The 108,781-nt window shown below is 55.3% G+C and overlaps 6 protein-coding genes and 2 long non-coding RNA genes across 15 annotated transcripts; 4 read left to right on the forward strand and 4 right to left on the reverse strand.

The window, feature by feature from the left end:
- Positions 1–8,096: 8,096 nt before the first annotated feature.
- CERS4 (ceramide synthase 4) lies at positions 8,097–35,318 on the forward strand. 5 transcript variants are annotated; one of them, XM_070622890.1, is made up of 11 exons: positions 8,097–8,334; positions 27,661–27,834; positions 30,244–30,361; positions 30,991–31,109; positions 31,204–31,261; positions 31,624–31,674; positions 32,043–32,135; positions 32,350–32,478; positions 32,890–32,996; positions 34,604–34,760; positions 34,860–35,318. In XM_070622890.1, the coding sequence occupies exons 2-11, from the start codon at positions 27,662–27,664 to the stop codon at positions 35,016–35,018; spliced, it is 1,164 nt and encodes a 387-aa protein (XP_070478991.1). In that variant the 5' UTR covers positions 8,097–8,334; position 27,661; the 3' UTR covers positions 35,019–35,318. The 5 variants fall into 5 exon arrangements, with proteins under 5 accessions (XP_070478991.1, XP_070478990.1, XP_070478989.1 ...); XM_070622888.1 differs by lacking the exon at positions 8,097–8,334 and adding an exon at positions 8,460–9,209; XM_070622886.1 differs by lacking the exon at positions 8,097–8,334 and adding an exon at positions 27,284–27,437.
- An 18,519-nt stretch (positions 35,319–53,837) lies between these two features.
- CD320 (CD320 molecule) lies at positions 53,838–57,683 on the reverse strand. Its single transcript, XM_070622891.1, has 5 exons — positions 57,486–57,683; positions 55,359–55,484; positions 54,891–55,124; positions 54,459–54,620; positions 53,838–54,287 (listed from the first exon to the last, which is right to left on the reverse strand). Exons 1-5 carry the CDS (start codon positions 57,610–57,612, stop codon positions 54,145–54,147), a joined length of 792 nt encoding a protein of 263 aa, XP_070478992.1. The 5' UTR covers positions 57,613–57,683; the 3' UTR covers positions 53,838–54,144.
- A 1,916-nt stretch (positions 57,684–59,599) lies between these two features.
- NDUFA7 (NADH:ubiquinone oxidoreductase subunit A7) lies at positions 59,600–65,275 on the reverse strand. Of its 2 annotated transcripts, none has more exons than XM_008510034.2 (4): positions 65,191–65,275; positions 64,661–64,710; positions 62,167–62,316; positions 59,600–59,809 (listed from the first exon to the last, which is right to left on the reverse strand). In XM_008510034.2, the coding sequence occupies exons 1-4, from the start codon at positions 65,239–65,241 to the stop codon at positions 59,719–59,721; spliced, it is 342 nt and encodes a 113-aa protein (XP_008508256.1). In that variant the 5' UTR covers positions 65,242–65,275; the 3' UTR covers positions 59,600–59,718. The 2 variants fall into 2 exon arrangements, with proteins under 2 accessions (XP_008508256.1, XP_070478993.1); XM_070622892.1 differs by lacking the exon at positions 59,600–59,809 and adding an exon at positions 61,261–61,477.
- Positions 65,276–65,320: 45 nt separating this feature from the next.
- RPS28 (ribosomal protein S28) lies at positions 65,321–66,433 on the forward strand. 2 transcript variants are annotated; one of them, XM_008510035.2, is made up of 4 exons: positions 65,321–65,446; positions 65,541–65,588; positions 66,022–66,155; positions 66,352–66,433. In XM_008510035.2, the coding sequence occupies exons 1-3, from the start codon at positions 65,408–65,410 to the stop codon at positions 66,142–66,144; spliced, it is 210 nt and encodes a 69-aa protein (XP_008508257.1). In that variant the 5' UTR covers positions 65,321–65,407; the 3' UTR covers positions 66,145–66,155; positions 66,352–66,433. The 2 variants fall into 2 exon arrangements, with proteins under 2 accessions (XP_008508257.1, XP_008508258.1); XM_008510036.2 differs by having other exon boundaries at positions 65,336–65,446; positions 66,022–66,192.
- Positions 66,434–66,609: 176 nt separating this feature from the next.
- Positions 66,610–78,661, reverse strand: KANK3 (KN motif and ankyrin repeat domains 3). The gene is given in 13 exon segments (XM_070622894.1): positions 66,610–66,865; positions 67,631–67,729; positions 67,817–68,017; positions 68,144–68,289; positions 71,224–71,440; positions 71,909–71,993; positions 72,095–72,135; positions 72,170–72,332; positions 72,523–72,622; positions 72,701–72,866; positions 72,868–73,976; positions 74,764–74,827; positions 78,586–78,661. Coding segments are annotated over 12 exon segments (2,439 nt in total). The 5' UTR covers positions 74,798–74,827; positions 78,586–78,661; the 3' UTR covers positions 66,610–66,787.
- A 137-nt stretch (positions 78,662–78,798) lies between these two features.
- On the forward strand, positions 78,799–89,400 carry LOC139083818 (uncharacterized). The gene is made up of 3 exons (XR_011540777.1): positions 78,799–79,002; positions 85,349–85,568; positions 86,192–89,400. It is a non-coding gene; the product is annotated as an uncharacterized lncRNA (long non-coding RNA).
- Positions 89,401–96,558: 7,158 nt separating this feature from the next.
- LOC103544093 (uncharacterized) lies at positions 96,559–102,937 on the reverse strand. 2 transcript variants are annotated; one of them, XR_011540778.1, is made up of 4 exons: positions 102,799–102,937; positions 99,773–99,965; positions 98,866–98,948; positions 96,559–97,097 (listed from the first exon to the last, which is right to left on the reverse strand). It is a non-coding gene; the product is annotated as an uncharacterized lncRNA (long non-coding RNA). The 2 variants fall into 2 exon arrangements; XR_011540779.1 differs by having other exon boundaries at positions 99,773–100,031; positions 102,799–102,910.
- ANGPTL4 (angiopoietin like 4) lies at positions 101,728–108,458 on the forward strand. The gene is made up of 7 exons (XM_070622895.1): positions 101,728–103,270; positions 103,414–103,524; positions 103,653–103,770; positions 106,170–106,283; positions 106,612–106,707; positions 106,794–107,075; positions 107,796–108,458. Exons 1-7 carry the CDS (start codon positions 102,938–102,940, stop codon positions 107,975–107,977), a joined length of 1,236 nt encoding a protein of 411 aa, XP_070478996.1. The 5' UTR covers positions 101,728–102,937; the 3' UTR covers positions 107,978–108,458.
- Positions 108,459–108,781: the final 323 nt, after the last annotated feature.

Below are 108,781 nucleotides of genomic sequence, written 5' to 3' on the forward strand. Positions count from 1 at the left end.
ATAAGCAAGGATGTTTTCAAGCCGGATATGTTGTCCAGCCTCAGGAATGCCTGCTACTTTCTGTTAACTCTGCTAACCCAGTAAAAGGTTTTCTTGTGCAGGGTCAAGAAATCACCATGGGGAAAAAGAAAAAAAAAAAAAAAAATATATATATATATATATATATATATATATATATATATAAAGGTGGCAACAAAAGGAGAAAACAATACTTTTGGAAACTTTCTCCCACAGTGGCTCATAAAGTTTATACTCATTGTGTTATATGCCCAAAGTGTAACCCAGGGAAACCACTTCCCAGGTCACAAGGTCACTTTCCCCTTCCTAAGGGACCCTTTGAGGTATGGCAATTGGACTTTGTCCAAATGCCACCATCTCAAGGATATAAATACATCTTGGTAATGATCTGTGTGTTGTCACATCGAACTGGGGCTTTTCCTTGCAGCAGAGCAACGGCTCTAATAGTGGGTAAGTTCCAATCAGAGAGAAAAATTCCCGTTTGGGGAATTCCTACTAAGTTACATAGTGACCGGGGAACTCATTTCGCCAGGCGAATAATTAAAGCTATTTGTAACATTTGGCCAATAATGCAGCATTTCCACAGCATTTCCACCATCCCCGATCCCCAGGATTGGTGGAAAGAATTGAGAGCATAATCAAGACTTAAGTGGCAAAGCTTTCAGAAGCGTTTACTCTCTCACGGCCAAAAGCTTGTCTGCTAGCGCTCCTCAGTCTTAGATCTACACCCTTTCGGTAAACTTCGGCTGTCTCCTTTTGAAATAATAATAGAACAGCCTACGAAATTGGATGAGGAAATATATGAACCAACTTTGCTTAAGGGATGTATTACCTTGTTGTCAGGGTCTCATTGAGATGCTTAAAAGAAATGAAAGGCTGGTAGCTGATTCTCTCACAGAGAGCTCCCAGAACTTACAGATCATGGACTATAACCTGGAGAATTTATTTACCAGAAGAGGCATCGAATAAAAGACTCTTTGCGGTGCTGTTGGAAAGGACCACACCAGGATGAGAAGAAGACGGCATCTGTTGTAGACAGCTGTCCCACGACACCAGGCCAGCCCTGTATTCTCAACCTAGTATCTCCTTATTAAATGTTGGTTATGCTTAAAACTGTCTACCTGTTTTATAATTGTTCCATTGAAGGTTTCAAAGTACTATCATACTTAAAGAAAGTGATTGGTTTGGAAGAGACTGCTCTTGAAGGCCAGGCATTTATTGGGTGGCTCCTAATGGAACTCGGTGGTTGTGTGGAACAAACCTCTCGCCTTGGCTACCACCTGGATGGATAAAACACTGCAGCCTGAGTTTCCTGTAAAAGCGAGGAAGGATTCACACTGAGCCAACACCTGTTGCCGATCTCCCTCTCTTTAAGGCCAGATGGGCTCATTCAGTGTTCCACTGCTGTGGCCACCAAGCAACTATATTTGTTCCTTCTTTGGGGCTAAAAGATGCCATTATTACATATGGAGGACCTGACTAAAGTTACTCAAGAAGCCCTTAACCATAGTCAAACATGAATAGCCTTATTAAATACTGAGATATCTTTCATGAGAAAGGCTGTCCTTCAAAACAGAATGGCTTTAGATATTTGAACCGCATCCCAAGGTGGTACATACGCAACCACTCAGACCGAATGCTGTGTTTTTATACCTGATGAGTCTTCCAATGTGTCACCTCTGCTAAAACCCATGAAGAAGCAGGTGGATGCCTTGAGAGATCTGACACCCAGTCTTGATTTCTTTGCTCAGCTCCCTTCCGGTATCACTTCCCTTTTTCCATCCGGATTGCAATTCCTGTTTCTATTACTTCTTGGAATTATTATCCTCGTCATAATATTCAAACTAATTGCTGTTTTCTTTGCTCGGTGTTGAGAGACTGGCCTACAAGCTGGAGGGATGTTTGCTCAGTGACTCAAGATGGTAGATCAATCCTGTAACCCCGGACAGATTTCCTTTGCTGATAAGGACTGCGCCTGAGAACTCATTTTAAACGAAGGTTTCCAAATATATGTTGAATTATTATTATTTGTACTGTACTTGTGCTATACTTGTGAACAATGTAAACATAAGAAGTCATAGTAAAGCACATATACAATGTTTGTGCAGCAACCTAACATTAATTGAAAATTATATAACCTATGAAATGCTTCGTGTTAATACTTGTCCACTATATCCGACTGTTTTCCCCCAGCATGGACAACTGGGCAAGTAAATGAGATAAGAGCCTAGCACCGAGGGACATGATGGACCCAGGGTGGGCAGCAACCACCCTGCCACCAAGGGACGATATTTTGAACATCAGTGCTTTCTATTGAAAGATTATAGATCAAAGGGAGAAAATGACAAACAGAAATGGCGAGCGGTAGGATATATTGGAGTGTATGAGGAAGCCATTCAGTGTAAGCCTAATTCAGCCTGACTTTGTTTTTACCAAAAGGGCCTCACATGGCCACTGAGCATGTGTTGAATATCTGCTTTAGGCATTTCCTATGTCCCAAAGACAAGAACAAATGGCCTTAAGATAAAGGTGCAACTTCCCCCCACAGTGGCACTTCCTTAAGGATAAGCTTCTCTCCCCAGGCTAGGAACTGCTGGCTGTGCTCACCTGTGACACCCAACTAGAGACAACGGACCTGCCACCCGGCTGTGTCCATCCATCACTGTGCCGACAGAGCAATCTCGTGACCACTGTAAAAGGGACATTTCAACCATACGTGAAACACTCTCTTTGAGGGTATATAACCACCCTGTACACCCCACTTCTTTGGTGCCCTTCCCTCCTTGGGGAAGGAAGGCCCTGGGCTGTATGGTCCTCACATTTTGGCTCAGGATAAACTCACCCCAATTTTCATTTATAGACTGATTATGGATTATTTGTGTGGACAAAATGGTAAATTTTATCTTATATCTTGTCTCAAAAAATAAAGACACAGAAGGGGGCTGGCCCAGTGGCACAGTGGTTAAATTAGCACGTTCCGCTTCTCAGCGGCCCAGTGTTCGCCGGTTCGGATCCCTGGTGCGGACATGGCACCGCTTGGCACACCAAGCTGTGGTAGACATCCCACATATAAAGTAGAGGAAGACGGGCACGATGTTAGCTCAGGGTCAGTCTTCCTCAGCAAAAAGAGGAGAATTGGCAGTAGTTAGCTCAGGGCTAATCTTCCTCAAAAAAAAAAAAAAAAAAAGACGCAGAAGAATGCGTCAAGTGTAAGCTTTCGGGGTTTTTTTTTTTTAAAAAAAGGAAAGAAGAGAAAAAGAAGATGAGCATTTACATACAAAGCCTCTTTCAGGCAGCTGAACCAAGAGATTGGGCCTCTCGGGGCCTGGGAGCTGAGTGGGGGAGCTCTTCCTGCCACAGTAAACCCTTGTGTAGCTCTGGAATGTTATGTACTGACTGTTCCAAAGGAAAAGCATTTTCATGCTAATCAGAGATTGGCATCTCCTATTTTAAAAACCCTTTGAAAAGAGGACCCCTAAGTTGCTCCTGGTCAAATCTAGGAGAGGGGATGGTGTCTTCCATCAGGAGATGTTGGCCTGGGGGCTCCTGTCCCAGCTGGGTCACTGCGGGCAAGTCCTCTCACCTCCCAGGGGGCGTCCTGGTGTTAGCCCTGGATGTCCCGAGCACCGTGGATGGTTCATTGCAGCATCTCTGGGCCCAGGGCTTTTATTTGCTGAATTTTTCAGACCTTGTGGGGGTGCTGGTGAAAAGGAGGAGAAATGGTAGCTTCCCAGATGCCAGAGAGGGGGCGGAAGCAGGAGTGATGACCCAGGGCTTCCTGTGAGTGGGAAGGTCAGGGTGGGTGGTGAGTGGCAGGTCCCCTTAGGGGTGGGGCCCTTTCTCATCCCTCAGTCCCAGCCTCAAGGGGGGCCAGGCCAGCCCTGACCGCCCCTCCCAGGGGACAGAGATGGAGGGAGAAAGAGAGGACCAGCCCTGGGGGATAGGTGAGTGTGGACTTCAAGTGAGGGGTCTGAGCCTGCCAGGGGTGAGAGGCGAGGGGTGAAGGTCCTTTGTGCCCCCACCCTGGTGCCCCCCAACCCAGCAAAGGGAAAGAAAGCTGAGACTGATGGAGAATGAAAGGTCAGGCAGAACTGGGTTCAAAAACGCCTCCTCCCCAAAGGCTGTGTGGCTTTGGGTAGCTTACTGCACCACTCTGGGCTCGTGTCCTCCTCTATGAAATGGGAATTTTCAATGCACTTGCTTCCCAGCCAGGGCTGGATGTCTTCATCTCTGGGAAGCTCTTGGCACAGGGCCTGGCACCGAGCCCACCACGCTTTTCCCTGCCCAGGCTGGCTGGCGGGCAGCACCAGCTCAAACCGGTTAGCCCACCACCCCGGGGAGGAAAGCAGGCACTGGGTGCCTGCTCTGGGCAGGGGAGGACACTGAGGCAATGCGCCACCGGGAAGGGAAGGGAATGGAAAGTCGAGGCTGCGTGCGTCCAAGCTCAGACGCACACGTGCCCCCGGAAACACAGAGACGCCCCCAGAGACAGACACACACTCAGAGACACATGGAGCCCTAGACGGACACAGAGGCACACAGACAGACACACAGACACACGTGGACAGGTGCACCCAGCAGGCCCTCTGTCCGAGGCTTTCTCGGACAAATTCCACGTCTTGCCTCGCCTCCCTCCATCCTCTCTGCCCTTAGTGAACATCTGTGAAGCCCCCTCTGTACCAGGCCTTGTTCTAGGAGTCAGGGTCACAGGGGGTCAAACCGACGCCCCTGCCCTTGAGGGGCCGGCACTGTCCAGGGGGAGGCTATCAGTGCCCAGGATGAACGTGCAGCCGAGAGGGAAGAGGACCACGGGGGGAAAAGGGAATGTGATGGCAGGCTGGGTGGGGCAGGGTGAGCCTTTGACTAAACACCCAAAGGAGTAAGAGAGGGGCCGCATGGACATGCAGGAAGAGTGTTCCAGGCAGAGGGAACAGCCAATGCAGAAGCCTCTGCACTCCTCCATCCTCCCATATTCTTCCCCTCCCCCAGTCCCGACTCAGGCCATTGGGATAGGTTGGGGGGACAAGGAGGGGAGAGCGGTCCCTCCACATATCTGCCCCCCAGCTGGCCTGGTTAGTTTCCATTCCGCAGATGAGGACACCACGGGACTCAGAGAGGCTGTGTTACACAGCTGAGGTCACACAGCACAAATGCAGGTCCGGGTCTGTCTGAACTGGGGGCCTCTGTCTTCGGGCAGAGGAGCCCCCATTGAGGGCGGAAATCTAGATTGGCAAAGGCTGGGCCAGGAAAGACAGTCCACGGAGGGCCTGTGACAGCCTGGTGTGGGGTGCCAGAGCATGAGTGACTGAATTGGACACTGCAGGGTGCAGAGAGGCAGGGACAGACAGACAGACAGACATCCGGGACTTCAGTAGCCCCAACCCCTGCTGGAACGGGGAGCAGCAGCCCTGGAGACCACCAGAGGGGGCAGGTCCAGAGGGGCAGGTGACGGGGGCACACAGCAGGGGTTATAATTTGGACACTGAGTCAAGATGAGGGGTGGCAGGGGTGACAATGTAAGCAGGACCTGGATGGGAAGTTCCAGGTCTCTTTGAGTCTCCTACAAACGTGGTGGCTTCCAACAGCACACATTCATTGTCTGACAGTGCTGGAAGGCAGACGTCCAAAATGAGTCTCATTGGGCTAAAATGAAGGGGCCAGTAGGGCTGCGATCCTTCTGGAAGCTGTAGGGGAGAACTCATCTCCTTGTTTTTTCCGTTTCTGCAGGCCACCTGCATGCCTTGGCTCAGGGTCCCCTCCCTCCATCCTAAGATTCAAAAGTCCAGCATCTTCCACTCTCTCTCTGGCCCTCCTACCTTCTTCTTATAAGGCCTCTTGTGATGACATTGGGCCACCAAGATAACCCAGGGTCACAGCTCACCTCCAGATCTTTACCTGAACCCCACTGCTGTGTAAGGTCACGTTCTCACAGGTCCCGGGGGTTAGGGTGTGTGGACAGCACTGGACGGCCATTATTCTGCCTGGCACAGGGTCCGCTGTCCAGGCTCCAGGCCTGGCCGTGATGGCCCCGGGGTCTGGAAAAGGCCTGTGTGCCTGGGACCAGCCGCCTGGCTGGAGGGGAGCAGGAGACGCGCTCAGCTGAGCACATGGATGGGGCTCATGGGCCTCCCCAATCCTGCCTTCCCATCCCCCATCCAAGGACAAAAGGTGTGAAGGCCTGGAGGGGAGGGGGAGTCAAGGAGCGCACCTCACCCCCAGATCTGAGCTTTGGGCCCTCCTAGGGTCCCCCTCTCCCCCACCCAGACACCCCACACTGGACTCCCCAGCTTAGAAACAGCTCCACCTCGCCACCTGATCCCTCAACCCTGGCGATTTTACCTCTAAATTCCTCTAGAGGCCCTCCCTAGACCGGGCCCCAGCCGATCCCACTGTTTCAACTTTTAAATCTGATCTGCCTCTCCCTGGGGGGCCTGGAGCGGCTGGCCCCCCCTGCAGCCCTCTCCTCGCTCACTTCCGGACCCTAACTCAGCTTAATCCCCACCCATCATCTCTCAAGGCTCAGGTGCCACCTCTTCCAGGAAGCCTGCCCTGAACCTGCCATGCTCACGAATGGGGGGGCGGGGGCAGGGCCAGGAGAATGGGGGCGTAGGGTAGCCAAGGAACAACCCCCGGCAGAAAGTCCACGGCTGACCCTTTCCTCCACCCCCGCAGTCCCTCCCACCCAAAATCTCTCCCTCACCCTGGCCCCCCAAATCCTCTTTTGGGGGCCCCCCTCCACTTCTCCAGGGACCTGCTGCTTCTGGCTGTGGGTCTGGACTCCCCAGTTCCACCGTGTCTCCCGCGTTGCTGTGAATACAAATGGCCGCCCTGCTCTGAGCACCGCGGGGGCCAAGCAGAGGACAGCTCCTAGTCGCAAGATCTGGGCAAAGCAGCTTGGATGGTCTTCCCTTCCCCACGCGCAAAGGGGCTCCCGGAGGGAGAGGGAGATGATATGAAGGTGAATATGGGGGGGCAGGGGTGGAGGGGGCACTCGGAGGAGGGGACTGAGGCCTGAGAGAGAAGGATGCCCGCATTTGAAAAGAGAAAGACTGCTCGCCTGGTGGAGGGAACAGCAAGTGCAAAGCGCTGGAAGGTAGATTGTGGGGGACACGTTTCTTCCACACTTGCACCAGAGGTCTCTGGCCCCCTCCCTCCTCCCACATGTGGAAATCGAACGTCGTGAAGCAACCCGCTTAGGGCCCCCAGGCCAGAAGGCCCGGACCTTCCCCACCTCGCCCTGGACCCGCTCCAGGGAGAGGCTTATTGTCCAAAGGTGAAGCCACGCGGTCGGCCAGCGCCTCTGGAACCCCCAACTGGCGACAGCTGGACGCTGAGTCCCCCAGGTGCGCCCTACTGCTCACAGACTACCCGCGCCTGGTCCGTGATTGTCCTCTGTTCTCAGCTAGCTCAGGCTCCCTGCCCTGCGCGCCGCTGATCCCGGGTCACTTTCGGTCTCACCCGGGGAGAAGGGGCCCAGCCTCGCCCCTGTTGCCCTCTGCCTCGCGGGCACCGCGGTGCAGCCTTGGGGCTGCGCCACCACCCACGCCGGCTTATCTCCCCGCTTTATCTCCCCCAGCTCTGCCGCCTGACCCCTGACCTCCACCAGATCTCAGCCGTTGCCCGGATGCCCTCCATGCCTCCCAGCCTCCGGGAGGGGGCCCCCAGGGCTCCCAACACTGCGGTTGGCCACTGCGCGCGCCTTGGCTCCGCGAACCACGCACTGGGCCAGCTTGGCCTGCGAGCTGGACAGGTCCCCAGACCTGGGGGACCGGGTGTGGCCGCTGAGGCCTGAGGCGGAGCCCGGGCCTCCCCAGCAACTCCCCGCCGCGCGCTCCGGCGGATCAGGGCGCCCCCGGGAGCGCTGGCGGAGGCGCGGGGCAGAGCCGAGCCAGAAGAGGGGACCCGGGAGGGGGCCGGGGAGGACACGCAGAGAACAGAGGAGGAGCGGGGGCCGGAGTGAGCGCTCAGCAGACTGTGCTGGATTCAAAGGCGAAAGATAAAGCGCACGCAGGAGGCTGGAGGCTGGATTCGGGCCGGGAGCGCCTCGGGGCCGGGAGGGGCGGGGCAGGGGGCGGGGCAATGGGCGGGGCCCGGGCAGCGGCCTAGTCGTGGAGAGGGGTGCCTGGCCCCGCCCCGCCCCGCCCCGCGCCCCCTCCAGTCTTCCCTGTCGGCCCCGGGCCGAGGCGGCGCCGCGAGCAGAGTCCGGCTGCCTCGTGCGCGCTGCGCGTGTCGCCTTCTCCTCCGCATCTGCCACCAGGCGCGCCGTCCCCCGCCCCGCCGCCGGCCCCTGGTGCGCCCCGCCGCCTGCGCGCCCAGGTAAGCGAGCGCCCCGCGCCCAGATCGCCGCCCGGAACGCCACCCTAGCGGCGAGCTCGGGCCCCGCCTCCGCGGCCATGGCGGCCCCGGCCCGGCCCCCAGACGCAGCCGCTCCGGCCCCCATCACCCCTCCCGGGACGGCCTCTCAGGGCTTCCCATCTGGTCCCAGGCCCGGGCCGCGTTCCCGAGAGAGCCCCGCTCCCCCCGAGGGCCGGGGCGCCGCTGCGAAACGCGGGAGGGAGTGGGGCCGAGCCTGGCACGGTGACGCGGGGGAATCCGGATGCGTGAACGCAAGGAGCGCGCCGGGAGTGGCGGCCCGTCCCCAGCGAATCCAAACGGAGCGCCTACTGGGTGTCCCCGACGTGCCAGGGCTGGGGATGGCGCCCGGGCCCCTGGCCTCGGAGCCCACAGCCCGGCCGTGTAGACGGCTGGGAACCGCGTAAACAGAGAGACGCAGATCATTCCAGCCAGTGCTCAGTGCGAGGAGGACGGCGCATCAGGGGGATGGGGTGAAGGCCAGGAAGGGATCCTCGGAGAAAGTGACATCTGGGCCTGAGTGGTCCAGCCAGCGAGGGCTTTTTAGGTCCCCAAAACAGCCAGATTCTGAGGCAGGGCCCAGCGTGATGTGTTTGCAAGAGCAGAAAAGAGGCCGGTGTGGCTGGAGCGCGGTGGGCCGGCGTGGCTGGAGCGCGGTGAGCCAGCGTCAGCGGTGGGGAGAGGTGGGCCCGGGCCTCGAAGATGGCGAGGAGTCTGTGGATTCCATTCTCAAGTCTGTGGGGACCACGAGGCTTAAACACGGTCTCCTTGTGTCTTCAGAAGATCCTGCAGCTGCTCTGGGCAGAAGCGATGGCAGGAGACCTGGGAGGAGCCTGCAGGTTGGGACCCGACTGCTAGGGGTGGTGGATAGTGAGTGACTTGGGGGTTCATTTTGGCCGAAGAACGTCATCTGTGTCCCCCGCCTGCTCAGAAGTGGGGCCCAAAGAAGGGTCCGTGAAGGAGATTTCTGGCCTGGGCAGCTGAGATTATAGAGGGGCCTCTCCTTGCCTAGGTGGGGAAACTGAGGGAGAAACGAGTCCGGGGGGCGGGGGGCGGCTGTCGTGGCTGAGTCTGACTTGCGAAACCAATGAGATGCCACCTGATTGCCGAGGCTCCTGGAGGCCAGGCGAGGCCCCAGGCCGCCGAGCGCAGAGCCCCACTGGGGCAACCCGGACCTTAATGCTTGGCGCTGTCTGAGATAGAAATTCTTGGAAGCCCCCCGAATCTCTAGCCTCAGCGCAGGCCCCTTTCAAGAACAGGTGCTGTGAATAAAGCTGGTGATGGTCCCGGGGGGAGCCTGGAGCCAGCTCAGCACACCTGGGGACCGAAGGCTGGAGGGAGGAGGCAGTCAGCCGTCAGATGCAGGCAGAGCATCCTCCTAGCCTGGCCTCCTGGCTCAGCCACTCCTGGCAGTGGTGTCTTGAGCGGGGAGGGAAGAGGCGGTGGAAATAAGCTGTGAGCCTTGGTCGGGAACTTTCCTGAGCTTCAGTTTGCCCATCTGTAAAATGGGTCAGCAGCACCTCTATCTGGGAGTGTCGTTGGGAGGAAAGGAAGTCTTGGCTAGGAAAGGGGCTGGGCCAGTCCAGTGGCAGCCTCTGGCCTGAGGGGCTGGGGGTGGGCTGCGGCGTAGGTGGGAGTCCAGGGTCCCCAGAGCCTCCGTTTCCTGCTCCAAGAAATGGGAGCGATGCGGAAGTGCGCCCACCTCCAGACAGATGGCGTGAGTCAGGCGTGTGAAAGGGCTGCTTGGTAGAGCACCTGACACGGAGTGATTACTCAGCGCTGGGGTGACTGTGGGGGGGGCGGGCTACCCCTCCCCACACCCCTGGGACGCCCACAGGAAAGCAAGCCCCGTGGGACCCTGCTCCCTTTTCTGGACACCAGAGGCTGCCTCTGACCTCCTCCTGCCAGTTCGAGTTTAGTCCCCTAAGGCTACTGACTCCACCTCCTCCTACTTGTTTCTTTCCCTGTAAAATGGGAATAATATCAGTCATCACCTCGGAGGGGAGCCAGCCACGCTGCTAAGAAGCACCTGGTAAAGGAGAGGATGCCTTGCGGGGAGGGAGTCTGGACGCATGGCCTTATTCATCCTTGGGAGCTGGGAAGGCTTCTTGGAAGAGGTGACCCTCGGCCAGGGAGCAAAGATGTGGAGGGGAGACACTGCGGGGGGCCTGGGAGGAGCTGCCCAGAGCTGCCCGGAGGCGACAGCATCCTGGATGGACAGCTCCATCAGGAGCTGGACCAGGTGGAGGTTGGAGGCGGGAGAAGTGGGTGGATCCTGGAGAGATCTGAAGTCTGGGGTTGGGGGGAGGTGGAGTAGCCCCTGACTGGGGAGCGCAGGATCCCGTGCGCGTCAGCAAGGTGCAGGGTGCACTTTGGGAAAAAGGGAGTCTGGAGCTCGCGAGACGGCCCCGCTCTGGAGGATGGAGTGGCGAGGGGGCAGGAGGAAACCAGGAGCAGGTGGCAAACCAGAGGCCGAGGGAGCAAGGGCTTCCCCAAGGAGGAGCAGGTCAGCCTCAGCCATGTCTGAATCCCCTGCTTGAAGGGTTCCTCCCCGTGGCAGGGGTCTTATGCCCTTATCTGGCTGCCCTTCCCTGCCATCTCCTCCCCCTGCTCCTCCCCCCAAGCCATTCAGAATGGGCTTTTCTTTGCCACCCTTGAATGGGCCCCTCAGACCCAGCCTAGCTCTGACCAGGGTGACCTAAAGGGGGCCTTTCTCCTCCCTCAGTCTGGAGTTTATACCTTTGTTAATATGATGCTGTTACACCAGTTCCCCACACGGAACCTGCAGGAGCTCAGCTCTCACCCCACCTGTCCTGGGCTCATTTGCCCCAGGGTCCCACGACTGTGTCTCTAAGGAGGGGTCAAGCCCCTTCCAGCCATGCCCTAGGGACCCCCTCTGCTCTGTGCTTGGCTCCGCCTCCTTTCCACCCCTGCCTGTCTGTCGTTTATTCATTCAGCACATACGTATGAAAGGCCTGCACTGGGAGGCACTGGGGACCAGCATGAACAAAAACGAAGCTTCCCCACTGCCCCCTGCCTCGTGGAGCTGATGTTCTGGGAGGAGCGGAGGAGGGAGGGGCATGAGATCTGAAGGATGAGAAGGAGCTCGCCAGGTGGACATCCATAGCAGGAGCATTCCAGGTGGCAGGCCCGGCATGTGCAAAGGTCCTGGGACAGGATGGGGCGTGGCGTATTGGAAGAAGGCTGGTATGGCTGGGTGGAGCAAAGTGAGCCAAGGGGGAGAGTGGGGAGAGGGGCAGATGAAGAGACTGAGGGTCCTAAGGGCCCCCAGTCCGACCACAGCAGACCCTGGCAGGTCCCTGCTGGAGGGGTGGGAGGTGGTTGGCCCTGCTGCTCTGTGGTTTGTCGGGGGGTGGCTTGGGTCCTTTGTCCTCTGTGTGTCGGGGGCGATGGACGCAGTGATGAGGACCAGGCAGGAGGAGGCGGCCAGGGTGGCCACTGGGTGGGCGGGTCAGGATGGTCTCAGAGAGGTGATGGGCGCCCTGAGGACACGGGGATGGCGGGCAGGCGCCTGGTGGGCCTGGAGGACGAGCAGCAAAAACCACAGCAGCTGTGTTTTGAGGATGGCCCCGCCACCAGCCCGCTGTCACCCCCTGTCCAGGTGGAGGAGAAAGGGCTCGCGCCACCCCCCCCCCCACCCTGTCCCCGACGTGGGCAAGGCCGGGTCACCCTTCCGCCCCGTCACTAGCGTGCACCCCCAACCCCTCTGGCTTCAGGGTCTTCCCCGAGGGGATTCGGACCCTCGGAGCCTGAAACCCACTTCAGAGGTTCTGCTGAGCCAGGATGCCGTGACCGGGTCTGTCCCCATCCTGCTGGTCCCCCTCCAGATCGGGGATGGGTGTGCCTTCAGGCAGCTCCCTTTGGCCCTGGCTCAGCGATGACGGGGATCCTGGCAGGCGCGAGGGGGCCGCAGCGGGAGCAAGGGGAGAGGGGTAAACTGTGAGGAGATGACAAGGGACAAGGACAGTGACAGGAGGGGAGAGCAGGCAGGACGAGCTTTGGAAACGTCTACCTCTGGGTCTCGTTTCTGCATCTGAGAGTTCCTTAGGGCAGGTCTAAAAGTAAAGCTGACCCCTCCCTGCCCTCACCTCTTCCCTGTCTCCCCTCTGCTCCAGCCCCAAGGACTCGTGTCTATGCCTTGAATCCCCCCCACCACGGCCCTGCCTCAGGGCCTTTGCACAGGCTGCTCTTGCTGCCTTGAATGCTCTGCCCCCATGGCTGCCTCCCTCACCTCCTTTGCTCAGATATCACCTCCTCAGGGAAGCCTTCCTGACCTCCCTGTTTAAAACTGTGGCCCCCACCGCCCGGCTCCTGATCTCTTCCCCCCAGGCCTTTTTTTTTTTTCTCACGAATACCTGACATAATAAAACAAATTCATAAAACATGGTGTTTGCCGCCTCCCAGCCCTACCCCGTCCAGAACCTCAGCTCCGTGAGGGTGGGAATCCTGACCTAGCCTGTTCCCTGTGGAACCACAGTGTAGACTCCGGCACCTGGTACACAGTAGGTGCTCAATAAATGTTTGTGAAGTGATGACAGGCGTCTCAGGCACTTCTGGCTACAGACCGAGAGGCTTGGCTTGGATGCGGGGGTGCTCATGGGGTGGCAGGCTCTGGAGACAGGCTGGCTTAGGTTCCATCCCCCCTCTCCCCTTCCTACTTTGTGCCCACAGACAACTCTGGGCCTCAGTTTCCCCAGCTGCAAAATGCAGACGCCAGAAGCACCTGGCGCTGGACCCCTGCTGCCGCTTCCTGGGGGCCTGGCTGGAGCCTGGAAGGAGTTCGGGGCAAATCAAACTCTGAGGCAGGACTTCCCCACGTAACCCTAGAATTTTCCAGAAATGTGTTGAACATGAGGGGAGGTACTTCGGGAGGGGGGTGGGCAGAGCCTCTGTGAAGAGGTACCGTTTGAGCTGAGCCCGAGGCCCAGCCGGGGATGCACACTGCCTGGCCCCGAGTGCCCTCCGTGGGGAGGGCCAGACGCATCCCTGGACAGCGTGAGCACAGCCGAGGACCCCCAGGCCCTGAGCCAGCCTGGGAGGCCCGGAGGGCTTCCTGGAAGCAGCCGCGCGCGCGCGCGCGCGCAAGCCGCTCACTTGGAGGGCTGGGAGAATAGGGAACCGTGCCTCGGGCGGAGGGCACAGCCCCGGCGGAGGCCTGGTGTCCGAGTGTCGCCTCAGCGCGGCGGTTCTGAGATTTGCACGGACCCTGGGAATCCGGCAGGGACCCGCGGAGTCTGGTGGCCGCAGGAGGTTGGCGCAGGGCGGCGGGCAGGGCTGGATCCCAGAGGGCTCCGAGCAGATGAATGCACGGCCCGGAGCTGGGGGAGCCCCCCTGGGGCTCTCCAATGGGGGAGACACCCGGCTTGTCCTGGAAGCCGGGGTAGGGAGAGGGGTGGGTGGGGAGGAGGGGAGGAGGGGAGAGGGGCGGGTGGGGAGGAGCGCTGGGCCCTGCGCCCTCCGATTGGCCCTGCGCCTCCAGGCCCCCGGCAGCCCCCCTGCCTCCCTGCCTCCATCTGCGCCTCCGAGGGCCGCCCCGCGAGGTCATCTGAGAGGAAGTGCTTCGCCTCCTGTTACACAAACATCCCCGGGCCTTAAAGGGCCCACGGTCAGCCTCGGCCACCCGCTGGGGGGTCGGGGGGGGTGCCCCTCTGGGCGCCACCCCGTGCGGTTTGGAGCCCCAGCCCGGCAGCCCCGCCCAACGCAGAGGATGCTGGCGCTCGCGCGCGCCCCACGCGGCGCCCTGCGCTCCCCAGGCGGGCAGAGGGGCGCCGGGAGGGTGACTCATCTCCCTGTCACCCCGAGGCCACCGAGCAGGAGCAGATGCGCGCAGGTGTGCGGACTCAAGTTCACCGCCGTTTGCGGGTCACTTACGCAGCTGAGACCCGACAGGTCTGCAGCTGGCGCCGGGGCGCGTGCCGAGTCAGGGGGCACAGAGGCGGTGCCTGGGGGGCGCTGGGGTCCAGGGCTCTTGAGGGCCTGCCTTCTCCCCCACTGTCACCCTTCCTACCTCTTAGACTCCGCCGTCTGGGAGTCCCACCCCTGGCCCAAGAAGGTTCTTCCTACCCCTGGGCTGTGTGCCCCCAAATTCTTGCCCAAGCAGGTTGTTCCCAGATCAGTGCCTGCCCAGCCCTGTCCCAGCCCCCATCACCTCCCAGACACCAGCCCCTGGTGACGTCTTGGGGAAGCCCCTCTCAGTCAGGGAAATCCCAGAGCAGGGACAGCCCATGTGCCTGGAGAGTTCACAGCATCACCGCCTTCCAGTGACATCGAGGCCCAAGGCTCCCACGGCTGCCACTGTGTCTTTCAGGCCCAGGGGACAAGTCCTTTCGGGTGTCCCTTAGCCAAGTAGAGCTCAGACCCACGCTGGCGGCCTCGGTCCAGGACTGAACGTTGTCTTGTTTCATTGTGTTTGTTTTGTGGCCACGTCTGCACGTGACGCGGATGCTGGCTTTCTTCGAGGAAGGGACAGTTTTTTTCTGACAATAAATGGACTTAAGACAAACCCAGGTGGGAGAGGGACGGGGCGAAAGGGTGACGGGGCCTCGGGAAGGATGGAGGCGGGAGCTGGGGGGTCCTCGGGGGTTCTGGGTGTCCGCAGAGAGACCCCAGGCCTCCCCTAACCCTTCATTCAGTCATCTGTTCCGTGGACAGCTTCCAGGCGCCTGTCATGTGTCGGGTGCTGGGAACATGGAGCAGGCAGGCCCATCCCTGTCACTAGGCTCCCGGGAAAGAGACCACAGTTGCCCTGAAAGTTCTGAGAAAGGGGACAGGAGAGTCCACAGGAGGGACCCTTCACCCAGCCTGGGGGCACCTGGCAAGGGCTTCCTGGCAGAAGTGGCTGGAGAACAGAGTGGTGAAGAACTGCAAGGGATTTGCAGGCAGAAGGGAGACCGTTACTGGTAGGGGAAACAGCACGTGCAAAGGCCCAGCGGTGCACCTGGGTGCACAGTGCAGCATCTGTCAGAGCACTTGCAGGATTGAATGCTGAGGGTCTGATCTGCACGTTCGAAGGATGGCATCGATGCTGATGTACATCAGGGGGCCTGGACTAAACCTGGGGGCAGGGAGACTGGGGAAAAGTGGCCACAATGATTGTGACGAGAGACGAGGCTGCCGCAGTGGGATTCAAGCAGAGAAGGGCCTCGCTGGACAATTACAGGGGAGATGGATGCAACTGGGGAGTAGCTGAGCATCCAGGGGGTGTGCGGAGGGCTCTGGGAATCTAGAAACGTGCAGCACGCATGCGCGGATCGCGGCTTCCAAGGGTCAGATGCGCCACTAGGAGGTCACGAATACGTGGACAGGATGGGCCGCTGGGATGGGCCTGGGGACAGAGGGTGGTCACTGGGGAAAGTGGTGGCGAAGTCCGAAGTAGTGGGGTGGGAATGGACTGAAATACAGGCACAGAGACAGCCAGCCTGCTTTCTGGGAATGCCGAGCTGCCACGGCTGATCCCAGGTCCTGTGACCAAGGCCATCTGGAGCGCCTGGGGCGAAGTTAAAATTCCAGCCGTTTACCAGCTGTGTGACCCTGGGTCCACGAATCAGTGTCTCTGAGACAGTTCAGCCGTGGGAACCGTAACAGCATGTTCCTCAGAGCAGGGCTGGCATTTCCAGGGCAGGGAGACAGGCGTGTGGGTCAATTGGCGCAGGGCTGGCCCCAGGGCTAGTGACTGTAGGTAACACCTGGCATGGTACCAACCCCGCGGGTGCATTGGGCAATCCCTGATAGGGGCGTGGGCAAGGCCTGCTGTCCCAGGAAATACTCTGGCTTTTGCTGCTACTCGACCTTCCCTGAACGTGCCTCCAGGCATGCCGTCACCAAGGGGCGGCAGAGGGGTCCGCTGGCCCACTGGCAGCAGAAGTAGAGCAAATGTTAGACCAGGCCAGAGGGTCTCACGCTGGAGGAGGGATGCGCTCAGAGTATGACCTGGAGCCCACAGTTCTCTCCACCCTGGAAGGTGGGCAGTGGCATCGCCAAAGGGGCTGATCTGGATTGGGAAGTGGTTTCTTAGGTGGTGAGCCGGACGGGGTTGGGGGGAGGCTCGTGGCCAGCCAGAAATGCCACCTCTGAGCCCCCGTCTCCTCTGCCAATGCCCCCTTCAGTGGAAGCCTTTTCTTTTCTCTTGCGCTAATATAATTTTCTATTTAAAAAGTCACCCCGAATATATACATATGCTGGAATATCATTCAGCCTTAAAAGGAAGGGAAGTCCTGATGCTTGGAACAGCATGGGTGAACCCTGAGGACGTTACGCTGGGTGAAATAAGCCGGACACAAAAGGGCAGATGCAGTGTGATTCCACTTACAGGAGGAACCCAGAGTCATCAAATTCATAGAGACGGAACGTAGAATAGAGACTTCCGGGGGCCATGGGAGGGGAATGAGGAGGTGCTGTTTAATGGGACGGAGTTTCAGCTTTGCAAGATGAAAAGAGCTCTAGAGATGAATGGTGGTGATGGTTGCACAACCTTATGAGTGTACTTAACACCACTAAACTGCGTGTTAGCCATATACCTCGCTCCAAAGGTCACCGGGACTCTGTATATTTTTTTTAATTGTAGTAAAATATATATAACATAAAATTCACCACTTTAACCATTTTCAAGCGTGCAGGGTGGTAGCATTCACTATGTTCTCAATGTCGTGTAGCCATCACCACCATCCATTTCCAGATGCACATTTTTATTCCACCTTTATTTTTGTTTCTCTATTCTTCTGTTTGGACATTAGCTCTTATCTGTCTCCAAATTTATTAACTCTTCTGTCATTTCCAGTTGGCTCTCAATATTTTATTTTTTATTTCAAATACTGTGTTTTTCTGGTCTTGAGTTTCCGTTTGGTTCATTGCGATAGTTTCTGCTCCTCTGCGGAAATTTCATGTTTGTTCCTTCCTTAGGAGCTCATTTTTCTCCGCATTCTTGGGTCGATTTATAATAGCTGCTGCAAAGTCCTTATCCGCTCGTTCCAACATCAGAGTCACCTCAGGGCCATTCCTCATTCATTTCCTTCTTTCTTGAGTAGGGGTTGTGTTTCCTGTTTCTTCAAGTGTCAAGTCATTTTGGATTGTATTCTGAACATTGTGTTGTAGAGATTCTGGATTCTGCTGTGTTCCTCTGGAGAGCATTGATTTTTTTTTTTTTTTTTAAATCAGGCAATTCACTTATCTGGACTGAAACTCCAAACTCTGTTTCCTTTGTGGTGAGTGGCAGGTGAAATCTCTGTGTCTGTCTTTTTTTTTTTTTTTTTTTGAGAAGAAGATTAGCCCTGAGCTAACTGCCTCCAATCCTCCTCTTTTTGCTGAGGAAGACTGGCCCTGAGCTAACATCCATGCCCATCTTCCTCTACTTTATATGTGGGATGCCTACCACAGCATGGCTTGACAAGCGGTGCCATGTCCGCACCCGGGATCTGAACCAGCGAACCCCGGGCCGCCGAGATGCGGAACGTGCACACTTAACCGCTGCTCCACTGGGCCAGCCCCTCTGCGTCTTTCTTTTAGGCTTAGCTGGGCTGGTTGGAGCCAAAAGTTAGCAAGAGACTCACACAGAGTTTTTGTAGAATGTGGAACTTCTTTTTTCTGGCTCTCTCCTTGCCTACACGTTCTGTCTCATTATTGGGCTGTTGTGGTCTCTTTGAGCTCAATCTTCTCATTTTTCAAGCCAGTTTCTGTTTCCATGAATAACAATGAAAAATGGGCAACTCACCCCAGGCTGTTCCCTTCTTCCACGTATAGACTCTCCTGTAACTTCTGCCTACTTTGGGGTCACTCTCTAAAGCAGTGCTGTCCGGTAGAATTTTCTGCAGTGATGGAAATGTTCCCTATCTGCGCTGCCTGATACGGTTGGCACAACTGAGAAACTGAATTTTAAATTTCATTCAATTGAATTGAAATTGAAATTTCAGGTCATTTGTTTGTTTGTTTGTTTTTTAATGTAGTCCAGAGTTTGTCGTTCTCTCTGAGAGGGCGGGTCGGCTGCCACTAACCTCACCACCTCCAGAGGCAGAACCCTTGTCGTGGTTTTCCGCTACGTAAATGACAGCCATTCATCTCTCTCTGCATTTTGCTTTACTTTTTTCTACTCAGTGATCCTCCCAAGTCAGTGAGCATGGCTTTTCCTCCTTCTCCTTGTCACCTCTCCTTTGGCAATTTTCTAAATTAAAAAAAAATTTTTTTTTAATTGTGGGAAAACACATATAACAAAAAATTGATCATGTTGGCCATTTTTAACTGCACAGTTCAATATCGCTAAGTATATTCACGTTGTGGTGTAACCAACCTCCAGAACTTTTTCATCTTGCAGAACTGAAACTCTGGCCCCATTAAACACTAACTCCCCATCCCTCCCTCCTCCCAGCCCCTGGCACCCACCTTTCTACTGTCTGTGAATTTGACTCCTCTGGGGGCCTCCTATAGGTGGAGTCCTATGGTCTTTGTCCTTCTGTGTCTGGCTTATTTCACTGAGCACAGTGTCCTCAAGGTTCATCCATGTTGTATCTTCCTCCTCCTTTTAAACTCTTACCTAATATTTCACAGTATGGAATCCTGAGCTTTCTGATCCCCAACTGCTGGATATCAAGGTTGCTTCCAGTTTTCACTGGAAGGGAGAGGGGGCAGGACCCTGAAGGGGCACAGGGAGATTTTGGGAAGTGATGGCTGTGTTCATTCTCTTGATTGAGGTGATGGTTTCACGGGTGTGTACATATGTCAAAAGGCACGGAGTCACACGCTGTAAACACATGTGGCTTCTTGAATGTCAGTGATACCTCTGTAAAGCTGTGTTTATTTGATTGGTTTGTTTAATTGTATAGTCCAAGTGGGCTCCCCTTACGCTCCCCTCTTGATCTCATCCCTGTAATAATCAGATCCTTCTGCCCCACCCACTCCTGCCTTTGGGGCTGGGGACTGCTCAGTGACCCCCTCAAACCCCCAGAGACTTGATCCTTTCTCCTCATCTGTCCTTCTTGAGACCTTCTTGACTGACGCCCCAACACACACCCACACTAGCTGATGCTGGGGACCCCAGAGGGCTCTCCCTGGCCCTCACTGTCTGGGAAGACGCAGAACCAGCTCGCTCTCGAAGCCCCCCGGGGGCCCCTGAAGAAAGGCCCAAGGGCAGGGCTGGGAGGGGGAGGGGACTCTGCAGAGGCTGGGAAAGACAGAGAGGGCCTTTTACATAGGGAATTTAATCTGATCCCGGTCTTGCAAGACTCGTAGACTCGTAGGAACTGGGCCAGTGAAGAGGGCGGGGGCATTTCAAGGAAAAGGCTGTGCGTGTGCAGAGGCCGGGGGTGGACTCCTGGAGGAAGCTCTTGGGAATCCTGGCTCCTGGGGGTGGGCTGACGCGGGGGCTCAGTGGAGCTCTAGCAGGACAGCTGGCAGGCAGGGGCCTGGAGGAGGCCCGAGGCAGAGCTGGGGGCCACTGCACGGCAACGCTTTCTTTTCGGTGGAAGTGGGGTTTGCCAAGGGGCCGTTCTGAGAAGCTGCAGCCAAGGGAGTGGGAGGGGCCGTGGGGGCGAGAGGACAGGCTGTGGTGAGGCGAGAGGCCAGTGGGCGGGGGGTACCAGGGGCCCCAGTCCAGTTTCCCAGCCCCCTGAGCTGCGGGGGTGGGGGGTGGCGGTGTTGAAGTTAAGAAATCGTGTGCTGAGCTCCTGGCGCCCTGGGGAAACCTTGCTGGGCAGAGGCAGGCCTGGGAGGGTCCTAGGAGTCCTGAGCCCACCGTTGGGCAGAGCAGCCCCGTCCCCACCCTGGGGAGCTTCCGGCCTGGGCTCTCTCCCTTGCCGGCTGCGTCCAGTGGCTTCTTGCTTTGAACCTCAGGCCTCCCAGTTCCGAAGCCGGGAGACAGTGGACCTACTCTGCGGTGATCAAGCCGACCTTGCCTGTTAAAGCAGCTGGGGTTTTTTTCTAGAAAGTTTGTCCACCTGAGCGAAAGTCCTCGTGTCCACCCACCTTTTTGTGTGTCTCTTCTACCCACTTATCTATCCACCTGGCAAACATTTTGTTGGTGCCTGAGGTTGTGCCAGACCCTGTCTGAGGACAGAGCGGTGACTAGAACAACATTCTTGCCTTCACTGGGGTGAGGCAGGCAGGCAAATGAATGAGGAAACAGAGGAAGTTGGACCAGAGGGCTGAAGGAACAAATGATACGGTGGCTTCTCTGGGAATGATCTAAGAAGGCTTCTCTGAGGAGCTGACGAGTGAACTGAGGTGTAAATGATGAGATGGAGCTAGACATGGGGGCTCTGTCAGGGCAACAGCTCATGCAAAGGCCCTGGGGCAGGAATTGGACACAGCTCATGCAAAGGCCCTGGGGCAAGAGTGAGCTTGGTGAATTGGAAGCCCACCAAGCAGCTGTTGGCAGTGAACTGAGCTGGTGGGAGACGGGGGCTGTGCCAACAGGGCCAGAGTGTGGATGTCAGGAGTGTGTCTAAACATGAGGGGCTGGGACAAGGCAAAGCCCTGGACTTAGGGCCCTCCTTGGGGTCCTTGCAGGGAACAGCACTAGTGCCCCCTGGACTGGCTGCATCGGTGGTCATCAGCACCCCACAGGGACCCTGCTCCGAGAAACCCAGAGTGGTGGAGGGGACAGCCGGGGCCCAGTGCAGGGGCGGCTGTGGTTGTCTACAACAACCCCTGCCTCGCCCATCATATGTTCCCTGCCAGGGCCTCCAGCCACAGGCGTCAGGTGACCCCAGGCGGCAGGCCAGGCTGCAGGGCGGAGGGGGTGGGGTGTGTCCGCCTGTCCCTGGGCGCCCCGACAGCTGGAGGCGGAATTGATTTCCTTTGTCACAGGCCTGGCCGTTCCTGTGTTTGCTGCTAGCTCCATCTTCAATGCCACAAAAAAAGCCTGTGCGCATAGCCCTGCTCTGGTGGGCCAAGTGGGGGCGTTTGGGGCTCCGGGGGAGCACTAGGGTTCAGGCGTGCTCCTTCGGACCCCCGATGGGGGGCCGGGGCTCTCCCGCTCATCCTCCCCCTCCCCGCGGCCACGCAAAGCCCTAATCTCCCCGTCCCTCAGTCCCTGGCCGGCTATTTTTAGCCGCTAAGAAGGATTATCAGAAGCTGGCTCCCAGGTGGCAGGGCTGCCCTGGGAGACGGGGGCAGGGATGTGGGTGCAGGCTGGCCGGGCTGGACCAGCCTCCTCGGGGCGGCCCTGGCCCAGCCCAGCCTGAGCTCGGCAGCTGCAGCCTTAAGGGAGGCTGCCGAGAGGGGAGGACGGTTTCTCGCAGGTTCCTTCCCATCCCGACGGCCCCCCCATGCATCCCCTCGCCTCTCTACTGCTAACAGTACCATAACTGACTTCTCCTTCGTGCTCACTGCAGCCCAGGCCCCATCCCAACTGCCCTGTGTAGAAATGGCTGTTAGTCCCAATTTACAGAGGAGGAAACTGAGGCACAGAGAGGCCAGTTTGCTGCCCGAGGTCAAACGACGACAGGCAAATGGGGGAGGCAGGAAGCAAATGCGTTGCCATACCAGCGTGGGGCGATTGTGAACTGCCCAGCCTCCTGAGCCCCTACAAATAGCCTGGAAATCTGGCTGGACCCATTTTTCAGACGGGGCAGCTGAGGCCCAGGGAAGCAGAGTGTCACAGCTGGGGTCCCAAAGAGAAAAGGTAAAAATTAAGAGGGTTCTCTCCCCGAGCCCCATTCCCTTCCATGCCTTGGGAAGAGGGCCTTGGGGGCGCGGGGTGGGAGTAGAAGAGAAATTTGAGCCTTTCTGGCCCGGGTCGCCCGGTTACAGCCGTACCTGAGCCCCTCCTGTGTGCCAGGCTCTGCCTCGATATTCCACAGGCTGGATCTCTGGCCAGCTCTGCCAGCCTGCAAGGAGGACACCTGTCCCACCAACATGCAGGTGAAGAAATTGAGGCTCCCCGGGCTGGGAGCATTGGAGCTGGGACTCCAGCCAGGCTCCAGATCCTGTTCTCGTCTCAAATCAGTGTCTGTGCTTTATCAAGAGGGTGACAGGTTAGAGAGAGAGTAGAACTTCCAGGGCCAAGACATCTGTAGTCAAAGCGTGTCAATCTGAAGCCCCTTTGGGACCCCTCGGGTTTGGGAAGTGTCTTTCTGTTCCCCTTTCTGACTTGAGGGCCGCAAAGGGCTGGGCCTGCTCCACCTGAGGGGCCTGGGGTTTCGGGCTGGTCATGCTCCCTTCCTTCTCCACCGCCCCACCTCCAAAAAGACTGCCTGGCCAGCTCCCAAAGTCACAGTCAGGGAGGCAGGGCTGGGGAGGGTGCTCTCACTGGATCCAAGGTGAGGACAAGCGGGAGATACCTCCAGGAGGAAGTGGCAACTGAACTGGGTTTTGAAGGATGTGTAGAAGTTTGCCAGATAGACAAGGAAGGTGGCTAAGCCCTGTGAGGACAGATGCCTTGCCCACTTTCCCTACCGTTTTGTGTCCTCAGCACCCAGCACAGGGCGGTCAATGTCAGACGGGCATTCTAGGCAGAGCACAGGGTCCCTAAAGGCTGAGGTGTGTGAAATCGGATTGTGGTGGGAGCAGAGAGCGGCAGACTGCGAGGCCGAGGACATCGGCAGAGGTCTGAGATCTCGAGATGCCATGGCTCCTGTGTGGGCTCCTTCATCTCTGAAGCTCGTCTCCATTTGGAAGCCCCACGGCTGCCGTGGGCCCCAATCTGGGCACCCTTGGGTGGGGGTAGGACGTGGGCGGGACTCCTGGGTTGGGGCTCCAGCTCTGGCTGGCTGGGGGCTTTCCCAGGTCGCCCGGCCCACTTTGTCTGCACTGGGGGGGTCAGTGGGATGGGGGGGAGGACCCCTGCAGAGGAGGCTGGAGATGCCCTGCAGTGGGTGTGGCTCGGGCTGGGAGGCTGTGTGTGGGCGGGGCCAGGACTGCCAGGCTGGGCGTGTGCCCTGGGCCTCGTGGGTCTAGCCTAGCCACTGTCGTGTGCCCTTGACTGCTATCAGGCTGCTGCCTGCCGGTGTCCCTCCCCCACCAGAATGTCCAGGATGCCTGAATGCTGGATGCCCCCCACCCTCACCCCTACCCCCCAGGCACGTCCGTGGGCTGCTCCTTCATCGGTACCCCCGTCCGTGGGGGATTCCATCCATCCCCGTGGATTTAAACATCACCCACACGCTGACAAGTCCGGCCCACGACCTGACTCGCTCCTGCCTCCTCCTCGTGTCCAGAGGGACATCTGAGCGTCCCCCACCCCCACCCCCAGAAACCGTGGGAATTTCCTAAGTTGTGAGAGCAACAAAGGTGGTTTTTGTTATGTTAATGAGGTAGCTTTTGGAAAGCCCCTGGGTCACCAAGAAGGGGGCTGGTTGCCAGGGGACCCAACCCTGTGAGTAGAGGGTTGGACCGTTCAGCCCCACCCCCTGACGTCCAGGGAGGGGAGAGGGCTGGAGGTTGACTCAGTGGCCATGGCCAGTGATCTCGTCAGTCAGGCCTGTGTGATGAAACCTCCACGAAAACCCGAAAGGCCGGTTCGGAGCGTCCGGGTGGGTGGGCACGTGGAGGGGCTGGGAGGGTGGCGCGCGGAGAGAGGGGAAGCTCCCCGCCCTTCGCCCAGACCTCGCCCTCCGCGTCTCCTCCCTCCCGCTGTTCCCGAGTTCCAGCCTTTGGGAACAAACCAGGCATCTAGCGAGCAAACTGTTTCTCGGAGTTCCGAGCCGCTCTGACAAATGAATCGAACCCCAGGAGGGGACTGGGGGAACCTCTGATCTATGGCCGGTTGGTCAGAAGCACAGGTGACATCCTGGACATACGATTGGCGTCTCAGTCTTGTGAGACTGAGGCCCTCACGCTGGGATGTGGCGCTCTCTCCAGGTAGCGGGGGCAGAATGGAAGTGAGGGGCCGGCCTGGTGGTGCAGCGGTTAAGTGCTCACGTTCCGATTCTTGGTGGCCCGGGGTTCGCCGCTTCAGATCCCGGGTGCAGACATGGCACCGCTTGGCACGCCATGCTGTGGTAGGCATCCCACATATAAAGTAGAGGAACATGGGCACGGATGTTAGCTCAGGGCCAGTCTTCCTCAGCAAAAAGAGGAGGATTGGCAGCAGTTAGCTAAGAGCTAATCTTCCTCCAAAAAAAAAAAAAAACAGAATGGAGGTGAATTATAGGACACCCAGCTGGCGTCAGGGAATTGCTTTGTAGGGGGAGCGGGGAGAAAACCCTCACGTCTGAACTGGAATCAGAATCGTAGGCGTTTTAAATGCAAACGTTTTAACCTGTGCGGAGAAAAGGGCCCACGGCACAGAGGCACGACTCAGTGGATTTTCTCAACCAGAATAGCACCCGGCTCAGGAGACGGGCCACTCTCTGATGCCCGTGATGTGCTGGGCAGAATAATGCCCCCTTACAGGTGTCTATGTCCTAGTCCTGGAGCCTGGGAATATGTTACCTCCTGTGTTCGACTCTTGGGGGCTCTGCCTCCAAAATGTCCCTGGAAGCCGTCCCCTTCTCTCCACCCCACCTCATCTGGACAGTCCACAGCGCCTCCCTCTGGCCTCCCAAGGCCACTTCCCGCGTGGCAGCCCACACCCCGAGGCTTGCCACGTCGCCTGAAATAAAGCGAGGGCCACAGAGCCCGCAGACTCCACGCGGGTCCAGTCGTGCGACCTACGAGTCAGTCACAGAAAGGAAAGAAGCTAGTGACAGACGCAGCAACACGGACGAATCTCAAGGACGTTCCCCAGAGTGAAGGAAGCCAGACCAAGGACGGAGTGTGGGGTTCCGTTTACAGGAAGTTCTGCGTGATGGAGAAATTGGAACAGAGGTCACCTTTGGGTGGCAGAGAGGGAGACTGACCGAGAAGGGACCCAGGGAAGTTTGTGGAGGGATGGGAATGTCTGCAGGAGGACGCCGGGCGCCAGGGGTACCTGGATTTGTCAAAAGGCAGCATCTGTACACTCGAGATGTATGCATTTTGCTCTAGTAAATTCTGCCTCGGGGGGAAAATATCCCGAAAGCCAATATGGACCTCTCGTTAATGATCTGCATGCTGAAATGCCGCCAAGGGGCAATGTGTGTGTTCGGCTGCTGATGCTGAAATGCACCCAGAAAAGTCGGATGGACTCATGGCGGATAGAGGGGTGGATGGGTGTGTGGACAGCTGTGTGATGAAGCAGTGGAGCAAAGTGTGGTGGGTGTATACAGGTTCATGGTAAATTCTTTCAGCTCTCCTGTAGGTTTGAAGATTTTCATCATGAAATGTTCGGAGAAAGCTCTGAATTCCTCCCCGCAGCCCACAAGGCCCTTCCTCCCCTCCTCCCTCTCTCCCCCTTGCTCACTCTGCTCCAGCCACACAGGCCTCCTTGCTGGTCCCTCAACACTGAGCTCAGTCCTGCCCCAGGGCCTTTGCACCTCCTGTGTATTTCTCTGGAAAGCCCCTCCCAATCACCACTGCCCTCTTCTGCATCAATCCAGCCCCGCCTCATCCCTGGGTCTCAGCTCAGGTGGTCTCTCCTTGGGGAGAGCTTTCTTGGTCACCTCATTTAAAACTGTGCCACCCTGTTTGTTTTTGACCAGGCCCCATCATGCTGTGTCATCTCATTTATCTGTGAATGTGGTTCTTTGTGTATTGGCTGCCTCCCCTGCTGGGCTGTGAGCTCCATGGCAACAGGATGTGTCTGCTCTGTTCCCTGCTGTATCCCCAACCCCCAGCCCCAAGGTGGCGTGTTAAGTCAACCGGAGAACATGGGATGGATGGATGGATATGGATAGACAAATGGACAGACAGGTGGATGAGTGGATGGGTAGATGGACAGGTGGGTGGGCAGATGGACGGATGGATGGATTGATGGATAGATATGGATAGACGAATGGACAGACAGGTGGGCAGATGGACGGATAGATGGATGGATAGACAAGTAGATGGATAGATGGGTAGATGGATGATTGATGAGTGGGTGAATGGATGGATGGATGGATGGATGAATGATCCCACAAATGGATGGATGGATGGATTGACAGACAGGTGGATAGATGGATGGATAGGTAGATGGACAGGTGGGCAGGCAGATGTACATACAGTCCAATGGATGGATGGATGGATGGATGGATAGACAGATAGATATGGATGGACAAATGGACAGACAGGTGGATGAATGGACCATTAGATGGACAGGTGGGTGGATGGATGGATGGAAGGATGGATGAACGGATGAATAGATGGGTGGATGGGTAGATGAATGATTGATGAGTGGATGAGTAGATAAATGGATGGATGGATGGACAGATGAATAGATGGATGGATGGATGGATGGATGGACAAATGAATAGATGGATGGACAGATGGGTGGATAGACAGATGGGTAGGTAGATGGACAGGTGGGCAGGCAGATGGATGGATGGATTGATGGATAGGTACAGATGGATGAATGGACAGACACGTGAATGAATGGACCATTAGATGGACAGGTGGGTGGGTGGATGGATGGATAGATGAACAGACGAATAGATGGGTGGATGGATGGACAGGTAGATAGATGGACAGGTGGGCAGGCGGATGGATGGATAGATGGGTGGATGGATGATTGATGCGTGGGTGGATGGATGAATGGATAAATAGATGGACAGATGGACAGGTAAATGGACAGGTGGGCGGGCAGATGGATGGATCGCTGGATGGATGAAAAAAATGAATGGACAAACATTCCCAGTGGGGACTGGCATGGGGGTCTGGACCCTTGTCTCAAGATCTCAGGAGAAGCTGATGGGGCTCCCCAGACAGCCGGCGGGAGCCCTCTTGGCGGGGAGCTGGCTCTGTGGCCCGCTTCTCCAGATCCGCAAGCTCGGTCACGCAGCCGCGGCCAGCCTGTGCCTAGGAGCGAGCCAGCATTCCCGGCAAGGGGAGTCCGCGTTCAGAATGGTGGCCAGGGAGGGCACTGGGGGTTCCTTACTTCGCCCTTCTGTCTTCGGGCTGCGTAGGAGCTGCGTTATGTACCCACGATGGCAGGAAACCTTGCACCTTTGAGAACTCCAGTTCATGACCCCAGCCGGCCGCTCCCTTGACTCTGACCACTGTTTTCACACGTGTAAAGGGCAGCATAACTCCTGGCGGATGCTGTGTTGTCAAGCCACAGCACGGTAGGAAGGCTGGGCTGACAGGTGGTTATCACATCCCCGTTCTCAGATAACAAGGTTCAAAGAGGTCGAGTCATTTGCCTGAGGACACACAGCTCAATCTGTCACTAACACTGGCTGGAATAAGCTCGAGGTTGCCAGGCAGGGACGAGGGCAGGGTAATGGGCCCTCTGCTGCCCCCGTCCTGCCAGCCGAGCTCTCCCTTAACTGGGCCGTGTGTCCACAGGATGTGGTCCAGCCTGAACGAGTGGCTCTGGCACGAAAGGTTCTGGCTGCCCCCCAACCACACATGGGCTGAACTGGAGGACCCGGACGGCCTGGTCTACGCCCACCCTCGGGACATGCTGGCCGCCCTGCCCGTGGCTCTGGCCCTGGTAGCCGTGCGCCTCGCCTTCGAGAGGTGAGTGTCCACCCTGCACTCGAGCCCATCGTCGCTCACGTGTATGCGGCGCCCGCCCTGTGCACTCACGTCCTACACAGTTTCGTCCTGATGTGTCCCCAGGTGGGGCCTGGCCTTGAGCCAGAGTGCTTTGTCCGGGCCCGATCCTGCCCCCTGCTCTTCTGGTTTCCGGCTTCTCGGGGTGGGGCGGCAGCATCTTCAGAAGACAGGGTGAGGCCTGAGTGTGGGTGCCTGCTTTGCTCACCAGGGATGTGGCTGCAGAGGCCACATACGGCCAGGAAGCGAGAAAGTCCTGCCCGCTCCCTCCTCCCTCTGGCCTCTGGGCAAGCCCCTGTCTCGCTCCCCACCACCCCTGCCTCGTCCCGCTGTCACCCCTGCCTCCCTTCCCGCCACCCCTGCCTTGTCCCCCTAATACCCGTGCCTCGTCCCCTTAACACCCCTGCCTCGTCCCCCTGCCACCCCTCCCTCATCTCCCACCACCCCTGCCTCACCCTGCACCACGCCTCCTCCCTCCGCATCCCCTCTGCATCGCCCCCTGCCACCCCTCCCTCAGCCCCCGCCACTCCTCCCCCCGGCTCCTTCTAACGCCATCCCTCTTGCTCCCTTCTGTAGCCAAAGGAAGGAGCACGGCCCCCCGGCCTCCCCTTTTGGGCCCCCTCCCCTCCCCCAGCCTCCCACCACGGGGCACCCAGCCCCTGCGTACATGCCACCTGCCCAGGTCCCCAGCAACCTCCCGGCTGCCAAGCCCCATGGGTTTTCAGTCATTTGTGAGACCAGAGGCTGCACTGAACTGGGTTTCCCTGTTCGTCCATCCCTGGGGTCCCCCCCCCCATACCCGGTGGTCCTACTCTTTGCCACTTGACCGGTGCTGTGGTCATAGCTCCCAGACCCGCCTTGCCAGGCCCCTTCCCGCCGGCCTCCCCACTGCCCCCCTCTTACTGCCCCCCTAGGTTCCCCCTTGACGCTGAGGGATCCTCACCCTCCTCACCCCTGATTTCAGGTCTGCATCTTCTTTGTGATCACTGGGCCTTTGCACTCGCTGTCCTGCGGTTCCTTTAAGGCTCCAGGGATACCTGCTCTGCCCCTCCCCCCACAGAGCCCTTAACCAACCTCCAGACCCCACTTTGGGTCCCCGCTCTGTCCCGCGCGGACTATGGGGACATGGGAGCCTTTTGCACCTTGCTTTGTCTCTCCCACTCACAAGGAGCTTCCTGGGGTCTGGACTCCCTGGACACAGGCTAGACACAGGGACCCAGGGAACGAGCACTTATTCTGTGCCAACCCTTGCTCTAAGCAGTTGACGTGTTTTAACTTACCTAGCCCTACTCTTATTATCTCCGTTTCACAGAAGAGGAAATGGAGGCACAGAGAGGTCAAGTGACCTTCCTGAGGTCACACAGCGGGGAGGTCAGCTGGGCCTGAGGCTTTGCCTGAAGGATTCTGGGAAGCCCGATTCAGCCAGGCCTTAAAGGGCCAGTCTGCTTTCCTGCAGGACTGGGGAGGGTGGAATGGGGGTGCAACAATGACCCGGTTCACTGCTGGAGCCCCGAGGCCCGTTTGCATATTTAACTGATGGCCTCTTCTGAAGTGGGGGTGTTAACACATCCCAAAGGCGCCCGTTGCCCCTCCAAAGGGCAGTGCAGGTGGGAGTAGCTTTCCCAGGGTCGAAGGCAGGGCTTTTCCCATTCTTAAGGGAAAGTGAGTCTTGGGTTGCAACTCCAGGTCTGCCACCTACTCACTGAGTCACCCAGGGCACATCTCTGACCTCTCTGAGCCTCTGGTGCCCATCAGGACAATGGGGACCATGGCAATACGGTTCAGTGAGCCAGCGTATAATGTGGACTTGGACCCAAGCTTGACAGATCGTAAGCGCTCAGCAAACCTCAGTCCCCTCCCCCCATCATTGTTGAGTCTGGAATGCGTCCCTTGCTCCGCGGCTCCAAGCCTCAGTTTCCCCAAATGAAAGGGGACGTTGGGATGCGGGATATGAAATTCGGTCCTGACCTCTGGCCTGGGGGCCCCCTTGTGGGCAGTGTGGTAATTGACCGGGGACCCGGCTCCTCGAAGTGTCCACGCTGGAGTGGAGGATGCTGGGAGGACCGAGGCCTGAGGGGGAGTCCCCAGCCCCGCGGGGGGCAGACCAGGACCCAGGCCACCATGAGGCAGGCAGTAGGGGAACTCTCGTTCCTGGTATGGGATTGGGTGAAGGTACTCGGGCACCCCACAAGTTGGCCTCCCCCCCCCATCCTGAAGACCTGTCCAGCTCCCTTCCGTTTGACCCAGTGCAGCAGCCAGGCTGCCCTCCAGGGTCCCAGGACGTGACCCGGCCCCTCCGAGCCTGTGCCCTCACCGGTAGGGCATCCGTCCCTTCTCACTGGAACCAATGGGCTCTGTCTCCCCTGCACCCAGATTCGTCGGCCTGCCCCTGAGCCGGTGGCTGGGGGTGCGGGATCAGGCCAGGAAGCCGCTGAAGCCGAACCCCACCCTGGAGAAGCACTTCCTCACGGAAGGGGGGAAGCCCAAGGAGGTGAGAGCCCGCCTCCATCGCCGTCGGCCTGCCTGGCCGCCGTGTGGATGCGGCCGGGGGGGTGGTATGTGGCTCAGGACAGGGAAAGCCCAGGGCAGCTGCTGGCACCCCCACAGTGCCCCCACCCTCACCCCACCGGGAGCCCCGTCAACGGGCCCAGCTGCCCAAGGGGTGGATCCTGGCATATGGGGACGAGGAGCAGAGGTCTCTTCTGTGCTGGCGAGGAAGAGAAAGCCTGGCTGTTCTGGGGGTCCCCCCAGCCCAGAGGCGGTCCTCTGACCCTCCCTGTAGTCCCATATTTGGTGTGGCTGCCTGGTGGACAGGGCTGGGCTGTGGGTGGCGCTGGGCTGGGTCCAGAGGGCCACAGGGAGCCTGTTGTCTCCCTCCTCAGTTGCTCTCTGAGGGCAGGGATGGGGGCAAGGTCTCAGCTGCCTGCCTGGGGTGGGGGTGCCACCTATCTCTAGGGGGAGCCGCCCCCAGCCCCCATCCGTCACCTGCCTGTCCTGTGAACAGGGCTGGGTTCTCATAAGGCCCAAGGGTTTTAGGGAGACCCACCTGGGGCCCGCGTGTCCTGGGACAGGGGTGGGAAGCCGCCTCTGTGACCCGGGCCCCCGTCACGCCCTCCCCAGCCTCAGCTGGCCCTCCTGGCCGCCCGGTGTGGCCTGACGCTGCGGCAGACCCAGCGCTGGTTCCGGAGACGCCGGAACCAGGACCGGCCCTGCCTGACTAAGAAGTTCTGTGAGGCCAGGTGAGCCCAGGGGGGCTGTGGAGGGGTGTGTGGGGGTAGGTGAGGGGGTCTGCGCTTCCGGCCGCTGCCTCACCGGCTCCCTCCCCATCTGCAGCTGGAGGTTTGCCTTCTATCTCTGCTCCTTCCTCGGTGGCCTCTGGGTCCTCTACCACGTGAGTAGTCCTGCCCCCCACCCACCCACAAGCACCTACTATGTGCCAGGCCTGGATGGAGTGGTGGGCAGGGGTGCGGGCAGAGGGGACATGTGCAAAGGCACAGAGAGAGGGGAGGCAACTAGGTAAGGTCACGGTGGGAATGTCCACTCAGTGGGCGCCTGTTGAGGACCTACTGTGCACAGGGGCTGGGTCTTCTACAGTGAAGGAGCCCTCGGTCTAGAGTAAGAGCAGAGATGTAACCAGACAGGAAGGAGCAGGCTGAGTGAGAGCCACGGCTGGAGGGCCAGGGGAGCCCCGAAGAATGGGAGGGATGCTGGGGTCCCACCTCGGGGCAGCCTCAGACTCCCATGTTCCCGCAGGAATCGTGGCTGTGGACGCCAGCGATGTGCTGGGACAATTACCCAAACCAGGTGTGTGACAGGGTGTGCTCAGTGGCTGTGGGAGGCTCAGGGTGGCCAGTTCCTGCAGCCACGGGCAGGAGAGCCCAACCTGGCCGTCACACTGGCATTCCTCTCCGGGTCCCACTCTCTAGTTTTGCCTCCACTGGAATGGACAGGGGCCAGGACTCAGGAAACTCGGAGCAGAAGCTGCCACGAAACCACTGCCCTTGATTACCTCCAGGGACGGGGAGCTCACACCTCTTCCCTCACTGGGATTCAAGTGTCTGTCCTGGTTGTGAGCGAACTGGGAGGGCCCTGACCTCTACCCCGGCACGTGCAGCCTCTGCTCCCCTTGCAGCCTCCACTCCCCACAGCTAACCTTGCCCACCCTGCCACAGCCCCTCAAGCTGGCCCTGTACCGCTGGTACCTCCTGGAGCTGAGTTTCTACACCTCCCTGCTGATCACGCTGCCCTTCGACATCAAGCGCAAGGTGAGGCCAGGCCAAAAGTCCGGCTGGGGAAGTGATGCCCCGGGGGAGTCACATCTCAATCGCAAGTAGGGAGGGGTGGCCCCACCCCACGCCCCGAGATCCCCTGGTGCCTCAGGCAGGAGTCCGCCGGGTCCAGGGACCAGCCCAGCCCCTGCCAGGGCCCGCTGCCAGCCCTCACAGCTTTGTCCCAGCTGTGACCCACCATCTCCCGCAGGATTTCAAGGAGCAGGTGGTCCACCACTTCGTGACCATCACCCTGATCACCTTCTCCTACAGCGCCAACCTGCTGCGCATCGGCTCTCTGGTGCTGCTGCTGCACGACTCCTCCGACTACCTCCTGGAGGTGAGCCCACCTGATGCCTCCTGGCCGCCCTTCCGGCCCTGCCCTGCCCTGCCCAGTGCCCTGGAGATGAGGCCCCGCCCCTCTCACCTTTCCTGGGAGGGGAAGCTCTGCCCCTCTCAGGCCTCTTGGGGGGTGAGGCCCCGCCCCTCAGTCCTCCTGGGAGGGGAGGCCCCGCCCCTCAGTCCTCCTGGGAGGGGAGGCCCCGCCCCTCCTTGCTGCCAGAGAGAAGCAGCCTCTCGCACACTGTTTCACCTTGCGGCCGTCCCTGGAGATAAGACCCCCCTGCACACCTGGCCTGGCCCCGCGGGCTTTTGCCCTGAACGAGGCCCCCGGCTTGCGCGGCCCCCTCCCACCCGGCTCCCCTGCCCCCACCCCCACCGCCTGAGTCCCTTTCTCTGCTGCCCTCCCCAGGCCTGTAAGATGTTCAACTACACACACTTCCGGAGGGTGTGCGACACCCTCTTCGTCGTCTTCTCCTTGGTCTTCTTCTACACCCGCCTCGTGCTCTTCCCCACCCAGTGAGTCAGCCCTCCGGCAGGGCATTGGGGAGGAGGCGGGGGTGGCTGAGATCCAGGCCTGCCTCACCTTTGGTTCAGACCCAGGGAGCTGGGGGTGTTGGCTGGGGGGCTTCCAGGAGGAGGCAAGAAAGGGTGTTCTTGGCACAGGGCACAGCATATGCAAAGGCCCAGAGGTAGGAGAGACAGGAAACTGGGCTCTGTCATCATTCCCCTGTGTGCCTGGAATATGGAGGGGGAGGCAGGGTTGGCCACCAGCCCACCAGTAGGTTTGCTGAGCCTCTCCCAGCAGAGGGAGCCCATGAAGATCCCTGCTCATGTGGAGCTGACGTGGGGCGATTTAATAAATGAGGCAGACAAGTAGAATATAGAGCATGTCGGGGAGAACATAAAGTCGCAGAGACAAGAAGTGTGTGGGTAGTTGGCATTGGGATGGTCAGGGAAGGCCTCACTGACAGCATTTGTACAGAGAGGCTGGAGGGAGGCAAGGAAGAGAATCTTGATCACAACGGAAGAGTGGTCCAGGCAGAGGGAACAGCATGTGCAAAGGCCCTGAGGCAGGACCTTGCTTGGCATGTTGGAGGAACAGCCAGGAGGCCACATGTGGCTGGAGCAGAGTGAGCAAGGGGGAGAGAGGGAGGAGGAGAAGGCAGAAAGGGGACGGGGCAGAGTATGCAGGGCCTTATGGGCCAGGGGAGAACTTGGGCTTTTATCCCAAGGGAGATGAGAGCCATAGAGCGTTCTGAGCAGGGGAGGGGTAAGGACCTAACTCAGGTGCTCACCGGCGCCCTCTCGTGGCTGCAGGGGGAACAGCTAGTGAGAGGCCTACACAGGCGTTGGTCCAGGTGGGCCGTGATGCCGGGGGGACCAGTGGCAGGGGGAGAAGCGGGTGGACCCAGGAGGATGACCTGAGGCTCATGAGGTGGGGAAGGGCTCGGAGCTGCTGCCTGAGGATCAGGAGCTCAGCTCTGGGTCTGAGGGACCTGCAGGCCCCCTGAGAAAAGTCGTGGAGGAAGCAGTGTGCACGCCACGCTGAGGTTCCGGGGAGGGATATCAAGGTCTGGTCTTTGCAGCCCCGAGACTGAACGGGGACACCCGGGACCAGGTGTGGCCAGAGGGGCCCAGTCCTGGGGCCCCCTGATGTTTACAGGTCAGGGAAGCCTGCAGAGGGACCAGTGAGGAGGTGGGGAGACGGGAGCGTGGGTCCTTGATGGCACAGGAGGAAAGAGCATCCGGGAGGAGCGAGGGCCAGCTGGGCACCTGCTGCCTGGGCAAGGTGGCCCTTCAGCCAGTCTGGGGAAGGTGAGGGGCAAGGGGGCGTCTGAGGAGAGAAGACGGTGTGAAGGGTCACCTGGGAGAGCAAGCAGGATACTAAGCACCCCCTTGGGGTTCATGGTTGTGACCGGCTGGTCGGCAAACTTGTGCAGTCTCCTAATTTCATATAATCAAGTGATAGAGGCACTTTGTGCCCAGCTGGAGAACACAGGTATCACTCTGGGGGCAGTGGGGAGCCAGAGAAGGTTCTGGAGCAGGGAGGGTCCCCCAAGTCAGAGATCCCTGGGACAGGGGGCCACAGCAGCTGGTGATGCCCCGCTTCCTGCCCGCCGTAGGATCATCTATACCACCTACTACGAGTCCATCGCCAACTCGAGCCCCTTCTTTGCCTACTATTTCTTCAACACGCTCCTGGCGGTCCTACAGCTGCTACACGTGTTCTGGTCTTACCTCATCCTTCGCATGCTCTACAGCTTTGTGAAGAAGGGCCAGGTAGGATGGGGCACCTCTCTGGAGCCCCCAGCCCCGCTCCAGCCTTGTCCCCCCGCCCCGCTCTGTGCTCTGAGCGCCGCCCCACTCCCGCCTCTCTAGATGGAAAAGGACGTTCGCAGCGACGTGGAGGAGTCAGACTCGAGTGACGGGGAGGCGGCCCAGGAGCACCCGCAGCTGAAGAACGGGGAAGCTCCCACGGACGGCCCTCGGAGGCGGGCAGCCGGGCGGCTGGTCAACGGGCACACGCCGGCCACGTAGCTGGCCAAGGACCGGCCGTGAGGGGCTGCCCCCAGCACCAGGCGGTTTGAATTTGTGGGGCAGCTGGACTGGTCAGTGGAGACAGAGAGGGCCCCACCCAGGGTCGGGGGGGCTGATGATCTGTCTCCATCCCCCTCTTTCTGCCCACCCTCCCTCCTTCCCTCAGGCAACTGGACAGAGCTGGGGGCACTGGCAGCAGCGGGAGGCTGCAGCCCGTCAGAGCCACCTCTAGGCTGCAGCCTGGGGCCTGTGAAGAGCCCCGAGCTGAAAGGGGTCCAATAAAACTTGAACGGAACAGAACTCTCTGCTCGAGAGCTTTCTCCCTGTCACAGTTCCTCGTCCATCCCCAGAGGCCCCGAGGGAGCCAGGACCCTCCTTCCCTTCCCCATGGGTGGGACATTCACTGCCACCCTGACATGTGCTCACCCCCCAGGGGATGCAGACAGCAAGCCGTGCGTGGAGACCTGCCCGCCAGGCATGTCCCTGACTCCCAGCCAACGTCTTGGCCAAGCCACCTCCTTCCAGCCCAGGGCAGCCCTCAGCCCCAGCCGACAGATGAGAAGGTTGTAGGCTCACACAGGGCAAGTCCTTGCCCAAGGTCACACAGGTCAGAGGCCAGGTAGAAGGGCAAAGGGGAGACTCTTGCCTGTTCTTGCAGCCCCCACTCAAGGCTGGCAGGACCCCACCCTCATGGTCCCTGGGGCCTCCCTGGAGGTGGTGAAATAGGACCTGGGGGGAACTCCTGCTGGCTTCCCAAGGGTCGGCCTGGGTGAGGTCACTGTCTCTTTGGGAGCGCTACAGAAAGGTGCCCCCTCCCCCAACTGAGCTGGGGGACCTGCATCCATACCCCAGAAGTCACAGCCACAAGGTCCCATGCAGGGCCAGGACGTGCTGCCTTCAGGGGAACACCGAAGAGGAGGAGAGTCATGGAAAAGAGAGAAGCAGGCGACGTCAGAGGACAGGGGGCACACGGGAGAGGAAACATGTTAGAGACAGACAACAGATCACTGGGAGAGAGAAAGGAGGGGAAACCGAGGACGATAGAGGAGCAGATCTGAGAGAGAAGAAACAGCTAGAAGGGGAGATGGAAGAGGAGAAGGGGTCAGAGGGATGGGAGAAGACGGACGAGTGAAGACTGAGCTGAGGACACAAGAGACAGACAGACAAGGTCCCCATCTTGTCTTCGGTGCTTCTCAGCAAAGAGGGGAGACAGGATGTGGGAGAGGTGGCAGAGCAAGCCGAGGCTGGAGGGAAAGGAAGGCAGAGAAAAGAGTCAAGAGAAAGGCATTAGAGATACTGGAAAGAGGGACTGGGAAGATGAGGCGGGGGAGCAAACAGTGGAGAGGAGAGTTGCAGATAGCACGGGAATGAGAAAGCAGGGATGTGGCGGGACGGGAGGAAAGAGGCCTTGGAGAGAATACGGAGATAGGAGACGAGAGAGGCAGTGGACTAGGAGCCTGGAGAGGGGATGTGATGTGAGAGTAGGACTCGTGAGAAGATGGGCAGAAAGATGGAGAGGAGAGACAAGAGGGCAATGGGGAATGAGACAGAAGAGAGAAAGAACCACAACTGAAATTTCACAATGTTGTCAACTATTATGACCTCAATAAAAAAAAAAATGGGAAAGTCAGGAAACTAAAAATAGAAAGGAACACCCTCAACTTGATAAAGAATATCTAGCAAAAAAAAAACCCTACAGTTAGCATCCTACTTAATGGTGAGAAACTTGAAGCTTTCCCACTAAGATCAGGACCAAGGATGTCCCCTCTCACCACTGCCTTTCAACATTGTACCGGAAGTTCTAGCTAATGCAGTAAGACAAGAAAAGGAAGTAAAAGGGATACAGATTGGGAAGGAAGAAATAAAACTGTCTTCATTCACGGATGATATGGTCATCTCTGTAGAAAAGCCAAAAGAATTTTAAAACCTCCTGGAACTAACGAGCCATTATAGCAATGTTGTAAGATACAAAGTTAATATACAAAAGCCAGTCGTGGTCCTATATACCAGCAATTAAAAAGTGGAATTTGAAATGAAGAACACAACCCTATTTATATTAGCACTGCCTCAAATTAAAAATACTTTGGTATAAATCTAACAAAACATGTACAGATTCTATGTGAGGAAAACTACAAAACTTTGATGAAAGAAATCAATGAAGAAATAAATAAATGGAGAGATAGTCCATGTTCATGGATAGGAAGACTCGATATTGTCAAGATGTCAGTGGTTCCCAACTCGGTCTACAGATTCCGTGGAGTTCCGATCAACATCTCAGCAGCTGAGTGTGTGGATATTGACCAGCGGATTTTAAAGTTTATATGGAGAGGCTAAAGACACAGAATAGCCAACACAATATTGAAGAAGGACAAAGTTGGAGGACCAACACTGCCCAATGTCAAGACTTACTATAAAGATACAACAATCAAGAGAACAAGGTCTTGGTGAAAGAATAAACAGATCAAGGGAACAGGATAGAGAGCCCAGAAGTAGACCCCCCATAAATACAGCCAACTGATCATTGACAGAGGAGCAAAGGCAACACAACAAAGCAAATGGCACTGGTGGGACAACTGGACATGCAAATGCGAAAAAAAAATCTAGACACAGACCTTATACTCTTCACAAATTACTGTAAAATGGATTACAGACGTAAACGTAAGAAGCAAACTCTAAGACTTCTAGAAGATAACAGGAGAAAACTTAGATGACCTTGGGTTTGGTGATGACTAGATAGAATGCAAAAGGCATGATCCATTAAAGAAAGAATCAATAAGCTGGACTTGATTAGAACTAAAACTTTCTGCTCTGTGAGAGACGCTATCAAGAGAATGAGACGACAGACAGACTAGAAGAAAAATTGGCAAAAGATGCATCTGATAAAGGACTGTTACCTAAAATATACAAAAGCTCTTAAAACTCAACAAGAAGATGACAAACAACCCAGTTAGAAAATGGGCCAAAGATCTTAACACCTCACCAAAGAAGATACACAGATGGCAAAGAAGCATATGAAAACACCTATGTCATCACTTGTCATATGTCATCAGGGAAATAAATGCAAATTAAAACAACAGGGAGATATCACTACACACCTCTTAGAATGGCCCCAAATCCAGAACGCTGCCAACACCCAATGCTGGTGAGGATGTGGGGCGACAGGACTCTCATTCATTACTGGGGGCAATGCAAGATGGTCCAGCCACTTTGGAAGGTAGTTTGGTGGTTTCTTACAAAACTAAATATACTCTTACCATATGATCCAGCAACTGTGCTTCTTGATAGCTACCCAACGGAGTCGAGATGCACGTCCACACAAAACCCCGCACAAAGATGTTCCTAGCAGCTTTATTCGTGATTTTCAAAACCTGGAAACCACCAGGATGTCCTTCAGTGGGTGAATGGGTAAATAAACTGTGGGACATCCAGACAATGGAATCTTATTCAGTGCAAAACGAAGTGAGTGCTCAAGCCATGAAAAGACATGGAGGAACGTTAAATGCTATAACTGAGTGAAAGAAGCCGGTCTGAAAAGGCTACGTATTGTATGATTTCAACTATAGGGCATTCTGGAAAAGGAAAAACTATGAGACAGTAAAAAGATCCGTGATGCCCAAGGGTTAGGAGGGGAAGGAGGAGTAATGGGTGGGGCACAGAGCATGTTTAGGGCAGTGAAACTATTCTGTGGATCCACGTCATTATATATTTGTCCAAACCCATAGAATGTGCGACACCAAGAGTGACCCCTAATGTCACCTTTGCACTTTGGGTGATGATGTCAACATAGGTTCATCAGTTGTAACAAATGTCTCACTCTAGTGCCATGCTGATTGTGTGGGAGGCTGTGCCTGTGTGCGGGGGGCGTATGGAAACTGTCTTTCTTGCTCGATTTTTCTATGAACCTAAAACTGCTGTAGAAAATAAAGTCTATTAAAAAAAATAATAACAAGACAAACAGCCTCACTAGTCACCAGGAAAACGCCTACTGAAATGGCCGTGAGACTTATTTTCCAACCATGAGGTTGGAAAAACATCTCTTTAAGTTTGATAATATCAAAGATTAATGAGATTGTGGGGGAAATGGTATCCTCCTGGGTTGGGGGAGGTGGAGTGGAAATTGACACAAGTCATTTTGGAAGACAATTAAGCGCTAACTAAAAAAAGCAAAACCACACTGACCCCACTAGCCAGCATCTCAGGATGCCCTGAGGAAGTAGAGGGACGAAAAGAGGAAAAACCACCCCAAAGGCCAGTAATATGGAAATGTATTAATAAAATGCACATGAATCACATGCATATTATCAACATGAAGTGATACCAAAAACAGAGTTGAGTAAAAGAAAGTTGCAAAAATACATATAGAACCATGACATCTACATAAAAATAAAATATTTTGCATTTCTATATATATGTAATAACAGTACTTAATATGGACTAAAAGCTACTTAATTGGGGCTGAGATGAAGGATAGAGACCAGAAAGCAGATTCATTTTATTAGAACTTGCTACTTTTTAAAGATGCATTTATTTCTAAATTATTTGTGTGTGTATATATATATATATATATATATGTTTTTTGTGTGTGAGGAAGATTGGCCCTGAGCTAACATGTGTTGCCAATCTTCCTCTATTTTATGTGGGACGCCACCATAGCATGCCTTGACAAGTGGTGCTAGGTCCATGCCTGGGATCCGAACCTGCAAACCCTGGGCCACCAAAGCAGAGCACATGAACTAACAAGTTTACCACTAGGCTGGCCCCTATCTGTATATTTTTTAAGAATATAAATAAAATACTGGAAGCAAATATATCAAAATATTAACAGTAATTAATTTGGGGTGGGAGAAATATCAAGGATTATTATTTTCTTTTTTCTATTAACATTTCTCCATTTTTCATATTTAGCAAAATTCACAGAACAAAACAAAATGGGAAAACGCGCTTGGTCACTGAAGAGAGGGTGTCAGCAGGTGTTCACTTGGCAACGGTTCGTGACGTGTTTCTTATGAATCATTTTGTCTAAAAAAACCACTTTTTTATATGTGCTGTGTTTCAAGAACCACACACAAGGAAGCGTGTAGGTCACAGCGTGCAGACTAGAACACGCAAAATTCTCCTTCCACGTGCCAAACCTATGGAAACGGCGGGAGAGGTTTTTTTATGACCAATTTTTTAATTGAGGTGAAATTCACGATTCCACGGCATTTAGGACACTCAACGTTGTGTAACCGACACCTCTGTCTAGTTGCAGAACATTTTCATCCCCCAAAAGGTAACGTCCTACCCATGGAGCAGTCACCGCCCGCCCCTTCCTCCTCCAGCCCGTGACAACCACCCACTTCGTTGCTGTGTCTGTGGATTTACCTATTCCGGATGTTTCGTACAAATGGAATCCGTCGTACACTATGTGACCTATTCTCTCTGGCTTCTTTCACTGAGCATCATGTCTTCTAGGGTCATCATGCTATTGTGGTAGCCTTTGCTCCTTTTGATGGCTGAATACTATTCCACTGAGTGGCTGTGTCGCATCTTCTTTATCCGTTCCCCCCTGGATGGACACTCCGGTTGCTTCCGTCTTTTGGCTGGCGTGAATAGCGCCACTATGATCATTCATATCTAAGTATTTGAGGATCTCTTTTTCAGGTGGGATGTGTTGTGATGTTCACGGAGGCCCATGCTGCTTACAGCCTCCACGCGCTCCTGTTCCCCAGAGTGTGTCGTCATGTGACTTAGGCATGCTGTCCTGTGTCCTGTGGGCTCACACGTATTATCACGCATATGTTCCTGTGCATTCTCCGTAGGGGTTAGGTTCTATTCTTTAGAGGTTTGGGTGCCTTCTTTGTAGGGGGCCTATAGGAGGGCCCATGAGCCCTCTCCAAGGTGCTGAAAGTGAACCTTTCAAGGCCTACTCCCACCTCACCTCTCAACCCAGGCAAGGCTATTCCTCCAAGAAGCCTTCTCAGATTGCCCCACCTCCTCTTCAACTGGCTTCACCCCCAGGAGAGGCAACACCCTTTGCCTGTGCCTTTGAGCCCCCAGCCCCTCCCCACCTGGCCCTGCAAAGCCTGGCCTCACCGATGCAGACCCTAGACTGACGATCTAGGACTGAGAGTCCATCAGCCTGGCCAGGACCTCCCGGCCGGACAACAGGCTCCCAGCCAGTCACTCCCACGGAGCAAGGCTGAGCTCAGCCAGAGAGATGACCCGGCACCAGACCAGGAAGTGCACAAGAGAGAAAAGCCAACGACATGAGAAAAGAAGGAAGCGCCACAGGTTAAAGCAGGAATCAACACAGAGGGCAAAGCAATAAAAGTGGCAAGCACAACACCAAACTGTGGCTCTTTGGGAAAACTATTAAGATAAACATCTAGAGAGAATGAGCAAAAGGGAAATGAGGAGACTTTAAAAATGTATATGAGGAGGGGCTGGCCCCGTGGCGCAGTGGTTAAGTTCACATGTTCCACTTTGGGGGTCTGGGGTTCGTTGGTTCAGACCCAGGGTGTGGACCTACACACCGCTTGGCAAGCCATGCTGTGGTAGGCGTCCCACATATAAGGTAGAGGAAGATGGGCATGGATGTTAGCTCAGGGCCAGTCTTCCTCAGCAAAAAGTGGAGGATTGGCAGCAGATGTTAGCTCGGGGCTAATCTTCCTCAAAATAAATTATTTATTAATAAATTAATAAATAAAAAAAAAATATATATATATATATATGAGGGGCCGGCCCCGTGGCCAAGTGGTTAAGTTCATGTGCTCTGCTTCAGCGGCCCAAGATTTCACCACTTCGGATCCTGGGCACAGACATTGCACCGCTCATCAAGCCATGCTGGGGCGGTGTCCCACATGGCAGAGCCAGAAGGACATACAGCTAGAATATACAACTATGTACCCTGGGGGCTTTGGGGAGAAGAAGAAGAAAAAGAAGATTGGCAACAGATGTTAGCTCAGGTGCCTATCTTTAAAAAAAATTACACACACACACACACACACACACACACACATATATGAGAGAAGGTTAAGAATTATATGTCAAGATGACAAGAGATAACAAGTGTTGGTGAGGATGCAGAGAAGAGGGAACCCTCCCACACTGCTGGTGCCGCCACTAAGGAAAACAGTATGGAGGTTCCTCAATAAATTAAAAATAGGAATACCAAATGACCCAGCAATTCTACTTCTGGGTGTTTATCTGAAGGAAACCAAATCACTATCTTGAAAAGATGTCTGCCTCCCCATGTTCATTGCAGCATGATTTCCAATAGCCAGGACGTGTGTCCATCGAAGGATGAAAGGATAAAGAAAATGTGATGTATCTATATACGCTAGAATACTATTCAGCCATAAAAGGGAAGGAAATCCAGCTATTTGCGACAACATGGATGGACCTTGAGGGCGTCATGCTCAGTGAGATAAGTCAGCCAGAGAAAGACAAATAGTGTACAATCTCACTTATAGGCGGACCCTCAAAACCAAGCAACAAACAAGAAAATGAACATGAATCAAAGATAAACAGATTGGGGGTTGCCAGAGAGGGGGGGTGGGGGGTGCAAAACAGGTGAAGGTGGTAAAAAAAAAAAAAGAGCACAACTATATGCCAATAAATTTGAAAATCAAGCTGAAATGAAGACATTTATGGGAAAACATAAAATGCAAAAATTGTACCAAGAGAAATGAGAAAACTTGACTAGACCCATAAATGTGAACGAGATGGAAATAATGGGGGGACAAACTACCTCTCTCTAAAAACCTAGAGGATTTAAAATCAACCGTGCATGTGTGTGTGTGTGTGTGTGCGTGTGTGTGTGAGGAAGATTGTCGATGAGCTAACATCTGTGACAATCTTCCTCTATTTTATGTGGGGCCCTGCCACAGTGTGGCTTAATGAGGGGTGCTGGGTCCGCAGCCGGGATCCGAACCTGCGAACCCCAGGGCTGCCAAAGAGGAGCCTCCAGAACTTAACCACTACGCCACCGGCCAGCCCCCATAAAATCAAGTTTTATCAGCATTTCAAGTAGCAGGTAATTCTCATCTTCCTCAGGTTGATACCAAGAATAGAAACAGGAGATGAGAGAGCCAACTTCTTTTTGGAGGCCAGTACATAACCTACAAACCAAAATCAGATAGGCCTACGACATGGATAAACCGCAAAAACACGATGCTGAGTGACAGAAGCCAGACACGGAAGGCGACACATTGAATGATTCTGTTTGTATGAAATGTCCAGAATCGGTAAACCCACAGTGACAGAAAGCAGACTGGTGGTTCCTGGGGATGGGGGAAGGGGAGGGGCTGGCAGCAACTGCTGAATGGGGATTTGGGGGCGACAGAAATACGTTGGAACTAGACAGAGATGGTGGTTGCACACCATCCTGAGTGCATTAAATGCCATTGAATTGTTCACCGTCCAATGGTTAATTTTGTTACGTGAATTTCACCTCAATAAAAACAAAAATAGGTAAGACTAGGACAGAATAGGAAAATTCAGACCAGTTTGCAATAATGTCCGTAGAAGCCGAAATCCTAAATAAAATGCTGCTGGGTCTCGCAGCATAGGGGGACAATTACGTCATGACTGAGTACAATTTGGCCAGAAAAGCCCAGGCGAGCCAACCTCGGAAAGCCCGTGTAATTTATCTCTGTCAGCTGATGCCCTCGCGTCTGACATAGGTACTATGTGTGTGTTCTAGAACTCAGACCTGAGAAAGATCGGCTTATGCAGACCCAGGACTGGGGCAGCCACCCAACTGCCTTGCAAGTCTGTAAGCAGAGCATCAGCAAAAGCAGAAACGAGCTGCAGAAAATTACTAGCACAGTTGAAAAGACTTGTTCGGTTCCTAAGTGTAAAGAAACGGAGGAATTCACCTTTAAAAAAAATACAGAAATTCTGACACATGCTACAACATGCATGCACCTTGAAAACATTATGTAAGTGAAATAAGCCAGTCACAAAGACACAGACACTGTCTGATTGCACCTCTGTGTGGTCCCCAGAGGAGTCAATTCAGAGACACAGGAAGTAGGATGGAGGGGCTGGGGGAGGGGGCTGGGGAGTGAGCGAGGGACGGAGACAGAGTTTCACTTTTGCAAGATGAAGAAAGCTCTGGGGATGGATGGTGGCGATGGTTGCACAAGGTGAACGTAATTAATGCTACCGAACTGTGCACTTCGAAACGGTTAAAACAGTAAATTCCATGTTATGTATATTTTACGGTGAAAAACCCCCACAAAGGTAAATGCTCCTTGATGGAAAAGAGATTGAGGAAGGGTCGAGACAAAAGAGAGTGCCTAGACACCGCGGAGGAACCGCCAAATAAGCCACAATAATAAGCACGTGGTGCAAAGGCAAAGCCGGGCTGGGTGAAGCCGGGCGACAGGTGCGGGGAGAGCGCGCCACCTACGGGTGGTTTCCCGCCTTGCAGCTTTCTTTAAGGGGCTGGAAAAACGTGCACCCAAGCCCCTGCGATTTCTTCCTTGTACCGACATCATTCCTCTGTTTTACCAATCTTTGCGGCGGAAACTTCTCATCCCTGAGAAAGCAGAAACCAGCAGGAAAAAACTTCCATAGCCGCCATCCCCGTCAAGCATCGAGACGCAAACGCCTGCCCAGCCTTCTGTCCTCCAGCTTTGAGATAATTTGCCCTGAACCCAAGGCAAACCCGAGCCGCCTATGCAAGGAGCCGCTCCAGCCACTCTCCCCCTGTACCCGATTATTATCAGCACACAAATATGCTGATTCGTCTTCTACTTTTGGGGGGGTTGGGTTTGGTTTTATTATTGAGGTGAAATCCACATACCGTAAAATTAACTATTTAAAACGAAGCGTCACTGGCGTTTAGTACATTCACAAAACTGTTGTGAAAATTAATAAAGGGGAACCTGATTTATTTATTTTTTTTTTAATTTTTTTTAGAGATTGGCACCTGAGTTAACATCTGTTGCTAATCTTATTTTTCTTTCCTTTTCTTCTTCTTCTCCCCAAAGCCCCCCAGTACCTAGTTGTATATTCTAGTTATAGGTCTTTCTGGTTGTGCCATGTGGGACGCCGCCTCAGCGTGGCTTGATGAGTGGCGCTAGGTCCACACCCAGGATCCGAACCGGTGAAACCCTGGGCCAGAAGGAGTGGAGCGCAGGAACTTAAACACCTGGGCCAGGGCGGCCCCTAAGGAAACCTCATTTAAAATGAAGTCGGGGGGGCCGGCCTGGTGGCGCAGCGGTTAAGTTTGCACGTTCCGCTTCTGGGTGGCCCGGAGTGCGCTGGCCCGGATCCAGGGTGTGGACATGGCACCGCTTGGCAAGCCATGCTGTGGTGGGGGTCCCACGTATAAAGTAGAGGAAGATGGGCATGGATGTTAGCTCAGGGCCAGTCTTCCTCAGCAAAAAGAGGAGGATTGGCAGCAGATGTTAGCGCAGAGCTAATCTTCCTCAAAAGAAATTTAAAAAAATAAAACAATGAGATTCCACTGCACACTTATGAGAATGACCAAAATCCAGAACCCTGACAACACCCCATGCTGGCGAGGGTGTGAGCAACAGGAACTCTCATTCACTGCTGCGGGGAACGCAAAAGGGCGCAGCCACTTTAGAAGACGGTTTGGCCATTTCTTACAGAATTAAACATACTCTTACCACGTGATCCAGGACTCATGCTCCTTGGTATTTACTCAAAGGAGTTGAGAGTTATGTCCACAGAAATCCTGCGTGTGGATGTTTCTAGCAGCTTTACTCATAATTGCCAAAACATGGAAGCCACCAAGAAGTCCTGCAGCAGGCAAAGGGATAAATCAACTGTGGGACAATGGGATTTTGGTCAGCGCTAAAAAGAAATGCGCTCTCAAGCCATGAAAAGACATGGAGGAACCTTAAAAGCGTATGACTGAGTGAAAGAAGCTGATCTGAAGAGGCCACATCCTGGATGATTCCAACTCTATGACATTCTGGAAAAGGCAGAACGACGGAGACAGTGAAAGATCAGTGGCTGCCAGGGGCTGGGGGAGGGAGGAACAGGTGGGGCACAGAGGATTTTCAGGGCAGTGAAAATACTCTCTCTGATAACATAATGGTGGTTACACGTCATTACACACTTGTCGAAACCCACAGAATGTACGACACCAAGAGTGAACCCTATGTCAACCATGGACTCTGGGAGATGACAATGGATCAACGTAGGTGGATCAGTTATAGCAAAAAATTGCATCAAACAAATAGTAAAAAATTATTCATCAGATTCTGGTGGGGGGTGTTGTTAGTGCGGGAGGCTGTGAAGGTGCCAGGATATGGAGTCAATGGGAAATCTCTGTACTTGCCTCTTAATTTTGCTACAAACCTAAAACCGATCTAAAAAAAATAGTCTTAAAAAAATTTTTTTTCAGCACCCCAAAATAAAACCACATACTCATTAGGCAGCTGCTCCCCATTCTCTACTCCCCGCCACCCCCAGCTCCTGGCAACCATTAATTAGCTTTCTGTCTCTATGCATTTACCTATCCTGGACATTTCATATAAATAGAATCATTTCATATAAACAGATTCATAAATAGAATCACATCTTACTAGGTGACTTTTTGTGTATGGCTTCTTTCACTTAGCATCATGTTTTCAAGGTCCATCCATGCTGTATCAGAACATTCTTTTTCATGACTGGGTAATATTCCGCTATATGAACGCACCCTATTTGCTGATCCATTCACCCACTGATGGCCACTTGGGTTGTTTCCATCTTGGAGCTCTTGTGAATACTGCTGCTATCAACATTCGCATCCAAGTATTTGTCTGGAGACCTGTTTTCCGTTCTTTAGGGGCATATTCCTAGGAGCGGAATTGCCAGATCACATGGTAATTCTAGTAATTCTGATTAACTTTTGAGGAAACACCGAAGTGTTTCCCACGGTGGCCGCGTCATTTTACATTCCCACCGGCGTCGTACGAGCCTTCTAATTTCTCCACATGCTTACTAACACCTTACATTTTGGTTTTGAATTACAGCCATTCTCATGGGCATCTTCCAGCTAAAAGGAAAAAAAACTAATCTGAGTGCCCCCTTCACTCAAGCCCCTGCCCCATTTCTCTGCACCCTTTGCCCAAAGCAAAGTGATCCATACACACACCTTCTCCCTCCCGTTTGTTCTTCAGCCTGTGGAAGCGTTTCTACCGTCGTCACCGATGACCCCCACGTTGCTAAATGCCAGCGTCTCCCTCCAGGGCTGGTTTTGCCGGACGCATCGCAGCCTGTGACCCAGGGGTGGCCCCTCTTCTTTGATTCGCTCTGTTCTCCTGGCTTCCCGCCCACTGTAGCGGCTCCCTCTCCTTCCTGAATCTTCCTCACTCCAGAAACCTCTAGACACTGGCTGCCCTTCCTCCTCCCTTCTGGTCCACCTGGGACGGCTCCCAAGTTCGCCTCTCCAGCACAGACCACACGGCCAAGTGCCTTCCCTCCCTCTCCATGCGGGGCCCTCGCAGGTCCAAAGCTGATCGAATGGTCCCCCACCCACGCCACGCCCCCACCGTCCTCCCGTGGCGGTTGGCTCCATCCTTCAGAGCCCAGACACCTCTGGAGGCACGCTTGCCTGCTCTCTCTCACGCCCACATCCAGTGCGCCAGCCTAGCCTGTTGCACCATCAGCTTTGCCTTCGAAACTGATCCAAACTCTGACCACTTCTCACGTCCTGCATCGCCCCACTGGGGCCAGCCCATCGCACTCTCGGTGGACCAGTGCAGGCACCTCCTCCCTGGGCTCCTGGCTCCCACCGTCCGCCCTCCCACCCCATAGAGATCTTCCCGGACTTACAATGGGGTTACATCCCAATAAACCCAGTGTACGTTGAAAATATCCTAAGTCCAAAATGCATTTAATACACCTAACCTGTCGACCATCCTAGCTTAGCCTAGCCTCCCTTAAATGCGCTCAGATCACTTACGAGAGCTACAGTTGGGCAAAACCATCTAGCACAGGGTGCACTTTATAATCAAATGTTGACTGTCTCATGAACTTGACTGACTCCTGTCGGAATGGCTGGATGGGAACAGAACAGACGGGGGCAGATCAGCTGTGCACCCTCGTGGTCGCGTGGCTGACTGTGAGCTGCCCAGCGTCGCGAGAGAGCATCACACAGCCCCAGCCCAGGAAAAGATCAAGATGCAAAACGCGAAGTACGATTTCTACCGAATGTGGCACCGTCATCCAGTTGAAAAATCGCAAGTCGAACCATCCAAAGCCAGGGACCATCGGTACTCAGTTCTCGCAAGAGCCAGAAACACCCTCCCCACTTTTTTTGGTCTATTTTGTTTATTGCTGCAAGCTGAGCACCCAGAACAGTGTCTAAGACACAGTACCATTCACCAAATGTCTTTTCAAACCCACTTTTGAGATATAAGACCCGTTTTAGTCTGCTTGGGCGGCTGGAACAAAATACCACCGACTGGGGGCTCCAACAGCAGGCATTGTTTTCTCGCAGCTCTGCAGCCTCCAAGTCCAGGGCCGAGGGCTCGGCACCACTCTCCAGAGGCCTCTCTCCTGGGCTCGCAGGCTGCCAGCTTCTCGCTGCGTCCTCACCCCGTCTTCCCTCTGTGTCCGCAGCCTAGTGTCACTTTGTGCATCCAGATTTCCTCTGCGTATAAGGACACCAGTCAGATCAGATGCGGGCCAGCCCGAATGGCTTCCTTTGACCTCTATCCCCTCTTTAAAGGCACAGTCTCCAAACTCAGTCCCATGCTGAGGTCCTGGGGCTTAGGACTTCAACACATGAAGTCAGAGGGGGTCGGCCCAGAACAATGCACCTCCCATAGCATTCACCCACTCAAAATGCACAATTCAACAGCTTTTAGTATATTCACCGATGCATGCAGTCACCGCTGCAATCCATTTTTAGAGCATTTTCTTCACCACAAAGAGAAACCCCATGTCCGTCAGCATTACCCCCGTCTGGCTAACTTCCCCCAGCCCTAGGCACACACTAATCTTTCCATCTCTACGAACTTACCCGTTCTGGAGAGTTCACGTAAAGGGGATCATCCACCACGTGACCTTTGGCGTCCAGCTTCTTTCGTCTAGCATGGTATTTTCAAGGCTCACCCATGTTGTAGCGTGTGTCCGTGCTTCATTCCTTTTTAACGGCTGAATAATACTCCATTGTGTGGATATACCCTATTTTGTTTATTCATCCATTAATGGACATTTGGCTTGGTTCCACCTTTAGCCTATTAACAATTGTGCCGCTATGAAGATTCATGTATGACAAATATGTTTTGAAGAAATGAAGAACTTCAATAATTTAATCCAAAGAACCACATAAAAGTAGAAAGTTCCGACTGTGGCAAGATGGTAAAAGAAAGTATCAGAAAGGCCCCTTTTTTTTTTTTTGCTGAGGAAGATTTGCCCTGAGCTAACATCTGTGCCAATCTTCCTCTATTTTGTATGTGGGTCACTGCCACGGCATGGCCACCGACAAGTGGTGTAGGTCCACGCCTGGAAGCAAACCCAGGCAGTAAAGCGGGACACACAGAACTTAATCACTACGCCATGGGGCCGGCCTCTTAAGTACTTTTTAGTTGAGGAAAACTGAACCCGTTCTGTAATAATACAAATGAACGTGTTGTTTCAGAACAAACTGTACTCACGCACTGCTGTTATTAAGCCAACTTGGTAAAAAGACAAAGTCTTACTTAAGCCAGAAGATTTCAGCGAGATAAATCACTTCTTTAAAGACTGCCTCTTTGTGGAACATGCTTCTGCCTCAGGCCCTTTGCACTTGCTGTTCTCTCTTCCCAGATCCTTCTTCACCTGCACACCTGCACCAGCTCACCCACCCTCCTCCTTCCTTCAGGTCTCTATTTAAACGTCGCCCTATCAGGAGGCCTCTTTTGACTAATGTAAAAATATAGGGACCCTTCTTTCTCCCAAGCCAGCATGCCCATCCCTCCGACTTGGTCCCCACAACTTAGTGTCATGTGACACCAAGGTCCTGGTTTATTATAAGCTCACTGTTCCCTCACCCCGCCCCCACATCATGGGGGAGAGGGCTTTGTTCTGGTCAAGGCTGAGCCTCTGGTGCCTAGAACAATGCCTGGCACCCACCCCATGTTTGTTTTCCTCCACAAATTAACCGACAAACGCAATGCAATCCCAAAGTCCCAACTAGACCTTTTATGAAATGCCACAAGCTCAAGAAAAGATCCACGTACGACTGGTTAAGGGGTGGGGGCTGCACAACATCATGAATGTGCTAAAGGCCACTGAATTGTTCGCTTTAAAATAAGTAAGTTTCTGTGACATGAACGTCACTTCGCTAAACAAAAGAGCCGTGTCGTACCATTGCACACCTGTTAGAATGGCTAAAATTTAAAAGATTAGCTGTATCAAGTGATGCCAAGGGTGTGAGGAAATAAGAATATGTATGTTGTGGGGGGAGGAAAAATAAGAATACATCCACTTTGGAAAACATTTTGGCAATTTTTTTAAAATTAAATATATACCTACCATAGGATGGCACGATTCCATTCCTGGGGATTTACCCAAAAGAAATAAAACCATAGGAACAGACTCCTACAGAAACGATCATAGCAGCCCTATTTGTAACAATCATAAGCTGGAAAAAAAATAAAATCCATCAATACACGCATTGGGTAAATGAACTGTGGACGGCCATACAACGGAAGACAGCTCAGCAATAAAAACTAGCTGGCTTTTACTACATGCAACGATGTGTACATATCTTAAAATAATCATGTCGAGTAAAAACAATCAGGCAGAAAAAGGTACATACTCTATGATTCTAGAAATGCAACTGACCTATAGTGTCAGAAACCAATGGGAGGTTGCCTCTGTAATGGGGGGTGGGGGGTATAAAAAGGGGCACAAGGCAAGTTTGGGCGATAACTTTGAACACACGATGCTCAGGGAAAGAAGCCAGACACCAAAGGCCACACTGTGTGTGATCCCACGGATATGAGATGTCCAGAACAGGTAAATCTGTAGAGACAGAAAGTGGATTGGTGGTTGCCGGGGGCTGGGGACCGGGGCTGGGGAGTGACTGCTCATGGAGACAGGGGGCTCCTTTGGGAGATGGAAATGTCCTGGAACTAGACAGACGTGGCAGTTGCACAACACTGAATGTTCTAGATGCCAGTGAATTGTCTGCTTTTGAATGGTTAATGGTTAATTTTATATTACGTGAATTTTCCCTCCATAAAAATAAGGAAGAATGAGAATTGGACACAGACATACACACACCCCTCCATCCACCCGTATCTACACCACTGCATTCCCCTCACCCCATCGCAGCCCCTCCCGGCCACTTTCCCCAGCCCACCAGAATTTCACCGATGCTGGGCCCTTTGGCCACCCCCTCGGCGTCTCCCTCCTCGTGGGCTCCCCAAACACCCCTCGCTTTTAAACCTGGACCTTCGCTGGAATTTCCTGGAAGTGACTCCCTGGGCCTGCTGGACGGGACGCGACGGGATGGGTAGCTGGCAGGACAGAGTGATCCCTGCCGGCAGGAACAGAGAGCTGAAACCTGGCGTGCTCAGAGCGCGTCTGTACCTATGACTGCCCCGGGGCGCAAATGACAAAGGGCACCTGAGACGGCAAAGCCACCTGCCCACGGTCAGTCACCCGGCTTGAGTGGATGTGGTCTCCCCCCTCGGCCTGCCCCAATCCGGGCTCCTGCCCTCTGCTCCCTTTGTGGCAGCTAGTCTGAAAGGACGGCCCCATGAACTGGGCCCTCCCAGTGTTCACACCCTAGTGGGGTCCCCACCTCCACCCCGGACACATATCTGGGCTGACCTGGGGCTCCAGCAAACCAATGGGATGTGGTGGACAGGATGCAGGCTCAGTTCCGGGCCTGAGCTTTAGAAGGTCCGGTCCGGCAGTTTCGGCTCTGCACTTTGGGGAGCCTGAGTCGCCATGAAAGGAACATGGCCATCCTGCTCTGATGGCCACGTGGAGAGGCCACGTGGAGAGGGAGAGGCCCAGCCATTTCCCCAAGGCTCCAGACATGACAGAGACATTCCAGATGGTGACATCCAGCCAGCCCAGCCCCCAGAGGCCAACAGCCACCATCAGGTGGAACAGGGCCCACTAGCCAGCTCGGTCAACGTGGAACCACGAGAGAGAAGACATCGGTGGTCATTCGGAGCCCCTGGGAGCAGGAAGGTTTGCTCACTAATAACTGAGAACCCAAGCAACACCCCAAAAAGATCCAGATCCTAGATGTCTGCATAGGTGGTGCGTGACACCTGTGGCCGGCCCCGTGGCCCCGTGATGCAACCCCTCGCCTACTGTGGCTGACCACGGCTGAGCAAAAAGGAGAACCACCAAAACACCGAAAAAGCAAACCGTATCTCGGGCAAAACTTCTTCCTGCTAACTGGACGAAGCCCACAACGGTGCCACTTCTGTGGCAGGACACCTCGGCCCAGCTCGGGGTACCCGCAGCGGGCTGAGCTGGGAACTGAGAGGCCCAGGTCCCCACCCCATGAGCGGAGGAGAGGCTTGCACCCCAGGAGGCGGGCACCCTCTGCTCCGTGGTGGGTCGAAGGCCCCCATCCTGGCTGCAGCCCATCTCCCAAACTTCAACTCCCGCTACCCCGATGGTTGCCTGAAAGAGAACTCAGCCCCCAACACACTGTTCGAGGCCCAGACTCCAAAACCCGCCTTGACCGCCTTCCCCCACGATGGGGTCCCAAAGCCGAACTTCATCACCCCCAAGAAGCCCTCCTGGTTCACCCACTCGCTCGAGCCCCTCCCAGCCTCTCACCAACAGGGCCCGGCTCCCTGCCTGACGGATGTCAGAGCCCCCAAGACCCGGCATGCTCCCCCAGCACAGGGCTGCACAGGGCCAGCTGGGGGCAGACAGCAGTCCACCTCCAAGGATGTCAGGAAGGTCCCTACCCCCGAAAGAGGCTACGGGAGCCCCAGCCACACCACTCAGAGAGGAGGAAACCGAGGGTCAGAGAAGAGCCTTGCCCTCATCACCTGGCAGTTAGGGTGTGTGCTAACTACACCTTCTGTATTCCCGACACTCTGACATCTGCGGCCTTGCTGGTCAGGGAGGGACCATCGCTCCCTGAGTTAGCTAGTTCTAGAGATAAGCACCAACTCACCAGAGGATGACTTCATATGCAAACCAACCAATCCACAGCCACTCTCCCCTGCACTGATCACCCAGGGCCAGCCGCCAGGCGACCAGCGCCAGCCCCCACACCCCAGAGCCGCTGGGATCGTTCAGACCAGCCCATCGCAGGCCTGCTTACCCTGCCTCGCCTGTTCCTTCCCACGGAAACCACAGTAAAGGCTCCTGCCCACCCTCCCCCTTCCCTCTGCCCTGACTGCCCCCCCCACCCTGGTGCTTCCCCATGTGGCCCTGACTGGTGCATGTGCCCCCACCTCTTGAGATCTGTGATAAAGTGTCTTTTCAATGGCCGTCATCTCCTGATCTCTTGGCCTTGCCATAGCCGACTAGCAGTAAATCCACAGTTTAAAACAAGAGTGGAGCTGAGACCAACCCCGGGATGCCCAGCTTCCATCTCAGAGAAGAGGAAGCCACGATGGACAGGGGTCCCCCAGCCCAGGACTCCAGGAGGAAATGCCCAAGCTCTGCTCTTCTTCAGAGAGGCCTGCAGGTAACACAGATGGCCCTGCCACTGCCGCCCCTGACCCCCGCTGCTCTGGATCCCAGGAAACCAGAGGCAGAGCGGGCAAGGGGGTGCCCAGGGCTGGGTCCCCAAGTCCTGCCCTCTCCGGGCTGGGTGCTCCACCGCGGAGGAGGGACGGCAGCAGAGACCCCAGGCTGCCCAGGCAGAGAGAGATGGAGGCCCGGATGCAGACAGAGGATGTGAAGTAACTTTAATCACCACCCTCGGATGGGGGCAGCAAGAGTATCTAAGAGCAGGGCCACCCCCAGGAGCAGACTGGGACCAGCCTCTTGGTTCCCACTGTGGTGTATTCGCTATCCAAGGTCCCCCACATCCAGGGGGAGGGTCCGGGCACCCCCAACCTCCAGGGCCACATCTGCAGGTCCATGGGGCTGCGTGGCCAGAAGAACTCGTGCCTGAGGGCTGGGGTGCCAGCAGCCGCGCACATGTCCCCAGAGCTGCCACTCAGGGCCCGGGCGACGTGGTGGCAAGAGCTGGTCCTCAGAGCAGCGAGCTCTTCCTCTCTGACAGCAGCAGGGACTCCTTCACGGCCACCAGCAGCCCCCGAGGGTACAAACGCCCCCGGGCACAGAGCCAGGACAACACCAGCAGGGAAGTGGCAGCCAAACCAGCACTTAGCAACACTGTGGGGGACAGACGGATGGGAGTGGGTGAGGCAGGGGCAGGAGCCCCCACACCCCCCAAGCTCCTGGCACACCAGGATGTGCGGCTTGCAGCCTGTCCCCTCCCGGCACCCCTGCCCCCAGGAACAGTCTCCCCAAGCCCTGGGGAGAGGGAGGGCCCCTTCATCTCACCAGCAGCTACAAGAGCCCCGTAGATGCTCCAGTTTCCGGATTGGACCGAGTCCTCGTCCCCGACAGGAGTAGCTGTGGCATTCTGGAGATACGTGACACTCTCCACAGGGGTCACAGGGGTCCCCAGGGACGTGGTGTTCCTTTCCTGGAAGGTCTCAGTTCCTGTAATAAGTCCAGGAATTCAGCAGTTGGGGACGGGGCACCCAGGGAGTCGGGGGATGGACAGGTGTTCCAGGTACCCAGGGGGGACCTTGGGGCTCATCTTCATCCCAGAGATGAGTGAGGATGGTGACCCCAAGTCACCTCCCACCGCCCCTACAGGGATGCAGCCCACGCCCCCAATCTGGTCGCATACCAAAAGACGTCAGGGGGCCTCGGCTAACGACCAGCCCTCCCCACCCCACAGGTACGCCAAGGTCCCATGGCACACACCACAGCCAAGCTCGTCGCCAGAGTGGGGACAGTCCGGGTGGCCATCACAGAGCCACGTGTCTGGGATGCAGGCGCCACCCAGCGGGCAGCGGAGCTCCCCCGCCGGGCAGGGCTGGCGGGTGCAGTTGTGAAGGTTCTGGTCGATGCCACCGGGGCAGTCATCGATGTTGTCACAAGAGCACGGGCTGCCAGTGGGTGGCGGGCACGGCCCATCCTGGGCACATGGCTTGATCCCTGGGGTACAGGGTCAGTCAGGTCCCAAACGCCCACCCAAGAGGGCCGGGTTCTCCCACCACCCAGCCCCCTGCAAGCCCCGCCTTCCTTCCGAAACCAGTAGACCCCATAAGGTCCGCCCACCCTCAGGCCCCGCCCCAGTACGCGCTGCCTGAAGTCCACACCCCTTCCGCAAGCATCCCACCGCCCGTGGCCAAGCCCCTTCAAGCCCCGCCCCGGGGCGTGGCCACTCACTGCACTCGTCCTCATCGCTGCCGTCCGTGCAGTCCGGGTCCCCGTCGCAGCGCCAGGTGAGGGGCACGCAGAAGCCACTGGTGCGGCACTGGAAGCTGCTGGGCGGGCATGAGCCTGCGCTGGGGCCTACGAGATGCGCACCAGTGAGGCCCGAGTCTAGACCCTCCTCCAGTGGTCCCAGGCTGCGACCCCGAGGAGACAGGCCAGGTCCCAGGGCACTGGAATTAGACTGGTGGCCACCCTTGACTGTGGACCTACTACGTGTGGGGCTTGGAGCCGGGCAGTTCACAGCCCCACCGCCAGCCTCATCGGGCAGATTCTACTGCGGTCCACATTCTACAAAGGACACTTGTCATAACCAGATCCTGCCTCCTCCACGTGGCCTGAAGGCCTGGCCCAGCCCTGAGCCATTCCTGGCCCTCACCTCCTTCCGAGTTCTTCCTCTTACTCGGGCCCCTCTGGCCTGGCTTCCTTGCTGCTTCTCCAAGAGGTCTGGCTCATTTCCACCTCAGGGCCTTTGCACCTGCTGCTCCCTGGCCCACATCACCCTTTTCTGCCCTGGCTCTGCACCTGGTGATTTCCTCAGCAGTCCTCAGATCTCAGCTTATTTCCTGGGAGGGGGTCTCATGCCCTCCTCAGAGACCCCTGAAGCTCTCCCTCCCACTTCTAACAGTCGTCCTTAGACTGGTACCTGCAAAGACTGTGTTCTCAGTGGAGGTGAGGGCTGTGACCTGGTGACCGCCAGCCCAGGGCAACGCCTGACAATATGTGGACACAGGGCACACCAGGGTCCAGGCTGAGTCCAGGTGAAATGTGAACCTTCCTGGACCCCGGGGGCACAGAAGGGCCTGGAACCGGGGCCAGCAGCAGGTGGGCACGTGAGCGACAGAGGAAGGAAGTAGCCTTGAGGGTTTCCTCCTGGGGGAAGCAGGGCAGGTGGCAAACACCTGGCCTCACTCCATTCGACCCTGGGCCTCCCGCCCCTTCCAGCTTTACTCACAGGGGCCTGAGCCTCCAAAACCCCGACTCCCCGCAGCCAGCGCCCCCCCCACCCCCACCCAAGTGTACGTGCGGGCCGCACAGTCCCTGAGCTCAGTGGGGCCCGGAAGAGCTGCAGACAACCTGGAGCCGGCTTCCTTCCCTGCCCACGGGGGTCTGGCGGCCCCTGAGCGCGGCTTCCTCCCCAGGCCTGGCCACTCTCCGCCCTGACAACGTCCCACCTCCCTCCCTGACCTGCCCGAGTGTGTGTCCCTCTGGAAAGCGGGCAGCAGAGCAGAGCGGACCTGGCCTCATAGGGCTGTGGGGTTGGACAGGCGTGGGAGCCACCCGTGACCCCTCTGCCACCCTCGGTTTCCTTGCCTGTAAAAGGGGCACGCTAGGAGTCCCCCCCTCAGTGTCGTGAGGAGAGAAGACTGCTTGTGTGTAAAAAGTATGGTAGTTGGTTAACGTGAGTCCTGCCTCCTTGAAGGTACTGGAACATTCGGCCGGAAAAGGCACGGGCTTTGGGGCAAGGCAGGGACCAGATAAGAAGGGAGCCATGGGGGAGCAGGGTGAGGCTGAACCGACGCACACCACGAGGTCACTCCGAGCCGCCCCGCTGCCTCTGGGAGCGTTAGAGAGGGCCATCACGAGGACTGAGGGCGAACGCGTCCGAGGGCCTGGGGTCACCCGGAGGGCGAGAGCCCTTTGGCTCTTTAAGGCCGGGGGAGGAAAGTGCAGAGATTGGGAGCGCGCGGGATGGAGGCCAGGAACCTTGGCCACCTGGGCTCGGGCGCGAGGGCTGGGAGGCGCCGGGTGACCGGCCGTGCACGCTGCGACACGGGACACCCGGCGCCTGCAGCGAGCCTCCCGCCCATGCCGGGCTGAAGGGCGGCGCGGAGGTGACAACGGCGCACGACCGGCGGAGCGGGCGTGCGGTGCGAGCAGGGCAGTGGAAGGCAGGCAGAGCCACGCGGGAGGAGGGTCCCGGGTTGGGGCTGGCGCGTGGCACGCGGCAGAATCCACGCCACGTGCGGGGGAGTGCCCGCGATGCGGCGCAGCCAGTGGCCGGGCGCTGCCGACGCGCGCGGGGACCCGGCGAGGCTGGGCGCGAGGGGTGAGCGCGCGGGCGCCGCGGGGCTCACTCACCTGGGGCCTGGGCCAAGGAGGCGGTTGGGCCCACCGTCGGGGCGGCGTCCAGGCCCAGCCCGAAGCCGAGCAGCAGGCGCAGCGCCAGGCCCAGGGCTACCGAGCCGCGCGCTCCGCCCCGCGCCATCCGCCGCTCGTCGCACCGCCCCCGCCGCCGCCGCGCGGGCCCCGCTCTTATCCTCGCGCACGCGCACGCGCAGCCCGGGGGGCGGGGCTCGCGGCGCCCCCTGCTACGACTACCGTAAAGATCCGACGACGAGGGGCACCCGGATTTGAGGCTCTTCCCCACTTTTCCCAGGGACAACTTACAGCGAAAGGTATGGGGTCCGTTTGAAGTTAGAAGCTTCTGGGGATAAATAGGAACTTGTCAGCGGCTACTTACAATATTTAACGTTCCCCGCGCATCCTGGAGCAAAAGTCGCTGCCTAATGACCCTGTTTAATACGGCAGCCACGCCCCGCAGGCGTGCCCCCTGCCTTGGGCTCCTCCTGCTCCTCCTGTGCACCCGACAGATTAGACATTTACTTATTTTGGTTTATTGTCTGATTCCCCCCGAGAATATCAGCTCCACTAGGGCAGAAATGCTGCGTGGCTTGTTGTATCCCCAGTGCCGAGAACAGCAGTGCCACATAGTAGACTCTTGAAAGATTCGGTGAATGAAATGAAAGAATCGTCTGGTTCCTGGCTTCCACGCTGGGGCCGCTGTCCCTCCCAGCGGGATGCGCTCACCCTCGCTCGCGGCCTCGTTTAGTCCTCATGGACCCCTCGTAGGGAGGTGGGTATTCTTCCTTACTTCGGCAACAAGATGTGGGCGAGGGGAGTCCGTGGGTTTTCCCTTCTCTCGCTCACCCAATAAGCACGTAAAATACAAACCTTCTGCAGGCTTTCTAGCCAATCTGGCCCCCAGCTTGGCGAGGGAGGCATCGGGTGGGGGGGTGAGAGCTGAAGCCGCCGTGGACTTGGAGCAATTGAGCGCAGACTCATGAGCCGCTGGGTTCCGGGCCAGCTCTCAGCGTGTCCTCAGCCTCAGGTCTTCTGTGGAGGGGGTGTGACAACAGCGCTGACCTTACAGGACAGCTCCAGTCAGGAGCTGGGACGGTGGGTAGAAAGCATTCAGAAGGTGCCTGGTGTCAGACCTCTCCCCTACTCCACTCCTGCGCCAAACTCCAAGTCTGGCTCATAAAACTTTATTGAGAAACCTGCACACCTCGCCTGTGGCCTCCGAAGCTCTCCGGGCTGGCCCTCTGTGGCCTCTGCACACCCTGCCCAGCCATCCTCTCCCTCCTGCCGGGGACACGAGGGCAGGGCAGTCTCAACAGGCTCCGGGCACACAGCGGATGCTCTTCGCCTACTGAAGGGTGGCAGGCTTCTTCCAAGGGGCAGCCATGCGGCTCCCCATTGCTCCTACAGCCAGACTCGGGCCTCTTGCTGTTCCACTTTTGCTCTCCTCATTCCTCCACAGGGACCAGGGTCCTCACTCCCCTGCCAGGTCCCTGGCTCGGGGAGGCCTTTCCTGACCTGCCCTAGGAGAGCCTTCCCGGCTGAGCTGCAGGGCAGCCAGGATCAGGCGGTGGTCACAGTGGGAGGCTGCTGGCCAATGTCCACCTGAGTCACGGCTCGGGGAGCTCTTGAGATCCAGAGGGTAAGTGAGCAGTTTGTGTTCAGCCCTGCTGTCCTTCACGGTCAGGGCTCACAAACACCCAGAGGTCCTGGAACCCACCCCACTACTCTCAGGCCCTCGGGGAAGGGACAGTGACATCTCTGCACCCAGTGACAGCATGTCACCTGGAGCTCCAGAACCACTACCCCTCCCCCACCCCTAGACTACTGCTGGAGTTAGAAGATTCTGCCCCCACTTCACCCAGATCCAGGTAAGCCGGTGTCGCTTCAAAAGCAAAAATGGGGGGGCCGGCCCGGTTGCATAGTGGTTAAGATAGCGTGCTCTGTTTCAGCGGCCTGGGGTTCGCAGGTTTGGATCCTGGGCACGGACCTACACACCGCTCAACAAGCCATGCTGTGGTGGCATCCGACATACAAAATAGAGGAAGACTGGCACAGGTGTTAGCTCAGGACCAATCTTCCTCACCCAGGAAAAAAAAAAGTACAACCAGAAGTGATACTGCAGCTCGCTATAATTATCATAAATTAGGTGACATTCTCCCCGGAGGGAATCCAAGGAGGGGAAGCACCCAGGTGGAGCCGAGGGCCCAGCCAGGTGCCCCAGGGCACAGTGTCACAGGTAAGGCTGGTCCTGGGACAGCTCCCACCTCTTTATGGGAGGAGCCGGCGTCACCGCCTTCTTCTCAGGGGCTGCCACAGCCGAGCTGGAGGAGAAAAGAGACCTTAGTTAGGGCCAGGTTTCCAAAGAACAGGGTGGAAACATCTGAGGGACCCCACAGCTGCCCCTGGTAGGTACACGCCCGCTGAGACTGTGGATCTGGAAGCCAGGGCAGGGGGGGTTCAGAATGCCCAAACCCCTCCAATGGGGTCCCCCAAAGGGTCAGCTGCTTCTTGCTGGGAGCTGGCCAGCCCCCTTTCTGCCCTGAGCCCCGTGAACCCCCTGTCAGCCCACCCTGGCTCTCGGGCCCAGAGTGGACCAGCACCCGGCTCCTGCTGCCTCAGAACAGGATGCTGGCGAAGGGCCACACCATCAGGCACCGTGTGTCCCCTGCTCCACGGCGGGCACTGCATGCAGGCACAGCGTGGGCAGACCAGGCCCCGCCTTGTCTCTTGGGGCTGAGAGTCAACGTGCAATTGAAAAAGACACCACCTGGCCCAGAGGGGGCCTGAGGGGAGCCCCAGGGAGACACTGTGCCAGCAAATCCAAGGCAAGTGCCCCCCACCTGAGCCCCTGGGGCCTAGAGCTGGAGAGCCCTGCACACAAGCCAGAAAGGAGAGGAGGCAGGCGGGAGCTCCCGTCCTGCAGGAGGCCCCCGGTGCCCCTGACTCTCCCAGGAGCCTGAGGGAGCTGGAAGGGGCAGAAGGCAGCCTCCCCAGAAATGCAGAGGTCTCTGGAGCAGGGGAGGGGCTGTGGGGGCGCTGGCCACAGCCCGGGGCTGGACTCCAGGGAATCTGAAGCCCACGACACCAAGTGCTCAGAGGTCCAGCTGCACAGCACGTGCCTGGCCTCAGCACCCGAGAGATGGCATCACACTGCAAGCCCACCGCCCCCACCTGACAGATAAGGAAACCAAGGCTCAGGAAGGCTCAAAGTCTGGCCCAAGACGGCATGGTGAATCGGCTGCAGATCCCAGACACCACTGGGGTCTGGGCAAAATGGTGTGAAATCCCACTTCTGCTCTCCACTGGCTGTGTGACCCAGGCAAGTCACTTGGTCTCTCTGTGCCTCGATTTCTTCTTTGGCAACAGCAGCCATCACTGCCTAACTTGTGAAGTTATTAGATGACAGACATGCCACGGACTCTAATCTAAGAGCTTCCAAATATTAGTGATGAGGATTAATCCTCATAACAACTCCCCTGTGGGCTGAATGTCTGTGTCCTCTCAAAATCCATCTGCTGAAACCCTGTGCCCCAAGGCGATGGGGTTAGGAGCTGGGGCCTCTGGGAGGCGATGAGGTCATGAGGGGGGAGCCCTTGGGAATGGGATCAGCGCCCTTATAAAGGGGGCCTCCGAGAGCTCCCTGTCCCTTCCACCATGTAAGCACACAGTGAGAAGGTGCCAGACATTGAATCTGCAGGTGCCCTTTTTTTTTTTTTTTTGAGGAAGATTAGCCCTGAGCTAACTGCTGCCAATCCTCCTCTTTTTGCTGAGGAAGCCTGGCCCTGGACTAACATGCGTGCCCGTCTTCCTCTACTTTATATGTGGGATGCCTGCCACAGCATGGCTTATTGCCAAGTGGTGCTAACGCAGCACCTGGGACCCCAACCGGCGAACCCCGGGCCGCTGGAGCGGAACGTACGCACTTAACCGATGCGCCACTGGGCCGGCCCCTGCAGGTGCCTTGATCTTGGACTTCCCAGCCTCCAAATCTGTGAGAAATAAGTTCCGGTTGTTTATGAGCCACCGGTCTGTGGTTCTGTCACAGCGGAACTCTCTAAAGGAGAAACTACTATTGTTCCCATTTGATTAAAAGAAGGCAGCTGAGGCCAGGGGCCAACCTGCCTCTTGAGGGGCCTGAGGTTATTGCAGTTCTCTAAGAATACAAAATTAGGGCCCAGCCTGGTGGCACAACACTTAAGTTCGCACATTGTGCCTCGGCGGCCCGGGGTTCGCCAGTGTGGATCCCGGGTGCGGACAGGGCACCGCTTGGCAAGCCATGCTGTGGCAGGCGTCCCACATATAAAGTAGAGGAAGATGGGCATGGATGTGAGCTCAGGGCCAGTCTTCCTCAGCAAAAAGAGGAGGATTGGCAGCAGATGTTAGCTCAGGGCTAATCTTCCTCAAAAAAAAAACCAAAAAGACCAAAAATCATAAAAACAACCAGGCCTGGGCTTGTCCTAGGGCCCTGGAAGGGACCCTGGAGCTTTGTCTGCTTTGCAGCAAACCCACCACTGGCTGACGCCCTAACCCCAGCCCCGGGCTGGCTGGAGATTGAATGAGCCCGTGCACCAACGGCCCCCGCAGCACTGTTGCTGATGCAGCTGATGCCCAATAAACGGGACCTGGAAAAGCACCAGCAGGAGACGGGCTGGTCGCAGGGCTGTGGTGGGGTCCTCACCTCTCTGCTGGCTTGCCTGACGCCAGCACCTTCTGTGAGGACATGACGATGGAGGGTGGCACGGCTTCCCGGCGGCCATCTCGAGTGCAGTAGTAATTGTGGGAGAGCTTGTGGCTGGGGCCCACAGGCAGCTTGGGAGCAGGCTGAGTTCTAAGGAAAAAGAAAAGTGGCCTTGAAGCAAACCAACAGCCGGCTGGGCTGGCACGGGCCCAGCACCTCAGTCACAAGACTCGGGGTCGGCAGCCCTGGGCCCAGGCTGCAGGCCAGGGGTTGCCCTTGGGACACGGTCATGGATGTATAACTGGGGAGGGTGTGGGGCCCAGAAGCAGGTGGCAGCTCCTGCTCTGGATGTGAAGGTGCGGGAAGGCAAGGCCTGGGTCTGCCCCACCGCAAGTCCCCCAGCTGCCCCCAATGTGGTGGGTGTGGAGGACCTTCTGGCTGGGCACCCAGGCCTGTTCCCACCCCCCACAGCCCAGAGCTTGGCTGCTGGCCTCCCTTCCACCTGCAGGTGCTCAGGAAATGAAGAGGCTGGGGGCTGAGGCTCTGCCCACCCCCTAGACACTGGTGGGTGGGAGTCCCAGACTTAGCTCATTCTGAGGGGCTTTGTCCCCAAAAGCCAGGCTGCAGGACCCCAGCATGCCCTGTTATCTCAGGAACTCTCTGGAGTAGCCTGCTGGGATCAAAGCTTCTTACTCAAAGAGGCTCTTGTCCTCTGAGCCTCCCAGGCCTCTGCATTTCCTGCCAGCTCCTGGTCGCAGCAGCCAGGGTGGGGGTGCACAGAGCCGTGTCCGGCTTGGGCTAAACCCGGGGGTGCATCTACAAAGAGGCCTGAGAAGGAAATGTTAACCTCAAAACAAAAGAGGAGCTTCCCTGGAAAACACAGCAAAGAGGGAGGGCAGAAAAGACAGGAAAAAGTCATTAACAGATCAGGTTTTCAATCAACTTTTTTTTTTCTTTATTCTTTTGTTTTTGGTGAGGAAGATTGGCCCTGAGCTAACATCTGTTGCCAATCTTCCTCTTTTTGCTTGAGGAAGATTGTCACTGAGCCAACATCTGAGCCAATTTTCCTCTATTTTGTATGTGGGATGCTGCCACAGCATGGCTTGAGGAATGTGTGGCGGTCCACGCCTGGGATCCGAACCAGCGAACCCCAGGCCACTGAAGTGGAGTGCACCAACTTAACCACTATGCCATCAGGCCGGCCCCTCAACCATGTTTTTAAATAACTTTTTAGTCTGGTAACCGTCTTGCCAGGATTTCAGTTTTTCTTTAAACAAAGTGATCGTCATTGTATAAAAAGATGAGAAATAAGATAAAAATAAAGTTTCAAAATTTAACATTAAAAGTAACATCCCGTGTGAAAGTCAGAATCTGCTTAAGCCCTGGAGTGCAGAGACGACCCTCTGAAGACCAGGCCAAAACTTGTTACAACCTAGCACAGGTCAAAAGAACCAGCGCCCGACAGAAACGCCCAGATGAACCACTAGGGGGCGCCTAGGGGAAAACTTTTATACTGCGTCCTCATGCCCCGCCAACTAGCCGGCATGGAAAAGGCATTTGAAACTTTTGATATTTGGAATCAGTGCAACATGTAGGCATTCACGCGAATGTGCCTATTTTAACGCGATTTTTCCTCCTTTCAGGCTGACCCTCCGTAGCTGCCTCACCTCTGCCTGGCCCTCCCACCTGTGTGGACATCCACCCCGTCACCTCCCTGTGTTCCAGCCACCCTGCTCTCCTTCCCATTTCTGGCTTTTTGGGGACGCAAACCTGGGCGCTTTCTGCCCAGAATGTCTTTTCAATAATTATCCTTTGCCTCCTTCTCCTCATTCAGGAGACTCAAATGTCAATCTCTGAAAAAGAAGACCTTTCCTGACCATGTGACCTGAGGGAGCCACCCTCAGCTACTCTCATTCATTCTGTTTTGTCTTCGCAGCATTTCAGAACCACCTGTTTTTTTTTTTACCTGCTGTATTTAATTCCCGACTATGTTTCTCTCTCCCTAGGACCTGAGCTCCATGCAAGGAGTGAGGATAACAACTTTTCTTGTTCCCGCTGGTGTCCCCAAGGCTGAGGACATGGCAGGGGCTTGTAAATATCAACTCATTTTTGGACGTCAGTGAGTTTGAAATCACGACACTTCTAGGTTCAAACCCCAGCTGTCCCTTTCTAGCTTCTGAGCGACTTTAAGCCAATGACTGAGTCCCTCCGAGCCTCCACGTTTTTCCAGTGTGGCTTGGGGCCACCCTGAGGGCCGCACATCTGCACACGATTCCCACCCAGAATTCACGCCCAGCCCGGCTGTTGCACGAGCAGCCGTCTCCGAGAGAGTCCAGCAAGGTTGAAGGCAAACCTCCACCTCCAGACCTGCCACGGGGCTGGAGGCAGGATCCCGGCCCAGCGCTCCAGGGGTCTAAAGGAACGCGGATTTTGTTTTTGCTGGAGGGAGGACAGGACAGGGCCGGAGTCCGGGCAGCGAGCGGGGCGGGCTCACCGCTTGGAGATCTCCTGGTAGCGCAGCTGCAGCTTCGCCTGCAAGTTTTGCTGTGGGAGGAGGAGAGGAAGGCGGTCAGCCAGCAGGGCAGCCCAGGAGAGGAGGGGGCGAGAGAACAGGGGCAGCCCGGGGTGGACAAGGGAAGGGAAGGCCAGCGATGGGCAAGCGGGGCAGGGAGATGGGCAACCGGGGCAGGAACACGGGCCAGTGTGGACAGGGAGATGGGGCTGTAAAGGAAAGCTGGGGACCCGGGCCACAAGTCTAAGAAGGCCCGGCAGTAGGGACACCTCAGGCCTGAGTGGGTCCCCGGCCAAGGGAAGGTCAAGGGCTGGGGTGGAGGTGGGTGTGTCCCAGGCCGAAGGGGTCACCATTGGGGGTCCCGGGCTGAGCGAGGGGTCCGGCCTCGGGGGATCTCGGCACTAGGGCCCTCGGGCCCAGGGGAGCAGGAGGGAGGTGAGGAGCGGGCGGGAGCGGGTCCGGGGCGCATGGAGCCCGCAGCCCCCCAGGGCGGCCCCTCCCGCCCCGCGCACCCCGGATGCCCAGTTCCGCAGCCGCTGGATGAAGCGGGTAGCGGACGCCATCTTCCGTCCGCGCTGAAGGGCGCCAATGACGTCTCCGCCGCGGGGGTTGCTGGGAAGGGCGCGGCTGGTCTCGCGAGAGGTTTAGTGGGCGGGGCTAGGACGCAGTATAAAAGCTCTCCCCGAAGCACGTGACTCCTCTCCTCCCGACCGCCGCCGCGCCGCCATCATGGACACGAGTCGTGTGCAGCCCATCAAACTGGCCAGGGTGAGGCGAGGGCTCGGACTTGGGGGCCGGGGTGAGGAAAGAGAGGTTCGGGGGACCGGGCAGGCCTGGTCTGACCCCAGCTTGTCTCCGCCAGGTCACCAAGGTGCTGGGCAGGACCGGCTCGCAGGGACAGTGCACGCAGGTGAGCGTCTGGGGGCGCTCCGGGGTCTGAGCCCCTAAGGATGATTCCCTTCGTGCTCCAGGCGCTGCCGGCTGGAATCTCGGAACGGACGTCGCTCTTATCCCCGGGCTCCCGGAGGGTCCGAGGTCCTGCCGACCGGGTCTGAGCCCCGGCGTCCCTCCTCGTGCCTTAGCCCGCCCCCACGACCACTGTGTGGCTCCACCTCCTTCCGATTGCGCTCCGGTCTCCAACGGGCCCAGGGCTGCAGTTGTCCCCTCACCCCCGGTGGCTGCTTCTGGCGCTGGAGAGCTTTGCTCTCTATGTCTCAGCTTTCTTCAGCTTCTCTCCCGGCCGCAGTTCTCTTTAGTATCTCTCGGCCGGCCCCGACACGTCCCCTGGGAATCCAAGTGCGCTACCAGTTCGTGGCCGGCCCTGACTCCTTCTCACCCCGTAGGTGCGCGTGGAATTTATGGACGACACGAGCCGCTCCATCATCCGCAACGTGAAAGGCCCCGTGCGCGAGGGCGACGTGCTCACCCTGTTGGAGTCAGAGCGAGAGGCCCGGAGGCTGCGCTGAACAAGCGGTTGGTGCGTGCAGGACTGGAGTGGCAAAGAGCAGGCCCCTGTGAGACGCTTGCTTGGTGCAAGGGAGGCTTAGCCAAGCCCACGGGGCTGGGGGCGCGTAGAAAGGGTCTGCTGAGTTTGGCAAGACAACGGAGCTTGCCGTTTCCGGGGAGATGGGCAAGGGGAGATGTCACCATCTCATGCTTGGGTCTATTTACAGGGTCCTAGATGGAACCGGAGTTCTACCGCTTGGCCCACGGGGATGACCTACGACCGTTAATAAAGTGCCGATATTGTATGTATACTCGGGTTTTTGTCTGGGTTGTCACTAGGCTTGTAAAATCTTCCATTGGGGTCTTTCAGGGGTTACTGGCCCTTGATGCTCTGGAAACCTGGGGTGGGTCTTACCCAACAGGGCACCTTTTTTTGAGGTAGGGGAATCTCGTGTTGATGGGTGACCCCCAAACAAGACACAAGCTGAGCGGGGAATGCTTTATTAGGGAAGGAGGTTGGGGGAGTGGGTGGCCTAGGGGCTCTGTCATTCCTCAGCCCCTGCCCCACCCTGCTGGTCCACGCTGGCCCCTGCTGTGCCTCAGAAGCCCAGGTGGGGGAGCGAAAGGTCTCTCCCCGCTTTCTGGTCCAGTGTGCCAGGTAGCTCACTGAGGCTGGGGGTCCTCTCCATTGTCACTGCCGCCTCCTTCACTAGGCTCGGCCGCAGGGGAGTCAGGTGCCGGCTGGTGAGAGAGAGGTGGGGGGTAGTCATGTCACAGATCACAGTCTCCGTGGGTTTCAGCCCCCTCAGACCTGGGGGTGTTTCTCATAGTGGGGGTCTTGCTTCCCTGCACCGTGGCTGTGCCTGAGGAGGAGCCCACTCCCTACTCAGAGCTAGGCTGCCTGGGCGTGACTCCCACCTCTGCCCCGTCCCACCTGGCAGAGGTGCTTGAGCTCCACGCCGCCCGCCCTGTCTCTGCAGGAGAGCGCAGGACAGACACGCTGAGCGGATGGGTGAGCATGGTTAGGACTGTGCTGAGAGCAGCCTGGCGCTCGGCTCTTGAATGGAAGCCTCCTCACCTGGTGGGCAGCCTGAGCCCTCTGCTCCCAGCCGGCCCTCCCTCTGCAGCTGGCAGGCTCAGCCAGTCTGCCCTCCTGAAGCTCTGGCTTGCGGGGAGCCCGTGTCCTCCTCCCCGCTCCCTGCCCAACTCCAAAGGGGCCCTGTTCCTTTGCTTGGAGACCCCTGGGGACAGGAACAGGAGTCCCCTCACTGGAGGGTCTGAGCGAGGTCTCACACCTCTACTCTGATCCTACCCACTTCTCCTCTGGAGGCCTCAGGCCCGTGGCCTCTAAGGCGGGCATGTGTCTACCTCAGGGATGACCTGCAGGTTGAACGTCAAATTCTAGCCCCACAGGAGACTTCAGACCCAGGTTCCCCACCACCAGTGCTCCTCCCGGGGGCACACGTGGTGTCCTCCCCAGCCCCAGGTGTGCAGCCCTGCACTCACCAGGGGACCAGCCTGGCCCGAGCTCAGGTGGGTGTGCAGCAGAGCGGCAACCTCGTCCTGCTCGGCCTCCAGGGCCATGGCCAGGGCACTGGTGCCCTCCTGAGAAACAAGGAGGACAGTCGGGTCCCTGAACCAAGCACAGGTGCCCCGCCAACCCCCTCCCCCAGCAGCCCCACAGTGGCTCACATTGTCCAGGAGGGCAGGGTCGCAGCCTGGCTGGGCCAGCAGCAACTGGACCATGTCCAGGCGCCCATATTCGCTGGCGCACATCAGCGCTGTGGCCCCGTCTGCATCCTGTGCGTTCACGTCTGCCCCACACGCCAGCAGGGCCGCCACCATGTCCTGGCGGCCATGGCTGATGGCGAGCATGAGGGCCGTCTGCCCCGTCTGAGGAGTTGGGGAGAAGGGGACAGGGCTGAGGTGGGCTCAGGGAAGGGAGGTCAGAGATGGGTGGGCTCCCGAAGTGGAAGTGACCCCTGGACTCAAAGCCAGGGAGGGGGTGTGCACACACACCTGGCTGGCCTTGGCATTGACGTTGCCCATGTGGAAGAGTCTCTGGACCACAGCCATGTCCTCCTCTTCCCTCCCCACGGAGGTGAGCGCAGCCAGCATGAGAGCCGAGTAGCCGGCTCGGTTCTGGCGGTCAACGTCACAGACCCCTGGGAGAGAAGGGGGTCAGTCCACCCAGAAGCCAACACCCCCAACCTGGTCTGCTCACTTCTCCCCAAGCCTCGGGTTGAGTAGCCATGTAAGAGGAGTGGTCACCCTGGGTCATGATTTACTGTCTCCTCTGCCTGCAAGGCACTCTTCCCAGTGGACCTGACCTTCAGGTTCTGCTCAGATCTCCCTTGGTGAAGCCTTCCCTCACCTCCCTGCTTCACACTGGTTTGGGGACTTGGTCTTGTTCGCTGCTGTACCCCCAGTACCTAGAACAATACCTAGCACGTAAGTCCTCAGTAAATGTTTGTTGATTGAATAAATGACGTTTCTGTCTTCATACCTCCTACCCACCAAGCCACCAACTTTGCTCCCCTAGATAACTGTGCCAGCTGGGCCACCCTGGTGTCACAATCCACTCCAGGTTCCATGCAGCAGATCAAAAGAAATCTGGCCAGTCATCTATTTAAAACCATGTGTCTCCTCATCGCTCCCAGAGTACAGGCCGTTATCCACATGGTCTCTGAGGCTCTCTGTTGTCTAACTCCTGTTCCTTCTGGAATCGTTTCACCCCAAGCCTGTGTTAGATTGAATTGTGTCCCCAAAAAAGATACGTTGGAGTCCCAACCCTTAGCGAATGTGACCTTAATTGGAAATAGGGTCTTTGGAAATGTAAGGAGGGTAGGATGAGGTCATCACGGCAGGCCCTAATCCCATAGGACGGGTGTCCTTAGAAGACGAGGCACAGAGACGACCAGAACACCACGTGATGACGAAGGCAGAGAAGAGCTGAGTGCCCGTCAACCACCAGGGACGGCGCGGGGTCGGTGGCCCCGCCAGGAGCTGGGAGAAAGGCATGCGCAGACCCTCCGTCTGAGGCCCAAGAAGGAGCCAGCCCCGCCAACACCGTGATTTCGGCCTCGCGGCCTCCAGAAGGGCCAGAAGAGGAACTTCTGTTCTCAGCTGCCCACACTGCCAGGCTGCCTTACAGCTGCCAGGAAACGGACGCAGGCTGGGGACTGCTGGCCGTCCTTCAGGACGGGGCACAGCCTCAGCTCGCTTTCCTGTGGGATCAGTTCTCTCGCATCCTGGCCCTCCCTCACGGCCCCTGCCTGTGTGCAGACCGCATTCACTCGACTGTTGAATGCCAGGTCCCCCACCATTGTGAAGTCATTTTGTGTTTTTACTTAATAATTGTCCATCTCCACTCCCCCTCTCCCCCCGCGCATGCACGCACGGCCATCCGTGAAAGCCCACACATTCGCTCAACAAACACTTGAGTGTCTACTGTGTGCCATGCTGGGGTCTGCCAGGCAAGTCTGGTGAGCTGAGGGAGGGACAAATGAAAGTAGGTCATGACAGGCCAGGGGGCGAGCAAGGAGGCAAGGGGGGGGGGGCAGCGAGATGGAGTGGGAGCAGTGGATGACGGTCCCGTAAGGTCCAAGGGCAACGGGAGACAGCGAGTTGAGACGTTGGGAGGTGAGAGTTGAGAAGGCAGGTGCTAGGAAGTGAGAGTATGGAGGGGACATGGTTATGGCGCCATCATGGTATTGGGGTGACCTAAGTGTAAGGCTGATGGAGGGCAGAGGTCGAGGTGAAGGGGGCGACGCAGGTCGAGGAACTGAGAAGCTCTCCAACTGGAGGGGTCGTGATGAGGATGCTGGAGCTGGTGAGCATTAGGCTGGAGAGGAGAGCCGGCCAAGAGCTCAAATGCAAGAAACGAGGGAAGCATGCCTCGAGGCCAGAGCGAGAAACCAGAAGAAGGGGCGGAGAGGGCAGCAGTCTGATCAGTAAGAGGCTCCAAGGTGGGGTTGAGGGAGGAGAGGAAAAGGTCTGGAAGTAGAGATACAGAGCAAGGAGGGGACACAGCCACATCCAGGCCCTGCGTTCCAGGAAGATAAAAGAAGAAACAGCCCGGGGCGGGGGCGGCCAGGTCGACATGGCAGCACACAGGTAGGGGCAGAGAGGATGTCGAGGTGAGAACCAGAAGGCCCAGGGCAAGGTCTGGGAAGTTGAAGCCAACTGGGGGTTTGAACACGGAATAACCGGACCTGTCACAGCCCCGGTCTGCAGCCCCTTTAAGGCAGGAGACGCCCAGGAACCCTTTCAAACTGGTGCATTGTCCCCTCTCCCAAACCCCAGCTCCCTGTCCAGCCCAGAGCTGCTGTCCGCATCCCCAAGTCACCAAGACCTGCAGGGATGGGTGGAACCGTGTGTTTCGGGGGAGGGGGAGCGGGGACGGACGGGACACACAACAGTGGGACCTGAAGAGGGCTCTTGGCGGGCAGTCGGTTTGTCTACTGTCCACTGGCCCCTCTGCTCTGAGTCCCATGGGGAAAGCAGCCGTATGTGGGCGGCCCACCCCTGGCACTGCAGTGGTACCTAGTGGGCCCTCAGTGCATGTCTGTGCGCTCAGCAACACCTGGGTGTGTGCATCTCTGCTCCAGAACGGGGAAAGTGGAGACGGGACGCGCAAGCAGGAGGCAAGTGACAGAAATGCGTGAAATGGAGCTGATGCAGAACTGGGGGTGAAGGACAGGATGCAGCCCCCCAGCGGGGGAGGGTAGTCAGAGTCCTGATCAATGAGCACCTCCCCCAAGGCTGGAGAGGTGAGCAGCTGGACACTGCGGCCAGGAAGGAGGTGAGCGCCAGGGCTGAAGATCCACGGACAGGAGGCATGGTGAGCATCGACTGACCTCCTACCACGTGCCTGCCACTGTTCTACACGTGTCAGCTGCCCCAGGAGGGAGGCATTGCACCCCACTTCCCATATGAGGAAGCTAAGGCTGGTGGGAGGCCCCTCGATGCAGTCTACCTAATCCCCAAGCCAGGTATTCCCACCCCCTGCAAAATGAGAGGCGGCTCAGGACAGAGCTCAAAAGGCCCTTGGCGACCCATCCAGGAGGGACCCTGTAACCCCGGAGGAAGGCGCTGACCGGTATCCAGCAGCAAGCTCGAGATGGCCAGGTTCCCATGGGACACGCTGTAGTGCAGGGCGGTGTTCCCGTTGCCATCCGCCAGGTTCACCACGTGCGCCAGCAGCTCAGGTCCCAGGCGCGCCACTGCGCCCAGCACCCCGGCCACGGGCTCCGCCTGAGAGCGCCGCTGGCTCGACACTCGAAACCACTCCTGGGCCACCAGGCGCGCCGCGCCCTGCGGGGACAGGGGGAAAGGTGTCAGGGACGGGGGTGGGGCTGGGAATCCAGGCACGGGAGGACGGTCCTTGCTTGTCTGAGGGGGCCCCTGGGTACCCATGGGATGGCACCCCTCCCGAGGAGGGAGTAGTCAGTGCGGGTCCGGGGCTCGAGGGACAGGGTCCTCCCTTTCTAGGGAAGAGCCTGAGGGAGAACCTGAAGTGGAGGAAGGCGGAGTGCGGGCGTGGGGCTGGGGCGTGGGTCGTGCTGGGGCGGGCCCCTTTCGTGGCACCAGGGAAAGATCAGCGGGGTCCTGGGGCGGAGATCCCTTTGGAGAGCCTGGGATCGGTGTCGGTCTCTGGCGCGAGGGTACGGCACATGGGGCCCCCCAACTCTGGGAAACTCGACTGCTTCCTTAAGAGGGCGTCAGGGGAGGTCCCGGGTGGGGCCCACGACTCCATCAGTGAAGGCCTCTCCCGGCACTCACGCTGTCGCGGGCCACTCCGCGGGGCCGGCTCAGCTGCCGGAGCAGCGCTGCGCACGCCTCCCGCAATCGGGGGCTCAGCTCGCACCTACCGAGGAGCAGGAGATGCTCAGAAGGGGTCTGGAGCCTGGGCCGCGGGGACGGGAAAGAGAGCAGCCGTCCCCACGCCGGGTCGCCGGCGCCGCTCACCTGCCCTGTGCACCCAGCTGAGGCTCAGGCTCAGGCTCAGGCTCCGTCGCCGCCGCCGCCCCCCTCCGCCTCCGCCTCGGGGTCCTGGACATCCCCGCCGCTGGGAGGCCCGGGGGTGCCCGAGTCGGATCCCCCGCTGCTGTCTTCCCCGGAGCCCGAGGAGCTGTTCCTTGGGGGCTCGGCAGCGCCGTCCTCGCTGTCGCTGTCACTGTCGTCCTCGCTGGAGGAGCTCTCGTACCTGGGGGCAGGGTGGGAGGCGTCTACTGAGCCTCCCCTGGGGGCTCCTTCTGGAGTCCTGCGAGGTGGGAGTGGCCGTCCCCATTTTACAGATGAGGTTTGCCGACACGTGCGAGCGCGGGGCAGAGTTCGGATTCAAACCCCAGTCCGTGTTCCCGCAGATGCTGCCACGGGGAGGGGAAAGTGCTCACTCTCCGTTGAGGACCCCAACAAACTGCAGGCTCTTGGGACCTGGGCTGGATTGGGCGCCAGGTGTACCGTCTCTCCTCTTCATGATGGATTTGAGGACGCCTGGTGGGAGCAGATGAGGACACTGAGTTCGAGTCCGGAGGCCAGCAAGCCAGGGCTCAGCGAGGGGTCGGGACTCACCAGCGGGGGCCACGGCTCTGTCCCCATCCGTGGGGCTGGGCGGGCTCTCCTGCGTCAGGGAAGGGGCCTCTTCGGGGGGCTCGGTCTGCGTGGCCTTCTCGACACAAGCCCACGGGGTCTGGGTGGCAGCCTCGCGCGGCTGGGGCTGAGCCGCTGCCGCTGCCGCGCCCCGCCTCCTCCTCGGCAGCCTCGCGGGCCTCCTCCAGCTCGCGCAGCCGGCCCCGCAGGAGCTCGCTCACCCCGCGCTGGTGCTCCAGGCTGGTGCGCATGAGCTCCAGCTCGCGCTCGGCGGCCGCGGGCAGCCCCAGCAGCGCCTCGGTCACCCACGCGTCCGCCTCGACAGTCTCGGGAGCTGCCTCCACGCCGGCCTCCCGGGTGTCTGGCACGGCCTGGGCGCCCGCCTCTTGAATCTCCGGCACGGCCTGGGCGCTCGCCTGCCGCGTCTGCGGCGCTCCGTCGGGGATCCCGTCCGCCCCGTCGAGGACCTGGGGCGCGCCCTCGCTGAGCCTCGAAGCCGACCCGTCGGGGCCGTCAGCCCGGGCGCCGGGCCTGGTGCGGACGCCGCGCTCGGAGGTGGCCAGGCGCTCGGTGAGCCGCCGCAGCTGAGCGAGCTTGTCCGGGCGCGCCTCGGCCTCCCCGTCGGACTCGGCCGGCCCGCGCCCCGCCAGCAGCCGCGCCTTCTCCGCACGCAGCGCGCGCACCTGCTCCTGCAACTCGGGCAGCGCGCGAGCCTGGTCCTCGAGCTCGCGCAGGCGCCGCAGCGCCGCGGCCATCTGCTCGCGCACCAGCTGCAGCTGCGCGGGGCCCGGCGAGGCGGGGGCGGGATTGGGGGCGGGGCCGGGGACCGGGCTGCTGCGGCCGGACCCACGCTCGTGCGCCTGCGCCAGCTCCAGCCGCCGGCTGGTCTCCAGGAGCGTGTGCTCGACGCGCGGGTTGCGCACGGGTGCGCGCGGCGACAGCGGCTGCCGCGGGAGCCCCGAGGGCGCGCCGGGGGAGAGCGCGCCCGACGCTGCCCCGTCGTCACTGGCCAGGGACTCGCTGGACGTCCAGGCGCCCGGGCTGCGCGCGCCCGCGAGGCCGGCCCGGGGCGCGCGGGGGCGGCGCGCGGGCTGGGGGCCCGGGGCGCGGCGGGCGGCGGGGCCGCGCTCCAGCTCCTCCACGTACTTGAGGAAGTCCAGGTCCAGGTGGAAGCCGTAGGGCGTCTCCACCGAGTAGGGCGAGTTCGGGCTGCGGGCGCCCCCGGGCGGGCCGGGGCACAGGCGAGGGCCGCCCAGGTCTGCGGGTACGACAGCGGCGTGGGGGGCGTCAGGCCGGAGAGACCCGGAAACACTGGACTCACGGAGCGCGTCCCCCACCGTCCCAGGGACGCCTTCACGGCTCCACCTGCACCAAACCCTGCCCACGCACGCGCGAGGCTCAAACGCCCTTGTCACCCAAATCCTTGTCACGCCATCACGCGTTTATTGAGCGCCTGCTATGTACCAAGCACTTTTCTGGGCGCTGGGGACACAGCAGTGAACAAACATCCCTGCCCTCTTGTAGGCGACAAAGAAACATGATCATCCAACCGGTGTTCAGGGCAATAAGAAGAAGAAGATGAAATAGAGGCTAAGTGGGGGAGGCGTGACTCTAGCTCTGGTTGTCAGGGCAGGGTTCCTGCGGAGGGGACTTAGAAGGTGAGCCCCGAATGAGGAGGAGGAAGCAGCCGGGGACAGAAGGTTCCTAAAAGACCCCATGCAAAGGCCCTGGGATGGAGTACGCAGGGTGGAGGCCAGGGTGTCCAGCAGAGTGAAAGAAGGGAGGGGGGAGAGGAGTAGGAGAGGTGGGGGGGGGGCAGACTGAGGAGGGGGAGGGCTCCTGGGCAACCTCGAGGAGTGGGGATTTTAGTCCACAGGCAATCGGGGCCATAGGCCAGCTTTAAGCATGGCTGTGACAACATCCCGTGGACGTTTCGAAAACGCCCTCTGACCACTGTGTGGAGGAGGGAACTGCAGGGCTGTGCCCACACACCGGCACCAAGCGTGGATCTGTGCACACACACGTATCCCATTTTGCACACTCACCGGGCAGGTTCTGATTCAGGGCGAACTTGGCCATGTCTCCTGGAGTAGCCGCCGCCAGACACACCTTGAAAAAGGCCCCCAGAGGGGTGAGGGTGAGGTTGAGCCATGTCCTTCTGGCTGTGCCTCTGGGGTCAACCTAGACTCCGGGGTAGGAAAGGGACCCAAGAGCTCCTCTCTGCCTGCCCGCCCCTGCACACATGCCCTCTCCTCCTTGCTCCCTCAAGCGACCTTGAACTTTTGGAGTGAATGAACGTGGGCACCTCCAGGTGCCAAGCCACAGCCCAGGGGGTGGGAGGAGGCCGGAAGCGCATCAGAAGGAGAAGAGTGGAAACTGGTCCAGGGAACAGTAGCTTGGGGGTGGGGCCGGGGGACGTCATACCAGACCTGCTGAGATTTCTATCAGTCCCTGGGAAAATTAGGAATTGATGCTCAAAGGGGTGGGATATTTATCAGAACAGGAAGGGAGAGTTGGGAGTCTTTCTCAGGCTCATTCAAAACCCCTCTGGTCAGGATATGAACAGACATTTCTCCCAAGAAGATAAACAGGTGGCCAACAGGCACGTGACAAGATGCTCAACATCACTAATCATCAGGGAAATGCAAATCAAAACTACACTTAGATATGATCTTCTGCTCATTAGAATGGCTATAATCACCAAGACAAAAAACAGCAAATGTTGGAGAGGTCGTGGAGAAAAGGGAACCCTCATCCACTGCTGGTGGGAATGCAAACTCGTGCAGCCATGATGGAAAACAGTATGGAGATTTCTCAAAAAATTAAAAATAGAAATACCATATGATCCAGCTAATCCCACTACTGGGTATTTATCCAAAGAACTTGAAATCAATAATTCAAAGAAAATTATGCACCCCTATGTCCATTGAAGTGTGTTCACCACAGCCAAGACCTGGAAGCAACCCACGTGCCCATTAACTGATGGTTGGATAAAGAAGATGTGGTATATATACACAATGGAATACTACTCAGCTGGAAAAAAATACGAAATCGTCCCATTTGCAACCACATGGATGGACCTTGAGGGCATCATGTGAAGTGAACTAAGCAAGACAGAGAAAGACAAACACCATATGATTTCACTCATATGTGGAAGATAAACAAGCTTACGGACAAAGAGAACAAATTAGTGGTTACCAGGGGAAGGGGGGTGGAGGGTGGGCACAAGGGGTGAAGGGGCACACTTCTATGGTGACTGACAAATAATAACGTACAACTGAAATTTCACAATGTTATAAGCTATTATGACCACAGTAAAAAAAGAAAAGAAAAAAGAAATTCTCCTGGTCAGATTATGCCTATTAAAAGAAGAAGAAGAAAAAAAAACCCAGGATCTCTTAGATTCTTTTTTCCCTTATAAAATGTAAACAAGATCTAACTGTGCACCAGAATTTTTACCAAGGTGACTTGTGACCTTGTGAGAACTTACGCGCGAAGGAATGGTGGAGAGTTGTGGACCAGATGTACCAAGGATGCAAATGAGTACCTCTCTCCCCGCGATGTCTCTAGTGGAGTGCCACAGGGCTCTGCCCTTGGCTTGTAAGAGCTTGGAGTGGCACCACAAGCACCCGGGTTGTCAGAACTGTGGCTATGCATGTGGCTGGGGGGAGAGTGACTCTTCAGGTGACACGATGGAGGCTCGAAGAAACTGAGGGACATTGGGCCACGTCTAATAATGTAAGATTTAACCAGGACAAATGTTGAGTCCAGAACTTTGATTCCGAAAGCACAGAGTGGGAAAGATGGGGCTTCGAAGAGCCCAGATGAAAAACCTTCAGGGAAGGAAAAGCAGCTTGTATGGAGCGCCTACTGTATGCCCTGCCTGATTAAATGTAACCTCAGTCCAATGCTGAAGGTGGATATTATTATCCCCATTTTCCAGGTGGGGAAACTAGGCACAAGCAGTCAATTGCCTGTGGGAAATGCTCTCAGACTGGGCTCTGCTCATCTTCTAGGGATCCTTGCCTGCCCAGCCCTGCACTAGCAGGTGCCTGCCGGAGCCCATCTGTTGTCTTCCTAACCCACTGCTCCTCTCTGGGGACCACCTGGCCACCTTCCCGGCCACCCCATCCAGCCTCTCGCACGCCTGATGATCACCTGGGTGTCTGACACCCACCAGCCGTTGAGCACCCATCGGCCCACCTGACTCCTCCCACTCGCCACCTCTGTCCAGCCTGGGTCCCTGACACCTCCCCCACCCCCCAAGCAGGGGGGGCCCCTTCCAGCCCCAAAGCAGCTGCTTCCCGTCCCGGGCCAGCAGGCAGCCGGTCATCATGGTCATCACCGAGGACAGCCAGTGCCTCTCACGACTTGTTTTCAGGAAACTGCCAGGGAAGAGCCGGGTTGTGGAAAAAACCTGGCCTGGGGCTTAGGGGTCCAGGCCTGCCTTGTGCACAGCTGGCCGGGTGACTCAGTCGGGTCAGCCCCCTCCTCCTGGTCACACCCAAATCCGAGTCCCTGGGAATTCAAAAAACAGCTGTGGGTCATCGCTAAGACCCAAACCAGCTGCAGCAGCCAGACCCAGAGGCCTGGAGAAGAAATGGGTGGATGCCCCAAGAATGGTAAATAGTGATAATAACAACACTTTTGCCATTTACTATGGGCCAGCCTCTGTTCTAAGCAATTTATGGGTATTAAGTTAAAAAAAAAAAAAATCCTAGGTAAACCCTCTGAGGTAGGTTTTCTTACTATCTTTATCCTTTCCTCCATTGCACAGATGGAGAAACTGAGACACAGAGATGAAGTGACTGGCCAAGGTCACAGATGGGCAGCCGCAGCATTTGGACCCAGGCAACTTTGCCAGTGTTTCGGCATTGCCCACTCCCCTTGGTGGCTTTCTAGAAACAGGCCTCCCCTCTCCAGGAGAGGCAGACACCCCCAAGGGGTTCGGCCCTTCCAGTCTGCACCCACGCCTGTCCCCGCGTGTGTCCCTGATGGGGGAAGCAGGCCCACACCCTGGCGGCTCCAGGGGCGCGCAGCTGCCCTCCCCTCTCCTCCGCTCCCTGCCGGAGCTGTCACGGCTGGATCCGGATCCTCTGCCTGAGACCCCCTCATTAGGCCGTCAGAGCCGACGCCACACGCCCCTACTCCCGCCCCACGGAGTTATTTCGGGACTCAGAGCTGTGATCAAGAAATGTGAGGGATGGGGGACGTGGCGGCCGGGGCAGATCCCGGTCCTGGGGAGGGGGCGTCGTCCTGGCTTGAGGCCCTGGGTGGGGGCACCCCCTAATGCTGGGGCGGGACTCTCAGGCCCCTGAGCTGAGGGGTGCAGGCTGATGACAGCGGGAGGGGGAGGTGCTCAGGCCGGCACCCACTACCCCCTCCCGCGCCCCCAGGACGGCCTCGCGGAGACGAGCAGCTTCCTGCAGGAAACTCCGCCGGGCGGTTCCATCCGCTGCCCATTGTCTGCGGACCCGGGGGCGTCCGTCCCTCCCCCCAACACTGTTTCCGTATCACCCCCCCCACACACCCAGGTTCGGCGCGAGGGGCTGGAGCCGGGTCCGCAAGCTGTCCAGGAGCGATATTGGCAAAGAGTCCCGGAGGGTTGGGGCGCTACGGCGCGAACAAGCCCCCCACTCGTCTCCTGAAGGGCAAGAGGAGGGCGATCCCATGAATCCAGACCCCCGACTCTGCTCGCTACCCACCTGGAGCTCCCAGTGTGGGAGGGGTCCCAGCCAGAGGACTGGGCGCCCGCCCTGTCGCAGCACGCTGAGCCCGCAGAGGGGCCGGAGGCGCCGCGCCCCTTCCCGGGGCGCCCCCTGATCCCCCCAGGACCCCCATCGATGCCCCGCCAGCTGGCGCTTTACCTGAAGCCGCAGCCCCCTCCGCGCCCGCGCCCGCGCCGGAGCCCGCCCCCTCGATGCCCGGGGACTGGTTATCAAGCCCTTGACCCTAACGGACGGCCACGCCAGCCAACCACCGCCCGACGCTCCCCTAGCTGTCCAATGGCGAGGCGGGGCGGGCGCCCGGGGTGCGGGGCGTGGCTGGGGGCGTGGCCTGGGGTGTGGGTCCCTGCGGGCGGGCGGGTGGGGCGGAGCGGGGAGCGCAGCCGCCAAGTGCTAGCCGCGCTCGGCTAAGGAGCTTGGATTTGATTCTCAGGGCACCAGAGAGCCATGGGAAGACTGAAGAGGACAGTGACCCGGTGGGATTTGTGTATCTGGAAGATCCCTCGAGTTTCCCGGAAGCTGGAAGGACTGATGCTCATGTCCCAGTGTCTGGGGAAGGTACCGGGACCCTGGATCTTTCCCACTGCCGGGTCTTTGCACATGCTGTTCCACCTTGCCGAACCTCTTTTTCCTGCACGTGGATGCGCGGCCACCTTCTCCTACCTTTAGGGGCTCAAACTGTGTGTTCCCGCCCTGCTAAAGGCCTAACATGGCCCCTCTCCCGTCACTGTTTTTCCCGTCCCTCTGTTTTGTGAACCTAACAGCTACTTTCACTACCTGGGAGAAAAAGAATGTATCATTTATTCCTTGACTTCTCTGCCGTCTGTCTCCCTGGAAGGACAGGAAACTGATGGGTTTTGGTCATTGCTTTTTCCAGTGCCCTTGGCATACAGTAGGTGCTTAATCAATGTTCTTTGAAAGAACGATTTGAAATTCCACTTAACTCCTTAACCCATTTGGCATATATTCTGATCTAAAGTGACGCTACAGATGGTTTTTTTCTTTCCGGATTAATGGAGCATTTATTGAGCACCTGCTGTATGCCAGGCACCGTGCAGGTCCCCAAGGGGACACAGTTCCTACCATCCTGGTCTGCAAAGCTGAGAGGAGGAGACAGACTTTCAAGCTAAGGTTCACAGTAAGGGGGTGACAGGGGTGGGAGCTGGTGTCTACAGGAGGAGGAAGGAAGGGGACATCTCTGAGCAGGAGGGGCTGGGAAGGGTGCCTGCAGGGTGACATTTAGGGAAAGGTGCTCCAGACAGGAGAAACCGCACGTGCAAAGGAGGAGAAGTGGGAAGCTCCATCTTGGGGAGCTGGGGTGAGGTCAGTGTGGTGGTGGGAGGGGGCTGGAAGGAAAGGCAGAAGGACAACAGAAGCAGCTCAGATCTTCTCTGCTAAAACGGGACCCACCCAGAGGCGGGCTATTGTATTCTGGAGACTCACCTGTCTGTGTTCATCTCAGTACCTGTTTTCATGACTGTAGCTTTAGAATCGACTTTAATATCTGAGACTCCGCTTTTTACAAAATTCCTGGGCTATTCCCGTTGTCTTGTTTTCTTCCAGATAAACTGCAGAATTCTGGAGAGTTTCCCCCATGAACACTCCCTTGGCGTTTTAAAAATATTTTTATGGCAAAATAAAATGCACACACACACAGACACACAGAGAGCCAGATCCAAGAACCCACATAAAACAAAAGGGAAGCTTAAGGAGTTACTGAAGGGCTGCTCTCAATCGGGGTGAATTTGCCCCTGGGGGGACTTCTGGCAGCATCTGGAGACATGTGGGGTTGTCATCATGGAGTGGGGGAGGGCGGTTCTTGGCATCCAGTGGGTGGAGGTCAGAGACGCTGCAAAACATCCCAGAGCGCACAGGGCAGCCCCCACGACCAAGGGTTATCTGATGTGAACGTCAGCAGTGCTGAGTCTGAGAAACCCAGCTCGGAGGCGAGCATCATTATCACCCCCACCCGGACAGCGCGCCGCCAGCTACCCCAGAAGCCCCTCCCCAGCCGTATTCCAGTCACCCCTGCAAAGCAACCACCACTGTGGCTTCTGGAGTAATCAGTGTCCTGCGTTTCCGTCCAGTGTGTCGCCCAACTAGGAATCTCCAGGCACTGTAGTTGTCTTCGATTCCAGAAGAAAATGTCTTTTCAGTGCCTTTTAATCCACAGGTTCCCCCTCCATCCCTTTCCTTCCGTAACAATAAATCGATTGCACAACTCAGGCTGTTTGTCCTGAAGCGTTTCCTGTGGCCTGGGTGTCGGCTGACCCCACGCCCCCGCCTCGGTGCGGCGTGTTCCCCTGTCTTCCTGCTCCCTGCAAATTGGCAGTCGCTTCTAGAACCGACCCAGGTTTGATACCTTTGGCACGACCATGCCCAGGGGGCTCATCTCTGACGGTCTCTCCTCGCACAAGGCCAGCAGCCACTGGGGACTAACTCATCCCGGGGGTGGCAAAATAGTGATGTCCTCCCTCAAGCGTTCCTTCCCCATTTATTATCTAGAATTCTTCCTTCGCCAGAGGCTTCCCCTTATGTCCCATTTGTTCCCCGGGGTCACGTTCACATAGGAAGGACAAGACAGATGCTTGATTCTTTCCCTTCATAAATCAGTTCTCAAAGTGAGGAACAAATGATTCTCCATCATTCTCTGAAGGTGATGAATTAGGCTGGTTTAGTTTTTTTTTTAATTCTTTTCTTCTTATGCGTCTTTTTCTTCTTCTTCTTCTTCTTTTTTTTTTTGGTGAGGAAGATTGGCCCTGAGCTAACATCTGTTGCCAATCTTCCTCTTTTTTTCTTCTCCCCAAAGCCTCAGTACATAGTTGTATATCTTTGTTTCAAGTCTTTCTAGTTCCTCCATGTGGGAGGCCGCCTGAGCATGGCCTGATGAGCAGTGCCATGTCCGCGCCCAGGATCCAAACCCGCGAACCCCGGGCTGCCAAAGTGGACCGCACGAACTTAACCACTCAGCCACGGGGCCGGCCCCTGGGGTGGTTTAGTTTTAAGTCATTCTAAGCTATGGATTTAAACACATCGGGCTTCCATCTTCTGAGTCATCCTCACTGATGGCCCCCAGGCCAGGGGGCGCCTCTGCAGGCGGGACGTTTTGAAGCGACTCTATACTCTTTGAGAGTTTTCCCGCTCCGGTGTGACCGGATGTTCCAGGCTCATCTTGGACATTTCCCGTCCCAGACCTGGCATCAGCCAGCAGCTCCAGGAGACTCCGGTTCCTTTTAGTGGGAAACATGTTAGTTGAGAATATATTAGCACTATGGGAATGCTCATCTGCTCTCGTGTCGGTCATTGTGTCTAGACTTTTTCTTCTTTTTGAGGAAGATCAGCCCTGAGCTAACTACTGCCAGTCCTCGTCTTTTTGCTGAGGAAGACTGGCCCTGAGCTAACATCCATGCCCATCTTCCTCCACTTTATATATGGGACGCCTACCACAGCATGGCCTGCCAAGCGGTGCCATGTCTGCACCCGGGATCCGAACCCAAGAATCCTGGGCCGCCGAAGCGGAACCTGTGCACTTAACTGCTGCGCCATCAGGCGGCCCCAGTGTCTAGACTTTTTCAGTGAACAGAGCTAAGTGGGGGGGAATATACATACTACATCATAGTATTATATAACATAATTATATTGTTAACTATTGTTATTAATAATATAATTATCACATTATAATTATATAATATATCATATCATTATATCATATATATCATATATATCATAGTATTATGATATAATATTATATTATTAACAATTATTGGTAATATGAGTATCATTTACATTATGATTATATAATTATATAATCATTATATCAATATTATGATATAATTATATTAGTAATAATTATTAATGATGTAATTAGCATATTTTATTATAATTTTAATGACTGTATCAGAATATCATATAATAATTAATATAAATCTAATATGTAGTCTATAAGTATAATAGTATCTATTATATTATGATATGTATTATAATATCCATGTATATATACATATAATACACTATATGTACATACTCTATTATATAAAATACTTTATGAGTTCATTCTGATATTTCCAATTCAGGTTCAGGACTACACGATTTTTGCTGACCCTCTTTGTGGTGGGGGGAGTAACATCCCCTCAAAGGCGTCCGCATGTTAATCTCTGGGACCTGTGCATATGTCACCTTACAAGGCAAAAGGGACTTTGAAGATCTGAGGAAGTTAAGGATCTTTCTTTATTTTAAAGACCAGCACCTGAGCTAACAACACTTGCCAATCTTCTTTTTTTTCTTTTTCTTCTTCTTCCCAAAGCCTCCCAGTAATAGGTGTATATTCGAGTTGTGGGTCCTTCTAGTTGTGGCATGTGGGACGCCACCTCAGCGTGGCCTGATGAGCCATGACCGCGCCCAGGATCCAAACTGGTGAAGCCCCAGCCACCCAAGCAGAGCGTGTGAACTTAACCACTCGGCCACGGGCCTGCCCCATTAAGGATCTTGAGATGGGAGATGATCCTGGATTATCCAGGTGGCCCAATGTCATTGTAAAGGTCCTTATAAGAGGGAACAGAAGGGTCAGAGTCAGAGAAGGAGATGTGACGAGGGAAACAGAGGTCAGAGGGTTGCAACTGCTGGAAGGGGCCACCACCCAAGGAATGCAGGCGGCCTCCAGAGACTGGAAAATGCGAGGCAATGAATTCTCCCCTGGAACCTCCAGAAGGAGCACAGTCCCGACAACACCTTGATTTTGTCCCAATGAGACCCATGTTGGCCTTCTGACCTCCAGACGGTAAAATCATAAATTTGTGCTGTTTTAAGCCACTGAATTTGTGGTCATTTGTTATAACAGCCATAGGAAACTAACACTAATACTTCTATTCATTTCTTTTTTCTTCCATAAAAATCCTGGTTCTCAAGGACACAGAAGAAGACAGTATTAGAACATCTCATAATGACTCATTTGCTTTAATCAACATTGCTCACACAATGGTCTCAAAATAACAATGCCAGTACTACCCCTGATAGGTTACTAAAATTGGTTTAAAAGTATCTTTTGCATATGTGCTCTCCATTCACTATCTTTTTTTGGGGGGGGGGGCGGGGCAAGATTAGCCCTGAGCTACCTACTGCCAATCCTCCTCTTTTTGCTGAGGAAGACTGGCCCTGAGCTAACATCCGTGCCCATCTTCCTCTACTTTATACGTGGGACGCCTACCACAGCATGGTGTGCCAAGCGGTGCCATGTCCACACCTGGGATCTGAACCGGTAAACCCCTGGCCGCCGAAGTGGAACATGTGCACTTAACCACTGTGCCACCAGGCCGGTCCCTCATTGTGGTTTTGATTTGATTTCCCTAACAACTAGCTATGTTGCAAATCTTTTCATGTGCTTATTGGCCGTTAGTATATATCTTCTTTGGCGAAACGTCTGTTCAAGTCTTTTGCTCATTTTTGACTTGGGTTTTTTTTGGGTTTTTTTGTTGCTGAGTTGCAGGAGTTCTTTATATATTCTGGATACTAATCCCTTATCAGATATATGAGTTGTGAATATTTTCTCCTATTTCGTGGACTGTCTTTTCACGCTGTTGATAATGTCCTATGATCCATGAAAGTTTTAAATTTCGATGAAGTCTGACATCTATTTTTTCGGTTGTTGCCTATGCTTTGTGTGCCACATCCAAGAAATTGTTGCTAAATCCAACGTCGTAAAGATTTTCCCTTGTGTTTTCTTCTAAGAGTTTTATGGTCTTGGCTCCTCACGTTTAGTTCTTTGTTCCATTTTGAGTTTATTGAACTTTTAAAAACAGGAATTGCAGGGGCTGACCCAGTGGCATAGTGGTTAAGCTCATGCACTCTGCTTCAGTGGCCTGGGGTTGACCAGTTTGGATCCTGGGCTCAGACCTACACACGGCTCATCAAGCCAGGTTGTGGCAGCATCCCACATAGAAGAACTAGAAGGACTTACAACTAAAATATACAACTATGTGCTGGGGCTTTGGGGAGGAAAAAAAAAAAAGAGGAAGATTGGCAAGAGGTATTAGCTCAGGGCCGATCTTCCTCAACAAAAAACAAAAAACAAAACCAAACAGGAATTGCAATAAACCTCTACATTAATTTGGAAAGAATTGGCATTAAAAAAGTCAGATTCAGTTATTTCATCCATAAACATGACATATCCATTAATTAATCTAAGTCTTAATAAAATGTTGTAGTTTTCTCCAAACAGCTAGACCCTGCTCCCCTAAGGTCATTCTCTCCTCAGGGAGAGGTGGCCACCCTTGTAGACAGAAGCTCCGTTCCCTGTCTTTTCCTAACTGGCTGCTTTTGCCATATGGGAATGCTATTGGTCTTGTGTATTTGTGTTCCTTTGCTGTTTCCAGAAACACTGAATGGGCGGAAAATGAGGGGGTGAGAGAGAGTTGGAGGTGGAGGTAGGATGGGAGCCAGATGGAGGTGAGAAAGGCAGGGCTTCAGCCTGGGTGGAACTATACCAGGCTGAGGGATGAATGGGGAATGTGTTTTGGGGCAGAGTTCTTGTCCTTCCTCTTTTCACATCCTTTCATGGCTCACAAAGCCCTGTACTACCAGCTCCTGTCACCTCTTTACCTTCTCTATCCTCCTCGCTCATTCTGTTCCACCCAGCAGGGTTGTGCCCCAGGGCCTTTGCACCTGCTGCTCCATCTGCCTGGAATGCTCTTCTCACAGATGTCCCCCTGGCTTCCTCCTCATCTCTTTTGAATCTTTGCTAAAATGTCACCAAGAGGCTGCCCTGGCCCCCTTCCCTGCTTTCTCCACTCGAGACCCACCCCCCCCCCCCACCCCCCGCCTTAGCCTGCAATATTTTTTTCCTCAAGCGCTCACAACCTTCTTACACACTGCCTGTTCCTCACTGGAATGTCAACCCCTCCATGGGCAGGAACTTCTGTCTGTCCTCTTCACTGCCTGGTCCCCAGAGCCTAGAACAAAGCTCAGCACGCGGGAGGCGCTCAACAAACACTCGTTCACTGAAGCGAAAGGAGGGAAAGGTGAATTTGAGCTCCATGCAGACAAGAGATTCCAAGGGGCCTTGGAGGAGAGTCCCAGCCCAGCCACAGGCACGGGGATGTGCACCAGGGAGGAGGGGCTCGGATGGGCAGGTGAGAGAAAGAGAGGAAATTACCTTCGTCCTCTTAAATAACCTCCACCCCCGGATTCCTAATACTGTTCGTGGTAGAAAATGTGGTCCTTCTCTGTCCCACCCTGTCCCAGTTTGAGGCTCGAGCCAGAGGACAAGAGGAGGAGGCTCCTGGCCACTCCAGGACGCACAAGACGCCCTCAGGAGCCCCTCTCGGCCCCTTGGCCAGTTCAAGGGCCTCCTGGGAATTCTGGAGCAGCCCTCGCCCTGGCCTGGAATGCCCAGCGGCCCCGGAGAGGCTGTGCCTGCCCCGCGTGCTCGCACTCCCAGCCCTGAGGGCTCACTGCCCGGTCAGGGGCTTCAAAGGACAGCACCTCCCTACATCCAGTCCCCAACCTCACCCTGCACCCTCTTCCCCAGGATCCAGATCCAGCTGGTCCACATCCTGTTAGTTTCACCAACTATTCTGGAATTCATTCCCTTCTCCACGTCCAGTTAATCCAAGACCCCACCATCCGGGGCCTCCCTGTCGCCCTCCTTCCCCCAACCCCCAGCTTGAACCTTTTATTTATTTATTTATTTTGGTGAGGAAGACTGGCCCTGAGCTAACATCTGTGCCCATCTTCCTCTATTTTTCGTGTGTAGGACACCTCCACAGCGTGGCTTGATGAGCGGCGCATAGGTCTGTGCCGGGGATCCGAACCAGCAAACCCCAGGATGCCGAAGCAGAGTGTGTGAACTTAATCACTACACCACTGGGCCGGCCCCGAACGTTTATATCTATCTCCCGGCAGGAGCTGTGCTGGGGTTTCACATGTCCTAGCGTCTCTCTTTCTTAGCCTGGTCGGAAGTTACATGAATGTGCGTTTCATTGTTACTCCTGACACCTTAACAAAAGGTTTAAAGCAGACTTTTGTCCTTATTCTGTATTCATTTAAAGCCATTATTAAAAGCAATCCATCAGGACAATTGATTCAGACAAGAATCCTCAAAAGAAGCTGCAATTAGTTGGTGAAAGTTTCATGAAAAACAGGATATTTATGTAGCTTCAATGTATCTGCCCATAAGATACATGTTAATTACAAAGAAGAGAATTGTAACTAACTTTACAGAAGAGAAACAGATAGGGACTTAACCAGTGAACATAGATTTTTTTTTCTTTGTTGGGGGGTTTTTTGCTGAGGAAGACTGGCCCTGAGCTAACATCCATGCCCATCTTCCTCTGCTTTATACCTGGGACACCTGCCACAGCACGGCATGCCAAGTGGTGCCATGTCCGCACCCGGGATCTGAACTGGCGAACCCCGGGCCACCAAAGCGGAATGTGGGAACTTATCCACTGTGCCACCGGGCCAGCCCCAGGTCTCTGGTTTAGATAGCAATATTATTTCAATATTAAATTTTCTGATTGTGACCATTATACTATGGTTGTATAAGCAACAGTTCTCCACTGGGGGCAGTTCTGTCATCCAGGGGACACTGGGCAGTGTCTGAAGACATTTTTGGGTGTCACGCCCAGGAGTGTGCGCATGTGTGTTAGTGACATCTAGTGGGTGGAGGCCAGGGATGCTGAAATCCTGTCATGCACAGGACAGCACCCTGCGGCAAAGAATTATCCAGCCCAAATATCTACAGTGACATGGTAGAGAAGCCATCTGCAGGAGAATGTCCCTTTTCTCAGGAAATATAAACTGAGGAATAAGAAGGAGTCATGTCTGGGATTGGTTCTCAAAAGACTCAAAAAAAAATAACGTGTATCTGTATCTACCTCTCTCTATATAGATGTGTGTATATGTATATACACATAGACAGACGTATTTGGTATATGTGTGTAAGTGTGTGTGTATATATATATTCATTACCCAAATTCCCCAAATGCTAACATGTTGCCACACTTCCTTATTATTCTCTGTCTCTCCCTCCCTCTCCTTCCCTCCTTGGGCCTTCTTTTTTTTTTCCTTTGGTGAGGAAGATTGTTGCTGAGCTAACATCTGTGCCCATCTTCCTCTATTTTGTATGTGGGGTGTCACCACAGCATGGCTTGATGAGTGGCGTGTAGGTCCGCGTCCAGGATCTGAACCTGCAAACCCTGGGCTGCTGAAGTGGAGCATGCGAATTTAACCACTATGCCACTGGGCTGGCCCCTCCATGGGCCTTTCTTAATATTCCTTAAACACATCAGGCATGTTTCTGTCTCAGGGCCTTTGCACTGGCTATTCCCTCTGCCTAGAATGTTTTCCCCCTAGATTTCTGCGTGGTTTACCCCTTCACCTCCTTCACTTCACTGCTCATACACCCCCTTCTCCATGAGACCATTCCTGACCACTCTATTGAAAATTACAAGCATCGCCCTTATTCTTTATCTCTCTCCTGGGACTTATTTTTCCCCTTAGTGCTTATCCCCATGTAAAGTGCTATATATTTTCTTTGCTTGTTTATTGTGTCTCTCACACAGTCATTGCGTCAGCTCCATTAGAGCAATGACTTTTGTCCCCAGCGCTTGGAACAGGGCCTGGCACACAGTAGATGTTCCATCAATGTTTGATGAATGAATTGCTGTTACATAAATAAACTGGCCTAAAAGGAGAAGGAAATGGGAGGAGGAGAAGGAAGAAAGTTGCTACTCATCATCGTTGCATCTCCCCTTTGCTCCTCGCCTGCTCCGCCCTCAGGCTCAGCAGCCACCTGCCCTGCCTCCCGGGGGGAACAGCGGGAACCGAAGGAGCGAGAGCCGCCGCCAGGGGGCGCTCCTCCTCTGCGCTTGTCCGCGGCACACCTGTGGAGGAATTTTCCTCCTGGGGGAATAAAAAAAAAAGAAAAGCCATGTCTAGCTTTTTCTTATTGCTGCACAAATAATCTCTAAAAACTAGCATATTCATTATAAACAATTAAGAAACTAAAGTGAGAAATAAAAATGGCTGCACGTGCCCTCCTGGGAACTCACTGTTACATCTGCCAACATATTGTGCTTTGAAGTCCATTTGCTTATTCAAAATATTTCTGTTCACCTTTTGTTTGGAAGGATTTTAAACAAACAAACAAAAAAGGTAGAGAAGTGTATTTAGTGCCACTAAACTGTCCACTTGAAAAGGGTTAAGATGGTAAATTTTATATTATGTATATTTTCCCACAATGAAAAAAAAGATTGTACAATGTGAACACCAATTGTCAACTCAGTCTTGTCTCCGGTGTCCCCACTTCCTCCTTAACTGGGTTATTTTGAAGCAAATACCAGACGTCCCATCGCCTATACATCCCTGGTTTTACCTTCTAGGAGAGAAGGACAACGTCTTTCAAAAGTACCCATAATAGCATTATTATGCTTTAAAAACTTCGTATCATCAAACGTCCAGTGAGAGTTGAAGTTTTTAATTGTTTCATAAACGTTATAATCTGTTCTGCTGCATTTTAGTTTATGTTTTCAGGGATGATTTGAATCATGATTTCGAAATATCCATCCATTGCATTTGGTTGAAATGTTTTTCAAGTCTCTTTTGATTTAAAAATTCTCACTTTTTTTTCCCCAATTTATTTGTTAAAGAACACACATTTGTCCTGGAGCGTCTCCCATGGTTTGGATCCAGCGGACTGCGCCCCGAGGTGTCATTTGTGGTGTCCCGATGTTCTCTGTGTTTTGTAAAACTTGGCAGATAGATCCAGACCAGAGCTGTCGAAATAAAAACATAACGTGAGCCACAGACCCAAGTCACGTGCCTCACTTTAAATTTTCTAGTAGCCACTTTAATTTTAAAGGGTAAAAAGGAATGTATTTTCATCATTTAATTTGAGCCCAAGGCATCCACAGTTTGATTATTTCAACATGTAACCAATAATAAATTAGTTATTTTACATTCCTTTTGTTCCCTCTTGCCGAGTCTTCAAAATCTAGTGTGTAGTGTACATTTGCAGTGCGTCTCCATTCGGACTGGCCACTTTTCTAGTATTTATCAGTCACAGATGACTCATAGCTACTATTTTGGAAAACTTTTGGACGTGGAACACTCTAGGCATCTCTTCAGCATCAGATTTGATTTTTCAGCAAGGCAACTTCGTCAGTGGAGATGTGTCCTTCCACTAAAAGGTGAGTAACTGCCTCTCTTTCATCATATTAGGTTCAAGATATCTTTTTTTTTTTTTTTTTTTTTTTGAGGAAGATTAGCCCTGAGCTAACACCTGCTGCCGATCCTCCTCTTTTTGCTGAGGAAGACTGGTCCTGAGCTCACATCTGTGCCCATCTTCCTCTACTTTATATGTGGGACGCCTAACACAGCATGGCTTGCAAAGCAGTGCCATGTCTGCACACGGGATCCGAACCGGCGAACGCGGGGCGGCGGAGGGGCGGAGCATGCGCACTTAACCACTACACCACGGGCCGGCCCAACAGATATCTAATGAAGGAAGGAATCTGCCCACAGAAACCCTGCCTGAGCTCAGCCAGCCATCGACGTGTCTCTCACCAGCTTCTTTGCTCAGAAACACGTTTCAGAAGAAAAATTGGAATACCCCGGATACAGAGTTTGGATTTCTGGATTTCTTACTGAACACACCCTGTCTGCTCTCCCAGACCACTTCCTTAAAATGGTTTGCAACTTGCAAGTGTGTTGCACTCCGTGGCCCTGCCCTTGTGTTGGGACATCGAGGTTGTTTCCGAAGTATTAGTCATTGTCACAACAAGTCATTGGCTGGGGACGTGGTATCGCTGGTTCCTGAAGACATTGCGATTTAAAATGAATAATTAACCCTGAAAATAAAACTGTAAATGTTCTGTGAGAAAAAATGTGAGAACCCCTTTGTAACCTTCAGGGAGAAAGGACTTTCTGTGACTTAAAACCCAGGAGGCCTAAGAATTTAAGGTTTGCTCTCTCTGCGCGTGCGCGTGCGCACGCGCGCGCGCGCACGCACACACACACACACACACACACACACACTTCTGGATGGCAAAAAAAAAGGCAGAGGAGAGTCAGAGACAAATGACAAACGGAAGAAAAAGTTTGCAATTCACACCACAAAGACCTCAGCTGCCTAATAAAGAGCTCCTGGGAATCAATAAGAAAAAGAACAACGTAGCAATTTCAAACAAAAGACAAAGGAAACAAGAGGCTGTCAAACTTTTGAAAGGAGGATCTTCTACTGAGACCGATGAAAATCAAAACTGTGTGAGATGCCACTTATCAGATTGGCAAAAATCCAATAAAACAATTTATTGGCAATGCCGTGGGAAAATAATGTTTTATGCATCGTTGGTGCCAGTATATGTTGCTCAAGTCTGTGGAGGGCAATCTGGTAACATCCATCAAAATTGCTAATATATGTCTTCATTGACCCACTAATTCTGCTTTGGGAAACTTACCCTCCAGGTATATTTGCACAGGTACAAAATGACAGTCTGCAAGATTATTCAGCGCTGTATGGTTTATTGTAGCCAAAGATTAGGGACAATACAGATTCCTAATAGGAACCAGGTTAGATAAATTAGAGTACAAACATACAGTGGAATACTATACAGCTATGAAAAATGAGGATGCTTCCACGGGCTGAGAAGACCTCTGAGATTTAGGTCAAATGAAAAAAGATGCAAACACTGCTTAGAATACACTAATCTTCAGTGTAAAAAGATGGGGGTATATTACTTACATCTGTATAAGTAAATGCAAGAAGGATAAAAAAGGAAATATTGATGGTGGGTGTGTGTGGGGGAACTGGGCAGACAAGAAAAGAGCGCTAGAGAGATTGAAATTCAATTCTAAAATTTTTAAAAATTCATCCCCTTCCGGGCTGGCCCAGTGACTCAGCGGTTAAGTGCACACATTCAGGTTCAGCAGCCTGGGGTTCACCGGTTTGGATCCTGGGTGTGGACATGGCACTGCTTGGCAGGCCATGCTGTGGTAGGCGTCCCACATAGAAAGGAGAGGAAGATTGGCACGGATGTTAGCTCAGGGCCAGTCTTCCTCAGCAAAAGTGGAGGATTGGCAGCAGATGTTAGCTCAGGGCTAATCTTCCTCAAAAAAAAAGAAAGAAAGAAAGAAAGAAATGAGGAAAGTTGAGAGCTTTCCAGTAAAAACGGTTAAAATAAAAACTTAAAAAAAAAATTCCCCCAAGAGAAATGAAAGCATTATTTATTCAAAAATTTGTCCACGAATGTCCATAGCAGCTTTATTTCTTTGTCATACCCAAAGACTGGAAACAACCAGAATGTCCTTCAACAGATCAATGGATAAAGAAATGGTGGTTTATCCCTATCAGCAACAAAAATAAATATACAATGGATACACACTCCCACAGAGAGGAATCTCAGAGCAATCATGCTGGGTGAAAGGAACTAGACACAAAAGGGTCCATTCGATGTGATTCCATTGGTAGAAAATTCTAGAAAATGCAGGCTACCCTGTAGTGATAGAAAGTAGGTCAAGGCAGGGAGAGGCAGTGGGAGGGGTTCTGAAGAGGCACAAGGAAGCTTTGGGGCATAGGAAGTATGTCCTTTACTTTGATTATGGTGATGGTTTCACAGGTGGGTACGTAAGTCAAGTTGACTCAATTGTGCCCTTGAAATAAGGACAGTGGTGTCTGTCAATCAGACTTCAACACACTGCTAACATTTTCCCCACCATTTTGGTACCGGTCAGCCCTGCTGCTGTCACAAGATACCCCAGGCTGGGTGGTTCAAAAAACAAAACATTTATTTCTCACCGTTCTGGAGGCCGGGAAGGCCAAGATCAAAACACTGGCAGGGTCGCTTCCAGGGGAGAATTCTCTTCGCGGCTCACAGATGCCAGCTTCTTGCTGCATCCCCACGGGATGGAGACAGAAGGCAAGCTCTCTCCTGTCTCTTTTTATGAAGGCACCAGTCCCATCATGGGGGCCACACCCTCATGACCTAATTACCTCTCAGAGGCCCGGTCTCCAAAAACCGTCACATTGGGGGGGGGGGTGGCATTAGGGCTCCAACATGTGAATTTTAGGGGGGCACAAACATTCAGTCTATTACAATTTTTTTTTTTTTGAGGAAGATTGGCCCTGCCAATCCTCCTCTTTTTGCTGAGGAAGACTGGCCCTGAGCTAACATCTGTGCCCATCTTCCTCTGCTTTATACGTGGGACACCTGCTTTGGCATGGCTTCCTGAGCAGTGTGTAGGTCTGCACCCGGGATCCGAACCAGCAAAACCCGGGCCACTGAAGCGGAACATGCGAATTTAACCACTGTGCTACCAGGCTGGCCCCTAATCATCATAATTTTTATTTTACTTTTTTTCCTTTTCCTCCCCAAAGCCCCAGTACATAGTTGTAAATCACAGTTGCAAGTCCTTCTAGTTCTTCTATATGAGACGTCGCCACAGCGTGGCTTGATGAGCAGTGTGTAGGTCCACACCCAGGATCCGAACCAGTGAACCCTGGGCTGCCAAAGGGGAGTGCATGAGCTTAACCACTATGCCACCGGGCCAGCCCCTCATAACAATTTTTAAAATGACAATGTTTAGGGGGCCAGCCCCATGGCAGGGCGATTGGGTTCACGTGCTCCACTTCGGCAGCCTGGGGTTTGAGGGTTCAGATCTCGGGCGCCGACCTACATACGGCTTGTCAAGCCATGCTGCGGTGGCATCCCACGTACAAAGTAGGGGAGGATGGGCAACAGATGTTAGCTCAGGGCCAATCTTCTTCACTAAAAATAAAAAAAATAAAATGACAATGTTTAAACACACAAAACCCCTCAGAGATGACGATGAATAGACCTGGACGAACATGCTTGAACTAAGTTTGGTGCGGACGCACGACTAGGGAAGGGACCCTTCTGCAGCTATGCCTTTTTGACATTTTGGGTTTGGCGCCACGTAAATGCGTTACCCATTCAAAACTGTAAATTACAGAAAAAGACAAGATTGAAAAAAAAAAAAGATTCAGTGGTTTGGAACTGGGAAGAACTGGGTCCAAATCTTGGCTCTTCCAAGCTGTGAAACTCAGCCCAGTGTCTGAACACGTGGGAACCTCAGTTTCCCCATCACTCCAAAAGGGAGAAGAGGACTGGCTTGAGGATGACGCGGATGGACTCTGCACGTGCCTGATGGCATGAAGGTGAGTGCTACATCCACGTGCACGGTTATAGCTATTATTGTTTCCTGAGTGAGTTCCAGACTTGCACCCTGGGGCACAAAGGCCGCCAGGCTCGCGCCCGCACAAGCTCCCAGGCTGGGCGGACTGAGAGGCGGAGTGGAGAGGGGGAGGGTGCCTTGGATGGAGGCTGCTCGGTTCCTTTCTGGGGTCCCAGCCCAGAATCTGAGTCATTCTCTCTGCCCCGAGCCTCTGAGGCCCCTGCAGGAAAGCTGATCTTTCTTGGTGACCTGTCTGTGACCAGAGGCTTGCAGGACAGGGCATGGTCAGTGCCGGGGATGTTGGGGGCCATCCCCTGGACAGAGGCTCAGCAGCTTCCGTTGGGATGTCTGCATACATGGCCTCAATGCTCCTCTGGGCTCGTCTGGGGAGAATAGGGCACAAGTCCCCGCCTTTAGTGCATTTTCCAGGCTCTTCCCTCAACCCGCGTTACCCTTTCTTTACCCCCTCTGTCTGAATAATCTTAGCATCCTTCAGCCTCAGGACCCAGACCCCAAGAAGACTTGCCTGACGGGATGATGCCATTGGTTCCTGCTCCGGGCTCTTCTGGGTCCCCGTGCTTCCCCCACTACAGCACCGAACATCCCGTATTAAAGTCAAATGGCTAAAATAATCAGAATTAACAGTGCTAAGAGGACAGACTGGCATCATGTGCCTCCTGATATCTTGCATGCAAAAGGACACAGTAGCACGGCCCCCAGGTGCACAACCGGGAAGAAGCAGCAGGCAGAGGCAAAGGGGGGACGTTCCGCAACTTTGAAGTGCACACGTCAAAAATGTGGATGTTGGGGCCAGCCCGGTGGTGCAGCGATTAAGTGCACACGTTCCGCTTCGGCGGCCTGAGGTTCGACTGTTTGGATCCCAGGTGTGGACATGGCACCGCTTGCAAGCCATGCTGTGGTAGGCGTCCCACATATAAAGTAGAGGAAGGTGGGCACAGATGTTAGCTCAGGGCCAGTCTTCCTCAGCAAAAAAAAGAAGAGGATTGGCGGCAGATGTTAGCTCAGGGCTAATCTTCCTCAAGAAAAAAAAAAATTGTGGGTGCCGTGAAAGACAAAGAGGAACCGGTCCAAGTTTAGGGGGACCGAAGAGACAACGTGAAAACACAACCTGTGGTCCTGGATGGGATCCCGACAGGGAAAAACACAGCTATAAAGGACATGATGGGCACAACTGACGAAAGTGGAATATGAACTGTAGATTAGATAACTGTGTTATGTCAGGGCCGAAGTTCCCGGAGCGGCTAACTGAACTGCGGTTACGTAAGAGGGTGTCCTCGTTCTTAGTCAAATGCAGAGGCTGTCAACACACCTGCGACACACCCTTGAATGGTTCGGGAAAAATAACACGTGCGTGTCTGTGTGTGTTATTATCACTCTTTCTCTAAGTGTGTGCGTGTTGTAGAATCTGTGTGCATGTATCTGTGTGTATTACATATGTGCATGTGTGTGTATACGTGTGCGTATGTATTATATGTATCTATAGGTATACGTGTGTCTCTCCACACAGAAATGTGGCTCTCTCCATATGTATATGGAATTTGTGTATATTGTATGTGTATGTCTCTCTCCATGTGTGTTAACATGCCTCTACATACATGTGTGTACAGTGTATTTATTTCTGTATATGGTGTGTTAAATATGTCTCTGCGTGGGTTATATATATTTCTGTATATATGTGTTATATATACGTCTCTATGTGTATGATGTATGTTTCTGTGTGCATGTGTATTATATATATGCCTCTGTGTCGTGTGCGTTTCTGTGTGCATGTGTATTATATATATGCCTCTGTGTCGTGTGCGTTTCTGTGTGCATGTGTATTATATACACGCCTCTGTGTCATGCGTGTTTCTGTGTGCATGTGTATTACATATACGCCTCTGTGTCATGCGTGTTTCTGTGTGCATGTGTGTTATATATACGCCTCTGTGTCATGCGTGTTTCTGTGTGCATGTGTATTATATATACGCCTCTGTGTCATGCGTGTTTCTGTGTGCATGTGTATTATATATACGCCTCTGTGTCATGCGTGTTTCTGTGTGCATGTGTATTATATATGTCTCTGTGTTATGTCTATTTCTGTATATATGTGTTTTATGTATGTCTTATGTGTGTTACGTATATTGCTGCATATATGTGTATTATATATGCCTTTGTATGTGTACTATACATATGTGTCTCTCTACATGTAAATATGTGTATTATACATATGCTTCTCTTTGTAATGTTTGATGTATATCTCAATATATTTGTGTGTATGTTATATACACATATATATGGCTATATTTTTTATATATATTATGTATGTCTCTTTCTATAGATGCATGTGATACAGCTATGCACATCATATATATGTATATACATAGAGAGAGAATGATAAAGCTGAGAAACAAGGTAACAATTGATGGGTCTCTATGAAGAGTATACAAGATGTCTGTATTCTTCTTGCAATATTTCTGTAAATTGAAATAATTTCAAAATTAAAAATAAAAAAAAGAAAGGAAGAAATCGCAGGCTTAATGGTCTGTCTCCCCCGGGCAAGGTTTTCCACAAAGGATCGACAGTGTGAGCCATTTTCAAGCACCTACAAAAATGTTTGAGGGGCCGGCCTGGTGGCGCAGTGGTTGAGTGAGCACGTTCCACTTCTCGGCGGCCCGGGGTTCACCGGTTTGGATCCGGGGTGTGGACATGGCACTGCTTGGGAAAAGCCATGCTGTGGTAGGCGTCCCACATATAAAGCAGAGGAAGATGGGCATGGATGTTAGCTCAGGGCCAGTCTTCCTCAGCAAAAAAAGGAGGACTGGCAGTAGTTAGCTCAGGGCTAATCTTCCTCAAAAAAAGAAGTTTAAGACTTGAAAACAAACCATATCTTTTCGCAAATTTGGAAATGAAAAAACCCTGCAATAGCAAAGTTAATAAATGTTTAATTAAATGTCTACAAAATGTCCCCTGACATGATCTTAACTGCAGCTCAACTCCATGTAGATAATTCATCCCAGTGCCGTGGTCTCCCCAGTGGCCTGCGAGTTCTTGAGCACAGGACCACGTCTGCCTGCTCGGGGCTGTGTCCCCAGTGTGCGGCATACAGCCTGGTGCACAGTAGGTGCTTTAGCAATGTTTGCAGAATGCATGAAGTGAGTCTGTGCTGGGTCTGACCTCCATGATGGGATCCTGATTTGCACTGAGTCCCTGAGGCAGAGAGGCCCATCCCCATATTTGCAGGGCTATACGTCCAAATATTTAAAGTTCTACGTCAAGCTGACTGTGAGAGGCTGTGCCTCAGTGGCCCCCAATGCTTCATGCTGAATGACGTCCCTGCTCTTGCGTAGCTTTGGCTATTGGGATGTCAGCCCATGTGACACAAGCAGAAGCTGATACATCTTGGGTCTTGGGTCTCGTCGTCTTGAAACACTGCCATCGCCATGTGAGAAACTCAGGCCATCCTGCTGGAGAGGACACATGGAAGAGAACTGAGGGGTCCCAGCTTACAGCCCTAGCAAGCCACGAGACATCTAAAGGTCCACCTGGGACCACGCCTCCCCAGCTGAGCTCCAGGAGGCTGCAGTTGCACGAGTGACCCCTGGGGAAAAAAGTCACCCAGCCGAGTCCACTGCATGTGGCTTTGAACCCCGACATTTTGAGAATGTTTGTTACACAGCAATAGAAAACCAATGCGCTAACTAACCGTGGTAAAATAATAAAGTACGCCCTATCCTTCCACTTTAGTAAATAGACCTTCAAAACGATATGGAAAGCTAGGTTCAAATTTATTAGTTCTTTTTTGTTTTACCGAGATTTTTTTCTGTCAGATTTTTTAATTGTGGTAAAATACATATAAGAAGTGGAGCAGGGCCGGCTCAGTGGCGTAGTGGTTAAGTTCACACACTTCTCTTCAGCAGCCCAGAGTTCACAGGTTCGGATCCTGGGTGTGGACCTAGCACTGTTCGTTAAGCCAGCGTCCCACATAAAATAGGGGAGGATTGGCACAGATGTCAGCTCAGCAACAATCTTCTTCCAGCAAAAAGAGGAAGATTGGCAACATATGTTAGCTCAGGGCCAATCTTCCTTACAACGAAAAAAAAAGTGGGCCATATTAGCCATTTTAAAGTAGACAATTCAGTGGTGTGAAGTACATTCATGATACTGGACACCACCACCACTACCTAGTTCCAGAACTTTTTCATCACCCCAAATGGAAATTCTGTACCCACGATCTAGCAGAGAATGTGTGGGCTCCAGCACCCGCAACTCCTCACCTGGCGAGGGGTTCACTGCAGAAGGGGCAGCGTCAGAATAGAGGTCCCTCTTGACCTGGTCAGAGGCTGGTGCCGGCAGCAGGAAAACACCAGCCTGAAGGCAGCAAGCAGAGGCTTAAGGAATCTTCAACAGGCAGAGCAGGGCAGTGTGGTGAAGGAGGGCTTGCTTCAGACAAGGTGGGCAGCTCCCCTCAGCTCTGGCCCACTACAAGCAAGCAGGACTGCAGACCACTCCTGTTGGACCTCCCAATTTTGCAGGAGAAGCCGAAAATCTAGATTTCCATTAGAAATCTCCTGATGTTCAAAATTCTGGGCAGGCCCAACCAAGCATATCTTCAGGTGGGGTTTGGCCAGTGGGGCCCAGCGTAGGATCGTGCAGGGTCTGTGCCTAAAACATGGGTGGGGGTGGGGTGGGTGCCAGAGGAAAGCTGGGGGAGGGGGCTTGGCTTCTGTGCAAATTGGAGCAGGCAACAGGATTGTGACTCGTGGGGGCAGCTTTAGCTGCACTCGATGCCAGCCCCTGGCAGAACTCAAAATAGAACTCGGTTGGGGCAGGGTTTTTTTTTTTAAATAGCTTTTTTATTTTTTATTTTTATTTTTTGAGGAAGATTAGCCCTGAGCTAACATCTGCTGCCAATCCTCCTCTTTTTGCTGAGGAAGACTGGCCCTGAGCTCACATCCATGCTCATCTTCCTCTACGTTATATGTGGGATGCCTACCACAGCATGGCTTTTGCCAGGCGGTGCCATGTCCGCACCTGGGATCCAAACCGGCGAACCCCAGGCTGTCAAAGCAGAACGTGCACACTTAACCGCTGCACGACTTGGCCGGCCCTTGGAGTAGGTTTAAGCCCAAAATTAGTCCCAGTCTTCCTGGAAAACTTTATCTCCCTCACATCTCCTCTCTCAGACCTCTCTGTGTTTCAATTTCCTCTTTGTTATGCCCTTTCTCAGCTTACCAATAACCGATGTTGTGGTTGGTCCGGCCCTTGTGGTTCTTACTATGATCGCAATATGCTCTTCAGCAATGACCATCAGGAAACTTTGAAAAAACAAAGGTTTGTTATTTACAGGACCTGGAAATTACACAGCACGCCTGGGGCCACACAGCAAGGTCACAGGGAGAAAGAGAGAGAGAGTGTGTGGGCTTGGGGTTCTGCTTTTATTGGGGTCAAGGGTGGGGACCTGGGGTTTTGTGGGCTCACTCTTTATTGGTAAATTTAAAACACGAGAGAGGGAATTTAAAGCACAGGGAGAGAAAAAACAAGTGACCCAAATGGTGAGTTACAGAAATCAGCCAATATCTCTGAAACAAAGGAGGCTCGGTATGGGGAGACGTCCTGGCCCTTTATCTAGTTGTGCGGCCGGCCGCGTGTTTATCTGAGAGTGATGCCTCGGCAATCAAAGCTTAGGTCAGGTACTTGCATCACAAAAAAGAAGAAGAAAACTGTCAGGGTTTATGCTACACTCTTCTTCAAAAAGGAGATTAAAGCCATCCTGTGTCAACCTCATAGGGTATGCTAAGGGAATGAATGGACGTAAAATACTTAAAATAGTGCCGGCACAGAGCGGGCACTGTGGAAGCGTTGGCTAATGTATTAGCTATTTATTGTATTAGCTACATAACAAGTGGCTCAGAACAACAAGACACATTTATTATCTCATAGTTTCTATGGGTCAGGAGTGTGGGAGCGGCTCAGCTGGGTGGTTCTGGCTTGAGGGTCTCAGAAAGCTGCTGACAGATGTCATCAGAGGCTGCCTCATCTGAAAGCTTGACAGGGGCTGGAGGAGGGGCTTCCAGGATAGCTCCCTCCAGCGGCTGACAAGCTGATGTTGGGTTGTTGGGTGGGGGCCTCAGTTCCTCACCATGTGGATCTCTCTCAAAGGCTGCTTGAGCATCCTCACAGCATGGCAGTCAGCTTCTCCCAGAACAAGGGATCTGATCAAGAAGAAGGCAGGGGCTAGCCCGTGGCGTAGTGGTTAAGTTCGGTGCACTCTACTTCGGTGGCCCAGGTTCACAGTTCGGATCCCAGATGCAGACCTACACTGCTCCTCAGCCCTGCTGAGGCAGCGACCCACGTATAAAACAGAGGAAGATCGGCACAGATGTTAGCTCAGGGTGAATCTTCCTCAAGCAAAATAAAAAGGAAGATTGGTGACAGATGTTAGCTCAGGGCGAGTCTTCCTCACACACACACACACACAAAAAGACAGAGAGAGAGACAACAAGGCAGAAGCCACATGTTTTTATGACCTAACCTCAGAAGTTACACACCATCATTTCAACGATCTGCATTTGGTAATATGGTAGGGAGAAATGACACAAGGGTGTGACTCCCAGAGGCAAGGCTCATTGAGCTGTTTTGAATAAAGGAAGCATCTCATGGATGCTAAGGACACAGCTGTGAGTCAGCTAGCCTGATTTCAAATCCTAGCTCTTTCCCCATAACTGGCAGACCTTGGACAACTACTACTTGATCTCTCTTTCCTTGTGTCCTCATCTTTAAAATAGAATAACAGCAAGACCTACCTCATTTGGAGTTGCCATTAGGATTAAATGAATATATAATCACTTTAGAACAATGCCTGGCATATATGGAGCGCACAGTAGGTATTCACTGCTATTTTTACTATAAGCAGCCCCTCCGCTCGTGGATCAGCTCCTCCCGTCCCACCCACCAGAAGCACCAATGATTGGAGGGTAGTAAAGAGCAACTGAGGAGCCCCAGTAACCCAGATCCTAGAGATACAGATGGAAAGATGCTGTGGATGAGGCTTTGTCTTGCCCCACATGGAAATATCCCAGGGGCAGGGACTTCATTCTGCTGCCACAGACAGGGAAAAAAAGCCAATTTCATGGCTTCCCTTTTTTTTTTTTTTTCAGCCCTTAGCTAACATTTGCTGCCAATTCTCCTTTTTTTTTTTTTTTTTTTTTTTGCTGAGGAAGACTGGCCCTGAGCTAACAAGCGTGCCCATCTTCCTCTACTTTATGTGTGGCATGCTGCCACAGCATGGCTTGACGAGCAGTGTGTAGGTCCACACCTGGGATCCCTACTGGCGACCCCTGGGTCGCCGAAATGGAACGCACAAACTTAACTGCTATGCCACTTGGCCGGCCCCCTCATGGCTCCCTTTTCTGAGGAGAGATTCTAGCCCACATGTCACCCTTCTAATGTTACACACTTTGACCAGAGTAGCTGACCATGAGAGGGGGTATGTCTTGCCCACCCTTATGGCCCCAGCACAGTAACTGGCACACAGTAGGTGCCCAAGAAACAACTGATCAGGGTGGCTGTGCCCTTGCCGGGTCAGAGGACACGCTCCACAGAGCAGTTTTTAGGACGAAATCCAGAGCCAGCTGGACACAGCCTTTTCACACATTCTTTTATAGCTTGTTCACAGCAGGTGCCTCTAAGAGCTTCTGGCTTGTTTTGCGCCCTCTGAAACACAGCACAGAGGAAGACGCCCCTGAGAAGTGGACCATGGGAAAGCCATCAGCTTGGGAAAGGAATTGATCATTTCTCTCTGTGCAAGAAGCCAGGGAGGCCAGGGGCTGGGGGTGGTGAGGTCAGCTGCCAGGACAGATGGTAGCTGTCTGGATGTACTCCTCACCAAGGTTTTCCTCCCTGCCCTCCCCATCTGCCTGTCCCTGCTGTTGGGATCTGCCATCCTGGCGTCTGGCCCGGCCGAGTGTGCGAGTGGTGACCTGCACGTCAGTCCTGGGGCGTGAAGTTTCAGATTCCAGAGGCTGAGCTGGCTCCGAGCCCTGCTGAGTCAACTCTGTTTTTCTCGCTGGAGCTCTGAGCCAACCTGCCACGGGTTCTTCCTGGCAGGAGGGTTTTCTATGCCAGCCTCAATTTCCTAACAGGGTACAGGAGCGTTGGTGGGGATGGAGGGGGTGGACTTTGGCAAAAGTTTGTTGAATGAATGCTTAACCTTGTGGCATGGACGTGGTCCAGCCCCACAGCCTCACTCAGTGCTTGGTTTGTCTCAACCCTGCCCCTACGCTGGGCTCAGACTGTTGGGATCTCTCCACCAGTCTGGGATTCCATAGAGGAGAAGAGAGGACTTTGTTGAATGAATTAATGAAGGGGGGGCTTCCTTCTATGTATCCCCTCTTCCTGTTCCGAGGTTCCTGCTTTAATACGGGCAAAGATCGACACCGCAGACCCCGAGGACAGAGAGTGGGCGGTGGGGAGCGAGGCCCCGAGCTGGAGACAGAACACGACACACCAGGGTCCTGCCACCAGGGCACCCAGTTGTAGGGGCGGGATGAGGGATGTTCAAGAAATCCACAAACACATCTGCAATGACGAAGCCCGGAGCCGGAAGGAGCGTGGGAGCCGGAGAAGTCCCGGGGGGCTCGGCCTGGTCTTCGGACGCTCCCGGGAGCCTCCTGGAGACGGGGATGTTTGAGGCACGTCGCCGGCTCCCTGCCCGACCCTGCTGGACTGAGCGCACGGGGGCCCTTTCTCATTCCTCCGCCCGCCCTCTCTGCCAGCTTCTGCCTTGGGGAGGGGGTCAGGAACGTCACCCGCCTGCCCGGGCCCCGCCGAGGCCAGCGCCCTTCCCCCCAACCCTCCCCCACCACCCCCCCGAGCGCGGCGGAGGGTGGGGGGCTCAGAATTCCGGCGCTGGGAAGGGGACCGTGGGGAGAAGAAGAGTCACGTCTCCCATGGTCGCCAGAGAAGCCACATCAAGGCCTGGCGGGAGGAGCCAGAGTTTTGCACCCCCGGGGAGCCCCCCACCCCCTATCACAAACTGGCCTCCAGGGCCAGAACCCCACCCCCCGGCAGCACGCCCCGCCCCCGGCACTCCCCGCGCCCCGCCTCCCGGGCGCCCCCTCCCACTTCCGCACCCGCTTTATAAACGGGGGCGTCAAGCGGACGCACCAAACTTAGAGGGCCAGCAGCCGCGATCCGAGGCTTCCCTGTGGCTTCTCCACCCGAGCGCAGCTGCGCCAGGACCACTGTGTCTCCAGCCCTCGCATCTCGAGCCCCCGCGTCCCCGTGCCCAGGCCACCACGGAAGGATGCACCGTGCGCCGACGGCCGGAGCAGCCCTGGTGCTGTGCGCCGCCACCGCAGGGCTGCTGAGCGCGCAGGGCCGCGCGGCGCCCACAGAGTCGCCGCGCTTCGCGTCCTGGGACGAGATGAATGTGCTGGCGCACGGGCTCCTGCAGCTCGGCCACGGGCTCCGCGAGCACGTGGAGCGCACCCGTGAGCAGCTGGACGCGCTGGAGCGACGTCTGGGCGTCTGCGGGGCCGCTTGCAAGGAGCCCGGGGTGTCCAGCGCGCCCCCGCACGCCCCGGCAAATCTGGTCCCCCGCGGCGAGGCCGCCCCCGAGACCCTCGGCAGCCTGCAGGTACGTGCGCTCCTAGGGGAGGGGGCCGCATCCGGGGTTCCTTGAGTCCTCCTGCTCCGGCCTCAAAGGATCGACGGGTGGGTGAGTGGAGAGATTGGTGGCAGAAGGCTGGGTCCTCACCACGGTTTTTACGCCCTCCCCAGACTCAGCTCAAGGCTCAGAACAGCAGGATCGAGCAACTCTTCCAGAAAGTGAACCAGCAGCAGCGGCATCTGGAGAAGCAGCGCCTGAGAATCCAGAATCTGCAGAGCCAGGTGCCGGCTGCTTGCCCCAGGACGGGAGGGAGGTCGAAGCTGCACCTGTGGGGCTCTGGACTTGGAGCCGGGCAGGTTGGGCAGCCTGAGCCAGCCAGACCTGACCACCTCCTCCCTTCCTGTCCCAGGTGGACCTCCTGGCCCCCATGCACCTGGGCCATGGCGGGGCTAAGTCTGCCGGGAGGAGGAGGCTACCCAAGATGGCCCAGCTTGTTGGCCCGGCGCACAATATCAGCCGCCTGCACAGTGAGTGTCCAAACATTCGTTGTCCTCTGGCAGGTTCCCTGCGCCACAGACACACATACACCTGCCATTCCTGTCCCCCTTGTCAGGTCCGCCTTACTGAAAAGGAGAAAGGCCCTGGCCTTGGGTCCCTGTGGGCTCTGGGGAAGGGCTGGTGTGGGTACCTCCCTTCTCAGCCCTCACCCTGCCCAGCTGCCCCCTCCCCCCCTTTTCCCGGAGAGCCAGCAGACTTTCCCCCAAAGCCTTAAGGGCCAGTACCTGGAGCAGGGGTTGGGAGAGAGCGTCCAAGAGGAACTTGAGCTGCAGGGGTGGGGGGAAGCGGGTGGTGCAGCTTAGGGCCACCTTCCTGCAGGCTGGAACCTTCTAGGAGGGCGCGAGGGGGACAAACGGGTGCCAGCTAGGGAGCCTGGAGTCCTCACTAGATGAAGAGAGAATTTTCTGAGGTTTAGGCCCCCCCATGGTCTCTTGGAGTGTGGTTGGGGGCGGGGCGGCTAGGGCAGGGAACCCCAATCTCCCTGGCCAGACAAACCATTCGCTCTTGCATCTCTGACCCGCACACCTAGTCCCTCACCCCTCTGTTGGCCCCCGAGTCCCTGATCACCCTCCTTCCCGTTCGCCACCCCCGAAAAGAGTGAGCCTTTGCCATCACCGTGAGTTCTGGGTCCTTTGTCGTGTATGCCACAAATCGCCCCAGATCTCCAACGGCAGCGTGTCTGTGTGTGTGTCTGGCACACGCGCTCAGCTCCCTGCCCCAGACCTGGCTGGCTTCCCTGTGCTCCCCCCTACGCCGTCACTCGGCCGGGCATCTGTGGCCGCAGTCAACTGGATGAAAGCTCGATCCCCGCCTCATACCCTCCGGCGGGTTACTCGCTTCCAGCCTTCGAGTCTTGAGGGCTCCCCCCTCGGACCCAGTAAGGGTCCGTCGCGCCCGAGCGCACCACCCTCCCCGGCTGAGAGGCTGTGGGGCGGGGCCAGCAGGCAGAGGTCCGCCCAGGAATGTGGCGGCGGGGGGGCGTCGCTGTGGGGACTCCCAGGCTGCGGGCTGAGCCCTGCCAAGTAGGGGAAAGTTCAGAGCTGGAGACAAACAGCTGCTGCTAATAGAAGCCACATTGGTGCTTTGGCCGCGCGCCTGTCTTGATTGGAAGAGAGGAGAGTGGGGGAAAGAGGAGCTGCCCGGGGGGCCGGAAAGTGTCTGTAGTCACTCAGTTCCCGCCCCCACCCCCGCAGTGCCGCCACACTGCCCCCCCTTACCCGTCTTGGGCCCTCCCCTCCCCCTGGCCACCTTTCCCCTACTTTCCCGGCTGGCCTGGGGGCGGGGACTTTCCCAGCCTCCCTCCTCTCTCCTCCCGCCCTCCCTCCTTTCTTTCTCAAGCCGTCCCTCCTCCGCTGATACCTGGAACCCCGGGCAGGGCCTCTGTGCCCTCAGCCCCACCTAGGCCCCATGCACGTCCCCCATGGGACAAAGCGGAGCCCTCCTGCGTGGCTCAGCTCGTGTCTTGCCCCTTCTGGTTCAGCTTCTTCAATCATTTATTCCTGGCGTCTTTTTTAAACACCTGCCCGCAGATCAGCCTGGGCACTGTTGCCGGAGCCAGGGCAAAGAGCCGCTCTTTGTCCCTGGCCTCTGGAGCCCTCTTCAGTGGGGAGTGTGGGAGAGAGACCACAGATGAGCCCAGTGCTGGGGAGTGGGGATTCTTCAAACCCCTTTTGGGAGGTCTGGCCTGGTCTAGGGGTCGGGGAAAGCATTCTTTCCAAAAGCTGGGATTTTTTTCTTTTTTTTTTTTTTTTGAGCAAGATTAGCCCTGAGCTAACTGCTGCCAATCCTCCTCTTTTTGCTGAGGAAGACTGGCCCTGAGCTGACATCCGTGCCCATCTTTCTCTACTTTATACGTGGGATGCCTACCACAGCATGGCTTTTGCCAAGCAGTGCCATGGCCGCACCAGGGATCTGAACCGGTGAACCCCAGGCTGCCGAGAAGCAGAGCGTGTGAACTTAACCGCTGCACCACCGGGCCAGCCCCCAAAAGCTGGGATTTTTAGAATGAGGCTGAGAAAGTCATGAGAGAAGAGGGTCCCAGGCAGACGGACTAGCGTGTGCAAAGTCCCGGTGGCAGGAGGTGTGGTACAAGGAAGGCTGTGTGGCTAGAGGGTGGCCATGCAGTGTGGGAGAAGGGAGGATGGGTGTAGCGGCCAGCCCTGGGGGGCCGTGTAGACCATGCTGGGGAACACCATGGGGAGCCATGGAAAACTTTAGGCAAGTGGAGTGGGGGAGCATCATGAGCTCAGGATTGTCCCCTCATGCCCCTGTCACCCACTGCCCAGCCCCCAGACATGCCCATTTCCTGAGACCCTGGGACTGCTCTCTGCTTCAGTGCCTACCCCCACCCCTTTTATCTGCCCTGCAGGGCTGCCCAGGGACTGCCAGGAGCTGTTCGAAGGGGGAGAGCGGCAAAGTGGACTGTTCCAGATCCAGCCTCAGGGGTCTCCCCCATTCCTGGTTAACTGCAAGATGACCTCAGGTAGGATGTGCTGGCCCACCAGGGAGCCCCAGCTTTCATGAGCCCTGCTTTCTGTCACACGCAGCCCACTGCCCCCCCACCCCCCAGGTTTCCCCTCCTTCCTTCCCTGGTGAGTCCTCGGGACGGGGGTCTAGGCTGACCCTCCTGCCTGCTGGCCAGCCCCCAGTGGTTCTTCCCTGGACCACTTTCCTTCAGTCCTGCCGGGATGAGTGAGAGGAGCATTGCCCTTCCTTGGCTTGGAGGCGGTTTGGGGTTTGGGAGGCAGATGGAGAAGCAGGGGTCCCCTGTGAGTAGAGTCCTCCTGGTGACATTGTACCTCTCCGGGCAGATGGAGGCTGGACCGTAATCCAGAGACGCCGGGATGGCTCCGTGGACTTTAACCAGCCCTGGGAAGCCTACAAGGCTGGCTTCGGAGACCCCCAAGGTGAGTGTTTCCAGAGGGCCGGAGGCGCAGGGGGAGGGGGGGCGGGGGAGGTGGCCGCATCTCACCCATCCACCTCTGGGCTGTAGGCGAGTTCTGGCTGGGCCTGGAGAAGGTGCATCTCATCATGGGGGACCGCGGCAGCCGCCTGGCTGTGCAGCTGCAGGACTGGGAGGGCAACGCAGAGTCCCTGCAATTCCCTGTCCACCTGGGTGGCGAGGACACAGCCTACAGCCTGCAACTCACAGCGCCCGTGGCCAGCGAACTGGGTGCCACCACTGTCGCCCCCAACGGCCTCTCCCTGCCCTTCTCCACTTGGGACCAGGACCACGACCTCCGCAGGGACAAGAACTGTGCCAAGAGCCTCTCGGGTGAGCAAGCCCTGCCCCTCCCTGTCCTGTCCTGCCCTGCGGCAGGTGGTGGGGTGGGGGGGCCTCTCTTCTCTGCTCCACTGCTCTGCCTTCAAGCCCAGATTCCATACTTTCCCTGCTCCCTAGTCTCATCTCCATATTTGCTGTGTGCCCTGGGGTGGCTGGCTTCATCTCTCCCACCTTCAGTTTCCCCGTCTTTAAAATGAGTACAATAACCACAGCACCCACTCTATAGGATTATTATGAAAATTCAATGAGATGACGTTTGTGGGATGGTGGCAGGCACGTGGCAAAGCCACCAAGACAAACCCCACCTTGTGCTAATGAAATCGGGGGCTGAGCCCGGGCCCTGAGGTGAAACCTATGAAAGGTGGGTCAGAAAATGATGGAATATTGATAATTTCATATGGGTCTGTCTAACAGAAGTCGATGAAACGGATGATCATCATAGTCTTTAATAAACGCTTGCCACGTGGCAAGCGCCGAGAAGCAGTCACAGATGTGAAAGCTCTGGTTACCAGGAAGTGGGGGCCCAGAGCCCCAAGGCTCCTTCCTTTGTCACAACCAGGGGTTCCTCGGAACCCACTTTGACCACCACTGCCAAAGTCCTCCCATCTCAAGTGTGTAAAGTGCGACACCCGGCCTTATCCCCATCCAAGCCCCAGTGGAGGCCCAGGGACCCCTGGCCTGACCGTGTTCCCTTTTCTCGACCCCCGGCAGGTGGCTGGTGGTTCGGCACCTGTGGCCACTCCAACCTTAATGGCCAGTACTTCCGCTCCATCCCTCTTCAACGGCAGCAGCGCAAGAAGGGCATCTTCTGGAAGACCTGGCGGGGCCGCTACTACCCGCTGCAGGCCACCACCATGCTGATTCAGCCCACAGCAGCCGACGCAGCCTCTTAGCCCCCTCTCTGGGGCCTGGACCCAGGCTCCTGGAGGACAGGACTCTGAATCTGGCTCAGCTTGTGGCCACCCCCTGCCCAGGCAGGGGCTCTGGGCCGGGGCCATGTGGAGACTCATGGACAGTGAAGCCCATGACTGGAGAGGCCCCCTTTCTGAGTGGGGGCTGCAGGCCATGCCCTCTGAGAAGGACGGAGCTACAGTGGTGCAGAGTACAGACCCGGGAAGCTCGAGACTGAGGAGCACTGAGGCCCGCTCCTCGTCCGCCCGAGGAGTAAGGACGCAGAGGGACCACTCGGGGGCAGCCAGGCTGGCCCTCGATGGCGGATTCAGTCACATTGACTGGCCGGGGGACCGGGGCTCCCATGGCCCCTGGGCACCTGCGTGGTACTGTGGTGTGTGCGTGCTGTGGGTGGAGCGGACACCAGCGGTGTCTGGGCGGAGCTTGTGGAATTCTTGGAATAAAACTAACCTTGGAACATTTTGTTCTTTGTCCTTTGGTTTGTTTTAAAAAGTGGACAAGTCCACACAAACATGTCCCTGGAGTGGAGGGTAAATGCTCCCAGGTCCCTTAAGGACAACGCTGGTTATTCCTAGCACCTCTGACAACTGATTTGAGTGTCCTTCATTTATCATTGCATGGTGCACATCTCTCTTGTTTTTATTTTCAAAATTACAAAACCCTCATTCGATCCTTCTGGAAGCAGGTAAGAGAGAAAATGAGAACCCTTTCCTGCTCATACTTATGTACATGAATCTCAGTTAACTTTATGTCCTGCCATCTGACAGAAATGTAAAGAGTTGCAC

This window comes from Equus przewalskii, chromosome 6 (assembly GCF_037783145.1).
Source record: "Equus przewalskii isolate Varuska chromosome 6, EquPr2, whole genome shotgun sequence".
NCBI classification, from domain to species: domain Eukaryota; kingdom Metazoa; phylum Chordata; class Mammalia; order Perissodactyla; family Equidae; genus Equus; species Equus przewalskii.

Bases quoted from the DNA above. Each gene is read 5' to 3' on its own strand.
- CERS4 (XM_070622888.1), top strand. From the start codon at position 9,073: ATGGCGAGGAGTCTGTGGATTCCATTCTCAAGTCTGTGGGGACCACGA. The intron at 31,675-32,042 runs GTGTGTGACAGG...ACCCTGCCACAG, and splicing joins GGGACAATTACCCAAACCAG to CCCCTCAAGCTGGCCCTGTA. The intron at 34,761-34,859 runs GTAGGATGGGGC...CCGCCTCTCTAG, and splicing joins GCTTTGTGAAGAAGGGCCAG to ATGGAAAAGGACGTTCGCAG.
- CD320 (XM_070622891.1), bottom strand. From the start codon at position 57,612: ATGGCGCGGGGCGGAGCGCGCGGCTCGGTAGCCCTGGGCCTGGCGCTG. The intron at 55,125-55,358 runs GTGAGTGGCCAC...CCTGTACCCCAG, and splicing joins CAGCGATGAGGACGAGTGCA to GGATCAAGCCATGTGCCCAG. The intron at 54,621-54,890 runs GTGTGTGCCATG...GACTTATTACAG, and splicing joins TGGCGACGAGCTTGGCTGTG to GAACTGAGACCTTCCAGGAA.
- NDUFA7 (XM_070622892.1), bottom strand. From the start codon at position 65,241: ATGGCGTCCGCTACCCGCTTCATCCAGCGGCTGCGGAACTGGGCATCC. The intron at 64,711-65,190 runs GTGCGCGGGGCG...CTCCTCCCACAG, and splicing joins TGCGGAACTGGGCATCCGGG to CAAAACTTGCAGGCGAAGCT. The intron at 62,317-64,660 runs GTGAGCCCGCCC...CTTTTTCCTTAG, and splicing joins TACCAGGAGATCTCCAAGCG to AACTCAGCCTGCTCCCAAGC.
- RPS28 (XM_008510035.2), top strand. From the start codon at position 65,408: ATGGACACGAGTCGTGTGCAGCCCATCAAACTGGCCAGG. The intron at 65,447-65,540 runs GTGAGGCGAGGG...TGTCTCCGCCAG, and splicing joins AGCCCATCAAACTGGCCAGG to GTCACCAAGGTGCTGGGCAG. The intron at 65,589-66,021 runs GTGAGCGTCTGG...CTCACCCCGTAG, and splicing joins CGCAGGGACAGTGCACGCAG to GTGCGCGTGGAATTTATGGA.
- ANGPTL4 (XM_070622895.1), top strand. From the start codon at position 102,938: ATGCACCGTGCGCCGACGGCCGGAGCAGCCCTGGTGCTGTGCGCCGCC. The intron at 103,271-103,413 runs GTACGTGCGCTC...CGCCCTCCCCAG, and splicing joins AGACCCTCGGCAGCCTGCAG to ACTCAGCTCAAGGCTCAGAA. The intron at 103,525-103,652 runs GTGCCGGCTGCT...TTCCTGTCCCAG, and splicing joins TCCAGAATCTGCAGAGCCAG to GTGGACCTCCTGGCCCCCAT.